Below are 121896 nucleotides of genomic sequence, written 5' to 3'. Positions count from 1 at the left end.
TTCTTTTTTTGTTGTTGTTTCAGAATATTAACAGGAAATTTAACTAATCTAGAAAAATTCAGTGAGGAGAACCAACAGATATTATGTTACAAGCTGGGATTTCTTCCTTGCCATGCTGGGACAAAAAGAACTATTTCATACATCTGGGATGATTTTTATGACTTAAAAATGAGAGATATTTGCTACTACTCTGTAGGAATTACCACTGCTCATGTCTTGGCAAGTGGAAATGGAGGGAGAATTTGGGGATATCATTTACACAAAAAAATTTAGCGTAGTTCAACCACACTGGAAAATAGCATTACTGAAAAATTTATCTAGAGAAAGTAAGATTTGTAAGTGAGCACTCTGACTAGATTGGACCCATTCAGTTTTTGATTATTAATCCTAACGCATTATGAAACTCCATTTACATGTTTTTACTTCTGAAAAACTGGATACGAGACTCTTTTATTCACTTAGAGAACTTCTTTGATACTTGTGTTGTATTTGTTTTTAATAGTTTTTTGCTTAATTTCTACTAAAGAGAAAGCAGCCTATACTGCATTAAAATAAAAATATAATATTATAAGTGGCATCAGTCCCGTGAGGCTACAGTCCCAAAGTATATGACAAAAGTTCCTAGGAGACAGACAGACACACAAACATCACTTGGTATGATAGTTAAGGGCAGAGCTTCACATGGGTTAATTCCATAACAATGTCAGCAAAATTTCTTTTTGATTCACTTGATTGAATGTTGTCATGCATTTAAAAATTTAAAGCATCTCTTACTTTTGTAGAATGGAAAACATATTTCTAATAAAGTCAAAGAAAGATCTTCAGTTATCAGATCTACTGCTGTGTTTACGATAAATTTTTCAGATATGTTGCATTACACATCTAGAATCCTTTTAATCAATTCTGTATTACTATGAAGTTCATAGCACGTGAACTGTATAGAGTTACTACTGATGTACAACAATGATGGAATAAATCACTTCTAACTATAAATAAAAAATAGTGTCCATATATCTTTTCTAGATTCTGTTTAAAATTCCTATTTAAAAAAAAATCTGGCTGTTAGATTTCCCTGGAGGAAGAACAACAGTATTTGTTGCAGCTGGATCTTGCTGCTTTTGGATGCTGGTATAACAATTAAGATTTGTACATTTTAAAATCAAAATGTATAAAGAGATGCCTTAATTATATACTATATATATTTAGTTTGTATTCTGTACAACAACACATAGTATTTTATAAATAAAAATATAGCGAGATGACAGGACAAAATATCAGGAATACATATTATCTTAAAGTATCTTGGGTTGACCTACAGATTACAGACTAAAAGCTGCTATAGAATTTAAAGGAAATGAATCAGAATTTCAGTCAGGTAGTATGTCACCTATTGATCATTTTAATATTAAACAATTTTGTATTTTTTGACAGCTGCATGCAAAGAGAAATAAGCTGATACATAAAGAGAAATAAATCATAGTAGAAAAGAAGATTAAAAAAAACAACAGATCAAATTGGCTCTTGGAGTTTGTAGATTGTTCTGTTCTCACATTTGAAAAGAAAAGAGAGAGAATTCTTGGACCCAAATAATATGGAAAAATAGTCAAAATTTGGGAGGGAAGGCATTCAGTGTTATTTAGCCCTACCCTACAACACAGTGGAGCATCTCTTTCCTATGTGACCACTCATGCCATTCCCGCAGACTAATTATCTCTGCAGAACAGCTACAAAAAAAGAACCATAGGAGAGCCATGTAGCAAATAATGTCTTGTTGCTTGAACATTTTAGTCCTGAAACCATTTTCAGAAATGAGTAGTTTGTCACGTTTTGTTATGATTTTGCCTATTTTTCCAAAATCTTGGGGACCTCTGACTCTACAAAGCTCTGGTGGAGTCTTAAAAAATCTAGGATTATTGCTATTGCTCTTTCATCACCTCTCAAAAGAGGATCATCATTTCATCCCTTGCAGAAGTGGAAGGGATAATCAGGTTTTAGAATTCAAGCATTATTGGGATATTAGGTAGATTTAAGTTAGCATAAGGGGGATTGTAATATTATAAGCTATAGGGGTTGAAAAACAGGGAGATATAAAACTGTAAGCCTCCAATTGAAGTACGAAGCAGTAAACCCAGAAAAATGCTGACAACCATAATGCATCAGGAATGTAAATGAGTTCAGCGTAACATAAATGATAATTGAGAACTATCACTGATAATTTAGGATGAGAGAATAATTTATAATTGAGTCTTAGTACAATGTAGAGCTCAAGTTTCTGACCACACTAAAGGTCAATCTACTTTCTTAGTTCTCTGTAAGTATTGCTGCTGCATTTCCTGAATTTTCTAGTATGAGTTCCTTCAATCTCATATGCAGTCAGATGTTACCTTGTAAGGCACCTAATAAAAATTACTTTTCTACCTGTGTGTCTTTTATATTAATGACTATATTCCAAGTTTTCCCATATCACAACAATTCAAACAACCATGCCATAATATTACATCCAATTATTTAAAGCAAACTAGTGATTAGTCCCTATTTCACTTATACTACCCAAAATATTGTGAAGGACAAGTGAAAAGGCATTCACAAAAATACACACAACTAAAATGCTTGGTTACCAGTGGATGATTATCTTTTGGTCATCTTATTAAATCAATAGTTTAGTAGTGGAGCACCAAGCAGTTTATTTTGCCCTCAAGTAAAACTTCATGAAGGAACTTGGATTAAAAATGGCCTAAAGAAAAGACTTAATCTGGTTAGGAGATGACAGCTCCATCCCATATCAATTTACACAAGTCAGAAGTGCTTAGCTACATCAGTTTTCCTTGGTTATTGTGTTCAGTCTTGAATAAATGAGGGGGAAATTCTCTCTATGCTCCTCACATGCAGTCATTTAATTCACTATTCTTTTCTGGTGAATCTCATACAGTGCTCCTTGGAAATATGATTGGCGATACCAATTACCACAGGAATATCAGTTGAATGAAATATATTTTATTTTGTTAGAGAATAAGACATCAAGGAAATCTGTTGTAATTTCTATATCCTTTGCTATTTAATTCCTATACTGTTTATTTTTTATTTCGGAGAATAAGTATGAATCCATTGCTCCCACTCAGTTTCTCATTATTACTCCATTAAGTCGAATTACAATATAATTCAAGAACATCCAGATTGATGAATGATGGTATTGCCTTTCAAAAGCTAAGGAATCACAGAGTGAACAGCTTCCTTAATCTATAGCTTTGTTTTATCAGATGTTCAGGGCAGTTGAAGACTATATAAATTTAGGAGTTTAGAAACAAGCCGCCAAACTGATGAATTGCTTGCAATAAGGATATGTTATAATGCAAATGTCAATAATACCAGAAATAACCGTTAAAGGGAAAAAGAAAGATCAAATAAAAATTGAGAAATTAATTGGCTTAAGCCAAATTACAATTTAAAATGGAGTTTGTTAAAGAAAGATAGTTTTACTGAAATTTTAAATTTAGATGAAGTCTAAATTTATATTTAGATGAAGAATTTCAAAAGGATTCAGATTTTACTCGCTAAGTGCAGTTAAGTTATAGTCCGTTCTTTTTCAGTAACATGCATGGGCCATCTGGCAAGACTTGGTAACGTGTAATTTTTGCAGAAGGATACATCTTATTAATTAATGATTTATTGATTAATAAATTTATTGATTAATTAATTACCCTCTCTGCTCATAAAAGGTTCTCCTGAAGAAACAAACAGAACCACGTCTCTCTCTATCTCATCTCATGATTTTTGCAGTTCACTGTCTCTTGTACAAAGAGCTTTAGCAGGCTGTTGTGCATTCAGCTGAAAGGTGTGGTTATCTAGTAGATGAAAAAGAAAATACAAATATATTATTATGTGTGCTGGTGCAGCAACTTAAAATCAACTCTTTATTTAAGGCCTAAGTATTATAAATTAAAAATAATAATACTGGCGTATAATGGTATAAGAGAACTTGCTCCAATAAAAGAAACACTACAATACCTCTTGCCACAGACCCTTAGTCAAGGCCCACACTTCAAGTCTTACACAAACCTTTTACAGTTGTTAATGAGAGTTTGAATAAGAAAATGGTTTGGATTTGATCCATGCAATATGAGATTAGCAGAAATGATCGAGGACATTCTTGTACATTTACCACTATAGACAGAGACATCTAACACCTCGTAAGTGTAAATATTTTTCAAATAACGTATCAACATGAATGCTTTTATGGTAGTTTGGATGTCTTGGCACAGTTCATTCTGGCCAAGAAGGTCTAGGTCATTATTTGACAGATTTCAGGAATAGATCATTACACTCTTGCAACTTCACATATTATTCCCCCAGATTAGTGAAACTGGTATTCAGGAAAGGGACAAGCAGAGAATGCTTGAATTTTGAATGCATGGGAATGCACAGGAATGCACATGCACATACATGTTTACATAAAGAATAAGAAATTGCTATATAATATTGTTTTCAGTATTTCCTATCAGGTATTAGATGTGAAGTGTTAAATAAAGTCAGCATAATTCATGGATTGTGCCAACACATGCAGAAAGACAGTTTTGGACCTGGAGACCTGGACAGAGTCCATTCTTCTGTTGAGGCCTATACTTGGCCTCTGCCAGGACTCCCCTGACTCCAAGGGTAGAGCAAGGGACAGTAGAGGGTGAGCCAAGAGAGTGGCTGTCCTCCTGAACCCCTGGGTAGCAGAGCAGAAGGAAATAAAGCTTTAACGCCAGGCTTAGTGTCACTTTTTGTGTATCAACAGCCAATGGGCGGAACCTGGCTGCAATGCATACAGCGATTCACAAGAGGAGGTGGAGGCAGCTGCAGGTCAGGGTGAGACCGTAAGTTACATGGGAGGAAGAGACAGCAGTGATTTCACGGGTAGCTATACGCAACTCTTGACAACGTAGGTGACCCTGATAACCTAGGTCTCAGATCTATGCATTAAGTACAGTAATAACTCAACAAATATTGAAGATAATATTTCATTCTAATGCATACACAAACAAATGACCTTTGCTCCTTTAGTTTTGTCGTATTTTAAAACCCTCACATCATAAATAGAGACTAGGATTTTCCTTCAAAATTCCTCAAAAGAAATAAATATAACAAATTCACAGATACGGCAATATAAAAGACAGAGATGATTAAAATATTAGAAAAGATGATAACCTGGTGAAAAAAATCACCTTATTTACATGTAAGATCTAGAGCTGCAAGTATTTGTTCTTGTTATACTTCATTGGACTAAAAGTGATCTGCTGCTGGAGCACAGCTATATCTCACACAGCCAGCAAACTCAAACTTGCTTTCTAACACAATTTTTGGGAAGTAACTAATCCTCGAGAATTGTAACTAGATGTTACTATCAGTAGAAAACTGATAGATTTATCAGGTGGAAAAAGAATCATCTTATTTTACTTTTCTTCTAGCAGGCAACCATTTTTTTATTTTTTTTGATCATGTGGATGAGTCCTGTCTACAGGATAAAAAAAAAAAAAGTCACAAAATTTTAAAATTATGTAACTATTGTAATGAAGATGTATTGCTGTAGGTCTCCTGCAGACTTTCATAAAATGCATTTAACCAAATACATAAAACAGTATGCTTTATAACAAAGGAAGTGAATATGACTTCAAGCTCTCAGAAACAGGCTGAAAAGGTGCACGTATTGCCATACATTTAAGTATATGGTCATCAAGCTCCTTTGTAGAATTAGATGTCTTAAGTAGTAGGAGACTGTAACTTAATACAGGTATCTTTGGAAATAGGAACAATTTCATCTATATAGAGAAATTTTACCTGTTATATCATAATAAAAAGATGAGGCAGGACTGAAAGCTCTAAGAAGACTGTAAAACTGACAACAGAAGGCAACAAGATAGTACTAGACACAATCATAGAGAGAGAATGAATCTGAAAAAAATACAATGGCAAGAGATTTTTAGAATAACCACCAAAAAAACTATACCTTATTGTCTATGTCTTACAGGCCATGTCATTCATTTTACTCTGGATTCAAGGTAACAGGACTGCACGATTGCTGTTAACAAACAGAACTGTTTCCCTAGTGAAATTCTCATTAGTCTGACTGCACTATAGGAATCTATGGAATTAATCTAGTAAAGAAATCAATCCTTGAATCTCCATGTTTTTCCAACAAGACTTGAGTCTTGTAAGCTGCTCTGTGATACAAGGCTCTGTCTTTGACAGTCAGATCTCCTTTTTAGTATCTTTACCTCTGCAATTCTTTTTCCTGAGGCATAAGTTCTATGGTCAGGTTTATAATCATGCAGATAAGCACAATTCTTTTTGCAGGTGGTTGATCATACAGACATCTCTGTTTGGGTGGTGGCAGTTTAAGTAATAATGAAAAATTTCCTTTGGATTGCAACTCTGAGTAATATGTCTATAAAGTGAAAAATTTAGAGAAAAATTATCACAAATTTCTCTCAAGATTTTAGACTTTGTAAATAAATAAAACAATCCATTTCAAATACTCCAGTGGTATGTCAAAGAAAGAACATATATGCCAAGCTGAATGCATCTCAGAGTGATATTTTATACAACTGAGACAAGACTTGATTATGGCCAACAGATGGTCCAAATATTGCTTACCTATAATTAGGATATTTCATTTTTCATTTATATTTCATGGCTAGATTTTTACCCATTTTATATTAGAGAAAACAACTATTGCTGACTGACTGTGGTGGTTTTACTCGGGTGGGCAGCCGTGTTCCACCACAGCTGCTCTCTCACTCCCCCTCCTCAAAGAAGAAGGGGGAGAAAATACGACACCAAGAGCTCAAGGTATGAGATAAGGATGATTTAATTAAAGGGAAAAGGGAGAGGGAAAAACAAACAAACAAACGAGCAAAAAAACAAACAAAAAAAGGCCATGCAGAAGCACAGAGAGAGAGGAAAAAAAAATTACTCTCTACGTCCCTCGAACGAGCGATGGTCGGCCACATCCTGGGAAGCAGGGCCTCAATATGCGTAATGGTTGTTCGGGAGAACAGGCCCTTCCGCCACGAGAGCCCCACTTTTTATTGCTAAGTGTGACATCATGTGGTATGGAATATCCCCTTGGTCGGTTTAGGTCAGCTGCCCTGGTGATGTCCCCTCCCCATCACTTGCCCACCCCCAGCCTGCTGGCTCTGGGGGAGTTGGAGGGAGTCCTGATGCGGTGCCAGTATTGTGCAGCAACAGACACAACACCGGAGTGATACCAGTGCTGCTCCAGCTATGAGTGCAGAGCACAGCACTGTGTGGGCTGCTGCAGGGAAAGTTAACTCCATCCCAGACAGACCCAGCACACTGACATAATGCTCAATTACAAAATTGTTGCTTTTCCTCTGCCTTCCATATTTAGGATAGAAATATGTATTGTGCACAGTTTATATTGTACACCATATGCTTAGATAATCTCTCCCATCTGATCTTGAAGCATTATTTGTTATCTTTAATTCGGCCTTTCTTCATGATGTCAACACCATCAACAAACTACATAACACATCAACAGGCTACACAGTATTAAGGTTATTAGCACCAGTTGTTGTTTCTTTTAAGCCATGCAATTTCAGTGCAGTTTTGATTAAAATGTTTCCAAAGGAAAAAAACATAAATAAATAAAAAGTTAAGAATAAAAAAATCCTCCCTACTACATCTTCTACGTACACATATCATGGCTTAAGATCTGATCACATATCCTCTGCATAACCATGTACTAAAATACCGACTGCTTATCCATATGGATGAAGATTACATTTTACATTCTAAATGCCTCTAAAGTAAACAGCACTTCACTCTTTGCTCTTTTCATGTTTTGACAGTTACCCTAAGGATTTGTTAGCACTGAAATCAGTCCTGTTTTACTGTCCTACATGTAATTAGTCATGCGCATGTCTGTATGACTATTTTTTAATCTTTTTAAAGGTCATAGTTCTTGACTTATAGTCAGCTGAAACATTTTTGTGCTTTAAATTGCATGTATATTGGAGTATCTTGTTAAGCCCCTTAGAAATAATGTAATATAGAATCTTCTTAATTTATCATTGGGATCTTTAAAAACCAAAATATTTGATAAAGTTCTTTAACAACATGAAAAATATTTTATACTGTAGAATATTCACACAAAGTATATTGAAATACCTCTGTATACAGTGCATTTGGAATGAGTTTCATTTGTTCCTGAGTTCTTTTTGTCCAACCTCCGCAGGGTTTCACTATTACAGGCTGGATAGGGCTTCTTGCGTGAACTAACATAGCTGGTTTAAAGGTTGTCATTCGTTCCTCCGAGATGGAAATTATATTGTTTTGGTTATTGAGCCTGAAATACTGAAAAAGTGATTTGTAAGGCAAAACTAAAAACAGGTTTTCTGGAAAATAAAGCTCTAGTAAATACAGAGATATCATTCTGTTCAGACTAAGCAAAAGGAGCAAATAATCTATTCATCGGATTTGTATTTGAATTAATCCAAGGGTTAATATGTAGAAAACTTTTGTTTAGATGTTAGAAAAATAAAAAATAATAATAATAAAAAAAAAAGAATGTCACCTTCTTTATATTTTGTGTTTAACTTCTGTCTTGTTCTGCAATAGCAAAGGCCTTTTCCCACTATTCACGGATATAGTTTTGGATAAGGGATTAGGTGCTTGAAAATAACCCCAATTTACTTTCTTCCTATTGCCTGTGCTTTCTATTACTGTCTTAGGAGAGTAGCTCTTACGTGACAACCATGCTAGTACACAGTGTTAAACACAGCTGTGTTTAACTGTATTTTTTAAACTGCTGATTTTTTTCCACACTGAGGTTTACTAGACTTAAATATTAACTGCTTGCCAGTTGCCTTGAGTTACCTCATGTATTTATAAAGATTATGGTGAATTCTATTCTTCTGTTTCAACCAAGCCTACGCATTATACCTCATTTGTTAAAATGCATAATTTAACTTGCTTTCTAATAGTGCATTTCCCGACATAAGCAATGTTATTCTTCAAATTACTGTTTCACAAAAAATCTGTATGGGAAGAACCTCGTATGTTACAAAGGCTTCTCTAGGTCAAAAAAGTGCCCAAATACCGAACTGTATGAATAAATTTGGACTTTCAAAAAATACTTATACCCCATTATAGCATAAATTCCTAAATCCATAACATTGTGCATTAGAGTGCTTAACAATATCTTAACATAACTTTCTCTTTCTGGGTTTCTTGGCATGTAGATCAGTGAAAAATGTGTTATTTTATAGATAAATGGCTCTTTTTTTCTAAATACATCAAAATAAATACAATATTTCTACTGTCTATATTTCCTATGGATAAATATGGATTTATAGTAGCTAGTCAGTACAATCACTGCTATTATGGAAAAATATTTAATAAAATTATTTTAAAAAGATGAAGAGTGACAAATTAGGGAGATTCAACTATAGACAAATAATTGAAGATAAATGTCCTAATGAAGTTCCATGAAAGAATGCAGATTTACCAAAATCCTTGAAAGTGAAGAAAAAGATCTGCATTTATTTTAACTGTTTCTATTACATAAACTGTTCTATCATTAGTCACTTTTGTAAGGCAGTGAAGATGCTATTATAACATCTTATTAACATGTACACATAGTTTAAAGCTCTTACTCTTATAAATGAAAACTATCAGAAAATCAATGAAAACTGTCAGAAAATCAGCCTCATTACCTACGGAAATAAAGCTTATGCCACTGCAATAATCTGTCTGTCTATCTGTTGGTCCTTCCCATAACATCTTTCAGATCCAATGGTTAATTGCAATCCAACTTGACAGGCACATAAAGGACTCAGGTATATTACCTTGCTAAAAAATTACATAAAAACGGACATAGGGTAGACGAGACAGACCCAGATTTTCCCCTGAGGAAAGGCAATCATTACTTGATATTTTTCCTTCCCCAGAGGCAGCCCCTCGATGGCCTGTCGCACACACACCAGCCAGCCATTTCACAGGAGGGCTGCTTCGACCATATCTTGTCTGTCTATACACTACAGAAGAGAAAGGGTGCACAGAGAATACATACCACGCAGACAAAAAGTTGTTCTCCACAGGAAATTGACTTCTGTTAGCTTTCTGCAGATGTCCACAAACGAAGAACCAGCTGTCATGTTTAAACTGCCTGCAGTCATCAAGGATAATGTGATTTTATTTTCACTCTTTTCAACTGCTTTTCCTGGGTTTTCAGAGAACCAATGACAAGGTTTATAATGTTAGAATAAAGAATTTATTCTGAACTTACTATTTTTCTTCAAGCTACCTACATTTCATTTCATCCATTTGCTCATGTGTTGGGTGTTAATAAAAACAAGTTAAATAAAAGGTTGAGTTATAACAGTTACATCATGGGAGAAGGTAATAAGAATAAACAAAGATACCACAGGGGTAGGTGGTAACATAGCAGAATGATCCACGATGAAAAACAATAGATGTGGAAAATCTCTGTCTCTGGATGTTTAAAGCAAATCTTTGTACTAAAAGGGGCCTGTGTATGGAAATGTAAATACTATCAAGATTGAACCTTTATTGCTGGAGGACAAAGGAGGTGCACCATTTAAATCTCATAGGATTACAGAAGAAAAATTGCGTAAACAACCTTTGTGAGATTTTAATGAAATCCTATTTAAACTCAACTAAAATTACTGAAAAGCAAATTTTTGTATTTGGTATACTGTGAGTCTGATTGTCCTTCTAGGGTTTTATAACTATTTGGTTAATTACCAGAAAAAAATACTATTATTCTTTGTCAAAGAAACAAGCAAAAACTTCCAAGACTTTTTGAAAAGCTCAGGACTAGAATACAAGACTGCCTTTTGATATATGCCTTCAGTAATGTTTCCTGAAACCACTGAGGGGCCTTGAGAATGGATTCTGGTAAGGTCATGAATCTTAGTTTTTTAGATGAAGATGGTCTTTGACGAATCAGAAATTACTTCAAGAAATTCTGGAAATTATTATACTTGCCTAAGAAAAAGCTGGAGAAGCTGAAGAATGGGCAACAATGAGGATCTTTTAAAAAAGGAAAACAACAGTTACCTTTTCTTTTGTACTCTCCATAAAACCAGTCAGCCATTTTGTTCTTTGTTTATCCAGAGGACTTAATGATGATGGGTTTCTTTGATATACGTGAACCTGAATCATTAAGTACCTTTAAAAAAAGAAGAAGAAGAAGAAGAACCTATGTGTTTACCATCCTAAAATCACTTCATTATGCATCCATTATGGTTACTCTGGTTAGATGAAGTACAAAGGCAAGAAGAGTCAGAAAATGAAAACGTAAAAATGTCAGCATTGTTATGCGTTTTAACAAGTCACAGCTCACTATTGACCCCACATCTACAGCCAAAAATGTAGCATGCTTTGTTTACCTCATGTAAAGGATAATGTTTTAGCCATGCCTTTCAAACTCCTGAATGTGCACTCTCACTAAGGGAGAGACTATATAAACTGGGAATAGGTCTGGCAGAAAATCACGGATTTCATTAGGGCAAGGTGGTGTGGAATAAGAGCACACCTATGAATTCTATACCATATTCTCTGCAATATGGTTGTGTTCCATACAGGCTAATTGTGTCTGTGTTATACAGTAAAGGAAAACTAGTATTGGTAGCCAAGTCTTTTCATTTCTGTGCTTCTTAGGTTTTGAAGATCCCATGGATTTCATGGAATCAAATTTCAATTTTGATGTACATATCAGCCTTAATTCAAACACAATGCAGGGATTTTGTGCATTAACAGTAACAACAAACTACTAATACTAATATCTTACCATTCTCTAAAGATATTAAGATATTAATACTAATATCATACCATTTCTTCTTAAGAAAGATGAAAACAGTATGTACAGTAATCTCTGACTGATTTTTTTTAACAGAACATTTTCTATTATAATGCCAGTAAACATTGCTGTAAAACCTTGTCTTTAACAAGAGGGAGGCTAAAAGACTCAGATTTATTCATTTACTTCTTTTCAGTGACAGCAGTGGGTATTTATAGCATGAAGATGGCAGCTTTTAAATCTATAAATGGCTTTTTGGCATTATAACTCAGCGTTATGGTATGGCTTAAACTGTATGCTTACAGAGTGGTATGTCAAAATGTAAAAGCATCAAATGTCGTAGTAATTCAAAATTTCCTATGTAGATGAAACTTAAAAAATTTGACATCATAAAAGCAGATTAAAAGGTATAATTTCTCTATAGTTTGACTAATGCTAACTTTTAGATACTTGTTTCTGAATCACAATGTTTTTACTTTAAGAATTTATATAGTGATAACGTTATGCAAGCAATGAAATAAAAGATTTAAAACAAGTGAGAGAAATCAATAATTAATTGTTCAAGGCCTGCTTTTTCTCTTGTAGTGCTTAACACAAAGAAAAATATTTAACTATACCTATTAGTAGGTCAGACAGGTGGTAATCATGTTCGTCCAAATTCACAATACCTACAGATAAAAGAAAATACTCTTCAGCACACAAATTTCAGGATTTTGTCAGTTCTGGAATTTGTATTCTTAAACCATAGCCAAGATAGCTCTGGCAGGATGGTTTAAAAGGAAATTCTAGATAAGCCAGAATGACCTTATCTTAAATTTGTATTTCTTATGCGGTAAAAAGGTATACAAAGAACAGATAGTTTTTCAAGTAACCAAGTCCCATACTATTAATGCTAACACAATGAGTTTTATCTGCAGGTTTAAAGAACATCAATACAGAAATTTATGTCTCATTAACAATGTATTTTAAAATGATCTAGAATTAAAAAATATTACCACACACTAATAAGGAGTCTCAGAAGTCCTTCAGTGAGAAAGTTTGCATTTGAAAGAAAAGCAAAAACTGTTATTCCACACCCAAAAGGGTGTAATAACAAACTGCATGTGTTTTTATCATCTTTGAGATCTGTATCCTATTAATACACAGAATAACACTTAGAAACACTCAAAGTACGTAAATTAAATTCACAGTTTGAAAACTGCACTGTCATTTTTGTTTGAAGTAGCACTGAATGGGTTTTACATTCATTTTATATAGCACATCAATGCCAGAAATTTTTGAACATTTGAAAAATAAAAATATATGTATTTGTTCCACTGTTTTTAAGTTTTCTTTTTTCCCTCTTTTTGATTTTTTTTTAACCTTTCTAGATTTCTCTTTTGTATTTATTTATTTCTGATACAATGAATTACCATTCTTTCCAACATGATGGCTTTGTGATACGGATATGTCTATTTCATATTTTCTCCCATCTATTAATTCTCAAAACAGCATCTAGCATTTATGCCTCTCATCAAAGTTAGCTAGCTGTATACATTCTTAGCCCATCAATTCAGTTTTGCTGGCAAAAGCATAAAAGTAGTAGATTAAGAAATGACATTGGCAGTTTTTTGAATAAAGGATGATATGTCATGAATCCCTGCTGTTAGTAGGTATATCTAGACAGCAATAACTACCATGCAATCTACCCTTTATTATCTCCTTTCATTGAACTTTATCATTTTTAGGAGAGAAGAAAATGGTGTTGATTATCTGAGGGTGCAAATATAGCTACAGCAAGGTAAAGGCTGCATAAAGATGGACAAAGAAAGGAAGAATGAATATTGGAAGAAGAAACGAGGAAAAGTGGAAAAAAATCAATGAGGTAGGCATAGATCTAATCAGTCTAAAGCAAAAAAATTGTTTGCTAGGCTAAAAAATAACTTTTGGTGGAGACTGTCAGAATTACAGCAGGAACTCAGGTATGCAGATGTCTGCACTTCAGCAGAAATTGCGGACAAGATCAAGGTATTTGTTTTGGTGCATAAAAAGGGTTTGAAGATGGAGGCGTTTAACAACAAGGAAGTGGTCCACACACCGAGAAAGTGTTTCACGTTTCACTGAGTACTTCGCTTTGTAGGTACTTGATTTAATTTCATCTGTATCCTTCAGAGTGATTTTTTCCCAAGTCTCTGCAATTAGGCTCCAGTATGTGAACAGAAGTAAATTAGCCATACGACCTATATTCAAAAACACAGTAGGTGGTTTGTGTCCTGTATTTTTACTTCGTAGCTTAGCTGCCAAAACAGTCATTGAAAAAGTCAGAGGGCCTGACTCTAGTTTGTCCCACTCTCAGGAGCCTCTTAAAATACAAACTACAGCACAGTTGGTCAGAAATCTCATTGGTCTAATTGCGAAAAAAGGTCATTACACATTTAAATGAGGACAAAGAGAAATCCCAAAAGAACTACTCTTCTTATCCATAGTAGTTGCATATTTAGCAGAGATGGAAAAACTTCATTTCTGATCTCTCCTTGCCAACACTGTATCCATTTAAGCTTAATTTGTTAATTAATTGGCATAGTGTGTGAAGCGAGGAGCAAATTGATGACTTTTGAGTCTTCTGTTTGTAGTATCTAATTACCGGCATTGATTTCATTCAGTTTTAAAACTTTCAATCAGCTTGCTGTGGACAACATATGATTTTCATATATGGCATTAGCTGTTCTGCAAACAGAAATAGATGCTCTGGATCTTGTATTGGAAGCTAATTTGTATTTATGTCTTTGAAATTCTCATGGAAGTAACTGGGATGTGAATATGAGCATACATATTTTACCAGTTTAAATAAAATTAAGTTTTAATTAGTAGACATAAATCCAATTATAGTTTAGGAACTAAACCCAGTAATATTTCTGGATGGTCATAATTCTGAATCTATATGAATTTACATGACTGACATCCATCTAATAATTAACGATATACAAAAATAAAACTGCAAATTGAACAGGATATATTGTACCTCTTAACGTTTGTTAAATCTTTAAACTAATCTCAAATTTTTATTTCTCTTTTCTTACTCTCAACAGACTAGTATATAAAGTGGATTTATAATCCCAAGGGTCTTTTTCCTTCTAATTATTTTAAATGTATTAAGAACAATCAATCTTTATGTACTCACAGATATATCAAGTGAGAAAAGTAAAAATGATTAACAGTAATATTATAAAACTACTTCAGAAGCCTACTCTGAAATGTATATCATCTTGCACATAAGTCTGACCAATTAATAATTTTTCAGTAGTCTGATATTTATTTAATATAACCTTTACACCAAGTCTGATTTTCAATAGCATTTAATTAACCTGTGCAATGACTGTACTTGTGTATATAGATTAAAAATTTGTAAAAGCAATGGTCAGTTAGGCAGCAACTAGTATAATCTGTACATACAATGGCATTAATTATGTTCTCAAATTGGGCACATCATTGCTTTAGACAGTGTAAAATTCTGGCCTTCTAGATGTATTCTGTTTAACTTTTCACAAAAATTTTGAAGTAATACCTATTTATAGTGCAATTAATTCATGAGTTTTTTGAGACAGTATTAAACTAAAAAGAGCCTGCTAAAATACAAAAATGAGCAGCATGTTTATTCTGTTAGTATTTTTTCTAATGTCATTCATTCAGTAAGAAAGAAAAAAAAAAAAAGTTAACTCCATCCCAGCCAGATCCAGCATAATGGCATGTCATAGGCAACAGATTTCTTCTTATCTCCCTCCTATCCAAAGTTATACAGCAACTTCTGAAATTAATCCACTAATGTAAAAGTAAATGAAGCTCAATTAATAGAACTTCAAGATCAAAAACATCAGAAAATGACTGTTACTGGAGACAGTAGATAGCAAAAGAATGTGAGAAGTTAGAAGTTAAAGAAGGGTACACTTTATGCTTAATTTTCTCACATTTTCTTTTGGAATTTGACATTCAAATTAAAATGCTTTAGTCATTTAGGCACCTTTTTATCAATCTGTAGCCTAAAGAGCCCTGTTCTGTAAAAGAAAATCAAAGCAAAGTAATTTCCTTTATTCCATCTTAGATTTTACAGAAAAGTATTGCTGATTGTTTTGAAATGAGTAGATTTAAATCAGAAAGAATGTTCTGCATTTATGCTGGATAAGAGATACTCCAAAAGAGAAAGGCTGGCGTAAATGGCATGGTAGCTTAAATTCTGTATTCTTTTCTGTGTTCTTGATTTTCTCTCAATCATCCATTTTTATGTACTGTTTTCAAAGTGTTTCTTTACTGGCAATAATCTGCGTACAGGATGATAAAGCATTGGCTAGGTGGTCAAGGGACGTGATAGCCTCACTCTACCCTGCACTGGTGCGGCCTCACCTCAAGCACTGTGTGCAGTTTGGAGCACCACAGTATAAGAAGGACATAAAACTATTGCAGAGTGTCCAAAGGAGGGTGACAAAGGTGGTGAAAGGTCTAGAGGGGAAGACACATGAGGAGCAGCTGAAGTCACTCAGTTTGTTCAGCCCACAGAAGAGGAAACTGATGGGAGGCCCAGTGGTGGCCTGCAGGTTCCTCATGAGAGGAACAGAGGGACAGGTGCTGAGCTCTCTTCTCTGGGGACAGAAACAGGACCCGAGGGAACGGAGCTGGGACATGGAGCTGGGACAGGGGAGGGTCAGGCTGGGTGTTAGGAAAAGGTTCCTCACCAAAAGGGTGGTCGGGCACTGGAACAGGCTCCCCAGGGAAGTGGTCAAGGCACTGGGCCTGCCGCAGTTCAAGAAGTGTTTGGACAACACTGTCAGATATATATGGTCTGATTTTTGAGTGGTCCTGTGTGGAGCCCGGAGTTGGACTCGATGATCCATCCTTGTGGGTCCCTTCCAGCTTAGGTTATTTTATAATTCTATGATCTATAGTCAAGCAAATCAAGCTCACCTGTTCCCAGTATCAAGGCATAGTATATCTGTTCAAGATCTGTAGCAGCTAATAATGTATCAGCTCAACAAAAGGCTGAAGGCAAAAGGGAGGCTAAATATGCCTTCTCATTTAATTTGATAAGTAAATGAAGAACAGCATCCTTGAAAAACACGAGCATGTAATATTAGCTTGAATTGGGAGGAGCTCAGCGAGATGAACATCACTCAAGTTTATTAGAATGCATTAAGCTTGAAACTACTTTAATCAAAAACGGAGGTACAGATTCTACAAAGGTTGTGCAAGTTACTCTGTGTGAAAGAAACAGGAGGAAGATTCAAACAAATCTGTGTTCACACACAGAAGTATTCGCCAGAGACATAATCAGCAGGTTTAACTGCTGGAAGAACTGAGATGAAGCAGCTATGAAAAAGCAAAAGTACATACTGCACAATGACTTTTTCTAGTCTAAACAGTCTTTACCATACTGCACATTGCTTACTGCAGAACAAAAACTTAGAAAAGTGAAACATATTGTCTACATTCAGAACGAGAACACGTAAAATGTTTTTACTAGTCAGTTATTACACATTTCTTTTCCATCTGACTTTATATATTTCTTATATTAAAACTACTGCTTGGGATGCCTTGGCTCATCATTTCTATACGCTAGCACATTACTTAAATGCTATTTCATTGACCATTTATTTTATATAATTATTTAGTTTGGGTTTTTTTTGCAACAAAACTAGCGTTTGGAAGTCAAGTGTTGCTATAATGCACACAAAAATTGGTCAAAGAATATATATAAATATATATGAAGCATATATATGCTAATATGAAGTATATTAAAGATTACAGCTGGGACAAGGATTAGTATATAAATATACATTATAAATGATATTTTCTACTTTAAGAAATCCACCCATCTTACCTGAACTACAACAGGACACCTCTGAATTTTCACCTTAGTCCTTTCACATGCAGTTGGTTCTGTGGGCATTGTAATTGTTGATGTCAGGTTTAAAATCACTCATCTGGTGAAATTTCCTAACAAAAAAATAACAACAATGTTATGTTAAAATACATGCATTGCTTTTCTTTGTTTATTTTTATGCAGAAACTTCACCAGAAAGGTTATCTGCACATTGACACATGCATCTTGGTTCCATTATCATAAGTATCCATTCAGAGTTTTAGATTTTTTCAGTAATATACGCTGTATTTGTACACTTTGCATTAATAAATCCCTTCAAATTGCTCAGCTTTTTCAAAAGCACCCATCTCTCAGAACAGTCTCTCCCCTCCCTTCATGAAGAAAACTTATCAGCCTTTGCATCCAAAAAGATTTTTACTTGCCCCCTTGAAAAATGGTTCCAAAATCAAAGGAGAAAAGTTGTCCGTGCCTTTCCTCCGTAAACAATAGGACAAACCTTCGTCTAGGTAATCAGACAGCAAGAGTTCAGTCCTATATTGCACCTTGAAATGTCTGCTAGGTATTTTCTACTAGTTCTAGATTCTACCCACACATACTGTAATCAAAAATAATTTCTCAAGCATAGATAACAGTTGAAAAAGCACACCGACATCAAAAGTACAAGAAGGCATTGTTTCCTATATTAATATGAGAAAATCTACTTTAACCAAATTCTTATTCTTTACTTCCTTCTGACAGCATACAGATCACAGCTTCTTCTGCTTGATGTGTACAAGAAAGCTCAACATTTTTATTTGTGCATTCCAATAACATTTATTTTTACTAACATTAACTGTAAAGAGCAACTCTTCTAACCATGCTCCATCTCTCTCCCCCCCCCCAAAGAAAGGCCACCACAATGGTTGTGAGTGTAAAATGATGGAAGCTTGCTTTGCAACAATCAAACTCTGTCTACAGTGCAATCCAAGATCCAAGGTGTGGCAGCAATTCTGCAGTGACACAGCTCATACAACATATACAGCTGCAACCAACTCAAAATTAATATTTTGGCAATAGCAGCTGTGAAGGAAAATGATTTAATATGAAAAGAAAAGGATGTTGGATGGTACAGAAAAAAAATAAAAGAAAAAAGAAAAGAAAGGGAATGCAGTACTATTTTTGAGAGGGTCAAAGTCAAAAGGGGTTCAGGAAAGTAAAAAACACTTTCTTATTAAAATTGATGAGTGTTAAAAAAGATGACCCCTAGGGAGTTTTCTTTGGATTTAAGTTTTCATGCAAAATAGTTGCGCAAGTTGAGATATGATGAAAAACTAGTTTAACAGAAATATGTAGAAGAATTTGAAAATATAGCCCTAGATATATATAAATCTTTGATGCTGTGGACTTATTTTGAGTTACAGAAGATTCAAAGGGAATGCTGCTATTGGAGTCAGACACTTTTCAAGAGCACCACTTTGAAATTATGTTGTTACTACTGAAAGGTCCAGTATCTCTCTTCATGGGTCTGCTGACTGGTTCAATGTATCTTCTGTCATGCTGCTGCACTGGGTTTCATCTCTTAAGGGAAAAAAGTGAAGAACAGAGGAGTAGTAAACGGCACAGCAATCTATAAAACTATTGGCATTTCAAGCATGTTCAGTATGTCTTTGTGATTAAAGGCAAATGGTGCATACATGCTGATATTTTTTTATCTGTTTTTGAAAGACACGGTGTCTGGACTTCTTATATCAATACTAATCTGAGCTTCTGTAACAGTATAGTATTTTTATTTGATGATATTTTGAACCTAAGATCATTCCTTATGTTCAGAGAGCTTTAAAGCAAAGAGCACTTCGCATATCTGTCCAACAGTCCACAATTGAATGACTATGATTCATTCACTAGATGGGAAAAAAGTTCCCTGATATTAGTCCTGAAAGCAATCTGTCATTATACTGGCACATTAGCTTTGTTCAAATTCATTTGTGAGATTCTTTGCAGGAAATAGTGGCTAATAAAGTAAGGAAATGATAGAAGAATATTGAGGCCCTATTAAATCATTAAACCCAATTCCTTCTCAAATACAATAAAGGCTTTGAAAAGCTAGACAACAGTCTATAAAGTTGCATTTATATTCTAAGAAAAATAATAAAGAAAGTCTGCCTCCATAACATTGGGTCTTAAAACACAAGGAATGGTTTCAGTTGTCATTCGCTTTCCAAAGCTGGTGTGACCGATACCATCAGATGTCTTTTCCACTAATATAACCTCAGGCCTAAGACATAGGTCAAAATCCCACACTCTCAAAATAAGGCCTGGGAATGCATGATTTATAACGTGCTGATCAAACTCAAATAGCTGTCATGTGCTTTGTTAAATCCTGCAGAGCTTTGGCTGTGGTCTGGATAAACAGATGAACTTTAGGTTGATAAAATACTTTGTGAACTTATAGTATAGAGTGTTATATACAAATATTAGTCTTCAGAATCTCTATGTTTTATGGCCCAGGTTTCTAACTTCCTCATGAGAATTATATTAGAAAAGTCAGTATAATGCGTACTTGCAGACATGGACATAGACTAGGAAGGCTGGATTAAGGAAAAAAAAAAAAACAGGAAAAAAAAACAAAGAAAGGGGAAATGGATGGGAAAATATTTCAGAGAAAGTATAAATATGTAATCTTGTGATTTTTGGTAGTTTCTTATCTTGAAATGATTCTTCATTCTTGTCTTTTGGGAATCCATTCTCTTCATCAAATTCATGAACACTTTCTTGCCAGAACTATTTATATTTTAAAAAGCAATACTTTTCTCTAAGCTTTGAGAAACACAAGGCAAGGGAAGGCAAGGCAAGACACGTTACCTCTCATGCAAATAGGTGTAACACATATTCTGCAGTGAATGGCAGGTTTTTCATTCTCTGTAGTACACTCAGGATTTCATCTACAAATTGGTTTTTATATATGTATTTATTTTCTTCCAGTACTAGTAGTATGTTAATGCATGTATACTTTTTTCTAAGAACTAGAACCCAGTATACAGTTTCTGATGTGGCAAGAGGTTGGCTGTGCAGCAGTAATAGTCCTACATAAAAATTACCTTCCTCTCTTTTTTATTTTAGAGATGGGAGATGCTCTTTTTTTTTTTTTTTTTTTTTTAAATTATGAATACTGGAGAAAAGTGCCTAAAAGATTGATTTCCTGGTTTGTCTACTTTATGGACAACCAAACAGAAACTACGATTCACATGGGCACCGATCTGTGGGTATTGGAGGAAGGCATGGTCTGACAGCTCCCCGTGCATCTCTGTGGGCACTCCAAGCCCACTCTGCGGGCTCTGTGGCAGTCACCACGAGGCCTTTTGTTTTGCTAAGAGCTACCTCCTTGTGAGCACATGCAAAGACAAACTACATGAGCAGCTGCTGCACAGGAAAATTGTGGAGCCTTGTTCAGCCAGAAGCAAAATTAGCACCTTCATCTTTCATAGATCTATGTGTTAGCCATGTTCCTTGGGGAGCACCTTCAGCCTGGGATTCTTTCACATCATACCACCTTCTGGGCTCAGTAACTAAACCCAGACAGTGACCTTAGCAGGGAACGGCTTTAGGATGTTTTTATGTTTAAATCCTAGGTATGTAAAAGAATGTTTTTACAGTGTAATCTTCTTCCAAAGTTTTTATCCAGAAGTGACATATACATTGAGTTTCTGAAAAAAATACTTTCATATAGGATTTCAATAGCTGTTGATATAAGATTTATAATTGTTTTAGAGACACCTTATTTACATATCCTAACATATAAGAAAATACTGCCATCTGTTGTTACATACAGTAAGTGCAGCTGCTTTCTACAATTAATGTTTCTTAGACGAGTTTCACATCCCTCCGCTTTATCTTTTCTGCTTTAACAACTCACTATTCAATTGTTTTCAGGAAAAGCTGTGCAATTCCTGTCTCACATTGGAGTAGGCTAATGAATTTCAATGTGTTTACGTGGTTAAATGTTGAAACAAGCATAATACTTTTATTTTTCAGTAGTGGGCTTGGTTAAGGATTTGGGGGAATTACGTCATTGAACAAAGGGTGATTTCTATAACCATTAGACATTAACTATTGGGGTAGCTAACAACCAGGCTGCTGAGAAAAATCAGTGCATTTAGTGCTGACACTGTTACTTAAAAAGCCTGGACTCTTACCTTGACACTGTAATGAAGCAAATGGCCTGAGGTAACTTGTGGAAAGTTTAGAATTTGCAATACAGAAGAACCTGTGAAGAATGATAATCTTATTGTAACACGTACTCTTTCTAAATACATCTAACTAATCTAACATCTTTCTAACACATCTAACAAATGATTTTAAATTTTTATATAATAAAATTTTCCTGATTTTTTTCCTCATTCAGATACTTAGAGTCATCATTTAAGCTCTTAATGACCAAGAAAAAAAATAATCCTTGTGAAACAAAAATCCTTCAACAAGGGGCATGACATTTACAATCTTCTGCTTTGTTCATAGTTTATTCCAATTAGGTTGCACATATTTAGTTTCTCAGGTTACACTGTACTGTATTGTTTTACTAAAAAATGTCAAACACAGGTAGTATATGAAGGAACGGAGGGAAAAATTTGGTTGTATTTCAGAGGACTGTGGGTCTTTCAGTGCAACCATCTGCATTTGAAACTTTGCCTTTGAATTCTTACAGACACATTTGATGGGAGAGAATATGATACAAACTAGATTTCAAAAAAGGAGAGCAAAAATCTGTGATCAGTGCAAGTTTAACCCGTTCTTTCAACAGCACTTAAAAATTATTCTGGTTCTGAATTTCTGATTAAATGTCTTCTGCTTTACTTTCATTATCCTCATCTTTTCTATTCTTTCTCAGCCTTTTGCTGTGCTCTTTATTTCTTTCCCTCTGGTTTTAATCTATAACTTCTTGAAAATTTGACAAGCTATCACTTAGCATGAGAAGCTGATAGAAAGCAAAAGCTACAAATACTTCAACATTGCTGCCAGCTTGTTCTTGTTATTTTTTGTTAATAATGTGTAATTTCCAAAAGGCACAAGCAAAACGTCTTTCTTACAGATATGGACAGCACAATCTAATCAGGGTGTTCACAAGGCTTTTATTCACAAAGGTTAAGCTGATGGAGACTAATCTACAACCAGCAAAAGTGGGCTTTGCATTATGATTTATCCATAGGGCACTGAATTACTGTATTAACCACAGAGGGAGTCTAGGAAGATTAGCCTCATCAGATTAAAGCTAGTTTTTTGGACAGTCACTGTAGAAATACCATGTTAGTATGAGATCTATATGTAGCTGCCTTTATAGTATTTTATAGATGTATATCTCTGCTAAAATTTATGCATCACAGCTGCTAATATGGCTGTTCTGGATTACTTACAGACCATGATCTAAATTGTTTTCTATATTGTTACTTTTTTCTTTTGTTTCTTCCTCCAACTCCTTATTTTATTTTTTCTTCAGAAGTAGAACATCTGTCTAAAGGAAGTCTGTCTCCAGCTGCATTTGCCTTTTACTTCTATAACTTACTATGAATACAAAGATGCATAAAGTGAATTACAAAACATTGCTAAAGTATTTAAAAAAACAATCTAGTGTCATTGTATAAAAGCGAGTAAGATTTTTTTAAAAAGGTTGATAATTTTAAACATTTATCTCAACTTCCCATCCTTCAGAACACTTTGTAAACTTATAAGATATAGTTATCATTGTACCTTTTTTTCCTCTGTCTATACCCTAAAACCCAGAACTGAAAACTAATTCTAAGACAGATACTAACAAAATTACAGGATTATTCTGTGTGTACGTCATAAGAGAGATTTGGATGTGTTTAAGCCATGTCAAGGTTTTCATTTTAATTTTCTGCACCTGGAAATGGGCACCTGATGAACCCAAAATGAAGCATTCCCTAAAGCAGATGCAGATGAATGCAGTGTAATTCCCTACACCTGGGCTAATGCATCCCACCCTAGATTTCTCCTGATTACAGGCTCAGTGCAGCTATCATTAGAGCACAGGGCGCTATCGGGCTCTACACAACAGAGTCCACTTCTTAAGCATGGCTGGAGGAATTGCTCTCTACATATGATGGTAGAAAGGGCACCCATTCAGGGAGTGGGAGACCACCTGCTGCCATTTGGGAATGCCCAGCTGTCTTGCTGAAGAAATGCTATTGTGTAGAAACCTCCCGCCACCCCAAGAGAAATGACATGAAGCAGCAAAACATTATGGTGTGCAACTGTAAATGGGAGATGCAGATTCAGGTTCCTTCTCCCACAATTCTGGTACGTATTTTCTGAAGGCTGTTCTGGTAGCAGAAATGGAACTTAGGTATAACCATCTGTTCTGGAAGGCTAATCCTGTATATAAAGTCATGTTACCAGTTTTATATCACTGTCCAGTATTTGTTATCGAGGATGCGCAACATGCGGGTTTCTGTTGGTGTTGGAAGTGGCTAGGAAGGTTATGAATTTATTACTAAATTTTAAAAACACAACAGCAATCTGAAGACCTTGACTCTAGCAGGACAGTCAGTCCTGGCTGATCAGACCTGCAGTGCTATGCAATGGACTTCAACAAGATTCTCCAAAATCTACTTTGGACATGAGATAAAGAGTATACCGTTCTTCCCTCTCAGTGCTGGGAAATGAAATCAATCTAATTCTTGCAGCAAGGCAAGAGGATATTAACATTCAAACATGCAGAAGGCTTTTTATTATTATTTTATATATATATAAAAATCACTGCATTTGGGCACTGAGCTTGCTTAACATGAGAAGATATCTACCTGCTCTAGCATCAAAAACATCAATATTTCATTTATGCACAGTATTTGTAGCATTCAGAGAATATGTGAAGCAACTTAGAATTCTCTGATTCTGGTTATTGAGTGATTATAAAGTTTGTGAACACAGACAAACTTCTTCCTGAAGAAATTCACTCTGAGAAGTTTGTCTGTGTATTGCCTATACTGAGAAACAGTGATGATCTTTTGATTCCAGAAAAGCGAGCAGGAACCTGACTTCTTACTACAGAATTTGAGTATACTCACTTCTTAAGGCTTACGTGAGATATTAACAGCATTTACAAAAACATAAAGTGTTTGAATTCAGTAAAAAGTTTACCAAATTTAAATTACATTCAATGCTAGTTTTTGACACAGTATCCACTTCAAAATACAGAGGAAACAACCTTCACGATCATAGCCTTGGTAATGCAAACAGAACATTAAACCTGCAAGGAGAATCATGACAACACGCTGTGTGGCAATGAGATTTCTTCCCATTCTAAAACACCAGCTTCTATTTGCTTAATGCTCCTGTGGTTGCAAAGTAAATTGCCTCAGGAAAATGATCCAAGGTAAAATTGTATAAAAACAACCAACACCACAAACAAATCAAGAAATAAAATCAAAAAGCAGCAGGATAATTTCACTGCTCAAGTTTAGAGAATAGTCCCACATACAGCTGGACTGTTCCTAACGTGGAAGTGGCTGAGGACAGAGCAATGGGGGGACTTTTTCTGCTGGCTTTGGCATTGGAGAAACTAGCATAGGGCTGTACCTTGATTTTCCATGTATTCTGTGAGATTCTTTTCCCTTGATCTGTAAGTGGATCCACTGACTGAAACAAATGGTAGAGAAACACAAGAGATAAGGAGGACTACTTTTAGGAGCCTTACAGAAAAGAAAATTCAACAACTTAACAATGAAAAAAAAAAAGTCAAATGACTCTAAAGTATGTAGAAGTCAGAGGTGCAGAAGCTAGAACAATTCGTTAATGCTCCATGTAAGAAGATCTGAATTATTTTAAGAGCACTGTATTTGCATTTTAGATATAGCAGAATGAACTAATTATGAAATGTATGCGTCAAAGATTTCAATTTCAGGCTTGACTTTACTTTGGAGATTAATTTTTTACTTTATCATTTTTGCAGGCAGTTCAGTGGACAGCCTTATTTGAATGTTACTCATTGTTCAGTGATGTATGAAGTGTATTTAATCAATGTGAAGAAAGTAATATTAAACTATTATGAGAAGCATCAAATGTTCTAAAAAATCTCAAACAGAAGGTCAAAAGGTAACAACTCTGCTAACAATATGAGAAACAGTGTATTTAACTTATTCTTTACATCCAAGCTTTTCACAGTATATAAATTATCCTTTTGTCACATAAAATTAAAGTGTAAAATGCATTTTTCTATCCCCTTGATTAAAATTATCATATAAATAATGAATCAGACATTTTTCTATGTTTTACTAAGAGAATTTTAAATAATTATTTAAGAATTGGTGTGCATTTTAAATGGCTGCAAAAACCTTTGACAGGATGGTCCTCACAGTCATTAAATCATTTGTCAGCATGTTCGTTATTACAGAATAAGGTAATTGCCAACAAGGACAGTTATTTCAGTAACTCACATTTCCGCAAGTATTGCAAACCCCACTTTATGAAGATCCAAGCCTGATCTTAATAAAACTGTCACATGAACCTCCATTTTTTTTTTTTTTTTTCCTTTTTAATCTTTTCAGAGTCACTGAAACAATGACAATCATCTTAGTTTCAACTAAGACAGCTAGACATGAGGAACTATTTACCTGAAATCTATGAGTGGAAAAACATTCATTTTCAAGCCAGGAGTTCCAACCCCACTGTCCAGTGCTGCTTCATTTGAAACGTACACGGGATTTCTGTCCCTGTCCAAACAATCAATGGCCACATTTTAAGTGCATTTTCACTGCGGGTGCCATAGGTTAAAATGTCCTGGATGTAAAGCCACAACTGTCTCAACAGTGCTGCAGACAGCCTCAGCGGGTTAGGTTAGTGTGGAAGGCATACCACCAGCCAGAAAAGGAACTGCCCAAAGGAACGTGAGCTATGCCAGCAGAGAACACTTTCTGACAGACTTAGACTGAAAATATTTATTTTCCATGTACCCTGACTCACAGTCATGGATCATATAAACAGTAATGGAGGAAGAAATACCAAAAAAAATAAAACGTTCTAAGTCTTGTATTGCTTGCACTTCCTATGTCAGGAACTCTTGCTTAGAAATGAAGAAGCTACTTTGAGATGAACAGAAGGGACTCAAAGGAAGAGACTATGTGCATGCAAACCTTTGACAAGGTAAGATATTCTTAAAGGGTAACACAAGGGTAATACTCAAAGTCTGTTTGAACTAAGGAAAAATTCATTACTTAATAAGGAAAGTGATAACTTTGGCTACTGTGGCTTTTGGAGTAAGTTTATCATTACAGTTATTGATAGCTTTTTTTTTTTTTTCCTATTTGAAGATCTACTCAAGTTAAAGTTAACTGCATTCAAATAAATTAATTTCATACCACTATTAAAATGAACTGCTGCCACCTCACTGTCTCTTTAACAAATTTGTGATATCTCATCGAATAACGACGGAGGCCCTTGCTTTTGTTTCTATCTCCATTCCAGAAGACTTGCAGTTTCACAGGCATAAAGTGATAAGAATTCTGGACTGGGGACTTAAGTAGTGAACAGGCTTTGAATCAGCAGCACTTCAAGTGGCTAGTAGAAATGTTTTCAGTGAAAAAGCAAACCGTTATTTGAATTTGGTACATTTCTTTCAACAAACCTCCTCAGTTTCTGCTTTGACTTACTAGTGTTGCAGAGAACACTGCATATATTCAAAGTTAACTGCATACAAGTATATTATAAACATTTATGTGCAGCAATGAAATCTGGTATAAACACAGACTGACAAAGGAAAATGTTTCTAGCTTCTCAACCTTTGAAAAACATAAAAAAAAAAAACCATGAAATGAACAAACATGAAAAAATATCTGAGGTTTCAAAAAAAGCCTTCCACTGGATTTACAATGTTTTATGTACGACCTTCCTTCTGCAAACACAAGAAATGCATTTTAATATTGCCACCATTAAGAGTTCCATTGGCTTGCTGAAATCAAGCATAACTAAGTCTTTTCAGGATTTGGGTTATGCTGTCCTGCAGAATACTTTCCCTCCTAACTTTACAATCAGAGGTAACTGTACAACATCCCTGGTGGAAAGTGCTATTAGAAACCTCTCTGGCTATTTTATACAGATTTTTACGTAACTGGTATTTTGAAACTTACGTAAACAAATCTGGATTTTTTATTTTTATTTTTTTAAACTACTGCCAGACAAACAAACAAAAACAAAACAAAAACAAAACCACTAGTTTTTTGGTGGTATTTCTTTCATTTAAAAACACTACACATTTTCACAAGGAAGATTTTTTTAAAAAAGGTTTTAAAATAAACTATTTTTATTGCTTACATGAATATATAAATATCTGTTCTCTCACATTATTCAGACTTACTTTCACTATTCAAATATTTGAATTAAAAGTTAAAAATTAAAAGATAAATTCAAACACACATGGAGGAGACAAACATTTGAAGTTTTTTCTATGAACAAAATAAATGTGTTTCAAATTCACTAGTCTCTGATAGATACCAAAACCACATAGCCTGACAGACAACACTTAACTACTTTTGGTTCAACTTCCCAATAATTTTTTTTTTGAGTGAAGCTAATCTTATCAAGTCCAGATTTAATACAGTTGAAAATTTTCATCATTTAGATTGCCAAGACAAAATGAAGACTGATTTGTGTATCATTACCTGACAGCACTACTGCTGATGCCTTGGCGAAATCTAAAGGTCCACATGACAATACAGTGAAACTCAGAGATTTAAATGAACCTTTTAAATTATTTGAATTATGAAAAACTATTATGTTAGTTTTAAATTTATGTTCATCTTGATAGCCAATTGTTTTTACTGTCCAACTTGTCTTAATGTTGAAGATGCAGGAAAGTACCTAAGATAACACTCAGAGCCTTATATTACACATACTGACCAGGCAGAGCTCAGACTCAGTAAAACAGTTGTCCCAAATTCTTTGTCTGTGACTCATGTCTGGTTAATGTAACGACAAAAACTTTTCATTTAATACATATATTTTGTATAATAACCAGTGAAAACACATCCAAACAATGCTCAAAGTCTGATTTAAATGGCAAAAAAAATGTTTGTTGCTATTCTTATCTTGTCTTATTTAACCTGTTATAACTCACAGCACAAAGATTTATAATGTTAATCTTGATTTAAATCGTTAATACATGAGTTTACAAACTGTTCTACTAAATTGGTGAGATGTGACACTATCTAATTTGAGCAAGATTAGATAAATTAGTTACAGTTCATAATCAGAAAAAAATGTGTTTAAAATTATCTAGAAAGATAAAAGTGGGTTAGATAAAAGTTACAGTTGTGATGGATTTTCCTCATTATTACCTTCACACTATAGAAAGAGGACTTTATTTTTTTACAGTCTACCCACCAAAAAATCTCATGAAACTACGTATGATTTTGAGCCTTTTAGAATGCCGTAACATTTTATAAGAGCTCCCGGTCCCCTCTTATGCCAAATAATAGAGTCTGTTAGGGTAAGTATCATAGAATCATAGAACGGTTTGGGTTGGGAGGGACCTTAAAGATCAGCTAATTCCAACTCCTCTGCCCTGGGCAGGGAAACCTTCCACTAGACCAGGTTGCTCAAATCAATGCACAGAACTTCACACAGTTACATGCATCTATAATTCCTTAAAAAGAGACAAGCTAATTCCTGGAACAGGTGCTAAGTTCAGTGTAGGGAGCCAAGATTGAAACTTGTAGTAAGAACACCTTACAAGTGTGTGAAAATCTAAGGTTTGTTGCAGATTGAAGTCACTGTTTGTCTTCATACTTCTATTACTTTTGGGATGGTGGCAAAATAATCTCTCTTAAACTAAGAATAAAGCTGAAGGTCTGTGTTGCAGATGTTTCATGCATAGGAACAAATTCTATTGCACATGAATTTTCTGTTACATTTGAAAGTTTCTCAGTAATGTGGAGGAGGTAATGTAGGCAACATGGAATTTCCAACTAGTTTTTAACCTGGTATCGAAGTACGAGATTTTGTAAAAATTACAATAGAGATTATTTCAGTTAGTAAGCTGTTATGTATCAGTGTTAACTCCCTGAACTAAGCTGTGCACTACCACCTATTTCTCCTGACTCAGAGCACTGTCTATAATGTATGAGTGAGTCATTAATTTACATACTTTGGTAGCTGAAAATTGATCTTACCTTGATTTTTCTTCTGTTCCCAATGTCACTAGGAAGAGGCTCTTGAAGTAGACCCTTAGTAGCATATGAATAGTTCTGTGAAGCTTCTGACAAATTATCTGCCTTACTGTTAATGAACATTTGTAGAATATGCCAAAAGGTCTTTGCAGAAAACGCTATTATGCTGGCAAATTTCAACAAATCGTGAATCTTTATAGACAGATTATAAGCCCTTATAGTTGCCTTTTATAAAACTGGCATATTTAAAACTATAATGGCATTAATGACTGCAACTGTTATGACTAGATACGTACAAAAAGTTTTATCATTGTAGAATCCCGTCTGCAACTTCACCTACCAGAGGCTTTAGAGGTGTAATTTCTTTTAGCAGCACTAGGTGGAGACAGTGATTCACACAATGCTTGCTAACATACATTTTCTAGCTGCTGTACCACAGTTACTGCCGGTTAGCATGATTTCACTTTTCCATTCACTTCATTACAGATTGCAAGGTTACATTTTTTTTTAGTAGCTATAACAAAGAAAGTAAAATAAAATTATTCATGCTTTGAGTAGGTAGCAGGTCTCCCTGAATCTCTTTCACACGTGTATGCATACGTAAATCACAAAACTCCAGGCAAACTATAAACAAAGTACCAGAGCTTTCTTTCAAGGCCTAATATGCGTGAAATTTACTTACCAATGGTAACTCTGACTGCATTTTTTCTTGAGCCATAAAAAACATCCTTACCATGTTCTTAATTTTTATTTATTTATTTATTTTTTATAACTAGAAAATACATACTCAATTAAAAACCTCAGCCTTTGTGAAATCAATACTTTTGAAATTCCTGGAAATAAAAATAAACAACAACAGAAAAATCCATACACAGTAATTTACTTTCCCCACATTAACTTGATTTATTAAGCCTATCATAGCATATTTAATTATCCTTACCACAGAACGGTCTTCCAGTTAGCAGCTGGAGAGTTTTCACATGTCAGTCATGACCAATGATTGATATCATATGCTCTGTGCCCATCTTTAACTTCATATGAACTAGTTTTGAACTAGTTAGGATGCACTAGAAGAGAAAAGCCAACAAAGATAAGTGCACACAACTAAACAACTGCCAGGAGACCACTTTGCAGATATTCAGCCTAAAATTTAAAGTGGTTAGCAATTTAAGGAGGTTTATTGCATCAATGTGAGACAACGTATCTAGAAGCAAGTGATTACATAATACAGCCTGCAAATCTGACATATTTCCAAATTATAAAAATAGTACAAGTTAAAAAGCAGGCAAAAGTAAGCTGTTTTATTTAAGCTGCTGAAACAAATGCAGATGGAGTTCTTACTCTGGTGTACTATCTCCTTATTGTCTAAAAGATGGGATCTCCTAGCAATGAAGTTGTTTTGAGTTAAAATGTGTTTACCACACTAAATGGGAGCGTGGGCTAATTTCCCAATGGCAATCAAATTTCAAAGTTTTGAATTTGGCTGAGCCTAGCTGTAGCCGACTGTAGTCTATTAATCTATATAGTCTATGAAAGCATATTGGGAGTCTGCATCCAAAAGGATCCTCTTGGAAACATCTGTTTAAGTTAGCAGAACCATTGGAAAGGTTTGGCAAATTTCCCTGCAGGCTGCTGGGGTTTGATCGTGGTCAGTAAGCGGCTGGAATTTATGTAGCTTGGGTTGATTCCTTTAGGTTTCTTTGCACTATTGCCTCTTCCAAAGAGAAAAGGAAGAGAAGTATTGGTTGTTACTGTGCTGATACAAGCTGTTCATGACATCTGTTCAATGAATAACAGACTGGTTGGTTAGGGGTTGGAAGGGACCTCTGCAGGCCATTTGGTCCACACCCTTGCTCAAGCAGGGACACCCAGAGCAGGTTGCCCAGGAACTTGTCCAGACGGCTTTTGAAGATCTTCAGGGAGGGAAGACCCCACAGCCTCCCTGGGCAACCTGTGCCAGTGCTCCTCCACCTGCACAGCACAGAAGTGCCTCCTGATGGTCAGAGGGAAACTCCTGTGTGCCAGTTTGTGCCCATTGCCTCTTGTCCTGGCACTGGGCACCACTGAAAGGAGTCTGGCTTTGTCTTTTTTGCATCCACCCTTCAGACAACCCATCCATGCTTAAGAAAAGGGCAGCAAAGCCTTTTCAAATGCAGGGTTGCTGTTCAAGCAATGAAGATAACCATTCTTAAAGAACATGACGCTGCGGTCTCTGTAGCTGTCCTACAGACTTTTGCCTAGTGTGAGGGGAAAAAAAGAGAATTGAGCAGGCTGTTTGAGGGTCAGAAAGTCAGCAGCTGAATTGACTTAATGGACATTGACCAGCCTGGTAAACATTCACCAAAATGATCTATAATATAATTTAATACTGGAAGAAAGAAACTTCTGTGATTAATATGTGCTTCCATCTGACTCAGTCTAAGTATCCATAGGATTGCAATTTTTTCTAGCTGTTATTGAAGGCTCTTACATGTTTTAATAAGATCGTAGTCTTTAAAGCATTACAAATACTGACATAGAACCTGAACACAACAGCCTAAGTGTAACTGATCACATGAAACAGACCAAAGAGGACATCTTTGGGTAACTTTCACAGCATGCAGGATTTGTGTTTCTAGTTTGTGATGGTTACTGGAAAAACTTCCAGGTTGTCCTTCCAGCGTATTTTACCACCAGCTTATAAATATTTTAGTCTTGGCAAATTAATGAAAAATCTAGCTTTCTCTGTTAGTTCCATTTTCTCAATGACTCATTCATATATTCCATATTTCACATAATTGGACTACTTATTACTGCTAACTTGAATCTAGTTCTACTTTTCGGGGGGGGGGGGAGTTTTATAAATGGACTTGTTAAGTAGAAAACTTCCCTTCTTTGCCTTTTTGTCTTTTTTTGTTTGTTTTTAAATACAGACTAAAGTTTTCAAACCTTGGTGTTTGAAGTTGCACTCTGAATTCCATACTGAAGAGTAGTCAGATTTTGAAAGACTCTCTAATGAGTAGCATAGAAATAAGCAGGAACTGCTGGTGCTCTGGAAAATCTAATCACTTTTTGTAATAGACTTGGAAAGATGACAGTATGAAATCTAAGCTAAAATCAACTCGTGTTTTCAAATTTGTATGTGATGTTTACTGCTTACAAAATATTTCAACTTCATGAACAATGATAGAAAAAATTCTCCTTTCCATCCACTGTAAGTCACTTTTTTTTTTTTTTTTTAGACATAGCTGGTCTTAATGCTCCTCATAAATAACTCTCCGATATACTTGACTAGATAAGCAATTCTGTGCTCTGCATGCAGGGGCTGATGGAGAAAAAAAAAGGAAAATTCCTTTCCTCTTTGCATCTAAAAAATATTTTTGAGATTTTCCTTTATCTTCTTAATGTATCTATGAGAACATCCATCACAGAAGTCCAATACAGCTACAAAACACTGTATTATGTTGCAGATTTGCAGTGGTACGTGGCATCCACAGCGCTGCTCTTAATTGTATCATTCCTTAAGAACCTCATGGCAATGATAGGTTTAGACGTCACGGTTTACTCTGAAAGGGAGAAGACGTGTGTGTGTCAGAAGTCCATCTTTGTTCTATTCTCCCTTTGTAATGCTGGGGAGGGGACAGGACCCAAAGAGGTGAGATACCCAGTTTTATAAGAATGAAAGCAGGTATTATACAGTCAGAACTGACGGAGTCTGGAAAAAAAACCAGTATGCAGAATCACGAGTAGCTATCTGGGGTGTAGATACTCTCAAGTCAACTGTGTGGTGCATATGTTATATGCACCGTGTATTTGTTGACCACATGTCAGTCATGTTCCTGCTCCTGGTCACAGTTTCCTCCCTGCACACTGAATCCTTCATGCTGTGTATAATCTAAACCTGCTTTTTCTGGCAGATTATTTCCAGATTATACATGTAGCCACTTGTTGACAGCAATCAATATTTAAGAGTTGAATGTAGCAGGAATATAGTAAAGGACAAAAACATGAGCCACTTTCTAGGCATGAGATAAAAGGAAGATTCATTATTACATAGAGGAGTATAAGAAGCATCTGCATGCCTACTAGGTCAGTAGCAACAAAAGCACTCAAAGAGCTCAGCTGAAATATGAAGAATAAGGATACAGCAAAGGTACCAAGGCTGACAGTTATACACATGAACACTGTAAAGGATAACAATCGCAAAAAATCCCCAACCCTCCAGTATGGGGTTAAATTCCCATCCATACAATCTCTGCAAAACCCCCCAACAGGGGCACATCAGCATTCTCATGTATGCTATCAGATAATATTCAGATCATCAGCCATATATTCTGTTCCCACACAGTATCATTTACAACATAAAAATATAATTACATTCACAGAGAAACTACCATACGTTTCAGAAAAATAAATGTATACCCTTAGTGAAATTCTTGTTGAAGTGAAACCCCTGGCAAGTGAAATCACTAGCAAAACTCCCACTGATTTCGACGCAGCCAGGATTTGAACCATGGATTTCAATAGCAAAACACAAAAAACATAAGATATATTGTTCTAAGTAGAATTACTGCTCTGCATTTAATATAGTTGCAAAAAGTCAGAAGCAGTTCTGTAAAATGTAAATGTAAAAAGTTTTTTTTTTTTTTTTTTTAAATGTGCATTAGATACGTCTTAATCTACTGGCACAGTCAATATGGAAGGTAAGGCACGTGTATTAAAGTGGGGGTGCTTCCCTGATAATTCACATATCCAAGTACTGTCATGTCCCTCTAAGTAAAAAACAAAAACCACCACCACAAAAAAAAAAAAAAACTAGAAAAAAGGAAACATAAGTATACCCAAAATGTTTATTTTTTTTATAGCGAAAACTACTTAATATTCAAAGCTATACAGTGCAGGCATAACAAACGGCTTTTTAAATTTCTGCTTTCTGTTCAGACTCACGCTGCATTGCTGAAACACTGCATTCCAACCCCTGAAGATCTAATGCACTAATCTAATGCACTGTGGCTGACCTATTATGGATGATTATAAATTACAGAAGTCCTTGTGTTGCTGTAATTTTCTAGAGATTGCTTCTTAAAGCCAGAAGGTGAAAAAGAAAAAAAGTGTAAACTACCATTTCCTCTGTCTATGCTGGATTTAGCTCAGTCAAAAACAGTGTTTCGGAGCGATAGACAGAGTACCCAATTTATTTACTCCCCATTTGAAATTTATACCATAAGGAAGCAGACACAAATTAAGTTCTCTAATAAAAAATTAGAGAAGTGGCAGGATTCTGTGTTGCTTACTCTTGGAAGCTTTTGTAATTTTGGTACAATACCTATGCTGCAGTTACACAGATGAAATGGGAAAAATTATTTATTTCCTTTGAAAGGATGACAAATTCATAAAGGATTGCGAGATGCCACTATACCACAGCAATGTCATGCAAGTATATAGTTTAGAAAAATAAAAAAATACATTGCAAATAATAAAACTACAAAGTTTTTACTTTCAAATTGTTACTACTTTATTTTTGTTGGGCGAGTTATTTGCAGGATTAGGGTGCTTGAAAATTAATAGCAATGCTCTTTTGTTTCATTTTATGCAGTTCTGGAGACCAGAGGAGCCTCAGGAATTAATTGTAGCCTTCTAATAAACACAATGATGTAATGACGTATTTAACATCACTGGTTTTTGTTTGATTCCAAATAAATTGCAGATTTTTTTTCTGCTGTGATCCTAAAACAATTACCTTTTTGAAAAAGGATAATTAATCTACAATTTTTTCACATTAGATCATATATCTCTAAAGAGTGCCCACAGATTTGATGGTCTTCAGCTGCTGTGTATTTATTTTTCATTTTTTTCTACTGATGTACCGCCCCATCAGTGCTGACATTTAAATGAGTGAGTATTCAACACAAATGTGATCATTTGTATAGCATCCAATGCGGCACCATACTGAGATGATTGCTTCTGGGAGCCATCCATGGGTTCTCGAATAGGGGGGAAAAGCCAGGCAAAATTTTATCAATTTACATTTTTCTGTGATTAATTTTTATGCAAATAAGGGCCCGACCGTGCTCCCATCTCACCTGAATCATGCGGATCATCAAAGACAAATTGAGCATCACTTATTTAAAAAATAGGCTTTAAACTACTCTACAGCTGTGTTGGAAAATGCTAAGAGCAGGGCATGAACTTTTCTAATGTAACAGGAATAGATAAGAAAATGCTTTTTTGCATTTTTGTCCACACTGTGATAAACATGAATCTTAACAAAATCCTAAAAATTGCCTTTGTTTTATATTCCTTTTGCCCTTGTAAACATTTGGCATGGGAAATCTACATAAGGGGATTTTTCCAATTTCAGAATACAAACAAGCATACTTGCAAATAAAAAGGCATTGCTTAGTGATGAAAAATATTGTATTGGTTAGCACGCTTAAAGTAAATATTTTATTTCTATTTTTAGATAGAATTCAAGAAATCAGAAAGTAGTATACTATAGTGGAACAGGTCTTATATAAACAATCATATAATGTAAATGAGAAAAAGGCATTAAGTCACAAGTAAATATATAAGTTCTGTTTATAAATCAATAATTTTTGCTTTATTGTAGATAGCTACCCGTCTATATTTGCCTACCATGAATTTGGAAATTTAAGAATTAGCTAAACAACAGGCTTTTAAAAGTAATTTTGATGAGCAAATTACACGGATGGACATTTTATAATTACTGATATTGAGAGCAAGTAGAAAAAACTAATCTTTTTATCAACTTTAAAACAAAGTATTTCTCTTCCTGTTGGAAACCAGCAAAAACTCTTTAAGGCATTACAATTGAAGGCAATATTATCAGCCATGAGTGTAATTTTTGTAGCTATAAAATAAGTATCACTCAGAAATATGAACTCTTGGCCCTCTAATTTGCACATGAAATTCGTATACAAGTGTAAGAATGCATTCTCATGAAAAAAATTCTCATCTCAAGAAGTTGAATTTTGAAAAGGCAGTTTCTCTTCAGAACCATGTTCCAAAAATTATAATACGTAACGTTCAGAGACTCATTTTACAAGTCTTTGCACTATCCCTGGAACTAATCTCAGAGGAATAAGTGAGATGTGTATTGGAGAAAAGATGGTCTTTATCAGTTAGTATTCGAAAAAAGAGGCTCATGTACCAGATGCTCTTGTGACTTCAGAGCAAAATATGTCCCCTTATATATTACATACATGAAAGCTTTTTCTTTTTTTTTGATGGATTTGATTAACCCCCACTTTTAATGAGTTACCTTTCATTAAACTGTACAGCTGAATGAACATTATTTCACATGCAACATAGAATGTGCTTGCACACGTGCAGACGAGCAATTTTATGTTCAGACCCTCCCCTAAATAATGCAGCCCCATATCACTGATTGTGCAGTTGACGCACGGGGGGAATTGTCACTGTTTTAAAGCTGGTGGGAGTTCTGGTACAATTCTCAGAAAAACCAGACCTCCAGCCGCATGTTTTTGAGGCCTGTGCAGCCTGCAGTCAACAACACCACAACTGATACTCTTAAATACCTCAGATGAGAGCAGCATATGACCCATCATTTTTAACATTTGTATTAATTCCTCTGTCTCCTGTAGTCTAGAGTTTTGAAAAAGACTATACTTTGGCAAGTTATGATCAAATCCAACACGTTGACTAAATAAATGCTACAATTTGCTATTCAGAAAAGGACTTGTGAAAACTAAGGCATTGTGAATGAAGACAGTAAGATAGTAAATTATTTAAAACAAAAGACTTTTTTCCCTTTAAAAAAGACCTTTTGCAGAAAAAAAAAATCAAGATGTTGAAGAAGACCAAGTTACAAAGACAAATACAGTGTTGTTATTATTTTCAAGATCTAAAATTTTAAACGCATCAGTTGAACAATGTAGATTCCTATAAAGTGGAACAAAGTTTACAATATTTACCATTCACTGTCTTTCAACAAACTTAACATCTTCTACAGGAAATATCTTGTATGACTGCATTGATATAAATACAATAGTAGATCTATCAAGTCCACCTTCCCTATATGACAGGTTTCTGTATGTTACTCTGTGCCATTGATGCCCTTATAATTTCTTATAAACTGTAGTCATGATATCCTACTGGAACAGTTCTGCTATTATAATAAGTAATATATGAAAAGGTACTATGTAGCAGCTTACAAAGAGGATTCTAAATCAACAGAAAATGTTAAAAGTGATATCCTGGTGTTTCATTCCAAACACTTATCACAATAATCTTATGGGATATAAGAGAGGCATAAACAGATTATTTTACCAGCCACTGGCATACATTCTAAGATGCAAAATATCCGTTGTTTAATACCATGTGATCACACTGCACACGTTTTAAGGCAAAGAGTAGAAGCATTAGGAAACACAATGAATACATATGTCACCTCTAAAAGATCACTTGCTGGTACTTCACTTGCCGTGGGAATGTAAAACAGCACTGTAACAGATGAAAACAGACATTTATATAATGGGAATGCCTATACTCCCAGTCACAATGTGAAAAACAAGAAGCAAAAATATGGTCAATATACTCCAGCCTAGAAAAATCTTTAGGTATCCTTTAACTGAAACTAAAAGAGTGATGTATATAAACAGGCTCATATATATATATAGATATAGATATAAATATATATATGGATTTTCTATACACTATTTCTATACACTACTCTATCTATTTTCTATAGATATAAATATATATATGGTATATATATGGATTTCTAAAAATCTATGGATTTTTGTAGATATGGATTACAAGGTCCCCATTTTGGCAAGCTACGATCTGGATGAAGAACTGTTAACAGACATGTTAAGGCATATTGTTTGCATCAAGAGGGCTGTCAGCTGAGGGGATTTCTACTGATTCAGCTGCAGTTTCAAGGCAATGCCAACAGCCATGGTAATGCAGAGCTAGTCTGTCTCTCCCAGTAGTACACCGGTACCCTGCGGCTGCACAATGGGCCCAATGGGATAGCTGGGCTCCAAGAACAAGGACCAAGCTCTGAGAAATACAAGAATGTTCTAATAGTGCATTAAAGCAGAGGTATGATCAAAAGTCATCAAAAAAAGATGAAGAAAAAGGAGATGATTAGAGCAATAATGTCACATGGCATGTCCCTCCTTCCATAAGTCACAGGGCAAGTTGTTCCATTTTTGCTGCTGTAGCTCTAACTTTTGACACTAGGCCCGCATGCATTAAAAAAAGCACAATACTTAGAGGGAAATGCTACATGGAAGACAACACCAGACTTTTCTTTCTGGGTATGAGCATAGTGACCCAGAAGTGGAGGATCAAACTTGAATGTCCTTAAAACATCTTTTACTTGGAGTGGATGCATGAACCAAGGTTTTATGCTAGGAAATAATATGGGTATTACATTTTGGAAAGGGTTTGGATCTATTGTAAAGGCGCTTGTTGGAGAAAAACAAGAATAATCGGGCAATGAGGTTTTGAATATGCACTAAAATGCATTTGCATGTATTTTACTGAGATAAATATTTGGCTAATCTATTACTCTTCTGCTGCTTTTTTCCTGAACTCCTGGTGGTGTTGTTACCTGGAATCTTAAGTGTTTACACTGGTGGAGTTATCTATATTTGACAGACTTTGCATACGCAGACATTAGTAGGGACTCAGACAAAATAACGAGGAGAAAATAATGAGGAATGGCTTTTGCTGCAAGAACAATCTTGTCAGAGTACTTTTGTACAGTGCAACATTCTGTATGACCGTGACTTAAATACTTAGCTATGTTTTCAAGTTGGCTTTTTTTTGGCCTCGACTTTGAAAAGCAGAATCAGCTCCGTTCCACATACAATCCTGATCAAGTCTTTCTAAATTGCCAAAAAATCACATTTCAAATTCAACTCTAACCAGCACACATTTGTTCCTCCTCCCTCTCGTCTCCAGAACAAAAACGTCCCATGTTACAGAGCCCACAGTGGACCACTGTGCATTCCACAGCTGGGCTAGAGTTCCCTGCAGCGCGTACTCTGTGGTTACCAGCTATTCATCAGTACTGCAAAATCTGACCCAGGTGTTGAAAGTCCTAAGGATCCCAGATATTATCCTTCCACCTAGCAGGACTCAACGGGGACACCAAACATCTATTAGTGAAACAAAGTTCGAAGATTCACTCTCCTAATATAGGAAATCGCAGCTGGTTTTGGTGTCATAAATGAGAAATCTTAATGATAAGAATACTGGGCAAGGATTCAGACTCTGCATGGCAGCTTTATTTGTTTCCATGAAGGAGACACTTCTCAAATATGTTGTGAATGCTGATTCAGAAAGGAAAGTGTTTTCTAAGACTACCAGATCTGGCAAGTAATAAAGGATCTGCATGCAAAATTAATTCATACAGAATCAGTAGACTCCTCCAGGACTCATCTGCTTTGTTACATACCATCTAAGAAGCCATATTTCATGGGTTATTTAAAAAACAACTACTAGTATTACTCCTCACATCTAGAACGTTTGACTAATCCTTCTCTGTTAGGTTGTAGCCTACTGTAAACAGAAAGGAGTTCAAAGTTTGCTTTAGATAGTCTAGTTTTTTCAGTAATGACATGCACAAAGATTCTGCAGCAGTAGATATAAATTGACATACTGCTGTTAGGATAATATGGTCAGGAATAACAGGGTGTAACTTGGGGGCATAAGCATAGGCAATTTCTGCCAAGACACCTGTGCAAGATGTAACGATCTAGGAGAGATCCAATGTCACCCTGGAGCTGCAGCCAGAAACCCATAGGATACCATAAGCATATGCAGAACAACACTGGATTCCTACCTGCAGACATGGTTATTATTCATGCAGTGTCAATTAAAATAGGTACAAAGAAGATCTATTCCTCTTTGAAAACATAGCTCCTTACTTAGCTTACACTCTGCATCTTTTGTGTAAGGATACCAGTGTAGACACTCCTAAATTCACTGGGCAGCACTGAAAAGAGCCTGGCGGTGTCTGCTTTACACTCTCCCTTAAGATATTTATAGGCAGTGATAAGATCCCCCGAGCCTTCTCTTCTCCAGGCTGAACAGTCCTAGCACAGTCTGCCTTTCCTCATAAAAGTGATACTTCAGTCCCTTAAACATCTTAATGATTGAACCGATGAAGTGTATACTCTTTGATTCCACATTATAATTAAAATAGCCTTGGAAGAATAAATGTAAAATAAAACAATTTGGTATATTACAAAGACAAATTCTAGTTTTATTGTGGAATCCTCTATGCAGATAACTTAGAGTCTAGCACTGTCTACAGATAAGAAATACAGATTGTTTCTTGCTAGCCTTTGACAAATCACTTAATATAGCTGTGCTTCAGTTTTCCCACCTGTAAAAAGAAAGTACTTATCTTGATTTGTAAAGTCCTTTGCAGTTGTCAGGTGAAAAGTTCTATTGAAAACTAAATATTACTGTCAAAATCTATCAGCAAGATCAAATTAATATTCATAATATGACAAATTTTCTTTGAAATGAGGGACACAATAGATGGTAATATATGGCAAAGAGCTCTGTGGCTATATTTAAAAATGGAGTGATACTCAGAAAAAAACGTCAAGCATAGTAGAGATTTATCATTTTCTACATATTTCCTTCTATGTAATTACAAAATTTTGCCCAGAAAGTACATACTATAAAACATAGGTGTGATAAAGTCTAAAAAATGACACATTAGAAAATATTAACTATTACAGAGCAAACTAAACACAATTTAGTTTTGATATTTCCTCTTTTTCTATTTGGTGAGCTAAAGGGATGTCCCTATTACTTATAAAGCATCCTTGGAGAGCTAGGCTGTCAGGAACTGGACAGACCATTGCAGGATTACATATCTTTTCTTATTGTTTTCCTTTTTTTCTTTTTTTCTTTAATCACTTCCCTGTATTCATCTTCTGCTTTCCTTGGTGTTAGATCTGTTTTTCACTCTTTGATTTTTAGGCTCTGCCCTCTTTTTACCTTTCTTTTACCTAGTTTTTGCTAATTGAAATTAAATTACAACAGAGTTCATGATGAACTCCTGAACCCACTGTGGCCTAGCTTCTCAGCTTCAAGACCTAGAAAAGTTATTTTAACAGTAAAATCCATAGAAACAAGTGTACTTATTATAGCCTCTAAACTAAACACATTTTTGAGTCCACACTCCAGCTCCAGCAATAAAAATCTGCTTGTGCCTATTAGTCATTGTCACTGCTTTCTGTGCAAAGGACCCTGGTAATTATGGAAGCGGGAGGTGCCTGGTTGTTATAAAATCATTCATATACAAGTTGATATATTCACATACTGTATTTCAGTAACCATATGTTGTTTCTTCAACCTTCAAAATACATGCTGATCAACTCTGGCATCAGAGCTGAATCTCCCCTGGAAATCTGTATTCCCTTGATAAATTACCAAGAGGAGTAAATAAACAAATATCTACAGTTAGTTATCAGACAGTAGAACACAGAACATCGTTACAATTTGTCCAATACAAAGGCTCTATTGTGTAGTGTGGCTTCTATTTGCACTGATTCAAGAGATGCTTAAGATCGTAGTTAATTTAATGCATCTAAAAAGTTCTAAACTTCACATATGAAAGGCCAATTCAACTTCGATTGTCTTGACAGACCACTACATTTATATACAATCTAAAGTTTCCATAAATGAGCTGCCCAGTGCACTACCTATAGTATCAATAACATTCTCTTTACAGTTACTGACTTCTATAACAAAGAATGAGATCTTCATTAAGAGTTTTTAAGTCTTTTTACTGGAAGAGAACATGATTTCAACTTAAAACTATGAAGCCTAAAAATATTAAAATAGCCAATATCATTCATTTAAATGAGGCCTACAATCAAATGAAGAAATTTAAGTGCTTATTTAAAAAAGAACATTTGAAAAAGTGTTCATTAGTACCCATTCAATGGAGAGAGAAAAAAAAAGTTTGGGTACTTCCTCGCACTTTCTCCAAGTTTCTCCAGTTCATAAAATGGTACAGGTTGGCTAGTTCTGTGTAACACCCCATTTGTCTATATAACCCTTTAGATCAGCAGCCATTAGAGCAGATTTCTTCTACCTATGCAATCCTTTTTCATGCTCCTCAGAGACTTCTGCAGATTTGACAAAAGGGGTCAACTTCTAGGAACCATAACTACCACAAAGAATCATCTAAAACCGTATATGAGGTATGATGAAGAAGAGCAGCTTGAAATAAGTAATGTCAATATTCAGTATAAATCCAGGAAAGATGCCCTGGTAATGAAATTTAATAAATCTGTGTAGGAAAGTCCCAGGAAACATTTGTGTGCTTCACAGAATAAAGCCATCGAAAAATAAAATGGAAGGAAAATACAAGCATTGAACTGGGAGGTAAAATGGATGAATAAATGACACTTTTCCTCTCAGAAGTGAGTGACTGCACATGTCAGCCAGCACTGTTCTTGGGATGATGCCAAGAGCTCTGTTTCTTCAACTTCTCTAGTGCAAGCTCTATTAAGACCACCAAACCTATTTCATATAATTAACGGAGCTGAATTAGAAGAAAAGAAAAACATTGTCATTGCCAAGATAATCTGGATTTTTTTTGAAATTTGGCTTTACCTTTTAACAGTCAAAGCAAGGAAAAATATGACACTGATTCAATAACCTTGAGCATTCCACACATTGTTCAAACACTTTTTTCCAGAACACCCATCATAAATATCCCACCTGCTTAGCTTTATAGGAAAGGCAAGGAAGCACAACCAGTTATTTGAAATCCTATTTGTCTAATCGTAAAGCCGTATTTATCTAACCAGTCTGCTACTTGTACTATAACTGAGAACACAGCAATAAATCAATAAGATTAAAACTCTCCCATCAACTTGTAATGGGCCTTGGTTCCTAGGTGCTTTTGAAATCACTTAGCAAATGTCACCTACTATTTTGAAAGAACATCCGTCTTCTTCATTTTATTATTCTTACATAATTAAAATTCTTTAACTTGATGTTTATAAAATGCTATCTAGAGATCTAATGTACTTGTCTTTGCTGTTGTACATCAAAAAACTAGCTGAAGTCACCTCAAAATTCTAGATAAAAAAGCTAGCTCAGCCCTAAGGGGGAAAAAAAAGAAAAAAGCACTAGATAATAAAATTAGAATGTATTTGTGACATATTTTAATCCAGAAAACACATTTAATTTTTTTTTTTCTTTCGCAAACCTAGTGGCATTGTGTCCATTCAAATAAGAACAGAAGGAGAAAGTACCCAAATAATGTTTCATGTTGGATTAACCTGAAGAAGATAAAAGACGTAATATGGAAGAAATGTGATTTTCTCTTCGGTGTCACATATTATTCTTAATGATGAGGATAAAGTCTTTAAAATTCTGATGTGTGAAAGAAGAAACTAAGCTACAAGCAATTACAGAATAATTTGCCTTTCCAGAAAGGTTGCTTCCATTTTTAGTATTGGTAGTTTGTGTCCAGAAGCACGATGATTTAAATGCACTACCAAGCTATTTCTCAACCATTTTAATAATTTTGAATTACTATATATTCTTGGCAGTAATAACAACGCACTTTTTTTCTTGATACTTTACATGAAAAATGAAAATATGACACCGTAAGAGATGCAAAACTGCAGCAAGAGATAAAACCCTTCTAAAAATCCAGTGTCTCCTGCTGTCACACCTAGAATTATTTTTTTTTCTTGAAATTTGCTTCAAGGAGGCCTCTCAGAGTAGCATTCAGTGAAGAGTGTGTGGTGGTTGCTTAAAATCTGCAAAGCCTTACACTGTTAGCAAGGCTTACTCTTACACGGAGCAACAAAATCACTTGAGCACAAGTAAAAGCAGCATAATTACCAGCGATCTTCCACAAACCTAGGTTGTCTTGTGTAACAATAAAAATATGTTATCCAGATTTAGACTTAGGGTTTTCTTTCCCAAAATCTACTTCCCTGGCACAATTTGGAGGGGGGGAAAAAAAAAAAAAAAAGGATGTCAGGTGTCAGGATGTCAACACTTTGCTTTTGGTAGATAAAAATCCATTTCATCTTGAAAAAGAGTGACAAACACTAGCAAACTCTTTTGTGGTTTAAAAACTCCTGTCTGCGCACATTACTCTTTCACAGAAAAAAAAAATAAATCTCTGTTTTGCTCTGTACACAAGGCTGCAACTAATTACAAGAAGAGACAGATGCTGAGTAGCCTTAAGGCTTTCCCTGCCACCACAGTGAGACTGTGCGCTAGTCAACAAGCAGGTAGTGAGTGAACTCAAATGTTATCTGACAAGGCAGCAGATCCCATCACCTAGGGTTAGAATACAGACAAGCAACTTCGTGTTCAAAAGTAAAGACAGAAAAATTTCAAGCAGATTGTTTCTGACAGAAATCATATCACAGCCGCACTTTCTGACAAAGTCTACGCGAATGAAACTATACACTTTCTGTTTCCCATCTTCCCCTTTAAGAAACAGCCAGTATTTCAAAGGTACATTGAAGGTGACAGCTCAATGCACAATGGTTAGCAAGTTCTTATAAGCCTGTTTTCTCTTTGGAATTATAAAGAAACCTCTACAGCTTATCTATGGGGTAAGCAAAAGATTGTTCCACATGTTCCAATTATTCTTCATTTCCTGAACACTTCAAAGATGTGAAGTGTCAGTGTCGTGATAAAACACTGTGGCACGAAGAAACATCACACAGTTACGTGGAAATTTTAAGGGGAAGTTGCATCACCCTAAAAAGGAAAGTTCGCAAAGAGATGAGATGTTGCTGTAATTACCAATATTGTTTCCAGTGTAAAACAAACTTTGCTCAGAGATACGCCAGCTGAATACTAGTAGAGAATACGGCTGTTAGCTTTTAAACAGAATTTTCACCCTTTCTTTACAGTATCCAGGATCTCTCCAAGTTAAAGGAAATTACATACATTTGAGTGTTGCAAATCTCTGCAAAGATTTGAATAGGTTTCTTGATTTCCAACCAGAAAGGATTGAATTGATCTAGATTGATTTGGCTGTTTCACTGTGAGTAAATGTCAAAACAAGACAGGAGAAATACAGTGTTCAATGGAGCACATCAGATTTTATGTACATAAGTTCTAGCAGTGCTGTGGATTTTGACCTGCAAACTGGGCATTTGCTCCCAATGGCCCGTGAAAACCCGTAGGGAAGTTTCAGGGCTTTACTGACTAGAATTACAAATACCATTTTCTTTTGCAGAAGGCCAGTATTTTCCAACCTGAAAAAATTAAATGGAGAACGTGAAGCATGCTTGCTTACCCTGCAGTATAATTAAAACACTGAAGGTGAATGAGGCATTCATTTCTAAATCTTCCTGTTAGCAGAACGGGATAAACACACTGATAATTACTGCACATGAAAGAGAAAGGATTGTAAACAGGAAAAGCAAGTAAAAAACTATCAAATATTACAGACAGCATGTTTGTCCCATGTCAGAGTTATTTTGGACTCCAGATTTCCTTTACTTTTCCATCCTCCATTCAATGTTTTTTTTAGAAAAGACATAAGTGGTTTTGCATAATACTGTCAATTTGCAGCATTGATCTCTATCTTTACTATTACTAAAAGGACTATTGCAACACAACTCGCTTGAGATTATGCTAGAAAACTACTAGTGGGGAATATGGCAAATATATTTGAATATCTTCTTGTTAGAATCTGTCAATTTTTATCATCCCTACCACACAGCACTAACTGATTTCTGTGTAGATATTAGCTCTACTCATAATTAAATTTTTGTGGCTTAGAATGTGGTACCTTCCATGCTGAAACAATGTTGTAATGATTTAAATCATTTTTACAATAGTCTGATAGATATTTCTAGGAATTATTGTTATTAGACCTGCATTGACAGTAGAAGCCCAACAATTATGTAGCTCTAAAAGAAATGTGGCTTATTAGCCTTCATACCATGCAAAGAAATTAATTTTTGCTGGACTGTTTTCCTGTTCTAAACTAAAATATTTGACAGACAATCAAATTCTATGTCAGCAGTAATAATTTGTCCTCGGAAGTGGTTAGCACAACTCTGTGTACTATATTTAGGTTTACCATACTATAGATGCTTTAGTCAACTTCTTCAAAGTTAATCTCTGCTCACTGATACAGTAACAGTAGTGTCATACAGTTTGTGACCAATTTAAAAGCACTTAGACTTTATGGGCAGTCATGCACATCATGGGTGGATTTGAGTGTCCTGCCTGAGGTTATGAAAGACCTACAAGCCCACTTCTCTTTAAAAGAACCTGAAGAACAGAAAAAGCAGAGTTTGCAACAGCAATATACTCTGCTAAGTTATTTCCCCATTTCCTCTATTGGACAAACCCTTTGGATTTCCACCAGGGAAATCAACAAGAGGTCTGAAATGCAGGGGGCGAGATGTCCTTAACGTAAGGGACCGAAGAACAGAAACCTAACAGATTTGTATTAGGAGAAAATGACCAAGAAAAATTACACTTGAGGATATTAACTAAAATCTTGATGATTCCATAACTCTGGTACCTCATACTAGGTATATGGCTGAATTAATCCAGGCAGACCCTGAGCTTGAGAGCACTTAGCTTTGGACCTTTCAAATTAAATGAATGGTTGGATGACTTACTCAAATAATAACAAGCTCTTTCTATAATCAAATGAGCTGCCTGGTCTCTGTGAAATCATTATATCATGAGCATCTGAACATCATGAGTTCTTGATTAATGTGACTAGCCAGGAAGCCAACGTTCACAGAAGGATGAAAATTACAACAGAAGTGAAAATTACAAAGAAATTACAAAAGAAAATTACTGTTATAGCCCAGTTACTCAGTTACTCTGAGGTTACTCCAGACAAAGTATGATGAAAAATCTGCTTCAAACATTAGCTCCTTTTCCACTTTTTCATTCTGATCCTTGGAATAAAAGTTAATAGTTTATCCCTCCTTAGACATAGGATGAGTTGTTTTGAGAAGCATTGGTAGTTGTACACAGGCAAGTCAGATTTCCTGTGTATTTATTAGAGTGTCTCTACAAGGTTGGGAATATTTTGTAGAAGTTGACCAAAGACAATATATACTTGGCAGGAAAACCATTCAAGTGTCCTTTATCAAACACAGAATTTAAACAGCTTATTAATGATAGCTCTGCTCTTTCAGAAAAGCAGGAAGAAAAGTGTTTCCATCTGATCATTCCTCACTTTGACGTCAAACAGACATGTTCAGATCAGAGCTTCCACAAGGACTGGACCTTGCCTGGTAGCCGTCTGTCGGTACTGGAGCTCACCTGAATCCAGAGTTCTATCTATGTGAAGAAAATAGCAGTGCTGTAGGGACAACTCAGTCTGGCAAGTTTCCTGTTTGCCAAGTACAGTCCTTATCAATTTATAACTTTTTTAAAATGAAAGGAGCACAACAGTTTACTAGTGGCAACATATTAAGATTGATTTATTAGATCCATGGACTTTGTCCTTTATGCCGAATTTGATTCTCTGAACTACAAAATCAGAATCAAGATATCCACGACAGATCGCCAAGAAGAGTCCTCTCTGCTTGCAGACTTTCCTGTTCTCATTTGCAACAGACAAAAATTAAGCCTGCAAATAATTTTGATTTTAAATTATATTTAAAAGAAAAATATTTTAAATATACAAATATACTAGGAAGGATGCATATTTATCCTATTGGGAATTTAAAGGGAAAACACAGAGATGGAGGCCTATACTTTAAAAAGCATCTGGCTGTCTCATTGAAAAACAAAGTGAAGAGTTCTAAAAATAATGGCTTTATAACTTGCTTTTGCTAATAAAAGAAAAAGTAGGGTAGAATTGGAAGGAATTTCCCATTTGCAGGATGAACATAGATGCAAGCCCAGATACTTAATTGATTTTAAAATACTTGAAAAACTGTACCCACTACCACCACTGTATCTGTTCCATGCTTGCACAAAATTCTACCCACCAACTTTAAAGGCTTTCTTTGACAGTAACATTCCTCCACCTTCTTGATCTTTTTTCTATTTTGTTCACCCAAATGGGCTGAAAGGCATAAGAGAAACTTTTAAGAATCTGTTTATAGTAAGTTCTGTAGATTTTCCAGAAGTAGCCTTATATTTTGTTTACTTAATTATTTGATGAAACAATGTTTACTGCAAAATTCATAAGAAAGCAGTGGAAGAAATGGCAGATACCTTCTCTCAATAAAGTGTAATTACTTTATGAAAACAACTAAAGAACCAACCTGAAAACAGGCAGAAAAATATATGGTATAAATTTTTGGAGCATGACCTAAATATTTCTGGAGGACTCCCTAGAAATTGTCATTATTGCATATCATCGTGGTAGTAGGAGGGCACTGCTGTAGCTATCTCATGACTCCAAGTGAAGAAGATGTTGCACATCAAGGAGCATTCTACTCAGAAGTTAAAACACCTCAGGCACTTTCAGAAGAAACCCATCATACTTTTAAAATCAGAAATGCTAAATTTAAGAATCTGAGTGCCTAAACAACTGATTGGGGACTTCTTATGAAACAGATGCTGTAGTCAGTGAATTAAGGATATGCAGTCATCTTAATTCTATGTCTGGACTGCCTATGGGGCCTTAAGTTTTGCTGTGACAAGCTATAACACAACAGAAGCAGGTCAGCACAGGTATTCATGACAGTAATATAAAATTTAAAAATGTACTCTATAGGCTGAAGAGCAAAACTGTGCATTAAGATCTTATTTAAGGATGGCACATGCCTCCTCATAAATGATTGACTCAGGGTATTGTGTATGCAGATAAAAATATACACAAACTGTCTCTTAAACTGGTGATAAAGCCTTGCTACAAAGAAATCAATGGCCAATTTCATGTGTAGTTTACAGAGAAAATCTTTTCCCTTTTATTTGTGGGGAAAAAAGGTACATGGGCCAGAAGAGTCTTTTGTTCTTAATACAGATAATTCCACTATGCACTTATATACCATACTAGTTATGTATTGATTTCAGTGTATCTAATGAAAAAGTATTTTTTTCTTTGCTGTTCCTCTGTAGCTTGTTGCTCGTCAGTCTATACAATTAAGGGTTTTTTTGTGCATCAGGTGTTTACAAGGGTAGGAATTTTGCTTTGGTACACCTTTTTTTTTTTTTTTTTTTTAAGTGCTATGCATACTTATGGTCCTTTAAAAATAAACACTAGTATGCTTCATTTAACATATCTAAAAATATTTTTCACCCAGGAACAGCAGTGTAACTTTGCAGCTGGCCACAAGGTCAACAAAGTATAACACATAAAGACCATGAGGATTATCTCTATCTTACTGTTCACTGCCATGGTCTTCGGTCCAACTTAAAGCTCCACAACATCTGGAACTGGTTATTCTAGTAATTAATGATCAGGATTGGGTACAATGCTTATATACATCTTGACAAAGCAGTAGTCATTTTGACATAAAAAAAGGTTATTTAATCTGTCTTTTCTTCCTAAACAATCTTTGTCTAAAAAAGGACCTCCTTTGTTTAAGAGGAAACAAATACAATTAAACATTTTGAAATACCTTTTTAGTCCTCAGTTTGGTAAATTAAATTAAAATACATATTTGTCTGCAAAAGGAAAAAAATGCATAAAAGTTAGTGTATGTTGTGTATAAAGACAACTGTCCATATACTTCTGACACAGAACATGTCAAAAAGCAGTATTACTATAACATGCTTTCCACACTTTCCTTAACTTCCTTACTACTACATGTTGCTATTTCAAGTGTTCTCCTTCAGGGCACTGTCTACTGGCAGAGGCTGGCTGTTCTTTTTATTATATAAGATTCCCTGTATGGCCTCTCCTGAAGAAAGTTCGATCAGCATTGACAGTTGCCCTGCTGATCTCAGAAATGCAAGGAGAAAGAACTGGGGGGCATACAACTAACAAACACACAGCCATTTCCATAAACAATGGCTACAAATGCTGCTTCTTTAAAAACACAAGTGGTTCAATATTTGCAGAATATAGTTTTCATGTGAGAAAAGGAAATGTGCTTGTTAATTTTCAGTTTTGCAACTCAATTGCTTTGGTTAGAAACTTGTCAGATTTCAGATTTACCTTGTGACTGGTGACTCGTGACTTTTTTTTTTGTGCACGTTCCTGAACAGTTCTATTTAAACTGCATTTTCTCCAGGAAAAAAAAAATCCTGCCATCAGTATTTAGTCAGGTATTTACAGTTATGCAGATCCCCTTACTTGTTCATGAGAATCTCCAAAATAAAAATCCAGTAACATAAAACTAAGTTAATGAATAGTGTTCCATAAAGAAATTTCAATGACACAAGATATCTTCTAGTCACCCAGAGACATACTTAGAACCCAGAATTACTCCAGAAGGCTGGACAGAAGATGTTATTCTTTTTTAAAAGAGGTCAATGAGAAAAAAAAAATCACCAAGAGGCTCCCTAAGCAACTTCAGAACAGGACATGGATTCTCCATTAGATCCATTCAATAGGAAATAGCAGTAAACATCTACTTCAGATCTCCTGAAGTAGATCAGATGTGCTCTACCTTATACTTAAGGGGTTTTTTTGTTTGTCTGTTGCTTTTTTTTTTCCAACTAGTTTCAAATGGAATTGCAAAGAACTGCAATCTTATTCTTAAAGAATGCAAAACATACGTATCTTCAGCCTCAGTGAGCAACAGCATGGACCTGTAGAAAACAGAAGAGAGAAGTGGAATATTAGCATAATTTTTTTTTTACCAGGTTAGTCAAAATACTAAACACATATAGCAATACAAAGGAGGCACATGTAACTCTTATTCCTTTAAGATGTCCTGCAGGTCTACTGCTGTTTAAACACAGATCTAACTTGACTTCTACCTTGTCCCAAAGATTTCTGAACAAGTCAGTCACATTACAGACCCCATGTCTATTTTTTATTTATTTTTAGATCATATTTATGAGCCTGCAAAAATAAGTGGAGTAAACCATGCTCTATACCTGCCTTGACTATACACATAAAAGCTTATTAGTACCCAGGAACATCTTGGGGATACTCTGTTTGGTCTCTGTCCCACATACTGAGATTATCTTGTTCACTGTTGTTCATACATTATACATACCAGTATCTTACCCACTGTACAATGGGTAAATACGTTTGCTTGAGATATACGTTGGTTCAATTTTTCACAGCTTAGCAGGAAAAAAGTAATGGATTAAAAGCCATTTTCCACTAACCTCCAGGAAGAGCAGTTCATGGCTCTTGGGTATTTTCATAATGAATTAAGTCTTGTTTTTGTTGTTAAACATGATTTTTAGCCACATTAAAAATTGTTTCTTGGTAATAACAGGTTTTCAACAGCGTGCTTCATTTTTTCTTTTCTTTCTCTCATCAACTGCTATTTTTTTTTCTCTTTTTGTCTCCAGCTGCTCATGTTATTACTTGCTTAATTTTTCCTTTTCTCTTTCCATCTTCCCTCCCTCCAGGTGTTTCAACACTAGTTTTCAACTGTTCTATTTTGTGGTAGATTTCTCAAGCAGGATTTGTTTCCATCACATCGGTAGCTTTTGCCTGTTTATTACTGTTATTCTACATTAAACTAATCTTATCAGATCATTGTCATTCCTCAGAGTGATTTTTTTTGCATAAATATACATGAGATTAATGTGTGGCTGCATATAGCTTCATTTTACAGTATAATTTCAGCTTTTCGTTTATTGGTTAAAATCTCAAGAAAATATGCTATCAGCTCAAAATCAATATATTACTGGAATTTACATACAAGAATTATGACATTAACTTTCTCATTTTGAGTCTGCTTATGAGCTTTAGAATTGGTAGCAAATAATTTTTCTGCCTCTGCAAATGTCTGTTGCAGGTGACCTGCAGATTAGAGAGTAAATTCATGTTAAGTAAACATCACAAGCAGAACGTATAGCAAACTGCACAAGGTATAGGACAAATAAAGCTGCCTTCTATAAGAGCTATTTCACCCTGTATCACTAGTAAAATCCACACAGGAGGCAATTTTTCAGCTTCAGACTAAGCCTACTTTTATAAACTTCCTGAAGTTCTATCCCTTGGTTAATAACAAAGTTGTCTCAGATGTCTTGATTACAAACTGTTTATATTTTCCAATATGCTTTCATTGTATTTTGCCAAATTCTTCTGATGATACATTCCTTAATCAGCCATTAGGAGTTACCAAATTTCTGTGATTAAAATGTCATCTTAAAATATTGTGACATCACAGGTACAAATCTCAGAGCCTAGTTTGACTGTTTGTACAGGCAGAAACTTTCATAATTGTTGATCTATACAGGGATAGGATGGAAAAACAAACCTGCTCAAAGGAGCAGTACTAAATATGGATCCTTACACTTGTTCTACACTTAATGTAACCACATAGCATTTTCTCACATATATGTAAATAAATATTATGAAAACATGTATTCATATATATATATATATCCTACACCTTCAAATATGTACGCATGTTTCTGTCTAGAGACAGATTTCTTGTACGCTTCAAATGTCGATGCCATGTGGAATAATCTGTTGATAACTAGCCCCCCTTCCTCCCTCCAATTTGGTTTTAGTTAATATTTCATGCTTGTTTTGAGTACTTTAAAAAAAAAAAAAAGTTATTCTCCAAGAGACCTGCATATATTCTCAATCATTTCCCTTTGTACAGTAAACCCTCAAAAAAAAATGGAGCAACAACAATCTTTGTAGACAAAAAAGGTCTCTGAAGAAATGAGAATAGGAATTAGTCAAAAATGGAACCAAGAGACCGACACAAATACAACACCAATTTCTGAGACACACATTTATATCTTCATAATGTCAGCATACCACAATCTACAATAAGACACTCCAAATTCTAATTCATTGTTTTTGGACCAAATGCTATGACCATTACATCAGAAAACAGATTTTTGCATTGAGTTGCTTTTATACTTGTTGATAAAAACAGGGGGTATATGTATAAATGCCTAGTTTTCAGATGTTTAAAGTTCAAAGAAACAGTCAAAAGCTTTAATTTAGTAATTCCACCACTGTTTTTTTTTCTTTTTTTTTTTTTTTAAGATAAATAGATAAATTACATTTAGGAAGAACTGAAGTTGGTGAAACTTCACCAATGTGAAAAATAACTGAAATTTCAAGTTCCTCTACATTTGTTGTTTTCCTTTACGTGCCCAAGAAAGCTACCAAGCTTTCAGCACCATAAATATCTATCTCCATAAGCCTGATAGTTTCTCTGTAAGTATTTTCACTTTTTTTTTCTTTTTTAATGGAGATTGCATTGTAACTGAAATATGAGTCTTCAATAAAAGTTAGTTCCAAAGCCTTTGGACTAGCAACTCAAAAAAAAAAAAAAGAAAAAAAAAAGACCATCTTTATTTACACTGCCTTTATTTGATTAAGGACACCATAGAAGCCTATGGAGTCAGACTATCTGAATTTTTAAAAGTAGATTAAATGCTGTAATGCCTATGCACCCATTTTACCCATCATTTTTTAATGGAGTAGGATTCACACAGAAAGATCTAACAACAGAAACAGTAGGTCAGACCAGTTGCATAAAAAGCCCACCTTCAAGAAGAGGAAATCTCTCACAGCTTGCCGCGTGGGCTTCCTGCTTCAGACAGCATGGTGATGGGAAACGAACAGTTCAAGCATGCCATTATCCTAAATAGGACTTGGATCAAAATATGGCTGTTTTCACTATATGTGATTCTCAGTCTTCCCTCCTCTGCAAACATTTATAGGACATGGGGTATCCTTTACCAAAAAGGGAACATATAATGACAACATATTCATGAAACTTCAATGGCTCAATTATTTTCATCCCAGTAGTTTTATGAGAGGAAAAAGTATGAAACTCCATTAAATGATATAACTCCTAGGAATTATTACAATGCTGGTGCATTACTACTAATTCTACCCTATTAGGTGATACTATATCTTTTCATAATGAAGATTAAATGCAGCAGAAACTATATAATGGCAGAACTCCTCTAGATCAAATTGAGTCTACCATAAGAAAAATGATCACTGATCCCAAGACGTTATGGAATAGTAAACTTAAGAAATTGTGCCGCTTTTCAAGTTTATGTGACTATGATTATTTAATTTTCCTTTGTGCGTGCTCAAGTATAGCTGTTATGTGACTACACATGAGAGAACCTGAAATTAATTTGTCTGTATAAGATCAGTGACTGTACAAATTCTTATGAAAACTAACATGCCATGACAATAGTAATTTTGATAAAATTACAGCAAGAACTGCAATTCTCTGCCATCTGGCTGTCTCATCATAACTACTTTGATGTGCTTTTTATTACTTATTTACTTACTTCAACTACTTTATCAGTTGTTTCAGAGCTTAGAAATGTTAACTGCAGAACAATATTAAAGAAACAGTATCTTGGAAGCTTAGCATTAATTCCTCACAAAACTTTAAAATCTGCAATCATTTTCAAATTGAAGTCGGAAAAATAATATAGCTACTCTATAGAAAGCAGACAATTTTCTATTTTAAAATGCAAATATATATAAAATTGCAGAGTATTCTGGTTAGTTTCTTGAAAAGTCTGAATGAACTGCCATTCCCCTTTCATCTTCCTGCACAAAAGCTTTCAATCATTTGGAATTAAGTTACATATTTACTTAATATACGTACACAATTAGCAGACTAAAAGAGGTATATCTAAGCATTTTTCTCTAAATAAGAAACCCGTATACTTTAGGTCAGGCTATCAGCACTGTGTATTTCTAATTTGATCATATTTATTCTACGGCAAATGATTTATTTGATGACTTCTTACGAATGCTAACTACCCACCATAATTTATGAATGATAGAGAAGGTCCTGTATCTCACCACTGTAAATTTATTTACCTGATAAAGGTCTTGAACCAAAAAGATAAAACTTTCTTTTGTAATTTTATACTCTCATGTTTCAGATTCATGCTAACCAAGATAGAAAATAGCATGTCCGACGCTCAAAGTATCACTTCTGTTTCCCAGGAGATAGTGATATTTTCAATATTCATTACAAAATTATTGGTTCATAATATGTAATCCAGTTCAAGATGTGCACATTAAGTATCGTGTACTAACAAGATTTTAAGATGTGGATTTTATAGAAACGTTAAATTTCTGAAACCTAAGGCTAAAAATAAAATTATAGATGGTAAGCACGCTACCACCATCTACCAACAGTCTAGCTCTGGTGGTTTTTTGATCGTACTTTTTAATACTTGAGAATTGCTTAGATACCACCTGAGAAGACCGTGTTAAGTATAAAGGATAGATTTGGCTGGATAAATGGATTCACTGCCATTCTAGTGTAGATTTGTATCATGAAGCATGCAATCAGGCCCGGCACTATTGGCATTGTTGTTGCTTCTAATAATTCAGCAGGAAGTTTGAGGGGCAAAATCCTGGTCCCACAGAAGTCAAAGGTGAACTAATCTGCATTGAACTTGCTCTGGTTAGGATTTCACCCATGACCCCATAAAGCCCAATTCTACTGTGAAATGCTGGTCAGAACTTCATCTAGTGTAAACTGTCAGTTCATTGAAGTACTTGTGTTTGGAGAAACACTAAGAATTTATACCACATTGGAACCTGAATCTGTACCTCCAGGTCATAGCTAAGGCCAGTAGTGGAAACTCCACTGACGATGCTGTATTAGCATTGTGAAGTGGAAAGCCTACAACGCTGTCAAATTCACCTTCCATGAGCTCTAAATTCTCAGAGAATTAAATTAAAAAACAAATAAACAAAAAAAAATCAGTGCTGCCATCAGAAACTCCTTGCAGATGGCATAAAATAGCTTAACTATAATTCACTGGGAGCTAATTTCAGTCATTGCTAATACATGCTGGGTAGAAAATTAGTGTCAAACAACAAAATAGCATGATTTTTTAAAAGCATTTGGATTCAAGTTTCAAATACTCTCAATTAACCAGTATTCAAGTTTCCAGATTCAAATCTCATCTACAGAACTACATATTGCCAGCTATTCTTCTAGTTTTAAGAAAAAAATACTGGATAACAGACTTTGTTAGGCTGAAATAATTAACGAAATGAAACCTATGACTATATAATACAACTATATATTTATGTAATGACTGTACAGGTATAGCATTTTGCTAAACATTTGCCTAAGACTTCCATCTTTTTACCTCTGCAAAGTGGAATATTTTGTTACAAAACCTGCTCAAATAGGCCAAAGTATTAAAAACTACAGAGAGAGAATGCCTATTTGAGATTTGTTTTTTGGGTCTCCCTATTTAAAAGCAAACAAAACCCACTTTTAAAAACAAACAAACAAAAAAAACTTAATATGAATACCTAAAAATTCAAGTGAATGCACCAGCTGATCTTCAGATTCATTTCAGAGACAAAAGCAGGCTTACCACAAAAATACTTCTAAAAAGCACCAGACACTGCATTTCTGACACCATATATGAAGATTTAAGCAACATTCATGGATGAGATTTTTAGTTTTGCTTTCAATTTCACAGATTAATGCTGAAATGAAACAGGCAATAATGGACATTTACTCTAAATCTAAGGTGTTTAACTACAGTTTGGATCTATACAGAGTTAAGACTGCAGTACTATTATTTGTACAGGATTTCTAATGTGAATATTTTTTTTTAATAAGTTGTTCATAGAAAAAACAGATTTAATGTTTAAAATTTATAGGCACTTGTCAAGCAAGGAGATCCCATAAAACTGGATACAGGTACTTAATATGTTTAAAAAATTGTACTCACTCTGTTATTGTAAAAATTAAAGCACTTTCTCATTTGTTTTGCACCTACACAAACTGCAAAGCTTGACCTGTGTTTATATACACCATCTAAACCATATAAAACATGTACAGAAAATGTTTAAATGAAGATATCAATTAAAGGAACTAATAATAGTGTAATCAGTAACTTTCAAAGACTCTTTGAAAACGAGCTCTCTTACGTTCGTATTTAATCGCAGTATTGTAATAATGTATTGAAACACTGAGAGCATTCGCAATGCTATAGTTGAAGTGAAATATCAATGGGGCTTTATATTTTCCTCCAGGCAAACTGCGGAAGGATAAACACTCATTAGTTACAAAGTCAAAAGTGTCCTGTTTCTAAACAAAATAAATTATTCGCAGAGTGGGTTTTGTTATGAAAATAACAATTACAGGACGAAAACCTCCAAACAATTATGCTGAGACAAAACTATGACTTTGGAGATAATGGGTATAGCCAGCAGGGATTAAAGTGTGAAGGATTTCCTGGTCATTTACTCATTGGAAGATTTGAAAATCAGTTTATTCATGGGAAAAAAATAAGCTATTGCCATCAGTCCTTGATCATAAAACACACATGACTTTAAACTCAGTGCAATACTGAAAGGAGGTAAATGTGCATCTAATCAGCTTTGCCCTTAGTAGCAGGTATCACTTTGGCAATTAGGAGCACACTGTGGACAGCAAAAATAACGGGAAGACAATCTGTGAAAAAAACACCACAACAATAAAAAAACAACAAAAACTATACTTTGCAAAATACACAGAAAGACTATAACCACAGGTGGCTATTTTTGCTGACCTAAAACAATTCCCTAAAACAGTGGCTGCAATGCAGCCAGAACACGAAGGGCATGTTTTCTTTTTTAACTGATGCATTCTTCTGGAATTCTGAGGTCTGAGTAAACTGCACTATGCCCAGTAACCCTTCAGATGCAAAGGAAAGCTCCCACTGAAAATCCACAGAGAGGATACATTAAATGATTACCTCTTACCACTGAAATTCTAGATAAGAATCATTTTTCTTTACATGTCTATATCAGGAATTTTATTCACAGTGTTTCCACTTGAGAGAAACCTGACAAAATGAAGCACCCTTACTGAACAGGATAGTAATTTTCATGAAATGCACAGTCAAACTGGTAAAGACAAAATCATCTAAATTCTCCAATTTTTACTTCAATTTGAAATAAAATAATGTGAAATACAGTCATTGTGGGTTTCTTAAAATAAGAAACATTTTACAGGTACTAGCTCCAATAAGTAATGTATATGAATATTTTTTCTTTTTCCTGGCAATTTTGAACTGCTTGTCTTTCATAGGATTTCTTATGGCTATTTACATTTTCACTCAGTGAAAATCAATTACCTTCCTGCAATAAGCCTCATTTGCTACCTTTGAGTATAATAGAAACACCATTAGGATGATGACATTACCCAAAAGAAGGGCACCACACAGTTGGTAGACATAAATTAAGGACCCTTTCACATATGCATTAGAAATACTGCTGTGACTGAAATATGCATAAAATCTGTATCTATTAGAGCTATTAGTGTGTGCTGGTGATGATTTTGAAGGAGGAGGGGGAGATTGTGATCTACTACTTTGACAAAATTATGTATTTCCTTTTTTTCTCAGTATGTGCCACTGATGCAATAAGCACAGGCCCCCAGCTGAGCTGCATTTGGAAATGCCACTGAGCATGGTATATGCGCTTCACTTCCCTTTGCTGAAGCAAGACACTGTCAGGAATAGAGTGCATGTGTGCCGCCAAGCCCGCTCCTCCTTCATCACCCTGACCTCCACCGTTCTGCGGATGTATGCCTGGGTGAAGATACCACTCATGTGGAAAACAGCTCCTGCAGATCAATTCATAGGATTTAGGGACATTTAACTTCCATCAAGACCGCATCATCTTATTGATATTTGAAGACTAACTTATTACTGAACATTAATGGGACTAACATAAAGGGCTGCGTGTTTACCGGGGGTGGGGGAACTAATTTAGAGATTCCTCCCTTGGAGCCTTTTAAGCAGGGGAAGCTACTTCTGAATGCAGTTATTTTTACCTGGGTTCTTATGAGCTTAAGTAAAACAAAATTATAACACAGTGTGATGATTTATTATGCATTAAAAGTGTAAAAATACGTTCCCTCCTTCCTACTTTCATATTCATTTGACATATGAATGAACAAATTATGAAAAAGGGAAATATTGAGACACTCTTTTCTATAAAGATTATTAATGGCACCTGTCATGTTTTAGTTAACAGAAAAGCCCCAGTTACCTTCTCTTGTGGACATATCATTTAAACTATTTGAGTTCTATCAGTACTTAAAAAGGCAGCTTTTGTGCTTGTTCTTAGAAATTGAAAATTAGGATAATCTCAGTCCTACAGCAGATGTTCTACTGACAGTGCTATGAATATTGAGTTCAATTCAAACACTCAACAAAAATATATAAAAACTTGCTTAATTGACAGAAATATTTAATATGCAGAAGGGTGATCCAAGACTACTGATATTCCCTAACAAAAAGCCTAACAAAAGTTGTAACCTGGGGCTCCTCCGACTTATCCTGGTATACGTTAGTCAAGTGGAGAGGTGCATTGGCAAAGACAAATGAAGGAGAGAAGAACCAGATATAGGAATTATTTTCTATTGTTAGAATTTCCCTATATTTTGAGTATCCTTCTGCATCACAGTTCTGTAAAAGACTGAGACTATTCCTACACAGTGCTTGATAGTGAGCAAACAGGCATAATCAAGCAAAGCAAATGTGTGCATCTGAAGTCCCACTAAAATCAAACATTAATGCCATTCAATTAACCAGATGCATAAAGGTTTTACTAGACTTGAAAAAGTGCTGAGAATTTTGCAAAATAAAGCCCATGAACAGAAGAAGGATTTTCATGTGTTAATTTGTTTATAGTAAAAAGAAGTTTTCTGAGAAATCAGCCTATTCATAGAATTAAGATCCCATTAATTCCTTAATTAACCTTGTAATCTCAATATTTGAAGCCACAGAAGAACAAAATGAACATAGTAATACTTCATGGGTAATTTTACTTCAGATTTACTTATTTCATTTTTCTGTTTTGAATTAAAATAATGTTTGTATGTATTGGCTAAATGTTATTTCTATCTAAGCTTGAAAGTATAAGAAGGTATAACTGAGTTCTTAAAGAAAATGCATTAAGGAACTAACCTCTTCTATATTTTTACCCTACAAAAATTCATATATGCAGATTAAGTGTATAAAACAAATTTTACAGTGTATACATTATATATTTTACATTAAAAATTACGATTGGTGGAGGAATGTTCATCTCTCTTGAGGCATTTGTATTGCTATAATTTACAATAGGAAATATGCAGAGTGGATATGGCTTCAGATTAATCATTTAGACACTATACATTTCGTAAGGATAAAGGTCATAACAGCTGAGCAAACCATTTCCATCAACATTTTAAATAAGAAGATTATATGATACACAGAATTTTCATTTGAACTAACAGGACAGAATTTGTGCAAAGTATTGCAGCATTCCAGGAAATTATCTGTCTGAATGAAGAAAACAGTACAGTGCAAAATATAGCAACCCTTTAAATATTAAACATAAAAGTACAATTATTAGATTTTTTGCACTGTTTCAGAAGTAATTTTAAAAAATAACTGTTTTATTTTAAGTATACATACAACTGCTGCATCTGTTCACATCCTAGATTTGGGGATTTTTTGAACATACCTGAAACTTTTGTTTGAACACATATACATGGTTCTTTAAAAAGTAGACTTAAGCAAAATGTAAAAGAAATGTCTTCAGAACTAAATTTAAGAAATTAATTATCATAAATCAGAATTTCAACAAATTCCACCATTTATTGAGAACATATATATGTATCTAGGTACAAAACTAGAGTGCTAGGTTTCTATACAATGAACAATGGAGTATAATTCTATCATATGATAGATCATGATTCTTCAGCTTGGAAAGAGAAGACATGGGATATAACAGAAATCTATTAGATAAGCATGGAGAAGTGAACTGGACTGTTCACCATCTATTTCAACCTAAGCAGTAGGAGGTCATCAGATGGAGCAAGGAGTTACAGGTTTCAGAACAAAGAAAGGAACGTTTCTTAACAAATTAACTTGTAGAATAACTTTATATAATCTCATAGATAATAAAGGATTACACTTTTTGAACAAATTCAGAGCAAAACTTAGGCTTGTAAAGATCCATTCTGCCTTCGTTGTGTTGATAAGTTCTTACAATGATTCATTTCGACAGTATGAAGCAGATTGAAAGATACGTGTTCTAACACATGCTCCTGTGATATTATTTTGAATTATTTCTACTATTGGTGCTTGTGGATCCATTATATATATCACAAGCTTGTTTGTGTGGTTTATTAAATTACTTTTAATGGATTGGAATAATAATTCTCACCATGAAAAAACATACTTCAGAAAAAAAAAAAAAAACACAACCAAATGACAAACACACTGTCTTCAGCTTCCTCAAAATATATGCATACACAGCAGTTCAAGAGACTGTTTTGGTATAGTTACCTCACATTATGGGCACTAATAGGATGATGGTACTTGTTCCTGGGTCACTGAACAAACTAAAGCTGCCTAAAGTTACTCAAGCCTCAAGTGAAACCGTTAGAAGTTTTTTTTTAAATACATTTTTTTTTTTTTTAAGAGGACAATGTACAAAAAAGCTTAGTTTTGACTAGTTCCACATTGTTTCATCTTTGCATGCTCTCTGCTTTCTGCTTCAGCATAGTTGTGGTAGTAATATTCTTGCCTTTAGGCCAGAAGGTCAGGGGTTGAAGGACAACATAAAAACTTAAGCTGTAATTCAGTGATGACACAGAGGCACTGTGCTTGTAGGGGAAGAGCAACCATACTGTCAAAGGTGTCTTCTTTGGATAAAACACTGAACAGAGGTCCCTACTGGCAAAGTCAAATGAAAAAGGAATAAAAGCTTCACTGTGAAAAACACATTTTAAAAAATAACTTCTGTAGCATTCAGAAAGAAAGCTGAAGTATTGATGGAGTTTTATATAGCTAATAAAAATTGATTTTACATCCACCTTTTGGATTCATGGCAAAAAAAAATCTATTATCAGTTTCACGTGTCACTATTAATTCATGCTAGAGTACCATAGAATATAAAATTTATCTTTCTAAAAGTCACATGCCCTTGTTTTAGGAAAGGTTTTAGGAAAGTCAAGATTTACAGTTGAGAAAAAAAATTAACTTTTCCTTTTTGGAACCAGATTAGAAGGGACTCAGCTGTTACATTTTAGAATTTTAATTTACTGTCTTCATGTTGTCACTGGTTTATTAATGAACAAATGTTTTAGTTTGTAAGAAAATTATTTTACAAAGGAGTGAGAGGCTATATCTAAAATCGAAGGAATGCAATGAGCAATAAATTACAGACAAATCTCTCTAAACTGTTATCTGAACGCCACTGGTTAGCATTATTTTGAAGTCCATAATATTAAGCTGAAAAGAAAAAAGATGGATGAAATACATAAGTAGAAAACACCAGTAATCATTCTTGCTGACATATATTTGGAGAGATGTAGAGTAGACAGAAGAATGAACAGTGCATGATGACGGGTAAGAGGAAACCTTCAATATGTAGAGGTAGAAGATGAGTCATTATAAAGTCCAGAACAAAAAAGAATCTGGATCAACAGAAGCAATGAGACATACACCACTTCAAAGGACGTCTTCTATAATTTGAATCTCTATTTTCAATATTTTTCTGAAAATTTTAGTCTTCTTTAAGTGCCATCATAATATTTTGAAAATGCCCCACTGTCTGCCTTTAATAAGACACATTTCACTTTGTTTATTTTGCCCCGCAAGTGAAAATTGTTTCAAAGTCATAATTAAGAGATATGTCCTCTAAAACGTACACATCGCCATACAACCCAGAAAACACTGAAAGTGCATAAATCAGATCAAGAAATCCCGTTTAGAATGTTATAATTTAAGTTTATAAAACTTTGCCTTATGAAGATGTATGAGTCTACAGATGCACATTTTGTAGAGACTTGCAAAATATGGTCCCTATGCTACTGTCTCCACCACAACACCATAAAGGGAATGAGAAGCTCATGGACCAGATCCTGCAGGATTCCAAGTAACTCCAGTGAGATTCTGATGAAGCTATATAGTGGCAAAAGTCTACTAGTTTACAGGGCTGGCACTGCTATACACGCACACTCACCCATATATCCAGACATGCCAACATATAAACAAATGCTTTTAATAGCCTTTTTTTTTTTTTTTTTAAACACCCCATTGTAAATTAGGTGAATCCTTTATCAGGCTTTTGGACCCTTTTATTATTAAAAATACCCCACACTAACTTCTGAACACAATTTCATATTCTAACAGTCAAATAAAAATGCACCTGAAAGCACAATTTAACCTTTGTATATAGCTGTAATGATTTGGGTCAACAAAAGAAATGTTGAAAACCCTAAAGAAACATCATAAAAATGTAAGATATTATATAGAAGTAGAAGAAACCTCATAATTTTACTATTTTGTTCTATGCAGTACAGGCAAAATTCTAGAGTTCTGAAAAATGAAACTGTATCAGAAATCTATCCAGCAATTTTATAATTTGAGTGTTTTTGCTTGGAAAAACAGTATTAGTAATACCATGACTCAATATTTGGTCACCGGCTGACAACCTCTCTATTCCCTGTACTAAGAACAGTCATCTCTGATCTTTTAGAGCACACCTACACTACAAAATTCTGCCAGCATAGTCATTGCCTCAAACAAGAAAAGGCAGGATCTTTGATAAACACAGCATCACTGAAATTATAATACAAAATATGCTTTTGCTGGTATAACTTTTTATTGGAAAGAGGGAAGAAAATGGAACAAAACTGTATGTTGACACAAAGCTTAAGTTAGTTGATATAAATAAGTTTGTATTAGAAATATTACCCTAGTATGGTACAGTACTCATGTGAAGTAATACTGCTAGAAAATCAAGGTGTGTTTAGAAAAACGTTCAGATTGACTGAAAACTTTTCCAGCTACCATAAAGATGATCTTAAAAAACTGATCTGTATTAGAAAAATAATATAAGGGCTTACTCTTACTAAAAATCCCTGCAGCTAAACAGATTGAGCAAGTCAAAATGGTCTCAAGTATAAGTCAAAATCAGAAGTGCAGCCACAGCCCGAATAAGGCTTGCAGCGAAAAAGCTGAGGTGATACAAGTATTTGCTGGTGTTGCTAGACAGCCTACCTTTCATTTTGCATATAACAAGCATTTAAGACCCTATGTGGACCCTACCAAAAGCTCATTAAAGGTGTGCCCAGAGGTGTTTGTTGAAGCCAGTTCTGAATACAGAAGTTTGGAACCTACATTTTCCAAGCACATTTGAAAACCTAAGCATAAGTCTCTAAATATGCACTTGCTGTAAAGCCTCTTAAGTGCCAGAATCACCTCTCAAATGGCCTTACAGTGTAAAACAGCATAAAGAAAAGTGCATATTAATGGAATTTACAAAAAAAAAAAAGAAAAAAAAAAAAGAAAGCTACAATATTTCAGAAAAACTCTCTTGCCTGGTAAGCACTGGTGTAATGAAACATAGGATTTTCCTAGAATGGAGCTAAGTCAAATAATGTGAGGAATTTAGAAAGGTGCATTTCTCATTTGTATAGACTAGCAAAGGAACGGTGTATGACTTAACTTCACTGCTGAATTAAGTGGGATGAATTCCTATCAAAATTATGGGAAAGGAGCAAAATGTAGTAGTACAGGGGGAGTGGTGGGAGTAAATTGAGCAGATAATATTTTTTGGCTGAATGTCAGAAAAAAAGATTCTTAACAGAGAGGAGTGTTATACTGTAGAAAAGACATCCCCAAGTCAAGTGATAGAAGTTTTATTGCTTCAGTCCTTTAAAAATGAATTAAGTAATGCACAAGTAAAAAGATACAATCCTGCCCTTCCTGAAGGATTTTTAATATGACCTACTATATCTTTATGATCTCTGTCATTTCATGCATATGAGCAAAAGAATAGACCATGCATAGCAAGGAGGGAAATCTCAGTTTCATTGGTTTTCCTCCCTGCAAGCCTCCCTGCTTCTTGCCATTCACAACCATTTCCATCATCTACAGATGGCTAGAGGAGCAGGGGGCAACACACAATTACAAATTAATCTCTATTATCATTGCAGAAGCCTGGAGTTGCACTCCAACAGCACATAGAGCTAATTTTCTTGTCTTTCCTTGGGAGTGGGAAGGTTGCTTGTACATTTGTCAGTTTTGTCTTTGTCAGGGGGGTTATATGCTCAGCATAATGAGATAAGTGCACAAGTAAAACAACATTTCTCAATTTTAATACTGTAAGACTTTTCACTAACATGAGGATTACCATCATGAAGCTTTCTTTTGAAATTCTTTTTCATGTACAGTATTACAAACCTATCAGATTCTCTCTTTCATAGTCACTGTCACGCTTTCTAACCTTTCTTAACCTTAAGTCTCAGGACTTTCACACACTACCAAAAAAAAAAAAATCAAAAAACCACCACCTGACAGATTTAAAAGCCTATCTCAAAAGAACTTCACCCAAATTCTTCAGATACAATTTCGCTGTAACTTTCAGATATACCTGCTTTTAGCAAGAAACAAGGATTATGAAACTATTTCCCATCTAATATCAACTACTTTGTCTTGTAATTTAGGATAAATTCTGACTTCTTACCTTCATTAAATTATATTTGGATTACATAGCTTTCATTTTGAAGTAGTCATAAGAAACACTCTTCCCCTTCTTCACTCTTGCATATAAATTTATTTCTGGGTAAGGTGATATCTTGACAAAAAAGCAGGAAAAAAAAAAAGAATAAAAATCCCACCACACAACAAACCACCACCCACAGAAGAAAAGCATAATAAAAACTACTACATGTGACAGGAAAAGCTCAGGAGAGGGTTTGTCCATTGCTCTTAAGTTTCTTCACTATCTAGTTCATTTATATTCTCTACGTTCCATCTTTCTCGTAACTAAATCTCAAGTGTTCAGTATTTTCTATGCCCTCTCCATATATTTGGAAAATTTAGAATCGAATAGTTAGAAGGGACCTTCAAAGACCATGCAAATCCAACTGCCTGAGCACATCAGGGCTAACTAAAAGTTAAAGTATATTATTGAGGGCATTATCCAAATGCCTCTGGTTTTATTTTGGAATAGCAGGACTCCTTTAAATGCAACTAGATAACTTGATATTGTTGTTTTTGCATTAGAGATTGTCTCAAATCCAAGAACGGTGATGAGGAAAGAAAACCGAAATCTGACCAGCATGTGCTAAGAGTCTGTAACTCACCTATAAAAGGTAACACCACAACTACATTTCGGTCTGTGGCCTTATTTCCATTCCATCATCACCAGAGGAAAAATAGCCTGTCCTTTCAATTGTGACAACTCAGTAAGAATTACAATGGCTCAATTTTTACTTGACACATTGGCTGTCTAGATATGCCTTTCTATCCCTTTTGTTTCCTATTCCAATATGTTAAGCATTAAAAAGCTGCAACCTTTGCTAACCAGTTATGTTGTCAGTAACTCAGTTCCTGCTGTGGCCTTGTTCATTCAAGTTCATTAACCCTTTTTTTTTTATTTTAATTATCAACTGATAAGCACTTGATGAACACATGAAGCTGGATACAGAGAGTTGTATGTTTGTAAGCATAACCTAACTATAAAAGCTTAATTTTTACCAGCATTTCTTTGCCTATTTTAAGCTAATTTGAAAGAAAAACATATTTCATACAATTTAAGTATGCTTAACTAGCAATTGTTAACACAATTGAGCTCTGTACATAAATGTGATGAAAGATATCTTGGCTATTAAGAAATTGGATTCCCACTTAAAGACAAAATGTACAAATTAAATTATTTTATATAAGCTCATACCATTATCTGTAGGTAAACTCTATCCTGTAAAAATATAGGCTACTTATGCAAGAGATTTCATTTGGTTAAATATTACAGATTTTTTGTGTAATATTACTCTCCAACTTTTTAAAGCACCTCAGATTCTACTTCATAATCTCCTTTGAAATATGGGAAAACTGTAAAGCTAACACTTATCGATATATATAGTTTTCTTCATTCGATATATATCTAGTTTTCTTCATTACTAAATACAACTTTTAAATTGAAAACTTTTTTAAAAAAATCCTTCAAGATTCACTGACATTACACCTCCTATCATCAAAGTCGGCTTCAGTTCACAGACTGTCCAAAGAAGTAGTTGTTGCACTGTCTTGGAAATTTAAGATCAATTTAATACTTTTTAAACAGCTAATATTTTATAAATGGTGGTTAGTAATAATTGTTTTGTTAAGAGAACAATTTCAAATGACAAAAGTTGTATCAATGAGTGTCCAACCAGCCAGCAAACAAAAGTTCCATTAATTTTCACTTCAAATTTTCATCTAGTTAGCAGTTTATTGCTCATATTAAAACACAATTTGTTTCTGATGTGTCTATTGACCTTGCAATATTGAAATATTATATATGATATATCTGAAATATTAAAAAGCTCTGAAAAAGAAGGGAGATGGCTTCCAAATGAAACCCTGTTAAAGTGTGCATTCATTATTCAATTCCTTGCTAAAACAAAGATTTTCAAAGACATATCACAACCTTAATGGAACTCCTTACTTTTCAATTGCAACAAAAAAAGTGAACATGCTCAAACTCAACAGAAGGTCTAAAAAGACTGTTCTCAACAAGCACACCTGTCGTTTCTAGTTGTGCTGCACTCCAAATAGAGGCCATGTCCTTCCTCTGGGTCAATCACCATACTTCATACAATTAATCTCTCCCCAAAGTCCCTGGACTGTTCATCAGAACCAGAGAAAAGATGCAAAATTACAACTAAGTAATTGAGATTGCACTAACCAGAAATAGACTCTTACAAAGACACAGCAAACTACCTAGCAAATTATCCTGAATTTCATCTTAGAAAAAGAGACAAACAACCGAGCAGGGCCATTCTTATTTTTAACTCCTCTTCATTAAATCTTTCTGTGGAGAATGAACACACCCAGAGGACTGATGAACTCAAAGGACTTTTCTCCAACTAGAGATCCCAAATTAGTGACATCTCTGATGAGATATTTGAATCCCAGGAAATCCCAGTATAGGGTCCTATGATCCACAGATATTAAACTGAGAACTAAACCATCTGTTCAGAAAACCCTGACTGCTACTAGCTGCTAAACCAGGCAGATCACCTCTTCTCTATGCCAGTACCCTCTCTATCCCTTGTTTGTTTTATGTGTATGAAATTGATCTCCTACAGAATCTTTTTCCATATCCTAAGGGATCTCCTTGTGATTAGAACAGCAGCAGCATTCAACAAAATACTTTTATATTTTAAAAGTGAGAATATTAATACTTTTATACTTTAAAGGTGAAAGCATGGGTTCAGGAGGTGTCTACAAGGTCTCTCTGAACTACATACAATGTAGCAGAGAATTGTGCTGTATCCTATTTAACATCACATCTTTGTACTGGGTTTAAATAACTAGGGACAGAGGACTACACCAAAAACAACAAACAGGACACATTATTTTATATATCTATTGGCTCCATCACCACACAATTAGGCAAGAGGACTGTGCCCTGTACTCTAGAGTGTGCCACATGCAAAACTATGGCCCTCAAAGGGACTGATTCATAAATCTGTGCCTTCAACTTGCCTTAAAATACAAATTTCTTTCCTTTGCATAGGATTACTATTGACGGCAGCTCTTGAACTTAGAACATGAAGCAGCTCAAAAGAACGAGCAGAGGTGTGTAAAAATGAGAAGACAATTTAAAGCCACCAAAAGCCTACAGGAGGAAAACAAATAGCAGAAAGAATATTTCAGGTTCTGCTTCCTGTACTTCACGTCATAGTGAGTGAGGTCTTTAATATTCAGCTCCTGCAAAATACTTTGTAATAACTCATTCCTAGAATATTATGTAACAAAAGTATTATATTAACCATGTAAAACATTTACAGTTTGTTAAAATAGATAGCTTTCCCCTTTGAGTCATTGTGTTAGTCATTTTTCAAAAATCAAGATTCCATGTTTTGCTTAACAATCATCTTTCACAAATCAACTGCTAAGAACCATTATGAGAACAGGCATCTATCTCTATATTTAATTCTCCTAGCTGAAAATTCTAATTACATTGTGAGCCAAGTTATCTGAGATTTAGCACTACTGCACCAGAAAAGGCATGGACACTTTGGTCAATCTGGAAAAGGAAACATGTTTGTCTATGTTTTCTGTAACAGCAAATAAATGGTGTTTTTCTGTTTGTTTTGCAACGTATCATTTAGTCATGAAAAGCTGCCTAGTTTTATCATACACCACATTTAGAATGATATTTGCAGTATATAAAACATTACCAGTAGACTTGATAATTTACTCAAAATAGTTAAATATGACAAGACATTAGGAAGAAAGGGTACCAACAGACATTAAATACTGCTCTAAGTTAAGTAGGTAACACGGAATGATTACAGGCATACTTGCAACTGATCTTACATGCATATAGACAATATTTTTATTCAAAATAACCAGAAATTCTATTAATTTCTTCTTTTTTAAAGATATAAATGCCAAGTAAATCATTAAAAGAAATGTCAGCTCTATCAGTGGCAGCTGCTCTTCCTACTTAAAAAGGAGGAGAAGTGTAAGAGCAGGGCAGCTAGCAAACCCCACAGCGGTCTGCAAAGTCACTAGTGGGAAAACAACAAAGGCCTTTCCATGCAACTAACACAGATGTGCCCATAGCCAAACTGTCAGAAACAGTTAAGATGACGGCTACTCACAGTTCATTATTTCCTTCTCACAGGTCACTGGGTGACAAGCTGGGTCACCATGCTTTGTCGGCTGCTACAGTCCTTCTCCTCCTCCTCCCCCCCCTCAGATCTTATTCCATTTAAATAAAGGTAAGCCACTCAAATCAGTATACTAATGTAAACAAATATATTCAAATTATTTCTAAAAACGGGACTGTAATGTTTATTATACATTCCTTTCATTTTCAGATGGACATATAACATTTTCCCTCTGTGATGAACTGAGAACCAAATTTGTATCTGTGGCAGATATAGCTATTAGAATAATTTTGTCAAGATGAGACTAAAGCATATAATGAAAGCTAATATGTCACCAATTCAAAGCTTTAACCTTTAGAACACTTACATGGCAGATACATCATGGAAAATCATTGCAACTCAGTGAAAAGATGGTTGTCATAAAGGAGTTTTCACAAAGAAATCTGAAGGTGTATTTAAAATTAATGCAGACCACTTTTTAAATACAAAAATACAGTGTAGAGCTGTTTATAAGCGGAACATGAATAACTCTATTTTGAAAATATTTGGTATCCAAAACTGTCTTTTTAAAAAAATACATTCTCATCTGTATCCATGGAGTAATCATAATTTATAATGTAGATCATGACTTTCACCTTTATTTTGTCCACTTAGAATTTATAAATTGCTTAATTTATAAATTTCTATAAAGAATCAAGGTCAAACATTCAATTAGCCTTTACAAACAATTTTACCAATTCATAGTTGTGTCACTGATGAAAGTGGGAGAACATTTCCATCTCCTTGGGGTGTTCTTCAGTCATTTTTCCCCCACTGGTAAGTCTTCAGAAATGTAATAACCGAATCTGCCCAACTGATTCAGAAAAAAATAAAATGAAACCAACTGTCCCAGATGTGTCTGTCTTAGTATTAAATATGACAAGGTCATAAGTATTCTGACCCAGATCCAAGAGTGCTTGTACCTAGCATGTACATAGCTTGGAACACACTTAAATACATATCCACATTGGAGACAAAATCTTTAGAAAATTGTGAAATCAGGCTTACCTGTGGAAGCAAAGTGATCCAATAAGGCCGCAAACTAAAAATACATTAAAACAGGTGACTAATTTTAGGAATATTACCAGTGCTATTTAAAGGGACAAATCACAAATTCAATGTATTGCTGGGATACCCAAAATACAGAGCGAGTGTTCTTTCTTCCCCTTCTTCTTACTAGAATTTGTCAGTGTTCCATGTTGAATTGTAGTTCGACATTCAAATATTGAAACAAAAGGAACAAGAAATATGCCATTTGAAGTACAAAATATTCCTCTTAGAGATGCATACAAGAAAAAAGTGTGAACTGTTGCATGTAAATTCATTCAGTAACTGCTCATTTTAGAGACTTAGCTGACATCAAAAGAAATCTATCTGTTACAGTTGATGATGCAAGAATACTGTCTTTCCTTTTTAGGGCCCAACTAGAAAGATCCTAAGAATAAGAGAAGTAATTTAAAATGCTGTCAGAAGTTACAGGGGTCGCATTTCTACCATATAATACCTAAAACATTAAGTTGTTTTCTTGATGCAAAGATGATACTACGCAACATCTTTCTACACGTGTCCATTCTCCAAAATTTGAGTGAAAGGAGATAATGGATCTGCAGCTTCCCTTATGTGAGCAGTTCAGTGAGAATAAGGATGGGAAGGAAATTAGTGGCTATTAGTTCTTAGTTAAGTCATTAGCGCCTGTACACTGAAGGAGGTACATAAATCAGAATCATATAGCTCACTTCTCCACTCATATTATATTCTAATACCATTCTTACCTAAATACTTAGCAATTTCAATCCTCCGTACCTATGGACTAGCTTATGATAGGATTTTTTGTTCATTTGGGGTAACGTTTGCCTTTTAGAAATGGAAAGGATTTTTTTTTTGCCAACGGCATTTACTGGAATGAATGAGTTTTTCACATTTCACATAGGAACTCAGGGATTAATTCAGGTAAATCATAGATGAGGTTCGGGTTGTCATATCCTATAAACATCATGCATCTCGTAAATTTGTGAAAGTATCAGATGCAATGAAAAAACAGCATTTGACACCTTGAATAAGGTGTCCCCAAAGATAAAAAGGACTTGTTGAGACTGCTAAGGAAGGACATGCAGAGAAACAAGACAATTTGCTTGTCTTTGCTACCATGTATCATAGAATAATGTGCAAGTGAATAAACAAGATAAAGGTAAGAAAAGGACTCAGTGCAAGTTTCAACCAGCAAAAATAAGAAAGCCTAGCTGCATAAAAATTATTGCAAACAGATTAACTTGTAATCCAATTAACCACATTCTTTGAAATGTATCCCTCTTTTCATAGAGCCCTTCCTACAAAAACCTATAGATTAGATTTTCTTCCATTGTGGCACCAACTTCATTCTGTGGTGACTCTCCATGAAAGTATGACTGTTTCTCAGAATCCAAACCAGAAACAAATAAACAAAACCCTAATAATAGAGCTCTGAGCTGCACATTCCCCCAAAACACTAAGCTAGAGAAGGAAACATTTAGGGCAGGATTCAATTTCTTAAATATAGACCCTTGTTGGTATTTGAGACTGCTAATGTATCCTAAGGATCTGCACCTTACACATATAAGGTTCACAGGAGACTTACTGTAATCTGAAGGAGCTGAAAGCCTGATGATATAATCTTCAACACCTAAAATCACACTAAACACCTATGCCTTGGCAACTGAATTTCCTTTTAGAGACTCTTCAGATCACTTCTCAAAAACCAGTCTGATAAAAAGTCTACAAGTATGTTGAGCAGGACACTTAATCAAAAAGAATTTGTAAAAACAGTTGACCATCTTAGGAGGGGCAGGGTAATATTCACTTCATCGACCTATATAGCTGGACCAACTCCTGAAACAAAAATTCTAGGACACAGAGATACAGTTTCCTCTACTAACACAATGTATACTTCATATGCACCTATGACAGTCTTTCACGTTCTGTAAAGAACGGCAAATTTCATTCCTACATTGAAATAGATAGAAGGATAGAAACCTTTCCCTTATTTCTCACATCATCTTCCAGAAGGGCATTGAAAGTATTCTACGAGCTACAGAATACATTAGTCTATCTCAGTCTGCTGAAAAACAGCAGGAAAAGAGGATTTAACTCACTTAGAACTTCCATAACAGAGGTAATTGCAGGAATTTTGAATTAGTTGCCACTGCTATTTAACACCAATGTTTTTGACAATAAAATAATGCTATTAATTTATTATTTTAATATTTAATTATAGTTCAGAAAAATACTTTAGACTGTGTAACCAGTTTTGGTGGAAAGAAATGAATAAAGACAAAGTCAAGCATTCAATGCTTATAAACTATTTTGACTGCAGATAATCTTCTAAATCAAATGTCTGTGTTCACCAAGAAAAGTTTTTTAGCTTAACATTCAAAAACTTACTTAGTTCAACTTTCATTCTAATATTGAGTAACGTCTAGTGGCCTTCCATCTGAATGGGAAGCTTTTTTTTCCTTAATGTTTTGATCTAAGAAAACACCCAAAAGCTCAAAAATATCTAACGAATGGCATTTGGCTAGTTAACCAAAACTTTTTTTTTTTTTCCTAGTTATAAAGAACCCTCAAACCAGGGCAATGTGTTCTGCCTGCTGTAAGTAGAAGTAATTAAAAACATTACTATTAATGTTTTACTCAAATTAAAATACAGTCCTATATTGAAAGTAACTGTGTCACTTAGTACTTCAGCTCAGAATGACTTTCAGGTTTATAACAAAGCATTAACCATTTAAACTTAAATCTTGTTGCACAAAAGATGTCACAATGTTGATAGAAGCTATATTTCTTTATGTAATTCGTGTAATGTGAGGTTTGTAGATAAAATTGAAAAATAAATTTTCAATTATCAAACATTCTACACATCAATCTTTAAAAGAAATGCATATAAATGTCACCCTTTTTCATTAATATTAGGCAAAATCCATGTTCACTTATCAGCCAGAGGGTTTCTGAGATATTTCAATAATATCCAGGAAATCAATCTTACATGAAACTGAAGGAAAACATCTAATGTCATTGAACAATAAATATCAGTTCTGTCAGTGGCTTACCTTTGAGCTGAGGCCTTAGGATGTTTCTCTTCTAGTTTCCTCACCAGTGCCACTGTCAGCTGTGTAGTCTCCCCTAGGGGATCTGCAGGCATTAAATGGGCGTCCAAAGGTCCTGAAAGTTGTTTCTGATTGGGGTTGCTGACATTTTTTTGCAGAATCTAAGAGACGGAAGTACAAGCATGCAATTTATAAATTGCTAATTAAAATAATGTGTGTCTCCTTTTCCAAGTAAGGCTGTTGATCAACAGAAAATGTCAGAAATACAAATAGTTATGTCAAGATGCATCAAGAAACAAACCTACAGAGTGATTTTTGTTTCCTTTCCTTCCTTCAAAGTTTCTCCATATAGAAAATAAGAAATTTCAAAATTTTTTCTCATGTGGAATATAAACTTAAATAGTTCTGAGATATAAATACATATAGAATACATGTTTATTCATTAAAATCCTATCTACAACTATTATTTGCTTAATAATATAAGCACTTTATTAAATTAAGAAATCAAATTAGGTTATTTAAGGAAATAAGTTGACTTCCACACTATTTTCCCTTTCAAAATGTGTTTTTGAAAGGACTGTCTCTGATCTGCCTCTGGCTTAATACTATGACCTCTTCTGCTGAGCTGCTGTCTATCTCCTGATGAGCTGCAGATCAGGCCCCATGGTGAATGCGGTTTTCTGTCTGGGTCACCTCCTCTTTCATTTAGTTCCTCTAGGTAGGTCAGGACAAACTCAGGGTAAGCCTGTAGGAAAGGACAGAGGCAGAGGAATACTGAAGAAAAACATCAGCTTTATCAGCAGAATCACAACAATCTAAACACCAGGAATGATGGGAAAAGTGGTCATTGATGTAGGCAATATTACAAAAGTTCCTGTGTGTAAATAACTTCGTGTTTCACAAAGTTTTCAAATGTACAACTAGATAATGACCTTTTCATATGCACTCAAGTGAAAAATGTATAAAAATCTTTTATCATTATGTATCAATTAAAGAATAAAGACTGACAGCTCTCAAAACAGGAATTCTTATAAACATGAAGAAAAAAGTGTATCCCTATATTTAGATAACCATATGTAATTAAGTGACATGTTTAGGTAGGCATTTCCATGAAAGATTAAAAGAATTTTAAATGGCATATTCTAAATTAAAACATACCATATACATACATTTTTGATTATTTTAAATCAAAGAAAATGTTACTATTTTAATAAGTAAATAAAAACATCTATCTTCTTAATGCTCTGTTGATCCTTGCTTACATGGCCAAACTCCCAAAACATGCCAGTTTCTCAGGCTCCACACTTCTATCCAAGCAGTTGTCAAAAGTCTGTCTCCATGGTGAAATGGGAAGAATATTTTTTGATTTATAATCATAGAGTAACCTGAGTTGGAAGGGATCCACAAGGATCATCGAGTTCAACTCCTGGCTCCACATAGGAGCACCCAAAAATCCAGCCTGAGCCTCTCCTGTCACAGCTCCATGCCGTTCCCTCGGGTCCTGTCATTGTCCCCAGAGACAGCGCCTGTCCCTCCGCTCCCCTCATGAGGAAGCTGAAGGCCGCCATTAGGCCTCCCCTCAGTTTCCTCTTCTCTGGGCTGGGCTCTAATCCAAGTTACTTCAGCTGCTCCTCATGTGTCTTCCCCTCTAGACCCTTCACCATCTTTGCCACCCTCCTTTGGAGGCTCTCTAATAGTTTTATGTCCTTATACTGTGGTGCCCCAAACTGCACACGGTACTCGAGGTGAGGCCACACCAGCGCATGGTAGAGCAGGACAATCACTTCCCTCGACCACCTAGCAATGGTGTGATTGAGGCACATGTAAGACAATGTGCTTCACTCTTTGATACCAATCAGGTTTTGGAGTCTTGCCTTAATATACATTTTATTTGATTAGGCTTTAATTTTAAATTCTTTAAGCATCTGTACTATCTTTAATAGAAAATGTATAGATATTTACCACAAAAAGTTAGACCAAAACTAGTAACTATTCAAACACTGACAGTTAACACTATCAAACTGAAATCTATTAACATATTAAACCCTTAGAGTTACAGACTGAAGTGCCTCAGAAGTATAGGAAAAGCCATCTGTTTTCTCTGTTATGTCACTCATGAGTGTACCAACATAAACAATTTCATTTTTAAGGTAGGTATTGCTACAATACTTAAGTACCTGGACATTTTCCAAAGCCAGTTCTGCATGGACATTCCACTGATTCATCAAAACTTCTAAGCTTAAACAGAAAACAAAACACCTAAACTGAAATCTACTCTCATGTTCTGAGAGGACTTTTTTGTTCATTTCTTAAGAACACTTTATAATGTTTAATTTGTTGTTCTGACCTTACATTTTACTAGAGATGTTTAACAATAAAGCTCAGTTTTTTAGCTTCAGCTACATTATTTTTAATTTAGCCTTCTGTCAGACTTTTCCCAGAGGGCAGATATTTTCAATTTAGGAACACATTTTCCCTTAAATTAAATCCCTTCACAACAGCAGCAGTACAGCAAACAGTGGGGTGTTTTTACTTCTTAAGGAAAAAAAAAAAAAAACAAACAACTTACCAACCGATAATATTAACTCTTCTCCTGTTTATCACCTTGAATAGACAATATATCATGAAACTTTCCTGTGCTGCTTCAGTTCCATCTGTATTTTAATTCTGATGGAATATGCTAACTTAGATTTCTGGCATATTTTTCAGATTTGGCTATATGAGTCCATTTCCTTAAATAACACTCTTCCTCTACAAGAACTTTATGCTCACGTTACTTAACAGTGCTACTAAGAAAAGTGGTTCTGGTTCCTTTCTCACTTTTCACCTTTTCTCCCTGACTCCATGCCATCATTTCTTCTGTGCCAGAACAAAGCATTTGGCAGCCATGCAATGACAACAAACAGAACAAATCTAAGTTAAAATTAACACGGTAAAATGATAGTTATTAGCCACATGGGTACTCAAACCCAGCTTTCTGCATGTCACTGTGCAGCATATTTATGCCAGTAGGCCAGAGGGCATGGAAGCTGATGAGGGAGTCCTTGTTTCTGTCTGATTCATCACAGTATCTATAGGTCTGCATTTCCTTGGCATTAAACAGCCACTGTGCAGGAGAACGTCTGTCTCTTTCAGAAAAGTGAACACACAATGAACTCCCGGTGCTGAATGTGACAAAAATCTCAAACCTTCCCAGGACAGGAAAACTGTTTTGCAGATAGTTCTACTCTTAATCAAATAATACTTTAGAAAGTTTTATTTGTAGTCCTAAATACATTTCGGCACATCTATCTGGGGCAGGTTTTGCTTTCAGCGCACACCACTTATGTAGAAACCTATTGGGAAATGCACCTTCAAAACTCGCAACAAAGCACACTGAAAAACACAATTAGCTTATCTTGCTCACTTTCTGGAATTGAAAATTTTACTTATAAATTATCCATAACATTTACCTGAAAAAAGAGTATATAACTTGACCTACCGCAAGTAAGGATATCATTATATTTTTAGGCTAATAAACATTCAAGGGGGGAAAATATGAAAATTATTTTTTCCTTTCTACATCAGAATGAAGAGTTTGTGAAAAAGAAAATCAAAGTCATGATTGAATTATGGATCGATGTCTTAATAAATACCTCATGATTTTACTGTTTTTCAGTAGATAGTATTCTCTCACATAAAAAAAAAACTATACGTTGATTGCGTAGAGGAGAGTGTACATTAATGGCAAATACAGTAAGTAGCAGGTATTAAATCCAAGAAAGTGAGTTTTCTTCTCAGTCTGAATGATGTGTCACATATCATTACACTGCATTTTGCTGCTTTCCTTTATGTCAGTTTTTGTTGGCCTACATATGCTGCAACTTATAATAACATGACACTACAAATAAAGTGAATGTGATAGAAAATATATAGAGAAATACAACATATTTCAAACAGACCTACTATTGTTAGTATTTTTTCCCCTCTAGAAGACATACAGGCTAGAACTGAAGTATTGTAGCTGTTATTACCAGAAACTTTGTATATTAGAAGGAGAGGGGTTTCTAAACTGCAATATTTTTTATATTGAAGTATTTTTTATATTGAAGTAAACGATCATAATGCCTACTGAAATAAGGAATAGTACAGCTGACAACTGTATTTTTTGATTATTCAAAGCATTCTAGAATAATTCCAAATAGCATAAAATGCAATAGGAATACGGTCTCCATTTTATTCGTCTACTGAAGTTTTCTGAGTAGTCGAGTCAAATCCAATGTCAATCTGAAAAGATGAAAAAGGGAAGTCCACTGCTAGAAGGGTATCTGGTATTGATTTCATACTGGGCAGGGTTTTATTTTTTTTTTCCCATTTTTCCCAAGGTTACCAGTATATAGCACTACAGACATTCCCAACATTTCTGTCAACATTTTCAAAATGTTCATGTGTTTAACATGTTCAAATGCCCAGACAAAGGCACAATTTAAAGAATCTTCAACAGCACGAATCACCGGATATAAAGCACTGATATGCTAATGCAACCTAACCTTTTAATTTTTTTTTAATTTTTTTTTAGACGACAAGGCGGCTGGGAAAAAAAAAAAAAACAAAAAAAAAAACTACACTTTGGTGAATACTCTTCCACCCTTCCACTGATGTCCATGGATGCTGTCCATGCTGATAGTAATGTGTATGAACCTGCTGACCTACAAAACATCAGAACTCAAACAAGAGCTCAGGGTTCTCATCATCCGCAACACACACTAATAAAGAGGAGTTCCTGTCAACACTGTGCAAAGAATACTATTGCGATCACACTGTCCAGATTTTTGTTGTCATTTGAAGATTTGACCTGACCAAAGTAACTAGAAAGGAACCATTCAGCAACATATTTACAACCAGGAAAATATACTTGATTTTAATCAATATGTTTTAAAATATATGCTATTTCCTTTAACTACTAAAAGTAAGAAAAACAGTAACTCATTGCTATTTTGAAAATTTTCTGTTGTGTTTATTTATTTATTTTTAAATACTTCTTGGAGAAGGAAGGATGCTTTTAAATTTAGCATTTCTCTTTAGACCTGAAGATAACGATTTTTTATTTCTTCTTGTTATTGAGCGCCAGCTTTTAGGACACCTGCTTTGACAGTGGACTGTTTTTTGATTTATTGATATTCATTGATATTCATCTACAATAACGATAGAAACTGTTCTAAAGTATTTCCCACAGCACATTAATTTCACATAAAGGTGCTGTATGCTCTGCAATAAAAATAAGATGCCTCTAACTTCTTTGATCAAAGAACATCTCACTATTTATTAAAGTTTTTTGCCATGCTTCTTCTATAAACTAAATCCCTATATTCAATCCTTGTTAAATGTTAACAGGATGTGTTAGTAGCATAACAAGCTCGAGCTTAAGGGTCTTAAATGCTTTCCCAGAATGCATTTTAAGCCCCTATTAAAGAACGAATATGAAAACGATGAAGCACACATCTCATTTTAGATGCCAATTGCTCTTCAGATTCCTTTCAGAGTTAGCTTCACTTCTGACTTCTAGTTATCACAAGTTATTATACTGACTGAAGAATAAGATATATTTTCATAATGTAATTAAAATAATTTAAAATGTGAACTACAATTTAAGAAACAAAGCATTAAAAAATAAAACTTCACAAGTAAAATCCCACACTGTTTCCATTAGTTTTATATTTATATTCACTTATTCAATAAATACAAAATATTTAGAAAACATGAACAGGACTTATTGTAGTAAGACTACAGTGTTTATGGTGGTAAGGATCCCCCCCCTCCCCCCCTTCAAAAGAAAAAGAGATTACAGTTAAAAAGAAAAACACACCCCGAAGTCCGCTATTTGCCAAATGCAGAAATAATACCACACCTAACAGTAGATGGAGCCATTATTTCCTAAACTCACTACTGACAGATGCTACTTGTCTCTGTTACAAAATGAGTACTTCAAGGAGTTGTATTTCATTTTACAAAAACACAAATAAATTGGCATTTACACCTCAAATTGCATGATTTCACAAGTGAAAAAAAATGCTTCATTTCTGAAAACACCATGAATAAGTACCTAACAGTAAATAAAGATGTGAAAAAGAAATAAGGTCTCTGAAGCTCAGCTTATTGGATAAAAGGAAAAGCGGAAAAGCAAATAAATCATGCATTAAGAATTTTTGAAGTGAAAAGGAATGAATATATTCCTGTAGTAATGGTAACTGAATCAGAAAAGCTACCTCAACCAGAACTGTCCTCTCTCTATATATGATACCAAGGACATGGGCATTTTAAAATCAGGTTCAAAATTATTATGTTTGTCATTAATGACTAACAGTATTTGTATCCACATCACATTTGTTAGGAAAATGAAGATTTTTGAAAATCCTTTTCTATCTTTCATTCTTTGCTACTTGAATATAATTCAGCAGCTTACCTCAATCACATTGTTCTGACTCAGGTAAACCCAATCAGTATGCCAGAAGTGAATTATACCTTCACTATGTATTTGGATAATATTTTAGATAATAAAGGACTGCTGTGGTGATTGAGTTAAACAAGAGCAATGAGTGTTCCAGGCAAGTTGATTGTCCTTAATGGTATGATCAGCCTTCTCCTTAAAAGATACTGTTTAAAAAAAAAAAAAAAAAAACAAAAAAGAAAGAAAGAAAAGAAAACTGTACTTAATGAAATTAACCACAATTGAGATTCTTCTAATTAACAGAGAATAAATCCAAAGGAGCCCTAAATGATCTCACCTGATATTCTGCTCCAAAAGCTACCACAGCTTAAACCAAAGATTTAGTTACTGAAGCAAAATTGATTTCCCAGCTCTGTGGCTCAGTCTCCAAATGAAGCGGTCCAAACCTTTAGTTAAATATAGCAATTAAAAGTATTTAAAATCAGCTCGTGATTCAAACCATATAAAATCAATCAGCTCTCCCTGATTGATTTCTTTGGACACTTTTGCAGTACCATCAACCTTTCTGGACCTAACAGAAGAGTATCTGAACAACTTTTGTACATTAGATATGTAAATTGTGAACAACGCATGTTAACAAGGAGAAATGAAGTTTGTATTCCTGTAACTAAAACAAGAACTGCTGTCTTCCTGTCAACCTGGCAAGTTCTACAACATTAAACTTTAAATTACAATTTTATATGTATTAGCTGAATAAATATCAGATTGTCATAAAACTGAAATGTATATTGTCACAGGTAGAGCTGTGAAAGCTAACATTATGTAAAGATAACTTCATGTTCACCCAAGTAAGTCAGTTTTTTTTTTTTAATGTGAATAGCTTCAAAAAAGCTACTGCATACATACATGAAAAAAAAATGATTCTGATATTTAAAACAATTTATATTCCTTCTTCCTCTGCAATTTAAATAATGCATATAACAATTTTTCCTGAGCCTTGGGGGGAAAAATGATTTTAAAATCTGTAAATTCCTCTAACGCATAATATTCCTGCAGAATTCAAAAGTCAAAATTTCAAATAAATTTTAGTTTGTTTTGGTTTTCTTCATTTTAGTTGTCCACATTACTATATTCTCTATTAATTTTGACATTTTATAGTGCTCTTAATAGTTTTCTTTTTATTCTCATCTTTCACGTGTCAGTTGAACAGAGGTTGCTTAAGTAGATGCAATGTCATCAAGTCTTGAAATAGAAACTGTTCCCGATCAGTAGTTTCAGGGTGTTTACAGAAACACATTTCTGAAGTCACATCCTACATCAGGCAAGACAGAATTCTTTGCATTCCAATATACAGACAGTTGCTTAAGGATATATCAGCCAGCCAGGACCACGCATGTCTGACTTGCGTAACACTTACTTTAAATATAAGTAAATCAAAACTAGGTTCAGTAAACAATCTTATTCATCTGGGACATGTCTTAGAAATGTCTAGCAGAGGTAGGGGTCATTTTTTTCCCCCAAGTGTCAGCAAGTGACAGATCTCAATGACACCCCATGTTATTTTTCTACAGGGAGTACCAAGAACTAGAAATATACAGACTTACTACAAATCTTGACATCTGTAACAGTCCCAGGGTATCACATCAGCCCCTTTAGGTTATTTCAATTTGATCTACATATCCATGAAAATAAAAATCAATGTGCCCAATGGTCTAGTAAAACATTCACCCTATCCTATCCAATTGTTTCTTTTCTGTGAAGCACAGGCGTAAAAGGCACAGTGACCCTCAAAGCTATGCCATTGGGAACATATCCATCTTAGCAAATGATCTCTCATGCTGAACAAGTTAATAGATATCATCTATTAAGAGAATTTTCCCCTTGATCCTTCCGCAGTGGCCAAGGCCTACTGATAAGTGAACGCTGTAAATATTGGCAGGTGCTTTTACAGGATCCATGTAGAAAGACAGCAAATGGAGTCTTTTAAAGTACTTGAACTATATGGAATATCATCCTCAATATCTAAATTTAAGATACACTTTTTATTGATATAATCTCATTACAACATAAAGACTTCAGTTACCAATGGAGAATTTCAGAACATTCTTAAATCCAGATGAAAAACAAGAGGTTTCTGCCCTTTTAAATGTTTCCTCTTTATACATATGATTAAACAAATAATTGCTCAGAAGATTAACCTGTCCTGTTGTCAGTGCAGGAACACGCTTGTGAAAGGTTTTAAATGGTATTTCCTTTCATAAATATAGTTGAACTTGTGAGCTTTTTTGTAATATCACATAGCTGTATTTATCAAATTAAGTAATAATACCCATGTATTTTATGAATCTGATATCTGCAAGCAAAGGTTTATTAAAAATATGTACAAGTGGTATTTTATACTATTCCACCTCAAAACTTTGAGAACTAAGAATTTTAGGTACGAGAAAATGTGTTGACTATATTTAAAGGAAACAGTGGCTTCTTCAAGTCCATTAACGCTAGTTGTCCTACCTGCAGCCAATAAATATTAGCTACCAATAAAATCTGTTTGTGCACTATCAGTGCTATTCCATTAGTTGTATAGAATCTGGATGTAAACTGTAACATTACAAAGACGATCACTTTTCACACAAAATTTTCAAAAGCTGAATTTTAAAGATGAAAACAGTATCTCTCATTGGAAGTAGGCATTTTAAAAACAACTCGGGCAAGTAGTTGCATCTTTTATCATGTATTTCATATATCTAGTCTAGAAAGAACCTGCATTTTTTACCCTTTGATTTGTCCACTTCATTAAGTGACAACACTGGATGTGGTTTGCTCTTCTCTCCATTAATTGTAGACCCATCCAGGGATCATTTTAAAATCTGGTGAAAGTCACAGCTGGCTCCAGAAATAGTAATCAAACCCGGAGCTCCAATGGGCCTGCAGATGTTTCCTTCACTACATGCTTGGTACTACATACTTGGCAGTGAATCAGCACAGTCTTTATCCTCCAGTGTATCCTCCAAAAAAAGTTTGTGAACTGCTACTTCTAATGTACTGCTTCTGTATGCTTGTAACTTCCTACCTCTATGATATTAACATGATATGGAAAGAGTGAGAGCAAACACAGAATCAGCCTCGGGGCACTAATGTGGTAGCATTTAAAATAATCTAATAATAAGCTCATTAAGTGCTGCCAAAAGTTTTCAAGTTCACAGCTTTGCCACCTCTCCAGATATCTGCTTGAGCTCTGGTAGTCTTTTCCCCAGTTTTCTAAATACGTTGGCTTGACTCAACGTTACATATCAGCGATTCCCTTATGAAATATGGTTCATATTTCATCAAGAATCTATAACCTGATATCTGTTGTCCTTAGACAGTCGAAGTGGAAAAAGGCCAAACACCTCAAAATTTTACTTGTTCCACTGCTAGTTATGGTATACTCCTCATATTGCTTATATTTGTTACATTCTTTACATTGTTATAGATTATCAGTATATCATTTACATTCTTGTATTTCCCTGAAGGAATGCAGCCACTACATTCAACCTAATTTTGCGTTTCAATGACAGACAATAACATGGATTGATGTCATGAGAAAAGGATGCAGTACTGAAGATTAGATCCATCATATTATTTGCTTTTCTGGGCCTGGGTTTTGAAGTCCTCTGAAATTAGCAAATATTTTTTCTATCATGTCAGTGAGGTTTAGTAAGATTTACGGATCTTATTATGGAGTGAGTCACAGAAAACAGCATAAAAGAGAAGCAGACAGCAAAGTTGAAACTAAGCTAAATAACATGGGTTAGCAGTGAAAGAGACCAGCGCTTTGCTCTCCACTTCCCCACCTGAGGAAGTTACAGGGAGCAATGAGGTTGTCTCAGCCTCCTCTTCCCCAGACTCAGCAACCCAAGTGCCCTCAGCCTCTCCTCACAGGACATGCCTTCCAGCCCTATTACCAGTTTTATTGCCCTCCTCTGGATGCTTTCAAATATCTTAACATCCCGATGGCACACTTTCACTAAATTCAGATCCTTACAAGGTTAGAGGAAAAATTCAGGCCCAGAAACTAAATGCTGTATACTATATGCAATTTTATTTTATTTTAAACTTCAAGACCATTTAAAATATTTAACAGATAAGTTATTATGATTCAATTGCAATTTGGTGACTAGCTATAAAATTGGAATTTACTTCTAGTCATAAGTTGAACATCAAATGTCAACTATAACATAATATAGGTTATTATAAAACAGACTACTTATTTTATCAGATTTAACAACTACCGAAACCAAACAATATTGCAAATTTTCCACTATTGCGCAAAATTCCTATATAATCTTACCTACAGAAAACCTAGTGAAGATGTAGAGTACCTTTTCTATGTACTTTCATTTATGTTCATCTACAGATGTGCCACCACTGATTCCAACTGTAACTGACTGACCAGCAGCTCAGCAGCTCTGTACCACAGCTCAATTCAGAATCATTCCAGCCTTCCTATGAATGGAGAGGAAAGAAAAAAAAAAAAAAAAGGGTTTGAATAAGTTAAAAGAACCAGAAAATTCAACAATGTGTCACAAATAGAGAGGTCATTATGCCTGGGTAACCCAGGATATTAACAGTTGCAGAAAGTGAAACACTATCCACAACTTAGCAGTCAATGAGCCCTGCTCAGAACCAGTGATCTTCTGTACAACAAGGGTGGCATTTTACAGTTCAGTGCAAAATGGAACAGACCCCTGATATCTTCATTTGTCCTTTTTCTGTGCATATTTCACAGTGCAACGATTTAGGGTCCATAACGTGTCACTTGTTATACTTATAACTATGGAGTTTACTTGAAATATGTATGCACCAAAAAAAGTTCACTGAACTGCAAAGATTGCAACAAATCTATAGCTTTGAGCCAAAGTAAAGTTTTACTCCAAGTCTGAAACAATGATGGTTAAACATACCGAAAGTCCCATTTGGACAGCCTTTGCTTCTAATGTGTGCATTCACTACAGAAGATCACTTAAAGCTTTGCTAGAAATCAATGGCTCAAAATACTTTTTTTTCATTACGCTCCACTTTAAAATTGCAATGGATACATTTCAGTAGTATTGTGAAAGTACTTTATTTCCAACATTTTACTATACTGGGTATCATAAAATAAAGGACATTGTCAGCATTTCACCTTTGCAAATTTCAGCCTTATTTAAAAAGCTGTAATAGAAAATGCCATTGACAGCTTCTTAGATCACATTGCACTCTTAGAACATTGATAGGTTTTCCATATATATTTCTATGAATATTTTCTGCTTGTCCATCTTTCTGCACAACCATATAATACTTCTGAATAACTGATTAAGATATCTTTGTAAAAATATCAGTCTGCAAAGATGGCTTATCATTTCTAAGAACCTGCTGTATGAGCATAGTTTACTTACTGGAAATGTTTCAGACAACATTATGCTACAGAACAGCAAAATAAACAATAATTGACGTTTATCCTGTGTACAGTAGAACATAATTAAAACATTATTCATTTCAATTAAGTATGAAAATAAATGATTCAGCAGCATATCCAAAAACTGGACTGAAAAATTTCAGAAGTTCTGTATCTGAAATGTCACAGGCCTCGCATTTTCATCTGCTATCTGAAACCACAAATTGAAACACCATGAGAAAATTGCTGGCTTGACTACAGCAGAAATACAAGAAAGCATACAAAAACTCCAGTCTAACAAACTTCCCATATAAATGTATTTTTAGGTAGATTCAAAGCAGTTTTCAGACCACCCCATTCTTACTTCAGCCATGGTTTCCAGTTATGTGCTTCATATTTAGATTGCTTTTTCACAACTCTTTTTTTTTTTTTTTTTTTTAAATGCAAATATTAGGTGAACCTCAAGGCAGAATTTAGATGCAAAGGAAGATATGTGCTTGACTTGAACAAAAAAAGAAATGCTTTAAACCACAAAGATTAGTACTTCCACTGTACGAAGACCAGTGATCCCCACTCAAGTATGATAAAGGTAACATAGCTGTATAATGAGTTGTATAATGAGCATTACACTGTTTATCCTGCATCCTAGAATCATAACAATACCTGCATTGGAAGCCACGTTCTTACTCAAATTTATAATATGATAAATGGACAATTAAAATATGTTCAATTCCTTTTTGCCACATAGTAGAATTAAACACTTCAGGACACGCTGATTTCTTTGCAGTAAACTAGAGATGAGATTTAGCTTAAGTCAAAAGTCTAATAACATCCAGATTTTAAAGGATTAATCAAAACCATTTTTTTTTAAGTGTACGGTCAATCTCTTCCATATACCATAAATAAAATAAAATAAAAGGTAATACATTTAGATAAGACACAGATTTCAGCAATGGCTGTTCCCAGTTATGTGGGATGAAAAAGGAAGTTTCCATTTAGGTATATTAGAAAGAAAACTGATCTATGAATAGCAGAATTAACTAAGTCTATAAATTCAACTACACTCTGAAAAATACATTTATACTCAACTTATTCAAAATATAAACAGCCAGAATGAGCTATTTAATTTGTCCTGTAATTCTTGACAGAAATCAAAGCTCCAAATAATGGTGTAACATTATCCCAGGCTAAAACAGCTAATTGGGTAAATACTCATTCTGCTGACTGAATGATGTGCTACTTACAGTATCACCATCTCCTTTCAGATAAATCTGCACAGTACAAGTAGTTCAAATTTAGCAATAAAGTTGGCAACACGCTAATGTACTTGAGCGTAGAAAGGCTCTGTTGTTGCCAGACCTTTGACTTGAACTTGATAGAGCTGATTTGGCATTCAGCGACTGGTTACATTCATCAAGAGGTGAAGCTTCACAACAAAGATAATGTGGTGGAAGCAATTAGTATTCAGAATATCAATAATAGGTCTTTGGCATGTGACTGTAGGCTAAGAAAGGGTTTATTAGTATCTGATATGTAATATGCTTTAAAAAGCACATTACAAAACTATTTTAATATTATACTGAAAATCATATATTTTTCATCACAGAAATACTTAAAATATATATTCTAATTTATTTAATCCAAGCTGTTCTGATATTCACATATACATTTTCTAATACATTTCAAAAACTTTAAAAAGTTAAATATACTTGTTTCCATTAAAGTGCATGGAAAAGTGACAAAAAGCAGTTTTCTCTCTTTCTTTAGGAATAAATTTGGAAAGCTTAGCATTTGCTTTTCATGGCATCAGATTATTCCATGTTGTCAGTGAGGATGAGTTAAAATAGGACAACAGTAGTAACAGTTTTCCTATAGTCTCCATTGTCTCCAACAGAATCCCTGACTAAGGATAAAATCATTGCTCTGGGCTAGCCAACAACTGTATCGAAGACGCTGTCTCTATCCTTCCATCCAAAATTTGAATATCAGCTCTCATTTGAATACGCTCCCTCTGCTGTCAGTTAAGAGAACAGAAATACAGGGATAATTCTTGACTACCAAGGCAGTCCAGTCGTTAAACATATATCATATGTCACAAGGAGCTGGTTTACTCCTAGTTGCCTTGCTGCAGCAGAAAGGCCACAGTAAAACAGAAGGTAAAAACAAATCCACTATTTAAAAAATAAATTAAAAAAAATGAAAATTCATTAAGAAAATGCTTTTGTTAGGCTTTGGTTACCAAAACAAAGCAAAAGAATAAGTCACAGAAGCATTCATGTTGGAAGGGATCTTGTAAGCATGTCCACTCCAACATCCTGTTCAGAGCTGGGTCAACACTAATTCAAACCTAGTTCTTTATGGCTTTATCCATTAAGGTCTTGGAAACCTCCAAGGATGGAGATTCCACAACGTGTTTTGGCATTTTGTTTCAATACTTAATCATGCTTAAAGGGATTTTATTTCCCCCCCTCTTCTACCATTATACCTCCTCTCATTCAATTTATGACCATTGTCTTTCATTCTGGCATTTCAGTCGGGGGCTGAATCACATGGACAAAAGAAATAGTAATGAAATCTAATAAAAAAGTCATTAATTTGACCAAGAGATTTTTTGAATAAAAGTTTAGAATCAAATCAAATTTGCACTGACTTATGCACTCTCTAACCATACTTACCAACCTCAGTAATTTCTCAGAATATCTGAATAGTTGGAAAGGTTTATTTTAAATGAATGGAGTTTAAAATAAGATAGGAGTGGTAACACTTTCAAATATACACAAGTAGGTTACTTCTGCTTTTTGAGGAGAATTATTTTATATTCACTTATTGTTCTACTCTTTACAGGAATTTACAGGATATTTATAACGATATTTACAGGATATTTATAAGAACAATGATAAGAACAATGTCACGGTAATGATTATATTAACTTCTAGTATTATTTCAACCATGCCTTTTTCAAAGTAAGGTTAGTTAAAAGTTCTTAGTTATGTCTTTACATTTCCTATAACTACTTTCTGCCATCAGCTTATGCTTTCACAACCACAAGGCTAAGACACTAAAAGACACTTCCCTCCAAGCACAGTAAAGCTTTCTTTACCACTTTATCAGAGAACTGGAAGAAAAAAAAAACACCACCACAAAAGCCAGCTTCCCCTGCACTCTCACTTCATGAATGTTTCACTGGTTCAGAGTTCTCTGCAATATTGTTATGTAAATGGAAAAAATAAAAAAGGGTTTACTTAAGATATAAGCATTTTAAGATTTTTTTTTTTCATGGTGACTTGGTACTGTGGCTACACTAACAAAATAATAAAATAAAATAAAAGATTTTCTCCTAGCAATTAAACAAAGGAATATATAATAATATATCATTCATGTTTTAGCCCAAGAAGTTATTTTTTCTGCAGGGTACTGATTCTCACTTTATAAAATTCAATCCTGTTTGAAATTCAAATGAATCTATAGCCTTTTCAACTCTGAATTACTGAAGCCACTGCTCTTTTCATAAGGAAAATATTTGAAATATAGGGAGAATGCAAACAGTTAAAGAAGAATAAGTTCCCTGTGTTGTCCTTCATGGTCACTTTCATACCTTCTTCATATCTTCTATAGCCCACATCTAACAGAAACATCAGGAGGACTGCCCTTCTCCTCATTTCTTCCTCCACACTTGTTGGGAGCAGAAACATTACAGCTCCCATGATCTTGTGTTGCAAGGAAGATCAGACCTTTTCAGAAGTGGTAATTCTTCATTAAAAGTATACACTTTTGCACAAAGAAGCAATTATAACAGATGTTTCACTGTGTCATCTTATGGAATTAATCAGTATTTCTGAAAACACAGGAATATGGACACTGAGATGGACTTGGTTCCTTGAGAACACCAAACCAAAAATAACTAAGACAGACCTTCCAAAACTGATGAAATTCAAGCTTTTATAACATCGTCCTAAAAATATGAAATTTGTACCTTACACAAAATTGTCTGCAAAGCTCAGTTCAGGTACCCATATGTTTTATGTCCATGGCTGATTTTTCACACTGTTACAGAAGGTAGTATCACAGCCTATGGGCACAATATCTAGTGATCAGTCATAGATTAGCCAGAGGCCATAACATCAGGTGGTACCGATAGCTTTGGATGGTGTTTTCCATAGGAAGTGCCATCCTCATTTTCTCAGTAGCAAACACACAAAATACTTTGGATCAACCTAAACATATCAAAATTAATGTTATTTTACTTACAATTTTGCCCTATTAATGAAGTCAAAGTATATCAATTAATACAAAATGCACTTTGGACTTACCATGCAAAGCTATCTTTCTGTTTTATGCAGAAGAGTTGTATTGGCTTATTTACACAACGAAATCATAGCAGTATGATCCAGTAAGTCGGTTAAAGGCTTTAACCTTTCAGTACTTCATTTAGTGGTTGATCACAGACCAGCTCCCAGGAATACAGACAATACTGTTGTGACAGTGCTTAAAGAGTCAGAAGCATGCTTCTCTTAGCCCACTTCAAATGTTTAAAAAATGCACAACCAGAACAGAACCTACAACAAACAACAGCGGCCACAACTTCCTTTTTGGAGACTTCAACTTTTTCAGTTTTACAGTTTCTTCAAGGCTAGCAGCCCACGACAGTCAGCTGGAGAGTTAGGAACCAACTGAGCTAGATCACGTAGAGCTGCAAACAAAGTTGCCAGTTTGCAAAGCAGTAAAAAATTACACTGTTTTATTGTGCCACACAAAACTCCTATCACATACATTTCAGACAGGGTACTTTCATTGCACTAACCATTAGACAGTTTCCCTTAAACACATATAAGAAAACATCAAATTGACCTTCAATTAAAGTATAAAACCTAGAAATGGAAACAAGAGACTAATGTATCTAACAAAAGCCTACATTAAAAAAAAAGAGTAAATAACTATAAAAAAAGGTTTTGTTAATTAGTTACCTAAGTGAAAGTTTGAAATATTAAAAATATTAGGGGAAAAAATTTCAGTAAAGAATGCCTGTGTAGTCTAATCAATAATGTAAGTAGTATGAGTTTCTTCCTCTTGTAATTTTTTTTTATTGACAAAAAAAATTGACAAACATTTTGATAACCACAGTTCAACAAAGCATTTTAGTAATGGGCTAAAGGTCTACTTAGCATGTTCATAATTGTTCACAGTTCATAAATGGGTCTCCATCTGTTATGCTCTCTTTTGTTCAGAATGCCTTGGCTGGTGCTTATACATAACATGTAGTAGCACAATGGAAAATTGGACCTGAAATATCCATAGAATACTGAAAATTTCCCAGTTCAATGAAAGAAATCAGCAAACTTTACAGATACATTTAAATTGTTCCACTTTCTGCAAAAGAACACCAAAGTGTACAGAATAACTTCTAAAACCCAGTAAAAATAGTATAAAAATAGTAAAAATATTTTGAACTCTACAAGGGCAAAACTTATTTACCAAAATCCCACCACCCTGCCCCCCCAAAAAACAATAGCTGATGAAATGCTGAGATTGATATCACTTGATTAGTCATCTATCCCAGCTTGCTGGTTTACAGCTGATCTTTCTCAGCACCAATAAAAGAACAACAGGTTGTAATTGCCATGGTTAGCTGCAATCCCAAGCTTATGCGCAAGGATTATACATCCTGAATTCCACTCTGCTGGAAAGGTTTTACTTGGCAATAAAAGATTAAGAGTAACAGCCAGGGGCTCAGCTCTAATACCTAAACCTGAAGACATTTTAAAAGTATATACATCCAGAACATGCATCTGAGCCTTTTGTCTCTTAGTGTAATCCTCTTAGCATTCTCCTTACCTCACTGAACTTCAAGATTTTGAAAATAAAAATATATCTGGCACCTTTACTCTGAATTTAGCTTTAAAAACTGCCTTTTGAAGATATCATACTATAATTTATAATAGTGTTCATTCCAGATACACAACTGTTGGATTATTTCATCCAGCTTTCTAATACCAAAGCGAATATATATTATCAGCACAGTTTGTTTTTTTAAAAGCTTGTATTAGCTATCCCTGACATTCTTACAATATATTGGCACTAGCAATCTTCATATGTTCTTGATAACGTGGCTTTGAGATGTTGGATGACTGTGAGCTGATAAAATATAAATAACAATGCATGGTGAATAAAAATCGTTTAACTTTACTATTATAAAAAAAGTTAAGTATATTACTACTCTGTTGCCCAAATGAAGTTGTGTAAAACTTCAAGTTAGAGAAGTGCTAATCACTTCTCAGCTTCTTCTGTATGCATCCTTCTTTCATCCCACCACGCAAGGGAACTAACTGTTCCAGTGGTGTCTGCTGAGTTTTACACAGTAACAGAGTCAGACCGGGAATTTATCCAAAGCTGTTAGAGTTTGCATTGCAGTGATCATAGTGGCAAACTGTCTGCATAAAGACTCTTAAATCAAAAATATTTAAATTCCTGTAAAGACAAGTCAGACGCAAAATGAAGGTCAGAACTGGTTTGTCCATGACTGAGGAACAGGAACAGCCAGGAGAGTGAGATTCATCTCAGTTCGCCTGAGATATCTATATCTGAGATAGTTGGGGTCTACAGTCAATGAAGCATAAGCACCAGTAAAGTGCAATTCAACAAACCTACGTAGAAATGTACTTTAAGATGAAATGAGTAGCTCTTCACAGATGTGTATTCACCTCAACTAACCATAAAGGGAATCTAGATAACTCAATGTATGTAACTACTTTATACCGTATGGGTTATCAGTCCTAATTCAGTACTTCATTCTTTGGGATAAACTGCCTCGATTTTACATGAGTAATCAAACTCATCTGCACCTAAATACCTAAATATTCAGTTATTAATGCACTTGAAATAAGTTAATTGCTTCTGTATTGAGGCACTTTACGTAAAAAAAAAAAAAAAAAAAGGTATTATTAGAATAACATTCTAAAATATTATGTTCTGTAAATACAAAGACATACTCCTAGTAGAGGAGCATATATCTATTTTGCTACAGATGCTTGACTTGCATTCATTTCAAAATCTTTTATGAAATGAAATACCATAAAAATGTTTAATTGTTGGACAATACAAATTTACAGTACATTCTCAAAATTAATGAAACAGTAACAGCATCTTACTGGTTCACAGACTGTACAAAGAAAATGCAAGTCACAAAAACCAGGAAATGAGAAAGATACAAAGCAAAATAACTCTTAAGTAACATCAGTTTCATTGCACTGCAATAAAAATGAATATACTGACTTTCTATTGTATAAAACAGCTATTCGTGTCAATCCTAGTCAAGCTGTGAAGTGCATATTAATCTGTACACTTGGCATTTTCTGGGAGTCCTGTACAAGCTTCCCCAGCTAAGAGTAAACAATGACAAACAGATTCATTTTAAGAACTTTGGAAAGGATATATTTTCTTTAACGAGTGTTTTCTTATAAGAATTCCATTGGGGTCTCATCTTGCTATTTAGAAAACAGAGTAAGTGTACAAATAGTACACATTTATAGGTCTTTTATTAAGGTAGCTTATTCAGCACAAAGCCAAAGTAAACTCAAATCGTAAAATCAAAATATTCCAGTTAAAGCGGAACAAAGAAGAAAAACAAAGATGATCTAATTCTGTTTTTGCTCTGACCCCAAGTGTAGCATAAAACAGTCCTCAGACTGTTCCAAACAATCACAGTGATAATGACTGCAGGGATTATAAGAGCAGAGCAATGTTCCAGACATTTTCTCTCTCAGCCACAATTCTAACATCCTTTAAATTGCAAGCCTTAGAGAAGAAGAGAGAATGATGGTGAGCCAGTTTTCTAACAACATATCTCCAGGGGAATGCAAGGTTTACCTGCAGGCTTGGAATTTTGCTGTGAACTCCAACGAGGGGAGGCTTTCCCCTAGTATTTGTAACAGATATCAAATAGTGTACGTTCCATTTTCCGAAGTTTCTACTTTCTCCCTATGAAAAGATAGCATTATCCTACATGAATACAAAAACAGAAATTAAGTTTATCTTGACAGATACATTTCTGAGGTTTTCTTCACAGGATCAACTTGGAATCAGTACTCGTACATGAGCCAGCCCACAGTAAAAGCTGTGCACTCACAGTGAAGCTTTACTTGGTCATCTCAGCAAAATTAAGCATGGAAGAGATGAAGGACAGCAGGGGGGAAGAGATGTATAAGCAAAAGTTGTAACTAGTTACAGATGCACACAAGCATTGCATTAAATAATTGTATAGAAGCCATTGCAAAGAATTTGATTGTGGAAACCTCAACTATTCTCCAGAGAGTAAGCCAGCGAGCAAGAGCAATTAAAAGCCTGTAAGAAATTAGACTATTATTGTTGTGGATCACTGACTTTCCAGGCCAGTATTTCAGAATTAACACTCACATGCAATAATGAAAATATAGAATCTAAACCTGCAAGCACATACACTTATGTCTGCTTTGAGCACATAAGCAACCTCCTTACGTTGAAGGAAGGCACTCATATGTTTCATGTATGCTACTCAGAACTGAACTTGAATATGCAAGCACTTACGGGATCAAGGTTATCCACGGAACAAAAGTGCACGTAAAGCACTAAGAAACACAAGCAGCTTCGATTTTTCATGTCAGCTGTTATTAAGGTATGTTTTAACAGATACCAAAACAAGTGCCCTTCATTTTTATTTTCATTTTCCAGAATTGATATAGCCTATTATATTTTTGTGGACAAGAACGGAGATAGTATGATTTATTTTAGGGCACATCCTGTTACACAAGAACGAAGAAATATATTAAATTATTTGTATACCTGTTCAAACTATGAAGAACTAATGATAATGTTATATTGTTATCAAGCAGCACACTTCTAGGTTGATTTGCAAGGCTAGCTTTTCAGTCTTTCGATTTCCTTTAAATCTTTCCTCCCTACACTTTCTCTCTAAGCCTGATTATTTTATTATTTCAGAGAACTTTGACAAAGCAGGAGTTAACACACTTGTCACATCCAATCAGCAGATAAACATTAAGATCCAGAAAAGTTTTATAAATAAACTGTGATACCACTGTTTTCAGCTGCAGACATTCTGTCAAAGGTCAACCTCAGAACACAATATAAGGGAGATCTGGAAGCAGAAATAACATGAAGGCTGACCTTTGAGTTAAATCAAACAGCTGTAAAAAAAAGTAATGAGATTATATATACACAGTGTAACAATGAAAGTCCCGCAGAATGAATTAAGAGAGGAAATGCTAACACCTATATTTCACTTTTATATGTCGGACAGAAGGTTAACAATCTCACAGCCACTTGCTGGTATTAGTTCAGGTACTTCCACCTCAGACACTAATTCTCTCCGCAGCCAGCTTTTTGTCTTTATTAACCTATAGGTCGTAGACACCAATCATACTGAATTATACTTTTAGTGCTAGCTTTTCTAGTGACATAAACAAGAACTGTTTGGGAAAAGTTTGGAAAAAAAGATATTAGAAATACACGATCATCTTTACTGCCCTGCAATTCTAGCCATTATAAAAAGTGTTTAGACAAAATATGAATAAATTAGGCATGCTTAAATATTATTTAACTAAACTACAATGCTGAAATATCCACTGAAGATGAGTTACTAGTAGATGATCTATTATACAGCTATATATCTGAGAGCATTCAATCTGTTAGAAAATGAAATTGGGAACAAAATATTATCTTTTAAACACAGGATATTGTAAGAGACTTGTCTTGAAAATTCATATGATTATTTTTGGATACAAATCACATTTTTCAGATAAACTAGAGAAAATACGATTTTGTATGTCTTTTCCTCCAACATTTTCCATTTAACAGCATTTTGTGCATAATGAGTTTCTAATACACAGACTTATTTTCATGTTGTCAGTTTGGGTCTTTGAGGCAGATAATCAGAAACCAAGGTTAGCAGTTTGCTTATTTTTATTTTTATTTTAAAACTGCAGGGGTACTGAGCAGGCAGCTCAACTTCAAAAACAAACAAGCTACTTTTAATTAACTCTGGTAACATCACCCAATATTAGTTGTCTGTTTGACTTTTTAATAAGAATTCTGTAATTGACTGGAATACAACTTCGTAACATTGTAAAAGAGACACATCAGTCACACTGTGAAATAAAATGGTATTGGCACAATACTACTGCTCTTCTAAGGAAATCCATTGGTTGTCAGGAAAAAAGAGTAGAACTGCTTTTGCAATCTGACTGCAATAGCTATTCATTATTAATAATCATGCAATAGCCCACCTTCCCTTTTTCATTAAATTACAAACAAGTATGTCCTATTAGTTTAAAACTAGTTATACGAATGACAAAAACAATCATTCTCTGATGTAAGAAATATGGTCAAATTGGGCATATATAAAGTAATAAAGGTATGAGTAAAACAAAAAGAATAATGTGTTTCAGTTAAAATCTTTTCTGAATAATGACTGGAAGATTTGCCACTTTAAAATTATTTTACTTATTTTCTTATTTTTAATCAATTCTGAACATACCTAGAATATAGATTCAGCGCAGGCATTTTCTGAATCAATTAGCTTGATCACTGGTGCAATCAAACATCCAGATCACAGCTAGATTTTTCAAGTTAACTCATGGCTTAAGGATTTAGGCAGGTGTCTAGTAGCTTTTTCAACAGTGCATAGTCACATAAAATATTTTAATAGATGTAAACATTTCAAGGTGATTCTGAAAAAAACTGCAAGCATCTGATCTCACCTTTTAGTTCCCCAAACCCTTTAATTCTTAGTGTGCCATTTTCATTAAAAAAAAAAAAAATCTACAAAATGAATAACTTGGTTCTGTTTCTTCCGCATCCTAAACATGTTTCCATTCTATATTTTAAGAATTTAACATAGCTTTGAGTATCTTCATTAAAAAGTCTTAAAATGTGAATGCAAAAAGCCACAATGAATTTAAATCTGTCTTCACTTCTTGTTTGAGAGACGAATCCAGAAGTTTCCTGTCATTATATGCATAATTTCCTGATACTTCAACATGATCACAACAGATAGCATGGCAATGAATAAACAGCACAGCCATTTTTCATGAGGAAATGGGTAATTCTGTGCTGGAAATGATAAATCTAAAAAAAATAAAGCACCCACCAACCACGGTGAGGGTGTAACAGCTTGAATGCATCCTGAGGAGGGAAAAAGAAAAAGCTTTTGTAGGCCAATCTTTATAAAGCTTTACCAATTTAGCTTTCTTTCTACTGCTATTGGTGCTTAAGAGGTTAAGACTTTATTTGTGAAAACAGAGAGAGATAGCAGGGAATCATGTTGTCTGCAGCTTCATAAGTCTTGCTTAAGATCCTTTTCAATTACCATCCATTTCTCCTTTAAAAAGGGACAAAAAAATAGAGGAGTGGAAACAGGTCAGGGCAGTCTGTGACAATGACAGTGTGATGGGCTTGGACCCCCTGTGGTGTTTCCATCTGCTATCATTAAGGTGACTACTCAGACATGAAAAAATCCCTCTTGCTGTGCTGACAGGCAGACATCAAGAACTATGACAAGGCATTAAGACAGAAAGTAGAGACAGAGATGTCATATTCCACAAACAATACTGCCTCAAACAAGACCTCTAAAATTTTATTGGAATTTAAAATAAAAATCAAAGGGCTTTTACCTGGAAGTTATCAAACTTCCTCTCTTGTTAGTTTGACAACGAAGATATTGCTGACAGTCACAGTCACAAATGCTTGGCTGCTACCTGCAAACTCCGCCATAAGAAACCCAATGTTTTTGCTCACTGTTCAATAAAAGTGAGTTTTTAATTTTTTGACCTTTCTCATCGAAAAGCTGAGAAGAAGACTGAGGCCTGATGGTCTGGAGCATGTTAAACATTGGAGTCTTTGGTGGATCACGTAAGCAATAACGAGAAAAGAATAAACTAACAAGGCAGGGGTCTACGATAAACTGTTTTCCTTCGTAACAAACGAAGTCCAAACAAATGATAATTAAATTCATATTGAATGTTAAGGGAAGTGTGAAATGACTGCAATGTTTATCTCGGTGTAAAGTAACAAAATGAGCACAGGCTTTTAACCAGCAGGGGGGGCAACAGGATTATGATTGAGCTCTGACCCCTTGGCACGGGGAGCGCAGGCAGATGCGGCAGCGGCACCGGGCGGGCGCTCAGCCCCCGCGGCCGCAGCAGCCCTCTGCAAAGCCCCTGCTCGTCGTGCCCATGCGGGAAGAACAGGTTTGCTGCCGGTCTTTCCGTGTCCCGGCAACTTTTAGCGGGAGAGCTCCTCTCCCTTCTTGCCAAGCCGTACATGATCAATACTTTGACAATAATATCGCAAGCCTCATTTAACAATTTCTGCCTGCATCTCAACTTGCCCTCAGCAGAGCAGCCTGATGAGATGCCCGTGAAAGTGAGGCGTGCCATACTGCATCGTTTCTTTCAGAAGCTGACTGGTAATGTCATTGCGGAAGGTATTTCATTTCCAGGATTTCACCCTTCCATCAGGCGGCCTCCAGACATATGCTCCATCCAATTTTTGGGCATGTAGTGGTGACGCTCAGTTTGCTGTTTCGTCACAGTGAAGACTGTTCTCAATCTTAGCTCCTCTTCCTTTTGCCACCTCCTTTGGACTAAAAAGCAATTTCTCTGTGAACACTACTATCGCTTGAAGCATGGTTAGAGATTTTGGTATTCTTCAGTTAGCTCTGGTGCAAGCGCTCATCTCTCCTTCTGCACAGTCTCATGTATTTGTTCCCAAACCCTTCGTGTCTTCACCCGTGACAGCGTAACTGAATGACCTCCTCGTTAAATTGCCTTCCAATCTCACCTATCAGGATCTCATTAGAATCACATGCTAGGCAAGGGGAAGCAGTGCTAGGCAGAGCAATAGGTAAAAGTTCTCTGCAATGATAAATTGTTTATATTAAGCTTCTGGTTTGAGATCAAGATTTTATTTTTTAAATATTCCAGTTCTAGAATGGCTATGGTTAATAAGGATTAACCTAAATACTCAATTCACTCTCAGTGGAGAGTGAGCACTAGGCACCAAATGTTTCCCAGACTGTTACACCAATTCCCATAGTATTCCGATACCTGTGAATTAATGAATATTAATCAGTTAAAATCAATCTTTGAAGTGTCTAACAATTACTCACAGAAAGAGTAAGACAATACCCTAATAGTTGAAATTATATTTATTGCTCACTGAATTTTACACGCTTATTCAGTCTGTAGCAATATGAAAAAATGCATTTTATTAAGATTTGAAATCTGATTTTTCATAAATTTTGAATTTTGTTAAGCTTGTAAATTTCCTTACATCAGCTATATAAGAAAAAGTAAAAAACCTATGCATAGTTCGTTTTCTTCTGTCGAGCTACAGAAGAAATGCAGATATTACAGCTGTACTGGTTACCAACGCTTAAATTATTTCAGCCTGGTTTAAGGGGAGTTTTTGCTTTATTTAGATTAAATGAGATTTAAAATCTTAAAGTCATTTAGTCTAAACTAGTTGTTTAGGATTTTTTTTTATAGTCCATGGGATGGGATAAGTACTTACGTAGGGCAATTCACATTGGTTTTAGTATTGAACAACTTTTCACATAGTTACTTAGCTCTCCTTTGACAATATAAGCAATTTTGACAACTAACTTATATTAGGTACTTAAATGCTATTAGCAGATATTGTAACCCCACCATCTGTCTTTTTAACCCTGACTCCTATCTCTTAATTAAAGAGAATTCTAGCATGAATTTCAGTGAAAAAAATGCAATTTCTATTCAAAAATATTGGAATAATGAAATATGCATACAAACATTAAATAGAGGCTACAATCAAGGTTGCCAATGCACCTCATTATCAAAAATCTTTTGCCTTTGACGCATCCATGCCTAATCCTTCCTATTTACACCAGCTGAAGTTATCCGACACCATTTAGCCCCCCCCATCTAGACACTATGATGCACGCCCCCCCCCCAACAGGCTTTTACACATCCCATGACACGTGTTGACATGGAGATAGCCACACTTACAGAAGCCTCAGAACAACCAATTTAAGAGACTACAGAAAAGACAAAAATATCCCCTCATGTCAAGATTTTGAAAGAATAATTCATAAAGATAAGGATAAAGGGAAAATCAGGTAGTTTTATTTGGGTTAAACTGAAGACAGGAAACAAGCAAGAAATTCAGAAGCTATAGGAATACTCCATGCTAAAAAATGGAAACTCATACATCTAAGAAAAATTCGCCAGAAGAGCTTGACTTCTTCCACATCTTAATAATCATCATCATTGCAATTAGAAGTGCTTTTGCTAACATTTGAAATGGCAAACATATCTATTGATGGCTGTGGGTCTAAAGACTGGGACTATGAATATCCTGAATATCATATCTAAGCAATAACAGAGACCAAAGTTCTTACCAACCTCTCTGGAATTTTGGAAGAGTATCAGACAGCGCTGGTGCTGAGGCCTGCAATGCCTGCGCATCTTGACTGAGCTGGGAATGAAATCACTCACCTCTAGCAGGTGGTTTACCAATATTGGCATTGAGACCTGCGCTTGAAGAGGACAAGAATGACAGGCAGGCTGCTTAAACTTCTAAAGGCACATCCAGTTAATTATATTACTGAACATTATGCCTGAAGAGAGGCAAAGAACAGTGAGAAATAAGATTTTCCAATATGGGAGGAGAAAAACAGTTGTCCAATTGTATGGGAGAAGGTATGAGATTGACAAATACCTTCCCTCCTTGCTAAACAAAGCTTACTTTTTCCATTGTGAAACTAGGATTGAAGATGCTAAGCATTAAAAAAGGACAGAGTTTGCACAAACAGTGAGGGAAAATCAAGGATATGTCAATAAAAGCAAACACTCCAGTAAGGAAATTTACAGGGATAGAGCATGGTACACACAGAATAGCAAAGAACCTGACATGAACTTCAAGAAACCATCAAGAAAAGATCAAAGTGTAAATAAGATCATAGGGGTCCTTTTTTTATTTTTACAGCTTGTTTTATGTGCCTTTTATGTGTGGAAGAAATAAATAAAGAATATTTTGTTTGAACTTTAATCAACTCACAGATTCCATGAACAAAAGGTCTTATAGGTAGCAATCCCTGTTTTAACGAGAGAAAAAAGGGGTTCCATCCCCAGAGACCCCTACAGTAAAACCTGGGATCATTCACCTACAATGAATGTGGGTTTCATTGACATTGAGTGGTGCATTGACTCTCTCTATAAAAAAACGTTTAATCTAGCAGACAAAAGTAGAACAAATCAGGCATAATTTGAAAAACAAAACACCTTTTTTTTTTAAAGTGTGTAGTAATATGACAGATTCTTTACTGCACAAAAACTGTAAGTGAATGTCACCTTTCTAAGACTGTACTTTAAGTAGGTGTTGAGAATTATGCAGGAATCATTGGGCAAAATCCTCAGTACAGCCACCTTTCCTGGTTTTCTGGTCTCTGAAATGAGCATCTGACAATGATGAATGGTATCTTAAAGCATCTCAATGTGTTCATTTGAAAGGTATCTTTATTCATAAACATACCTTAACAATTTCACTCATAGGCAGGCTGTGAGGAGGTAGTCACACTCTCTATCCAAAAAGATAGACTATTAAATCTTAAATTCTCTAAGCTATTTGTCACTGCCCTTCAACTGAGATGTGATAATCATCTGAGAGCTCTTGGTGGGTTTCTTTCAGTGCAAAACAGGTTTGCCTAAGTGAGCAGACCTTAACATCATTGTCCCTAGCCCTAGTGAACCCAGCTGCTGTTGGCAATCAATAGCGGTAGCATTCTAGTGCATAATGTTGTGTGTCACGCAACATGACTTTGAACAGATCTCCTTAAAACAAGCCTGACAGTAATGGCTTGCAAGAATAGACTTCCACTGCTTCCAGTATTGATAGAGCAGATCTGATATTAACAGTGGCAAAGTTCTTAAGAATTCCTCTAGTTAATATCTTAGTAAGATATCACAGGGAAAAGTAGAATTGAAAAGTGGTAGCAGAAATGGAACAATGGTGAAACATTGATAGAAAAAAAAACACCACACATTGGGATTAGACAAGTTGAATTTATGACAGACATGTATTTTCACAAAATAATGCCCTCAAGCAATTCTTGGATTAGCCTATTCACAAATAAGACAATTTGTGGATGGAATTATTTCACCTCAGACAGGTTCTTATGTAAACTTTGAACACAATAGCACAGTTAAGAAGCTCTCAATGGTTAACCCTAATAACTTAGAGAAAAAAAAACTAAACTACAGAAGTAATGAAACAGAAGAACCCTTGTACAGTATAATAATTATGAGAAATGCTAATTTACTATTCAACAAAAATACTGTATTGCTCTGTCCCTGGATCTCTGTGGGGTAAAACAATTGTTCTGCCATAAACAAAAATGAAAGGATGAGATGAATGAAAGAAAAAGCCCCATTGGGGAAGGAATGAAGAGAACAAAACTCAGCAGTTTTCAAGAAGCAGCAGCTACATGTTCTTTAATGTTACTGTGTATTTGTTGAGTTCAGAAAGACACTACTTTAAAATATCTTACAGTATTATTTATTAGACTTTTTTGCCCCTGACAGATCTCACTGAATATATTTTATTCATGATATTTGAAGCAGGAAGTCTCCATATGTCATGTAATTTTCAGGTTATCTGGCATTTTGTCAGATGGATTATGAAATCGGTATTTTGACCTGGCAAGAATAAATAGTTCTATAGACACCCAAAAGATATCTGATGCTGGAAAAGTGAATAAAACAAAGAAAGAATAACTGATTAAAATAGCATTGAAAACTAGTTTATGTTGGAACTTTGGTATAGCCTCAAATGCACTTTAAAAAAATTTGTGTACTTTCTTTTATAGTTTGCCAGAAGTTATTGTCACAGGAAAAAAACTCCCTCAGAAAAAAAAAAGTGTGTGTATATATATATATATATATATATATATCACTAGCTCAAAGAGATTTTCAATAAAGAACTCCAGGAATAGAGCCAACTTCTACAGCTGCTTTCGAAGGGGATGATTTTTTAACATATAAGAATGAGCATTAGCTAGCCCTTAGTGATGATGGTGTTTCAATGACTCTAGAGCAATTTGATTCAAATTTTAATTCCTTAATGGATCCATTAAATCAATATTTATTTTTTTATTTTAAGTAATTGTACTTAAGCATAGAACAGATTAGTAGTAGATACTGTCGGGCTTCTCAGGAGCCAGACTATTTTACTGATATAATAATGAACTTCATATTGAGGAAAGACATGTGCTTGTGGAAAATACAGAGATCTGAACAGAAACTGCAATCTGACCAACTTGGAGACTTTTTTTGACAACTAATTTGTAGCTTCAGAAACTCTACATGAAAAGAGTTCAACTACAGAATGGCAAGTACTCTCAGAACTCCCCAGTAACTTCACCTTCCCATTAAGCTGAAAGAAAATACAATAGTTATAATGAAAGCATAAATCATTTGTCACCTTTGTAAAAAATCATTTGTTCACCTTTTGCTAGAAGAGGCAAAAAAGAAAATGCAATTGTTTTCAAAACATATCACTGAATTTTGTCTGGATGAACATATGACCGTCTGGTTAGATAATGAAGAGAATAAAGAAATTTTGCATATGTTATTTTCACCTAAAAATGTTCTGGTGATGTAAGGAATGAGCTAAGACCACATGGCAGGTGATAAGTCAGCTGCTTTCTCACTCAAAATCATGTTGATAGAAGCTAAGCCCATCATGTTTGTTAACTACCTACACACTAGAAATGCCAGCATAAGCTTGTACCAAGGCTTGAATGCTACTGTCACCTCTGAGAATTATTCCTGTGCATCAGTGTCATGACTATCTCAGTTGTCTGAGTACAGTGAGTCATTTACCTGGCAAATATCCAATTGTACAAGGGATAGTGTTATGACTCTGATGCATGAAAGGCCCTATGTATTCCTATGTATTGATCCCTGGTGGTAATGTCAGTGGTCAGCAATCAAAGCTGTAAAAGCCCAACTTTTCTGAATGAAAACTTAAAATATTTAATTCTGAAAAACTTAATAGTTGAAATAAAATTGGTCATTTCCTTGCTCTTTATCATAGCTCTGGACTGATTCTCAGAATAATTTTCCAGTCATTTTTCATTGATAAAGTACTTCCCATGAGTCTTTGTTATTTCTATAGACCTGAAAAAAGCAAGTTAAATATGCAAAATAACACCACAATCAACTCTCAAGAACCATTACATGCATCTGCATTAGCATTTTAACTTAGAGCTAGAGAATCACCTCTGAGGGAGATCTCCCAGATTTCCCCACTTGCACACTTTCTTTCACACCACAGTCTTGGAATAAATGAATTTGATTCCATTCATATGAAGCTAAGCAAAAAGTTGCATTGCAGTAACACTTCTAACAGGCTCCAACCATGAACAGGCATTCAGTCCACAGACTACACTTGAGCTAATCAAGTAAATCCTGTGAAATTGCATCTATAATGCATGTAGGACCACCAGCATTGACTCCATTGCTCTAAAGATCCTCCATGCCATAGTGCTTTCTAGACATGGCCATGTCTAAGCTCTCAACATTTCTGACACTTTTTGTCTATGAAGAAAACAGAGGGATATGACAACTCCATAGCTATCACTATTGAATGCAAAAGGTGGCATTAAAATCTGACTATTTAGTTCACCTGTGAAGTACTATGCTATATGAAAAATTCCAAATACAAAGGGGCTTCTTGTTTATGAACCAGATAGTCTGTTGCAGTTCATAGTCTTGAACAAAATTTTCCTAAATTATCTCACGTAAAGCCTAACATTCCTTCAATCTATCAGATATTTTGCAAGTTTTAACCTCTTTGCTTCATATTTTATGCTCAAAGCAACTATTTCTTTCTTATGAAAAAAACTTCAAAATGGTGTTTTCAGCACAAGAACTGAAGTAATGCAAGGCCAACACAAAATTCAGAGCTTTCTCTGTGAGGTTTATTTATCGGCATATAAATGCTGACACCCTCAGTATTTTTACGTATCCTATAGATAAAGGCCATCCACGAGACAAATTCCAGGTAGTCTGTAGTATGTCATGTTGATTACCATTGTGTACAGAACTTCCTTAACTGCAATGCTCATTCTCTTCACATGCTCCCCCCCAGTTTTTTTTTCTTTTTTTTTTATGAAAAGGCACCAAAATGAGAAATACAACATTTCAGATGTCTGGACCCAGTGAGGGCAGCAAGGGCAATTTTATTTTACAGCACATTACAAAAGATAACCATAATCATACTAGTTCCTCACATGTATTTCATTCTCCAGTCTAGCACATCTCATAGAGCTCAAAAGGGCTCTGTGTGAAAAGCAACAAGAGTGTTCACCCTTAAGTCTATTCCTACCCAGGACCTTCTGGAGATGAAAAAAGATGAGCCAAGGGAATACCTCCAGAAGAAGCATTGCCCATGCCACCTCCTAAAAGGGAAAGATCTTTCCCTCACAGCAAATCAGCAAATTTGGTTTTGATAAAAAGGATCTTTCAGCCTGTTTTTGCAACCTATGTTGGAAAGTTGATTTTTTTTTTTTCTTTTTTTGCAACCTATGTTGGTGGACAGCACCATAAAATGATTGTAAGAATAGTCCAAAATGAACTTAAGGAGTAAATTCCTTCAATACACTGAAGTAATGAGGACAGAAATTCTTGATGCCTGGCACAGTGGAAAGAACTTCCCTTTCATCCCATCCTTTAACCCTTATAGGATTAAAGGACAATGAAGATATGAATAACAGGCTTGGATCACAGCAAACAGGTCTTAACAGAAGTAACAATTTGCACTTTGTGACTTACTGCTGAAAAATACAGAGATCAGTGAGCTGATGAGCTGAATGTTAATTGGAAGACATCTCTCATTGATTTTTGAGTATCGAGAATACATTTTTACAGTTCCTTACAATAGGATAAAAATAGCAACTGATGGAAAATCAAAGAAATCAGTAGAATCAATGATGAACGTAATCACAGAGATTACATTAAAAGTGTCTTTTTTTCCTAAGGAAACCTTTCCAAAAGACTTAGTGCTTGATCATTGGCTTCTCTGAAGTTAAAGAACAGACTCTTTATATTGCCCTCTGAAACGTTACAACTATGCGTCAAGATGCTGTACAATGAAACAAGGAATCTCTGAAGAACAGTGGGAAGTTCACGCCAGCTGCCAAACCTGAGGCAAATGGTTGATGCTTATGGACAGAGGGCCCACACTAGTTCCTTCCAGCACCACTAAATCTGTTAAAAGTTCTGTCAAATTTAACAGAAGACATTAGGTATTGTTCAATACCTCTTAGTTTATTTCCTCCCTTACACGCAAAACAATTTGCTATCCAGATGCAGAGAAATAGATAGATACAATTCAAAGATGAAGGGAAGTATAAAAAACAGCCTGATGTTTCCTGTCTTTTGTAGAACAACTGTGAAGATGAGCTCTGAAAAAAATAGATGCAGAGGCCGTTCAGACAGCTTAAAACAAATTGAGTCAAATATGACTATGTCGCTGCTACAATGATCCAAATACAGAGAGCTCTATATCCCAATGATTCTTCTAAGTTATGTGAAATAAATATTTGTTCATTCCCACTGATTTAAGTTACCTTTGCACATCTCTGTTTTCCTATTACAGCATCAGGGAACAATTAAAATTAGATAAAAATGTTTTTAATCAAAAATCTACATTCTTTTAGCTATATGATCAAAGTTGAACTTTTTAACTTTAATCTATGAAAATAGAGCCAGAAGCCATTACCAAGAAATCAAAATGTAAAATCAATACACAATTTTATCAACAGAATAATGCCACCTCTTGAAAAACAGAAAAGGCAAAGATAAAACAGTATAAAACTTGCTATACAAACAGAAAAAAAAAGGTTTGGTAGCATATTATTAGGTGACATTTGGGTGTTCACAACTCACCTACAACAGCAGGATAGAGTGAACTGTTCCGTATTTATTATTGCTGTATGTATGCAGCTATAACCATGCATCAATATCATATGAAGGACAGTGCACTGTATGCAAATCAGAGTTCAAAAGCCTTAGTCTACACACCAGGACCTACATTCCCTGTAGACATATGACATACTAGCTTGGCATTCCACAGGAGTAAAGAGCAGCACTTAAGAATAATCTAACCTGTGGGTGCAAGCACAGAAGGATTAAAGTAGATTATGTTGCTTATGTCAAGAATGTGTGTTGTGCTCTTCTGAAGTTTCTTTTTTTTTTTTTTTTTTTAAATAAAAAAGACTGAGGAATATGCTTCTTTACCTACAGTATGATTTGGTCATATGTGATTTAATTAAGAGCCAGTCTGCACATACACAATGCTTGATTCAATGACGATTTAAGATTGTCAGATGTGTCAACACTGTGGAAATGGTTAGACAAGTATTTACTAGATACTCAGGGGGAATGCGCAATGAAACAAACTTTTTACCTCGCATCCAATTTACAGTGTAATAAGAAGGAACCATAAACCTGAGATTAATGAAGTCAAAAGCAGCAATAAATTAGTGATCAAAATTCTACCAAAAAGGATAACCATCTCACTTTGCAACAAAGTTTCCAATGTAACCACACTTTGCCTGATTATTATTTTTTTTAATTAAATGATTGACCCTGTGAGCTGTTGATCACATGAATTATCCTTCCATGGAACCTGTAAGGAAGTGAGTGTTCTTAATTTGTATGGAGGAAGCAAAAAAAAATCCTTCTCAGAAAGCACTGAAAAAACACTTGTTAAACTGGTTATTACAACATACAAGACTATAGGAAAAGTGAAATACGGTAGAAGTATAGTTTTGATTGAACATGATCGCATACATGACATTTCAGGTAAACATTAGTATGAGCAGGAATAAAGCTTGAATAAAGTCAACAGCAGAGTTCTACTGTGATCTACGAATAAGTTAGTAAGCATAGTACTGATGCATGTGTGGAAAATCTGATTCAATCTGAATTTCTTACGCTCAAATATATTTTTGCATTACGCATATAGCAGGATATCCAAACATAAGTACCTCAAGATAGTACAAACCTATAAATTAAATATCAGAAAAGTTGCTTGAAGTGATCAATAAAAAGCAACATCAAGCCTTCTGAAGACTTACATGGTTCAGAGATAAAAAGTGGAAGAAAAGGTTTCTGCTTGCTAAAGCTACCTGTTGACAGTTACTATCCGTTAGCATAATTTTTAGGTATTTGGAATATCCAAAATATCAAGAGCTGCCTCAAAAATCTCAAGATTTCCAATAGAGGCATAAAAAAAATTCAAGCCTAGACTTCCCATTTAGTTTCCAGCAGGACATCCAGCCCAGCTTACAATAAGCATTCAGAAACAGTGCAACTACTGAGGAAACACATGCCCTGATTCTTCTCTTGGTAGATCGCAGGGCATTGGGAACAGTGGCAGAGAATCTAATATTTTCATAGCATAGCCTTGCACGATGCAAGTTCAAGGCTTATTGTCTTGCTGATTAACTCAGGTTAAGGTTACATATGTGTTCATGTGTTAGCCACATGTTTATATTGATGTGCAAGTATATTAGCTCCAGAAAGCTTTTAATTCTGAGTGTTCATGAAGACAAAGTGTGATCACGGATTGATTTTAGTTGAGAAACATCCACATAAGGAAGTATAAGTGCAGTTCCCAATCTGTACTGCTACGTAGTTAGCACGTCACAAGCACACAGAGAACTACAGCAAGCTAAATAAGAAGATATTTAGCTGGCAACATCTGCAAGGTCTAGTCCTCTAAGCTAATTGTTTCTATGTTAGCTTTAACAGGAAGCATAACTTACTCTCATTTATGTTTCTTGCATCCAGCGTATGAAAAAAATACTTAATTTTAGTTTTGAGGAACATCAAATTATATTTCACTCCCAACTACAACCAGGATAGGACATCATGGTCAGCAATCAAGAGTTTTTCCTCATTTTACAGATTTTTTAACATTGAATGCAAGCCTTCACTAAACTACATTGGAGCTATACTTGTTTTCCAAAGTTTTCTACAAGAACTTTTCTCTTCTTGCAAAGAAATATGTTTCTGTTTCCCCCCTCCAAGGAAAGTTGGAAAGTACAACAGTTTACTATAAAGCAGAATATGGTATTATGAAAAGGAAAAATCCTGGGTTTAGAACTAAGCATTCCTGGAAGAGTTGAGACATTGCCAATTGATTTACTTAGTGTTCACAATGAATTCTGTAAGTTTCTATTAGTTGTGTAACGTGAACAGAAGAGTGACAACAGTTTTGTTGAGAGTATTTTAAGCCAAGACCAGTTCAGGCTGTCTGTGCATGGTGTTCTGAAGATACAGCTTTTTTTTTTTTTCCTCCTCTGAATGACATGCTAAGAGCATCGAGTGAGCCAGGGTCAATACAGAAGCTGGAAAGACTGAAGAAAGTTGTTGGGAAATGTTAGTAATGCTGCTGAATGTCTTTGACATCTTCTTAGGCACAGTGAAAAGCTGAAGCTTCTTCCTGCTTTCCATCATCCTTGCCTAACATGCTAAACCCTCATGCCTTCCGTGGCATTTTGCATGAACTTGCCTAGCTACTCACTACTATAGTTAGCTACAGGAAACAATGAATATCTGAAACGTGGATATTTCAACCACTTTCTTTCTGTGGAAGAGCAAAGAAACCATAAGGTGTGATGTTACATAGTATTCAAAAAAAATAAAATTAGATTTATTATGGCAGTAAAACTGTACAGATACTAGAAGAACTAAGTACAGGCTAAGCTGGAAGGAAAAAAAAGTCAGCAAGTTCCAAGTACACCTTTCAGCTGTTCTCAAAGTCAAACCAAACCTAACAAAATCAGTAAAGTACTCCTGTTCTATTCATTTGATTTTGTCAGACTGTAATGGGCACCTAACACTCTTTCAGGCACTGTAGTGCCAACCTTGCTGTATGAATCTGATCTTAAATTGTTTTAGTTTCTTGGTCAACCATTAGTCAAAAATGATATCTGTATCTAAAGTGGATATCCCAATGATCAAAGGTAACAATTTAATGGAATACTTTCATTTGGTAAAATAAATTTTGAGTATAGCTTAGAACAGGTTAACATCTTAAAATTAATTTGCCTAGGTACGTTATTACCTATTCTCACAAGCAGTACCTGTCTTCAAACCCCTCTGTTAGTATTTTTCATGATCCAGGAAAAATCTGCTAGGAAAGCTGTTTAATTTCATGGATTTTTTTTTCAAAACCAATTAATAAAATGAATTAGCATTATATTTCTACATATTTTAACAACTTTAACTTAAAGATTATTAAGAAACTGCTCCAAGCCCACCTGCCCCCCTCCCCCCCCAACTCACCAAAAACACTCCCCTTTTGAACAAAAGTATTTTATAATTCATACAGCTATAGATAGTGCTACTGAGCAAACACCAAGACTTTTTCTAAATCAAGCTCTCTAACTGGAAAAACTACTAAAACATACCCTGCTTCAGATAAAGATCTGAGGATAAAGATGTGATGGCAGGAAGCTCTTTTAAATATAGACAGACACAGAAGACGCTGCTGTTCCTGCTTAGCTCATAATTGTGGAGCAAATGTAGAGAGATGAGGTCTGTAGCTTTGAACAGCTGCTTCTAATTTATCAATCGGTATCTTCACCTGAACAGTTAAATTACATTACCTACTTGAAAGAGCTGATATTGACATCACACCTATTGGCATTTTCCTCTACAAACGTAGAGAAAGTATGTTTTTTTACTGTGCCAACTTTGCCAGAATACAATACATGTTCGTAACTTTTATGTATCTACCTATTTCCAATATTCATAGATGCGGAACCACATGCAAAAGAGGCAAAAGCATGGAATAAAACTTCCTCCCTCCTTATTTTGCCTTTTATAGGCAACCATATAAATCACTGGTAATTATATACTTATGATGGTCTTTAAAAACTGAAAAAATGCATTAATTATTTTCAATGCATTAATTATTTTCATAATTTGTAGTTTACAAGTGGCATATATTAAAATAAAAAAGGACTACACAATTCTTTAACTCCCAAAATGTAGATGCATAAACTACATGTTTATTTGAATGTACCTAGTATATTATCCCAGCTTTCATAAAAATATTTTCAATATATTTGCACGACTTTCATGCCAAATTTTCACTGCAAGAGGACTGGGTTTATATTTTTCTGAATTTGGCAAGGACAAGAGAGTGTCTCAAATCAAGGAGTAATCAAGTCTAAATAAAGCAAAAATCACCCCTGCCGTACATTCCAAATTCAATATGAACATTACATGTCATTTGAAAAAAATAAAGGTAAACTTTACAATTGTGAAATTTTTATACTCCACAGTATCAATGTAGCTGCAGTTTAGAATTCAAATTCATGAAGCTGTTAAAAATAGCTGATCATGTAAGATATGCAATCAACACCATCACAATATTAAATCTTATAAACTTTTAAGAAATGCTAGTGAAATCAGCTTTCAGAGAGAGCTAAAATGAATGCTCAAAATGAGGGATACTTTCAGAAAGCCAGATCAAATTCTCTCAACCTTCTTGGTTTCAGAAATCTCAGGTTTCAGAATCACAAAATCTCACTGTTTATACAACAGGTATATAATTTAAACAGGACTACAATTACGGAATTATTTTTTTTGGTATGCAAACTTAAAACTATATCTCATTTGAAAATGTAAGCTTTACATGTACAAACACAAATAAAAAATTGGGAATATAGATGTTTGAGCTGATGCCTCCAGATGTCTCCATTTGTGTCCCCAACTTCATTTTTCACATGTAATTGTGCATCTAACTTAAAGAAAATTAGATTACATATATCATTAGTTTTAATAGCTTAGAAGAAATAAACAGGCCAGATTGTGCATGGCAATTAAAGAATTATAGCTTTGTATTGCATGGGCAATCACATGTTTTTCTTACTCTATTTTATGGCAGAGTACTTATATACATGCAGAAGCCTGTGTTCATGCTATCAAGTCATCTATGACATCTTGCATGAGATTTTTCAGTTTTGTTAATTCTGTCTTTTGCTTGAAGGAGATTGTAACATATATTGAAGTGAAAAATTTTTCCAGAAGCTTAAACACAGATTCTTCTCTATTGCCAGATTATTTTATCCCATATTGTATTCCATTACTGGTAATTCATCATTTCAATTATGACAAGACCTACATATTTGTACAAATTAAAAAAGATTAAGATTGCCACATACTACTATACTACTCAATCTAGTCCAATCCAGATGAGTCTCTAACATTGACCCTGGTTACAGAAAGCAGAAAAACATCCCTTACAGAAGTATTGGCCCTACTAAGTCAATGACATTACGTATCTCTACCCCACAGTATGCAAGCTTAGATTTTCTGAATTAGTACAATAATTACCTGTTTATTTTAATTTATTTTCAAACACTGAAGATACAGGAGTCAATATCTTACTGAACTGATTTCTGGTATTTCATTAAGTACTTGGAAGAAAAAAAAATGTAATGAGCCTTATTTTTGTTGAATCTCAACTCATATCTATTTTATGCAAGTTATACTGGATTTTTAATTATGCTGTTTTATTCTCATCCTAGGTGAACTATAGTTTTTTTCATTTTTACTTCAAATAAAATATTCTTACTCTTTTTGAACACAGGTCTTTAAGCTATTTGTATTTTTACAATAACTTTATTTCCTATCCCTGTGAAAAATATGAATATGAGATTTCAGATGGTGGCATTTATATAATTGCATTCCAATATTTTGCTACTACTTTATTTATTTTATACAGTATAGAGTTCATCTATTTTTCTTACTCTCCTTCAATCCATCCAATAGGAATTCCTAGATCTTTTTACTGAGCTACAACAATTTTTGAATCAGCAATTTTTAAATTGTGTAAATATTGCAAATGATTCTTTACATTGTGTAGCACATTTGCTATTAATATAGTTCCTTTGTCATAATAATTCCCACTTCCACAGCTTTTTTAGGTTTCTCTGAACTTTCTATGACTAATGTCTAGCCTTAATCATATTTAAAAATTCTGTATCACTTGTGCATTTTTCTACTTCAGTATATTTTGCATCGTTTTTGCATGTATAAACAAAGCATAAAGACAAGGTTATACTTTTTTTAACATGACAGAAAGTTAGCAGTGTTGTATTCTAGAGATTCATACTTGCATCTATCTACATTCCTTCTTGCACGTGTACAAACATATATGGGTAAATTGATGCCAAATATAATGCTGAGTTTCAGGCCAAAAAGTTACCCTTTGGCCATCCTAAAAACATCTATCATTATTTCAGTCTCAGTCCTCTGTTTCTCAATCATGCTTTCTGTATAAAATACAGGAGAAAAAATATTTTGGTACTAGAGTGGTTTCATGACTCCGCATAGCTGGATATAGAATATGAAGATATTTACAGCTGGAAACACTTCAATCATATAATTTGATATTCCTCTTGCAAGGATATTTCTGAAAATAATAGTAACATTACTGAAGGTGAGAACTGGTAGATCAGTTTGTAATACCCGCTTTATATACAAGTTTAATAAAACATTTTAAATTAACAGTCTGAAGATTCTGAAGAATTAGGTGAACTTCAATGCAAAATTTTCCTAAGAAACATTTTAGGGTCTAGAACTCTATTTTTATGCAATATATATATACATATACGCTATTTTTTTTCTTGGAATACTTCAACAATTTTTCTTCACTTAAACATACCCACTATAGTAGCAGAAAAAAATTTACTCAAGTTCCTTTTTAGTGTTTTTGTTCCTTAGGTAACAAGTTATTCCAAAAGGTAACCCTACAAGCGACCCAATTGAGATATATTTAAACCTAGTAATACAATACCCCTGGACTATTTTACATAATAAGATTTTTTTTTCAACTCCCAGATGTTGCTAAAGGACAGAAAAAAAGACCTGTAAAATTCTTCATCGTGAATCTTTTTTTCTGCAAATCCCTTTTTCCCCCCTTTCAAAAGCAATTCTGAATAGAGGTAAAAGAAGACAAAACTTGACCTTTTGTGATCCCAGCATTAATAGGTCTGTTCATAATTCAATCTGTGTGTGTGTAGAAGCATCCATGTGGAAACATGCAGGCCTGAGAGACATAAAGCCTTTCCCTTTAAACATTATCTGACCCTATGAGTCTTATTCACAAAAGAAGGCTTACGTACACATAAGTTGAAAAAAATGCATGCTTTCATTGTGCTACAGAGGGCCTACACATTTTACTCCTCATTCTCCAGGAAAACTCATCATGGAAGTGACACTTGTACAGGAATTGGGTGAGGGAATGGTAAATGAACACAGCATAGAAAAAAAAAAAAAAAAAAGCACATGTAAAGAACAAACTACTTCTCTCATTAAAATATAGGAGGGTTCTCTCCTTGGCTGGCACACACACCAGGGTAACTGTACTGATGTGAGAGATGTTGAGGTCCCCTGTACATTGCAGCCTTGTGACAGAACCATGCTTTTCTTGTTACACTAGAAGTATTTTCTTCTTTCACAATGTCTGTCCACCAAGGTGAGAGGTGGCTGTGTCATTTGTACCTAGACTGGTAAATATTTCCAATATAGTATTCACAATATTTCCAAGTCTAATGAACTGCTTATGATTATATATGGGTTTCAAGACAACTCTGTCTGCAAGGTATTTTATATCTTACAGTCTACTGGTGTTACTACAAACCCACAGCAAATAAGAGTATCGATTATTTTTATTATGATTGTATATAAAGTCCACATATAATCAGTATCTCTTCATGTCTCTTCTGTTTAGTTTGGCACTATAAAGTCAGCTGTCAGTTCAAATGCTATATAACTCAGAGTCCATGCATGTTAACTGAGTGCTCTAAGCCACTTTGCACTGAACCTGTCAATTGAAATGTGAACAAGGGGCAGGAGATATACAATTGTAAGAATAGCAATAAGAGTTTACATTTAGTGAAACAAATCCTCAGCTGGTATAGATCAGCCAAGCTTCAACAGCTTCAGTATTGATTTATACTAGGATCTAAACTCAGCATCTCTTAGTATTTTCTAAACCAGGAAAATCTTATTTTCTAAACCAGGTGTCAGGGATCACAAGGAAGACTTTTTAGTAAGCAATGAGTGATCTAGTTTTGCAAAATGACGACTTCTCCATCAGTTTTCAGCATTTTCCCTGTCAATATAGAAGAAATGTTGCCCAGATTCAGAAAATCTCATTCTGTAACCATCTGTATCTTCATATGCACAACTGTTTTCCAAATACGACTTTGACAGTGCTCAGCTTCTAGAATCTCAGAGGAATGTTAAGGAAAGAAAGAAATTTCACGGACTTCTATTAATTGCAAAACAGAAAGAAGACTGTTCAATAGGTAATCAGAAAAGAAAAAAAACACATGAATAAAGCTGTGATGGTGCCACAAACAATGATTTACTATAGGTGGCAATGTTATGATTCAGCACCCTTTAAAAAATACACAAAAAAATCATATACCCCAGTGTTACTAATCATATTAAGCAATCAGTCATTGTTTCTTAGCTTGAACATCTAATTGAGTTGCTACTGAATAAAAATCTAATCTTTGACTATCTAGATCTACATTTGATTATTTTGCACAGCACAGTTGATAATTAATATGCCTACTAATGTGATACAACAACTTTTATTTGAATTACACTTATAAGAGATTGTTTAGTTAGAGGAATTACAAAAATAAGGAATATTTAAAGGTAAAGGTGGATTATTTAACATGGAAGTATTGTTGAATCAGTATTCATTCTGACGTCAAATGATATTAAATTTAATATTGACACTTAAGGACACACAGACAACTGATTGAGTACTTCTAAAGACAGAACTAATGGGCCTACATCCTTAGAGCAATGGATGTTATAACTCTATCAAAGAGAATCAGAGAGCTGTGACCATATCCCATCCAGCAACCACTTTGCACACTGTGCCATTTGCAGCAGCTTCTTAGTTCCTTCCAGTTGCTTCATCGCTGTTCAGAGGTTAAAGCTGCTCACAGATGTAATGGCGAGTTCTGCCATTCAAGTTCAGACTCATTCAAACAGAAATATGACCTTTCCTACAGCATGTGCTTGGGGATTGCGTGGTGCACTGTTTTGTACCACTTCCATACCTTTCAGTGTGATGAAGTCTTTATGAGGACAGTTAAAATACCCTGTTGAAGATTAATGAAACACTTGAACAGTTATTTCATGTGATCTGCATGCATTAAATTAACTAAATTGGATTTGTATATCTAAGGTGTTTATCTAGAATGAACATTTGCATGTATAGAAATTTTAGTTACTGTAAATTAATTGAATAACATATATTGGAAGATCTTACACTTCTAGAACCAAAAGGATGTATTTTGTCCATTTAATACACATTTCTTGCTTTTTCTCTGCATAAACTTTGCAGTTCCTTATTATTTTCATGGCCTTCAAAACATTTCAAGGACAGATCTGGGCAGTACTTTTTCAATTGTAATAACAAGTGATTGTTTTCTATCTTCATATTTCTGGTAATAAGTGTCATTAAAAGCTTTTCATTTGGTACATGCCTTTCAGCAGGCAGAGATAAAATTACCAAGCACATGGAACTGGAAAAGATATTCAAACTAACCTCGGACAGATAGTTTCAGATTTCTGAAACTATTTCAAGTAAGGAGCTCAAGATTGCGGTCTACATGTATATGACACTTAATGAGTCTGTTATAATTAAGAAAAAAAAAAATCAGCTCTTACAAATTAGTAGATAGCAAGGGAAAGTAATGTTACTGAAAACTAGTTAATGTTGAACACAAATTACCAATAGGAAGATGATATAACATTGATATGGTTATAAACAGATTTTTAATTACTTTAATTAGAAGTGAAACATTAAGATGGCAGGTGGCATTGCAATAAGATGCAAGTATTAATATTATTGTATCTGAGGTAACAGGGTTTTGGTGCTATCAAGAAACCTGCATGGAAATCATTCTTCACTTCTACCTGCCATCAATTCTGTATTAGTATTTCATTTAGAGAATACGCCATCAACTTCACAGCATGAGCTACTGTAAGAAAAATGTTTGATTTAATAGTTTTTGCCTATAATACTTCCTGCATAATCTCATGATTAGCTTACTAAACGTTGACATTGTAAACTACACTTTTTACCTGAAGAATAGAACAAAGTTTAATGTTTTTTCTTTAGAGCAGCAACACCATTCTAACAAAAGAAGAGCTACTTAAACTCTTAACTGAATACTGAAATATTTTGCTAGGGTGAAAAATCTCTGTTATGTATTGATTTTCTAGTAAGAAGAATCCTGTAATATAAAACGTAGGAAATGAAATTAGAAAAAGAAAAGTCTCCCCAGGTTCTTTAGAAAGTCGCAGAGTTAACAAAAACTATGACATACACCAAACCTTCTATTCAGTACATGAGATCAGTTTTTCATACTTATTGAAGTCAAGCAGGTTTACTCTAGTGGAAGGATGAATCCATTCTCAGGATTCATACAGTTCTGGAGTCACACATGACATTAAACATATTTACAGCTATTACACTGAATGCACCGAAATACATTGAATTTTTACCTCATTTCAAGCTTCCCACCTTTCCTTCGATTGGGAACGCCCAACCACTGGATGTTGCTCCTTTGTTTTAAGCACATGGGTAGAAAATGGTCAGCAGCAATAAGGAGAGAGGACACAGTCTTTGCTGTACACTTTCATCATGCAAGTAAAGGTACTGAAGCTGGCTCTGAGGGAAAAATCATCTGTACAAGTGGAAGGGTTGACAGAATGCATTTCCACTCTGACACAATGTGGGAAAAGCAGTAAAAGGTACTTGCCAAAATTCTGTTTGTGGGCAGAACAGACAGCTGCACACTAGTTCTTAAACAGAACTATGAACTAGCAACTTTACCATAAGAAAAAAATACATTTTTTTTAATCAATCTTAGATGTCAACCAAAAAGACTATGTGATTGTAATCATGGATCATAATGACACTACTCAGTTTTTGTTTGGTCATTGATTTAATTGGTAGAAGTTAATCTTCAAGGTATATATAGGCATATATACACACTATAGAAAACACATGAATTGAAAGGGCTAGAAAAGAGGATAAGAAAGTAAAAGAGTCCATGTCAGACCCACTCTATATGAAATTAGGAAGATCAAAAATGAAAAAAAAAAGGGGGGGGGGAGGGGAGAATGCAATGACTAGTGAGTTACCATCTAAAAGTACAAAAAAAATACAAAAACACTGCCTTTTTTGATGTCAAATAGAAAAAAAATAGTTTTAAAACAGGCCTAAAAATCATGTTGCTTGTCGCTTGTCTGTATGTACACAGAAGTCTTTCAAGAACTGTCATTTCAAGTAAATATTATTCTTTAGACTGTATTTGATCTATATATTTCCCAGGTAATTTGTGCTCAAGAACAGCTTATCAGAACCATAATTCTGAGCATTTCTAAGTACTTAATCTTCCTGTGTTATATCATTAAAGGTTTGTATAAGAACAAAATAATTTGTTAAACATGTTCATTCAACACCATTTTAGAGATATGTTGGAATCTTGTATCAACAAAACAGATATACGTCACCTTGTGTATTATTTTTCACTTCTCTAATTGTATATTCAAATCTTTTACTGAACCGCTCATAACCATTGGTCAGCAGAGGACTGCTTTTTATAGCCAAAAAGTGCCTTTGCAATTACAGGAGTTAAAACTCCAGTTTTCAAGAGGAACTGAAGTCTAAGTGGTTTAATAATTGCCTTCACAAAGAAAAGGGGAAATCATACAGTTACACACATTGCTAACCGAAAGGACTTACAAATGCTATGCAAGAGTTTTCATTGATACAAAATTATCACAGTGACCAAGGCTTTATATTCAAAGACATTCCAGAGTACAAATAATTTTTGGAAAAAAAAAACTAAAATCCTGAAAGCCATCATTCATTGTGAAGTTCGTTTACTTCAACAAGGGCAGATGGGTTTTGTGTCAGACAGTATTGATACTGACTTTCCAAGGTATTTATTTATTTCTGCTAAGCACAGCTAAGTTTATTCATGGAACTGAGTCGAAAGCCAATGAGAGACTAACTTTAAAATAGGATTACATATTGGCATAATTGGAGACTTTTTTGTGTGTTCCTAAAGCCAATGCACAGAAGACAAATCAAGGTGTTAAGTCTAGAAGAGCATTTACTCTGCCTGTTAGGAAAATGATCATTTGCATTTTGGGTTCACAATAAGCCATGGAAAAAAGATGTAAATTTAAAGATTCAAAAATCCACATCCTATATGCATACGAAATTACTTGTGGCAATTGTTTTACTGGGTCACTAAGAAGCATACCGATAGAAAACTGTCCCATTTTTATATGGAAACTGAAATCAGTTTTTTAAAGTCAGTTACAAAGAAACAGTTTTTCTGGCCTTTAAATATAGTCTTTATGTGTTTGTTTGTTTGTTTGTTTTTTCCATATCTACCAATAAAATTACTTTATATAATTCACTTATTTAATCCTGCTTTAACTATAATTACTCTGTTGTCATTGAAAGAATGTCAAATGATTTTCCCCTTCTGAACATCAATACCAAAATCCAACTGAAAATTGAAAAATATCATAATGAATATACATGGATTAAAAACCCAGTATGAAATGTTTTCATATATACATATGTAATTTTCTTACAAATTTTCATATAAGCATTCTTAATTGTTTTTTATTCCACATCAACTTGAAAAGGCATATATTTTAAACTTTATTAGGGCAGGCTTGGTTTGCAATATAACTAAAAAAAATCACAGACTTTTTAGAATGAATAACCTAAAAACTTCACATATCTCAAAGATGTTTTTCAATGGTCAGTATTTCAAAGTTGGATAAACAGTGTCTAATCTATACGTAGTAGAGAAAAGGTTTTAAAAAAATGAAGACTGTGCTATTTTTGACACAAGTCAATTGCTTTTGTATGGGTTGTTTAAATCCCACAGTCTCCATCTCACTGAGATGGTTCTATAACTGATACTTGTGCTCTACCTATGATAGGGTTGGCTTCGCATCTGTGTTTTCCACTTTCTGAACAGTAGGCATGCTATGACATTTTTGCCTTCCTCGAGACACCTGTCAGAATGAATCTGTATGAGAGGATTAGTTATTAACTTAAACAAAACCAGGATTTCATCTAATGTCCCCAAATTTGAAACAATTAACACTATCCATCTAAGTGAGGTAATGAAATCTCTAGAAAGTAAAAAGGGTCTGTATACATTTGCTGTCACAAGGACATTTGATTGACTAGTGTACACCCACTGGTCTCCTGCAGTTGCAGCTGAAAACGAGACCAGAAGAACAGGAGCAGATGGATGAACTTTTAAGTAACTATAAAAGTTAAGGATGATTAGCATTAGCCTTAGCACAGTAAGGTTTTCTTCCTGGCACAAGCAAAGGGCTAGCAAAGTTTGCTATACAAGGTATGTCTTTCATGTGAAAAAATATTGTTAGAACTCTGATTCCAAACATATGAGGAAATGCCTGGATGCTTGCAAAGAATCTCAGAACTTTATTTTGACAAATTATTCTGGCACTACTAATGAAATTAATTAACACCACATAGAACTGAATTTTTATGCATAACTAAATATAAAGTAAAGCACATTCAAAGGAAAAATTAAAATCTTTTGTATAATTTGCTTCTTTAACTGAAATTAATAATACAAATACGATTTCCTTTTTCTTCAGAATATATTTAATTTTATTCTTGTATTGTGTTTATCTCTATCAAATGGAACTCTAATGGCTAAAAAGATATTCTGCTGGTTGCACTTCAGACAGAAAAGATACATTTTCCCAATAAAATGAGCGTAACTTGTCTAATAAAGCAAATATACACAGACAATTGTAACATACGTATTTCAAAGACCAAGATCTGTTCCTGATCGTCCTGATTTGTTTCCTTGCATAACACCTGAAGCTGCTGGAGACAAAAACTAAAAAGCTCTCTCTACAATGCTCCTTTTCAGAGATTTTCTGAAAGCCTTTGGAGGAGAAGGCGTGAGTCCAGGTTTGTATGCCACTCAATTAAATGAGCAAAAAGCCACCAACTTCAACTGACATCACTTTACTGCAGCTGAGGGTCTGTCTCAGGACATTCAGATACACAGGGGGAGGAACCAGTCAATTGTGAGTATGGCTACGTTGAGATCACAGGAAAATCCTATGGATCTCCGGGTCTCCACAAAAGGCTACAGAAGCTACACAGAAGAATAGCTCTTCCTTTTCCTCCCTCGACCCCCCACAACCAGTTAAGAATGACGCTACTATGAGCTCCTGATCTATATCCACAGCCCACAGAACAAGATA

At 34.7% G+C, this 121896-nt stretch overlaps 1 long non-coding RNA gene across 1 annotated transcript; it reads right to left on the bottom strand.

Annotated features, from left to right (window-relative positions):
- Positions 1-18796: 18796 nt before the first annotated feature.
- On the bottom strand, positions 18797-85545 carry LOC106033969 (uncharacterized). The gene is made up of 12 exons (XR_010831930.1): positions 85382-85545; positions 81389-81497; positions 81067-81257; positions 75237-75369; positions 74628-74785; positions 30768-30894; positions 30168-30341; positions 26279-26377; positions 25245-25304; positions 23063-23210; positions 21848-21918; positions 18797-19232 (listed from the first exon to the last, which is right to left on the bottom strand). It is a non-coding gene; the product is annotated as an uncharacterized lncRNA (long non-coding RNA).
- Between the last annotated feature and the right edge of the window lie 36351 nt (positions 85546-121896).

This window comes from Anser cygnoides, chromosome 5, assembly GCF_040182565.1.
Source record: "Anser cygnoides isolate HZ-2024a breed goose chromosome 5, Taihu_goose_T2T_genome, whole genome shotgun sequence".
NCBI lineage: Eukaryota > Metazoa > Chordata > Aves > Anseriformes > Anatidae > Anser > Anser cygnoides.
Note: the sequence above shows the minus strand (reverse complement) of the source record. Positions and strands in the feature narration are given on the sequence as shown.